The sequence below is a fragment of the Ranitomeya imitator genome, chromosome 5 (assembly GCF_032444005.1).
Source record: "Ranitomeya imitator isolate aRanImi1 chromosome 5, aRanImi1.pri, whole genome shotgun sequence".
In the NCBI taxonomy this organism is placed as follows: Eukaryota; Metazoa; Chordata; class Amphibia; order Anura; family Dendrobatidae; genus Ranitomeya; species Ranitomeya imitator.
The window spans coordinates 694534811-694660119 of record NC_091286.1 but is presented as its reverse complement, the minus strand read 5'-3'; the positions used below and the strand labels follow the sequence as shown (position 1 = coordinate 694660119).

General features: G+C 45.6%; 1 protein-coding gene across 1 annotated transcript; it reads left to right on the top strand.

The window, feature by feature from the left end:
* The first annotated feature begins 7555 nt into the window (after nucleotides 1-7555).
* SCARA3 (scavenger receptor class A member 3) lies at nucleotides 7556-85154 on the top strand. The gene is made up of 5 exons (XM_069728454.1): nucleotides 7556-7626; nucleotides 8986-9105; nucleotides 11579-11677; nucleotides 73042-74085; nucleotides 82888-85154. Exons 1-5 carry the CDS (start codon nucleotides 7599-7601, stop codon nucleotides 83340-83342), a joined length of 1746 nt encoding a protein of 581 aa, XP_069584555.1. The 5' UTR covers nucleotides 7556-7598; the 3' UTR covers nucleotides 83343-85154.
* The last annotated feature ends 40155 nt before the right edge of the window (nucleotides 85155-125309 follow it).

Genomic DNA, 125309 nt, shown 5'->3' with positions numbered 1-125309 from the left:
ATGCTGATAATCCATTTGTCCCACGACGGGTCTGGCTCTGCTTCATCTAGATGGCAGGCTTCATGGTTGTGTGATGCAACCATATATTTTGCAGGGGGCACCTGGTCGTGGCCGGTTTATGGTGGAATTATGTTCTTTACACTTCCGGATTAAGGCCCCAGCAGCCCTCACTGGAGCCTTCAGTAGTTTAGAAATTCTTCTGTAACCAATGCCATCAGGTCGGCGCCGTTATACTGATTACACTGATACATGGTGATGGAATCTGTCTTGTGGTTCTTGTGGAATCTTAATTTTCAGTTTTGAGTTAATGATATGCTTGTGCTGTGGGGCGGCCTGTGGGCGGGGCTTCATGTGGTGCTCTGATTAGGTATTCATAATGCAGACTGCTGATAGGTCACTGGTCTCTCGGCGATTTCCGAGAGCTGCTAGTGCGCAGCATAACGGCGCTGACCTGACACTGTCTGTGGTTACTGTTCACAATCCCTCTGACAGGGCCACTTTAACAATAAGGCTGTGAAGGTCTTGAGACGGCTCACTGGTTTTCCCCATCATTAGCTGTTTCTTGTGCGTCACCTTGCCTCTTTATCGGCCATAAGGTGAACCAGCTGATATTATTTGTCAGTAAGTGGCAGGATTGCTTTCTAATTCCTGATAGATTTCATCTGAAGTCAGGACTTTCCATGGCTGATTGCTCCTCTCTTTCTTTGTCATTTCTCATTACACATAATTTATGGACATCTATGGATGATTTAATTCCCGTGTGGATTGGATGGGTTATTACCGACGTCTGATGAGAATTTCATGTCAATAGCACCTTTAGAAATAGATGTTAGAAAATTGGTGAGGTGTTAAATACTTATTTCACTCTTCGTATAGATACATTTGCTGAAGTTGAAAGGTAGAACTAGTCACAATTTAGCTATTTAAAGGGGTGACTGACAGCTCAGTTCATTAAAGGGACAGCTCATAATTCAGCTTATTAAAGGGACAGTTCACAATTCAGCTCATTAAAGGGATGTCTAACAATCCGGCTCATTAAAGGGATGTCTCACCATCCGTCTCATTCATCCTCTGCCGGTTCATCATCGCAGGAAACTGGATTTCACTTTTCCTTTATTGACCGCAAACTGTAGAATAACAAGACCTAGCAAATTGCTGGAGACCAGAAGTAGACATGTGACCTCCTCAGAACAGGAACTGGCTCCTTCCCAGCGTCTGGAGAGCCGTGACAGCCACATGATGAGGGCCCTAAAAATATTTACAATGGTGGTCTTACCTTAAAAGTTCCTTTTTTTCCCTGTATTGTTGGTATTCTTGTATCCGGAGGGCGCAGCTCTGCTCATCCTGAGCTCTCTGGTTCATGAATACAATGCGAGAGCTGCAGTAAAGACTGACACCGACGCGGTAAAGCAGTAATAGAGACGCTGATTTCCGGGGCTGCCAGAGGCAGTTATGGCTGCACATGTGCAGGAGAGGAACTCCAAGGATTAACACCTGGACCAGGTCCATGAGTGACTTGTGTCTACTGACCGGGGCGATGCATACAGTGTATGGTTTCCTGTTATCAGCCATTGCAGATTGGAACGTGCCTGTATATTGAGTGGGTCCGATGACCAAAAATCTGCTGTTCTCTGTTATCAGCCATTTCATGCTGGGAAGAAATTGTGAACATAAAGTCAATATAGGGTCTCAATATAGGGCTCAAATAATGCGCAAAGTGGCCGCATAAAACAGATAGAGGAATGCTGCCATACAGTCCTGCTGGTCTGGGGTAAACTGCGATATGATAGGTAGTGTACTTTAGGGGTTAATATCACTAACAGTATGGGCGATGGGAGGAAGGAGGGCTACGATGTTAATGTCCCTTGGGGTCTGCGGGGGTAAAAAGGTTTAGATTCATTATAGTCTATGGAGCATAAAGTGTTACTATCCCAGCAGGACTAGGGGGCCGAGTGTGTTAATATCCCTGGTGGTCTTGAGAACTGGATGTGTTAATAATATCCCTGGTGGGCTATGGAGCTGAAAGTGTTAATATTCCTGGTGGTCTAGGGGAATAATGTTTTTATGCCTGGTGGTCTATTGAGCTAAATGTGTTAATGTCCCTGGTGGTCTATGAAGTTGAATGTGTTACTATCCCTGGTGGTCTAGGGGGATAATGTTTTTATGCCTGGTGGTATATTGAGCTAAATGTGTTAATGTCCCTGTTGGTCTAGGGAGCTGAAAGTGTTCCTATCCCTGATGGTCTATGAAGTTGAATGTGTTACTACCCCTGGGGGTCTAGGGATATAAATGTGTTACTATCCCTGGTGGTCCATGAAGTTGAATTTTTTACTATCCCTGGTGGTCCAAAAAGTTGAATGTGTTACTATCCCTGGTGGTCTATGAAGTTGAATATGTTAATATCCCTGGTGGTCTAGGGAGTTGAATGTGTTACTATCCCTGGTGATCTAGGGAGCTTAAAGTGTTACTACCCCTGGGGGTCTAGGGAGATAAATGTGTTACTACCCCTGGTGGTCTATGAAGTTGAATGTGTTACTATCCCTGATGGTCCATGAAGTTGAATGTGTTACTATCCCTGGTGGTCTAGGGAGTTGAATGTGTTACTATCCCTGGTGGTCTAGGGAGTTGAATGTGTTACTATCCCTGGTGGTCCATAAAGTTGAATGTGTTACTATCCCTGGTGGTCTATGAAGTTGAATGTGCTACTATCCCTGGTGGTCTATGAAGTTGAATGTGTTACTACCCCTGGTGGTCTAGGGATATAAATGTGTTACTATCCCTGGTGGTCCATAAAGTTGAATGTGTTACTATCCCTGGTGGTCTAGGGAGTTGAATGTGTTACTATCCCTGGTGGTCTAGGGAGTTGAATGTGTTACTATCCCTGGTGGTCCATAAAGTTGAATGTGTTACTATCCCTGGTGGTCTAGGGAGTTGAATGTGTTACTATCCCTGGTGGTCCATAAAGTTGAATGTGTTACTATCCCTGGTGATATAGGGAGCTTAAAGTGTTACTACCCCTGGGGGTCTAGGGAGATAAATGTGTTACTATCCCTGGTGGTCCATGAAGTTGAATGTGTTACTATCCCTGGTGGTCTATGAAGTTGAATGTGCTACTATCCCTGGTGGTCTATGAAGTTGAATGTGCTACTATCCCTGGTGGTCTATGAAGTTGAATGTGTTACTACCCCTGGTGGTCTAGGGAGATAAATGTGTTACTATCCCTGGTGGTCCATAAAGTTGAATGTGTTACTATCCCTGGTGGTCTAGGGAGTTGAATGTGTTACTATCTCTGGTGGTCTAGGGAGTTGAAAGTGTTACTACCCCCGGGGGTCTAGGAAGCTGAATGTGTTAATACCCTTGCTGGTTCGGGGGTATTTGTATCTGGAGATCACAAACTTCATTAGTGAGTTCTGAATTCATTCCTGGATGTATTTGGGGTCCAAACTCATGAGAACCCAGCCGTGTGAGCAGGTAACAGAAGCAGGAGATCCCACTTAAGGCACCAGATTAGGCATATGTGACGGCCCCAGTCCTGATTCATTAGGGATCCAGCTGACCAGTTATAGGGACTTCAAAGTCTAAGGCAAAAACATGTGGGCAAGGTTGTAATGTCCAGTACTCTGTGGTGGAACTCTCGCAGGTCTCACCCAACTTCTGAGGGCAGCAGAGAAGCTTGATGGTGTCTGGGATACTCCTTGGTTCAGTTTCAATAGAGGGCAACATCCGTGTGGATTTATCATTGTCCCCAACATCATATGAGCAATCTCGTTCTTGACCTTGACCACCACAATCTCCTCCAAAAACCTAAGGGGGTGAAAAAGCAACAATGACATTGGTGGTCTGGTCACCATAAAGGCCAGGAAGAAGGTTATGTAAAGTGAAAGGAACAAAAGCACCAACAGATGCAATGGGTCACTCCAATCCTCACTGCCTACATACAGGGTCCATCTCCACGAGAGCAGTCTCTTGGTTGACTAAAAGATGATCATCTAAGAATCTGGGACTTCTAGAACCCAAGTGCAGGAACCAAGGCCAAGGAAAGGACTGCAGGTGTTTATAATAAGTAATTCCAAGTTGAGCCTTTCAGGTATGTCAGGACCTTGGCCGCTATTATGTAGAGATGGACCTTTTTGGTTGGGTCGACTCGTAATCACAGAATAAGAAGCAGGAACCTATGAAATGCATGAAGGAACCTCTATCCTCTTCCTTTCCCTAACCCCCATAACATTGTGTTAATCATCAAGAATTTACTGTCCATAAGATGTGATGCTCGACAATTTGTAAATAAAAAGGTATGGTTCAAAAAAGAAATGCATGAAGGAGGACAAGTTTGATATTACAGACACACATTCACCACCTCAATATGGATTTGGAGATCCCGATGGACTTGGGTCTGAATTATCCCAAGGAAGAAGAAAGTGACAATGACATTTATGGTCACCATACAGATCACAAAAAAGTCTGGGAAGTGAATGCTCCACCAGATCAGAGCCGGTATAATGGGTCATTGTCAGCCTCACTGATCACACAGGGTCCTTGACATCTCCACGAGTAGTGTTTTGGTGGACAATCTAGGATCTCAAGTGCAGGAATCAAGGCCAAGTAGACTTGTGGTAACTGCAGGTGCTAAGAATAAGCCGTTCCAAGATGAGCCATGGGGGTTTGTCAAGACCTTGGCAGCTATCACGGTATTATGTCATAGACGCAGATGTTGAGGACCTTCTTGGTTGAGCTGCAACCACAAAAGATTATGTAAGAGCCTAAAAAAAAAATGTGTAGAGGAAGTCAAGGTTGTCCATTTAGACCCACATTCACCACCTCAAATATGGATCTAAAGATCAAGATGGACCGAAGTCAGAATTACCCCAAGGAAAAATGACATGGCCACATCAACGGTCAAGAAAAGGGTGAATCCTACGCACATGGCCTACAGCATCACCTTAACCTGCAACTTCGTTTAGCGTATTGGAACTCTTATATAAAGACGGGATGATGTGGTCATCAACATGGGTCAAAAACATGCAGAAATGAGAACAAAATAAGTGTTACAAGACTTTCCAGAATAGTCGAAAGCCGTAGATGGGTCAAGAAATGCTTAAGAAACCTAATATGATTGGCCCGATTGGGTTGTCAGCTCTTTGGCTGCTATCACCCTGTTATGTAATTTCCACAGAAATTTCGCAGAACCCAAGAAACGAGTGGTGAAAGACAAATCCGTCCATGTTTACCCCCATGTGACAGAATGTTGGCCGGTGTCAGGACATTATGTAATCTAGGGATCTAGGCTGTAAGAACCTATGAAGTGCTTGGTGAAATCACAGATACCCTCAGATGGGATCAGTCTCTGCTTTTCTCCTCGTATAGGGTAAGAACATCAGATTATTGAATAATACAGGGAGTGCGGTTACATCTAATCCTCAATTCCCAGATGTCACACTTGCTGGAAAAGAATCCCACCCTGCAGAACCGATGATGTCACCCGCTATTCCTGGCCGCAAGTCTCCATCATGTTATCCCGTGCCTCTGCCAGAAAAATGATGTCGAGAAGTGAAAAATAATATTGGCCCGAAAATTAACCATTAGTCTGAACTCTAAAAATGTCACGTGCAAAATGATTTCATGGATTAGGAAACAATTCCTAATGGTGTCCAAGTCATGGTGGGCAACCATGGGGTCGAAAAGATTGAGATCCTCTGTGGCTGGTGGCCATTGCTCTGGAGGCATCATAACCCCATCTGCTGCGGAGGAGACCATAAGTCCTATAGCTGTGCATTGCATCTGCTGAGTCTGATGATGACATCACAAAAAAACGAAGTCTATGATGTCATAGGTGGTAGAATAGGTGAGGACATCAGTGTGGAAGGAGGACATCTACAATGCCCAATTCAATGAGGAACTTCTGGATCTTCTCTTTATCAATGTTTTTTGCAACTTCTCTTGTAAAAAAGTTTCTCGCGAACTGTTTTTGACCCAAATTTTGCAACTTTTTAATAAATTACATCAGTTTTGCCGCTTTTATAAAAGACACGCAATATGGCTGTAGCTAGAAAATATGAAAACGAGGCTTAAAGGGGACTTGTCAGCAGATCAAAAAATGGCCAAATTTGCTCTTGTTTTATTTCTTCTGTTTATTTAATTTTTTTTATCTACTTTTTTTATGGACTCCTAAAGACACGCCCCAGAGGATCATGTGAGCCTAAAGACACGGCCAAGAGGATCCTGGGAGACACATCCCTTTTGAAAAAGAGCATAACGATTAGCAAATAAAGGTCCATATCTCTGGCACCGAATAGCAGATTTAAAAAACAAAAAATTAAAAACAGATTATTTAAGGTAGCAGCAGCGGGAATAAAATACGAGCAAAAACTGGTCACTTCTGACCTGATGACAGGTCTTCTTTACAGAAGGTTTATCAATTTCAACTTCGCAAAACTGGCTTCAAAAACCCCTCTCATCATGGGTGTACCCCTATATTGTCCTAAATGGGTAATGGCCAAATGTCTCCCTCGGTACTAAGACAATAATCAGTCAAAGGTAGAAATGTCATAAGGCTGGGCCTCTCATAGTGGTAGGGGCACACAAGATACTGGGGGTCTCGCATTTTTAAGGTCACTGTTCCTTTTGTGGCCATTATTTCCATTAAACTTATCAAACTGTCAGATACATTTGATAATTTTGGCACGTCTTCAGATCTTTAAGAAGTAGGGTCTCGACTCATTTTCGTTTTTGTGCCTATTTTTTGCCTACTTTTTCCTGTTTTAAAACAGTTGGGGGTTTTTTTTGTGCCTGTTTTGAAGTCTGTTTTCTTCTTGTTTGTCTCTTCGCCAGCATGTTTGTAATTTTTATAATCTATATGTTTGAAGCCGGTTCATTATTTGTGACTTTATCAAAGTCTTTATAATTTTTCCAGTTACCCCCAAAGTGTTTTACCTAAATATTTGTGTTTTTGTCTGTGACATTTTTTTAACAGAACACCTGAGTTTTATTGCTCTGAAAAGGTACAAAAAAAAAAAAAAGTAAAAGACAAAAATAAAGTATTTTTTTGTCTTGTGCTGCAACTTTTGGCCCCAACGTCTGGCTGCAACCGACCAACGTTTAAGTGTCGCCTTTACAATTCTAGTGTAGGGGGTCGCATTGCCTCTCCGATGGAACGGTGGCTGCTACAAACAAGTCACCAAAAATCTAATGAGGTTGGACTTCTTGTGACTTGCTTATCGTGGTCGCAGTATGGTCAGGGTCACAGTGTGACCCCAATCTGTTGTATTGCACTTTGGTCATGCGGCTAAGGCCCCAGTCTAACGGCCGGAGTAACTAGGGGTTTTCCATTATCAAAGAGGAGAACCAATGTTATCCTGTTAGATACAGCATAGAGTGGTCTTCGTACATGGGTAACGCATCAGTTTTGTTGAGAGCAGCGTAATCCCCTGTGATAATTGAGACCCCAATGATTAGGGATCGCTTGGGTTCCCATTAGTGGGACAATCTGGAATCAACTTTTTTTTTTTTACGTAACCTTTTAGGGTTGTGTCGATTTGCTATAAACGGAGGCAGACTTCTTTTGTCTTTCAGACGAGCAGCTCCTACAAGAAGAGGATGACATGCCCTCATCTAGACACAGGCAGAATGGTAAGGAAACCTCGGAGAACATGGCACAATCGATTGTCTTCTCCTTCTTCCAGAAGATAGCCAAAGACACAGGTCTACTTCCGATCTAACAAACCAGTCATCAGTGGGTGTTCCGTGATCGAGGATGGAGTGTGACTCAGTGACCCAAGAACAACAAAGTGAACCATTAGTGGTGCCAAACAACACATCGAGATGCCCAGTTTGAGCTGGTACTTGGCAAAAATTAGCCCAAAAGTGTCCCCCAATGTTGGCACAAGTGCAGATCTCCACATAGTAGTACCAAACTCCTTACCGATCTCATTTGGACTGCGGTGTTGACTTGCCGGACGGGAAATCAGTGGTCTCTGAACTTCAGATGCCTTGTCTAAACTTTGTATTTCAGCTGCTCTTCATGGAAAGCGTTACGATGCGGCTCGGCCACATTGCCAAACCACAGGAGGAGATTTTCATAAGAGCAGATGCTGAACTGAGCGAGCAAACAAGGCGGCAGAGACGAGTCTTCTGAGATAATGTTCTTATCAGCAAACCCCAAATGTTCTCCTTAAAGGGTTTGTCCCATGACCAAAGTACAGTTTAATGAATGAATCTTGGAATAATTAATAATTTCCACAATTGGATGTGTTTAAAAAAATGTTAACGTACTGAGATAATCATATAAATATGACCCAGGTTTCAGGCCGGGTCCATGAGGCTGACAAAATTTGGGTACAGTGGAAGGAGCGGGGTCTTGTTGGCATATCTTCAAGGTATGAGGTCTCAGATTCAAAGGTTCTGGATGTATGGAGAAGATATCAAAGCTGAGTCTGTGGCTCTAGAACCACTACCATCCATACTATACAGGTCTCAGCGGGCTCTTGATTAAAGGATCTTAGATTATGGTGTACATGATACACATCAGATACAGGGCTACAAGAATAAGGTTAGGTTCAGGAACCAAGAGTCAGGTACATGGTCACAAGTTTATGCCCCATTTGTCTCCTTCCTGCAAAGACAAGGCCAGTGGATTTTGTGGTGCAGGATGATGGATGAGTACAATGTGCCTGACAAGTCTAACTCTGTAGGGCAGCTCAATCTGAGGTCAGTGCACGTGGGAATTGTAATATCTCACCCACCACTGTGATAGCCAAGCAAGATGAAGGTTACCGAAAGTGGTAAAATGGTCTAGTCAGCCAAATCTTGAGTCGTAAGAGAAAGACCTTCAACCAGACTATCTAAACAAGAAGAGGAAAAGTTTCTGAGTCAGCACCCATCATGCCACTGCTCATCTAACACTAACTTTTTTAAGAAATCGGGTTGGCGGGAGCATGAATCCCTTGACTGAAGTGATGGTCAAACCTGTCTGTGATCTTATTATTGTAGGTAGGACCAGGAACAACTGTGCCAAATGTCAGAAGAACCTGTCCCTTCAGAAGTCGGTGGGGGTTCTCTACGTCTTTGTGGTGATCCTCATCATCGCGGTCATCGTGTTAGCGTCATTGGGTGAGTAGTTGGCCATATACTTAGTGATATTAATGCTGCACTGATTGATAAACTTATGGGAGTTACCCTCTTAACATGACCCTTTCCACATATGTAATAAAGAAGCCTTCCTCTGTATGGGTTTCCCCATCGTTGACCAAATTATAGGACAATCAGATGATTGCCTCAGTCGATGGTGGTTCCCAAATACATGAATGTGAATGGGTGCCATATAGTCAGGGCCGGCGTCAGCACCCGGCACACCGGGCAAATGCCGGGGCCCTGGGGAGAGGGGGGGAGCCCACTCATGCTGTCATAGATACAGCTGGGAGAGCAGAGCAGGAGATAACATGCTCTCTCCCCCCACAAAGTCACTGCTGGCTGCGTTCTCTTAACCCCTATGTGCCAGCTCTGACACAAGCATCTTCTCACTCAGTCAGTGCAGCCAGGCAGGCACACATAGGGGTTAACAGAAGGCAGCCAGTGTGACATTGTGGGCGGAGAGAGCACGTTCTCTGCTCTCCCCCCTGGGTGGCTGCAGACAGTGCTGAAGTTTATCAGGCAGATTCCGGAGCTCCATCCTACTAGTGCCTGAGTGAGTGCAAAGGTATCCAGCAGTGGTTGCAGTTGTGGCTCAGTCGGCTGCTGTCTGTCTCCGCTGCCTAAAAATGTGGGTGATGTCTGGAGGAGCAGCTGGTGGGGTGCAGCCTGTAGCCGCCCAGCTCACCCAGAATACATGCATGCTGCACCAAACCTGCACCAGTGGGGTAGGAAGAAGCTTAACCCCTTCCCATCTGTATGAAGGTTATTGCTGAACCTTAAAGATAACAATCCGACCCGCATAAATGGGGTTAACCAGATGCCAGGAGGGAGGTAAGCTGCTGCCATGGATAACACTGAGCTGTGGGCTGTACATTGGGGCCCCGTGGCCCCAGGCTGGTGACTGGAGGGACTCTGCCCAGTGCCGGCATGTGGGTGATTTCTGCTCCGGAGTCTCAGCTTCTCTCCTCCAGGTCACACTGTGCAGTCACAGCAACATTGGTTGTGTCTGTCCAGGTCCCAGCAGCTGCCACTGCTCCCACCAAGGACATGGCATCACTTAACCCTTCCCCTGCAGCCACCGGCAACAAATCCACATTATTCCTTGATTAAATCAGGTTCCAACCCAATAGAGGAGCAGACATTTCCTGCTGCCATTAGGATCCGGGACGGGGTGACATTGGCTGCCCTGCTACTCTGTAGTGGGGGGTGACAAGTGTAACATGGGGTAACGATGAAGGAGAAATGCACAGGATAATAGTGAGAGCGACAGAGGGCAGTGTATGGTATGGAGCAGTCACGGGTGGGCTGCAGGATCCCCCCATACTGTACATGACTGCTCGGGACAGGGAGGCGTTTAATGAGCTTCTAATGACGGGGCACTAATTGGGTCATTAGGGTTTGTGGAAAGGATTCAGCATCAGGTCCCTCATTAATGCCCGAGCCACCTGTTACTTTGTAGCACAGATCTGTTGGGGCCGCAAAACCAAACAACGTTGTTTATGTAGAAAAGTCTTTGTTTCATAGAAAAACTCAAAACAGAAAAGCACCTCTCCTGTATATATACACTGCACAGCACCTTTCCTCCTGTATATATACACTGCACAGCACCTCTCCTGTATATATACACTGCACAGCACCTTTCCTCCTGTATATACACACTGCACAGCACCTCTCCTGTATATATACACTGCACAGCACCTTTCCTCCTGTATATATACACTGCAGAATCTACAATAGCTGTCACTCATGTAAGAAGTGAAATCTGGCATTGTACTATACATTTCTCTGCCGTATCTGTGCATCATAAATCGGGGTATGTGTTAAAGGGGGGGCCCACTGAGACTCTTTCGCCCGGGGCCCTTGAAAACCTGGAGCCGGCCCTGCATATAGTGAATACTTTGTGCCTACTTTCACCAGTGACATCAGATCATCTGGACAAGTAGACAACCCCTTTAGTCTGAGGAGCAATGGAGGACATCCAAGTTACAGTATCTGCATGTTCTGTAGAATGTGTTGACGCTCATAAATTCAGAAATAGTTGGGTAGAATTCGGTACATTACTCAATTGGGTGGCCTGGCTTGTGCACACTGATAAATGTCTGGACTCGTATAATGTGTGACCACCCTACGGGGCTTGTGGCCCATTTACTAATTATAAGTGCCTTATGAGTCTGCGTTATTATGTCTACTGCACTTTGGGTGTCAGTTTTTACTGTACCTACATCTTTATATTCATGGGCATAGAATGAGCAGAGAAATACCGTTTGTGACTGGTTATTCCATGACTTTTAAAAAAGCTTAAAACTTTCTGCATTAATTGTGGGAAACAAAATATCATAAATTTGTGCTGTCTCTTTAAATGAAATGGTCACAGACACATTTTTAGCTGGATAAATAGAAATGACGGCATTTGACGTCTGGCGATGAGTAAATTTCCGCGTCTTATTTACAGTTTTCAGGAAAGTCAATTCCCTGTACGATGACTTCAACTATGCAAAGTCCGGATATGAGAAGAAGATTGTCTCCGTCCAAGTGGATCTTCAGGAGCTCGGTAAATATGGAGATTTTCTTCTCTAGTCTGAATAGTTGGGCTCAGTTGCTTCCATTGGCACAGGCTCCAGATCATGGCCAAATTACGTCTTAGTATAAACAGGACTATAAAATGACACTTGTCAGAGTCTACAAGCTCAGGCTGTACCTCTACGAGAGTCCTCGAGCCCATGTTGTACCTCTAGGAGAGTCTACAAGCCCTTGTTTGTCCTCCACGAGAGTCTACAAGCCTGTGCTTGTCCTCTACGAGAGTCTACAAGCCTGTGTTTTACCTCTACGAGAGTCTACAAGTCCTTGTTTGTCCTCTAGGAGAGTCTACAAGCCTGTGCTTGTCCTCTGTGAGAGGATATGAGTCCATGTTGTACCTCTACGAGTGTCTACAAGTCTGTGCTGTACCTCTACTACCAGAGTCTACAATCCCGTGTTGTACCTCTATGAGAGTCTACAAGCCTGTGTTGTAACTCTACGAGAGTCTACAAGTCCTTGTTTGTCCTCTACGAGAGTCTACAAGCCTGTGCTTGTCCTCTACGAGAGGCTACGAGTCCATGCTGTACCTCTACAAGAGTCTACAGGTCTGTGCTGTACCTCTACCAGAGTCTACAATCCTGTGTTGTACCTCTACGAGAGTCTACAAGCCTTTGCTGTACGTCTACCAGTGTCTACTAGACTGTGGTGTATCTCTACGAGTCTACAAGCCTGTGCTGTACCTCAACACGAGTCTACAAGCCCTTGCTGTACTTCTACATGAGTCTACAAGCCTGTGCTGTACCTGTACGAGAATCTACAAGCCCGTGCTGTACCTCTACGAGAGTCTACAACCCATGCTGTACCTCTACGAGAATCTACAACCCATTCTGTACCTCTACGAGAGTCTACAAGCCAGTGCTGTACCTCTACGAGAGTCTACAACCCATGCTGTACCTCTACGAGAGTCTACAACCCATGCTGTACCTGTACGAGAGTCTACAAGCCAGCGCTGTACCTCTATGAGAGTCTACAAGCCAGTGCTGTACCTCTACGAGAGCCTAAAAGCCTGTGCTTGTACTCTGCAAGAGTTTTCGAGCCCGTGCTTGTCATCTATGAGAGTCTAAGTGGTCGTGCTCGTCCTCTACTAGAGTCTATGAGCCCCTTGTGTACCGCTACGAAATTCTTCAACCCTAAACTTGTCCTCTACCAGAGTCTACAAGCCTGTGTTTGTCCTCTACGAGAGTCTACAAGCCTGTGCTGTACCTCTGCGAGAGTCTACAGGCCTGTGCTGTGTCTTTTTGTGAATTCACGAGCCCATGTTGTACCTCTACAAGAGTCTAGTGGCCAGTGTTTGTCCTCTACGAGAGACTACAACCCCAGGCTGTACCTCTACGAGAGTTCACAGGCCCATCCTGTATCTCCATGAGAGACTACGAGCCTGTGCCGTAAATTTTGATCTTTTAAAGAGCCCCATCTTGATGACACTTTCCCTTTAAAGAGGATCTGTCACTTGCCATAAATACGACATGTTGTAAATACCTCTCTTCTGAATCCGGCGTTGTTTTTCTATTATTCCTGCGCCACTCCGTTCCTGAGTTATGGCCTCCTTTTCCCTGTATGTAAGTCTAGACTTCATAGCCAAGTGGGCGTCGTCTTCAGATCTCCTTAGCGGGTGTCTTCTTGAGGACCACACCCACTTGTAACAAGACTAGATTTGTATACAGGGTCATATCTCAGGAACGCAGAGGAGCAGGGACAAAAGAAAAACATCGCCGGATTCAGGAGAACAGCGGCATTTACACCAGGTAAAAAGAAAAGAAAAACATGACTTATTATTAATTAGTATCCGATAATCGTTAAACAGTTCTAACGAATAGTAAGCAGCAGGTTATAAACAAGGAGTAATCTGGCATCTCCCGGTTACTCGTCATCATCTGTGATGAGCCGTGAATCAGCCGCCATGTAATCGCCGCGCTGCGTCCTCGCTCTGTCTCTGGGCACGGTCAGCTGTGTGCTGTTTTCCACATTTTATGGAGTTTTGAAAGTTTTTCGAAAATCTGTTTCTACTTAAAGTCCGTTTCCGGGAGAAGGACCTCAGCGGTGAGATCAGCGCCAATGTAAGAAGCGGAATCCTCTCCTCCTGGTTTATATTCGTTAACGATTGCATCCAAACAGATAAATCCGTGACAGATTAGCTGTGCAGGACTCTAAGAAAGTTGGGTGACACAAGCGAAGGCGACAGTCATGGGGATTCTGCCCAGAATAGGACCAGTTCCAGGACTGACCCTTCTGTCACGTCCAAGGTTCAGCCTCCACATCCAGGTCCCAGGGTAATTTATGAGCTGCGGTGATTCATGAGGCTCGTTAACAAACTTACAGGAAAATACCCAATTATACGGCTACGGTCAACAGATATCATCATGTTACAGTGGGACAAAACTGCTGCGAGGACATTCTGTCTGCTTAAGTCTCGGTTCACATCCTCAGTAGTTATTTTTTGTTTCTGGATGGCAAATAAAATTTGAATGAGGATAATAAGTTCTAAAATGTCCAACATTTAACTGTATTTAGTTGTTTTTTTTTAACAAGAACAAAATATTCTAGGCCCCGATTCATCATGTGCATTTTTTAAGTCTTTATTCTTTTTTTTTTCTCTATTGGCTTTCGTTGCCGTATTTTGTCCCAAATCCTCCAAAATGGTGCACAAATTTTTGCACAATGTTATGAAACGGTCTTTAATTTTGTCTTTAACCAGTTGGGAGACTTTTTAGCTCAAAATGAATAAAAAAAAAAAAAAAAGTAAAAAAAAAATAAAATAATCACACTGGAGGAGTGAAGTGACTGGCGTACAGTTGCACAGAAAAAGGATAGCTCATCAATGTGAAAGTACCGGACAAACCCTTTTACGGATCTATTTTTTAGTAACGGGCCCGGCCCAGAATACTGGAGGTGTTTACAGACCCTTCTAGTAAAAATGGCTCCATGAAAATGGAAACCAAAGTGCGTTAGTGTTTGCTCCCTTGTTTACTACTGGATCCATTACATAGCAATGACAACCGGACATTATCAGAAAGGAAACAAACTAAAAAAAAACTTCACAAGGTAATGGTGTGATCTGCTCCCTACTAGTAATGACCAAAATACAGACCCCTAAACCACACCCCCGAAATACAGACCCCACATCACATCCAATAAAAACTGACCTCAGACCACACCCCCTAAATACAGACCCCACACCACATCCAATAAATACTGACCTCAGACCACACCCCCTAAATACAGACCCCACACCACGTCCAATAAATACTGACCTCAGACCACACCCCCTAAGTACAGACCCCACATCACATCCAATAAATACTGACCTCAGACCACACCCCTAAATACAGACCCCACATCACATCCAATAAATACTGACCTCAGACCACACCCCCTAAGTACAGACCCCACATCACATCCAATAAATACTGACCTCAGACCACACCCCTAAATACAGACCCCACATCACATCCAATAAATACTGACCTCAGACCACGCCCCCTAAATACAGACCCCACATCACATCCAATAAATACTGACCTCAGACCACACCCCTAAATACAGACCCCACATCACATCCAATAAATACTGACCTCAGACCACACCCCCTAAATACAGACCCCACATCACATCCAATAAATACTGACCTCAGACCACACCCCCTAAATACAGACCCCACACCACATCCAATAAATACTGACCTCAGACCACACCCCCGAAATACAGACCCCACATCACATCCAATAAATACTGACCTCAGACCACACCCCCTAAATACAGACCCCACACCACATCCAATAAATACTGACCTCAGACCACACCCCCTAAATACAGACCCCACATCACATCCAATAAATACTGACCTCAGACCACACCCCCTAAATACAGACCCCACATCACATCCAATAAATACTGACCTCAGACCACACCTCCTAAATACAGACCCCACACCACATCCAATAAATACTGACCTCAGTCCACACCCCCTAAATACAGACCCCACACCACATCCAATAAATACTGACCTCAGACCACACCCCCTAAATACAGACCCCACACCACGTCCAATAAATACTGACCTCAGACCACACCCCCTAAATACAGACCCCACATCACATCCAATAAATACTGACCTCAGACCACACCCCCTAAATACAGACCCCACATCACATCCAATAAATACTGACCTCAGACCACACCCCCTAAATACAGACCCCACATCACATCCAATAAATACTGACCTCAGACCACACCCCCTAAATACAGACCCCACACCACATCCAATAAATACTGACCTCAGACCACACCCCCTAAATACAGATCCCACACCACATCCAATAAATACTGACCTCAGACCACACCCCCTAAATACAGACCCCACACCACATCCAATAAATACTGACCTCAGACCACACCCCCTAAATACAGACCCCACACCACATCCAATAAATACTGACCTCAGACCACACCCCCTAAATACAGATCCCACATCACATCCAATAAATACTGACCTCAGACCACACCCCCTAAATACAGACCCCACACCACGTCCAATAAATACTGACCTCAGACCACACCCCCTAAGTACAGACCCCACATCACATCCAATAAATACTGACCTCAGACCACACCCCTAAATACAGACCCCACATCACATCCAATAAATACTGACCTCAGACCACACCCCCTAAGTACAGACCCCACATCACATCCAATAAATACTGACCTCAGACCACACCCCTAAATACAGACCCCACATCACATCCAATAAATACTGACCTCAGACCACGCCCCCTAAATACAGACCCCACATCACATCCAATAAATACTGACCTCAGACCACACCCCTAAATACAGACCCCACATCACATCCAATAAATACTGACCTCAGACCACACCCCCTAAATACAGACCCCACATCACATCCAATAAATACTGACCTCAGACCACACCCCCTAAATACAGACCCCACACCACATCCAATAAATACTGACCTCAGACCACACCCCCTAAATACAGACCCCACACCACATCCAATAAATACTGACCTCAGACCACACCCCCGAAATACAGACCCCACATCACATCCAATAAATACTGACCTCAGACCACACCCCCTAAATACAGACCCCACACCACATCCAATAAATACTGACCTCAGACCACACCCCCTAAATACAGACCCCACATCACATCCAATAAATACTGACCTCAGACCACACCCCCTAAATACAGACCCCACATCACATCCAATAAATACTGACCTCAGACCACACCTCCTAAATACAGACCCCACACCACATCCAATAAATACTGACCTCAGTCCACACCCCCTAAATACAGACCCCACACCACATCCAATAAATACTGACCTCAGACCACACCCCCTAAATACAGACCCCACATCACATCCAATAAATACTGACCTCAGACCACACCCCCTAAATACAGACCCCACATCACATCCAATAAATACTGACCTCAGACCACACCCCCTAAATACAGACCCCACACCACATCCAATAAATACTGACCTCAGACCACACCCCCTAAATACAGATCCCACACCACATCCAATAAATACTGACCTCAGACCACACCCCCTAAATACAGACCCCACACCACATCCAATAAATACTGACCTCAGACCACACCCCCTAAATACAGACCCCACACCACATCCAATAAATACTGACCTCAGACCACACCCCCTAAATACAGACCCCACACCACATCCAATAAATACTGACCTCAGACCACACCCCCTAAATACAGACCCCACATCACATCCAATAAATACTGACCTCAGACCACACCCCCTAAATACAGACCCCACATCACATCCAATAAATACTGACCTCAGACCACACCCCCTAAATACAGACCCCACACCACATCCAATAAATACTGACCTCAGACCACACCCCCTAAATACAGACCCCACACCACATCCAATAAATACTGACCTCAGACCACACCCCCTAAATACAGATCCCACACCACATCCAATAAATACTGACCTCAGACCACACCCCCTAAATACAGACCCCACACCACATCCAATAAATACTGACCTCAGACCACACCCCCTAAATACAGACCCCACATCACATCCAATAAATACTGACCTCAGACCACACCCCCTAAATACAGACCCCACACCACATCCAATAAATACTGACCTCAGACCACACCCCCTAAATGCAGACCCCACATCACATCCAATAAATACTGACTTCAGACCACACCCCCTAAATACAGACCCCACATCACATCCAATAAATACTGACCTCAGACCACACCCCCTAAATACAGACCCCACATCACATCCAATAAATACTGACCTCAGACCACACCCCCTAAATACAGACCCCACACCACATCCAATAAATACTGACCTCAGACCACACCCCCTAAATGCAGACCCCACATCACATCCAATAAATACTGACCTCAGACCACACCCCCTAAATACAGACCCCACATCACATCCAATAAATACTGACCTCAGACCACACCCCCTAAATACAGACCCCACACCACATCCAATAAATACTGACCTCAGACCACACCCCCTAAATGCAGACCCCACATCACATCCAATAAATACTGACTTCAGACCACACCCCCTAAATACAGACCCCACATCACATCCAATAAATACTGACTTCAGACCACACCCCCTAAATACAGACCCCACATCACATCCAATAAATACTGACCTCAGACCACACCCCCTAAATACAGACCCCACATCACATCCAATAAATACTGACCTCAGACCACACCCCCGAAATACAGACCCCACATCACATCCAATAAATACTGACCTCAGACCACACCCCCTAAATACAGACCCCACACCACATCCAATAAATACTGACCTCAGACCACACCCCCTAAATACAGACCCCACACCACATCCAATAAATACTGACCTCAGACCACACCCCCCCAAGTACAGACCCCACACCACATCCAATAAATACTGACCTCAGACCACACCCCCCCAAGTACAGACCCCACACCACATCCAATAAATACTGACCTCAGACCACACCCCCTAAATACAGACCCCACATCACATCCAATAAATACTGACCTCAGACCACACCCACTAAGTACAGACCCCACACCACGTCCAATAAATACTGACCTCAGACCACATCCCCTAAGTACAGACCCCACATCACATCCAATAAATACTGACCTCAGACCACACCCCTAAGTACAGACCCCACATCACATCCAATAAATACTGACCTCAGACCACACCCCTAAATACAGACCCCACACCACATCCAATAAATACTGACCTCAGACCACACCCCTAAATACAGACCCCACACCACATCCAATAAATACTGACCTCAGACCACACCCCTAAATACAGACCCCACATCACATCCAATAAATACTGACCTCAGACCACACCCCCTAAATACAGACCCCACACCACGTCCAATAAACACTGACCTCAGACCACACCCCTAAATACAGACCCCACATCACATCCAATAAATACTGACCTCAGACCACACCCCCTAAATACAGACCCCACATCACGTCCAATAAATACTGACCTCAGACCACACCCCCTAAATACAGACCCCACACCACATCCAATAAATACTGACCTCAGACCACACCCCCTAAATACAGACCCCACACCACATCCAATAAATACTGACCTCAGACCACACCCCCTAAATACAGACCCCACACCACGTCCAATAAACACTGACCTCAGACCACACCCCTAAATACAGACCCCACATCACATCCAATAAACACTGACCTCAGACCACACCCCCTAAATACAGACCCCACATCATGTCCAATAAATACTGACCTCAGACCACATCCCCTAAGTACAGACCCCACACCACATCCAATAAATACTGACCTCAGATCACACCCCCTAAATACAGACCCCACATCACATCCAATAAATACTGACCTCAGACCACACCCCCTAAGTACAGACCCCACACCACATCCAATAAATACTGACCTCAGACCACACCCCTAAATACAGACCCCACATCACATCCAATAAATGCTGACCTCAGACCACACCCCCTAAGTACAGACCCCACACCACATCCAATCAATACTGACCTCAGACCACACCCCCTAAGTACAGACCCCACATCACATCCAATCAATACTGACCTCAGACCACACCCCCTAAGTACAGACCCCACACCACATCCAATAAATACTGACCTCAGACCACACCCCCTAAGTACAGACCCCACACCACATCCAATCAATACTGACCTCAGACCACACCCCCTAAGTACAGACCCCACACCACATCCAATAAATACTGACCTCAGACCACACCCCCTAAATACAGACCCCACATCACATCCAATAAATACTGACCTCAGACCACACCCCCTAAATACAGACCCCACACCACGTCCAATAAATACTGACCTCAGACCACACCCCCTAAATACAGACCCCACACCACGTCCAATAAATACTGACCTCAGACCACACCCCCTAAGTACAGACCCCACACCACGTCCAATAAATACTGACCTCAGACCACACCCCCTAAATACAGACTCCACACCACGTCCAATAAATACTGACCTCAGACCACACCCCCTAAATACAGACCCCACATCACATCCAATAAATACTGACCTCAGACCACACCCCCTAAATACAGACCCCACATCACATCCAATAAATACTGACCTCAGACCACAACCCTTAGTACAGACCCCACATCACATCCAATAAATACTGACCTCAGACCACACCCCCTAAGTACAGACCCCACATCACATCCAATAAATACTGACCTCAGACCACACCCCCTAAGTACAGACCCCACATCACATCCAATAAATACTGACCTCAGACCACAACCCTTAGTACAGACCCCACATCACATCCAATAAATACTAACCTCAGACCACACCCGCTAAGTACAGACCCCACACCACATCCAATAAATACTGACCTCAGACCACACCCCTAAATACAGACCCCACATCACATCCAATAAATGCTGACCTCAGACCACACCCCCTAAGTACAGACCCCACACCACATCCAATCAATACTGACCTCAGACCACACCCCCTAAGTACAGACCCCACACCACATCCAATCAATACTGACCTCAGACCACACCCCCTAAGTACAGACCCCACATCACATCCAATCAATACTGACCTCAGACCACACCCCCTAAGTACAGACCCCACACCACATCCAATCAATACTGACCTCAGACCACACCCCCTAAGTACAGACCCCACACCACATCCAATAAATACTGACCTCAGACCACACCCCCTAAATACAGACCCCACATCACATCCAATAAATACTGACCTCAGACCACACCCCCTAAATACAGACCCCACACCACATCCAATAAATACTGACCTCAGACCACACCCCCTAAATACAGACCCCACACCACGTCCAATAAATACTGACCTCAGACCACACCCCCTAAATACAGACCCCACACCACGTCCAATAAATACTGACCTCAGACCACACCCCCTAAATACAGACCCCACACCACGTCCAATAAATACTGACCTCAGACCACACCCCCTAAATACAGACCCCACATCACATCCAATAAATACTGACCTCAGACCACACCCCCTAAATACAGACCCCACACCACGTCCAATAAATACTGACCTCAGACCACACCCCCTAAATACAGACCCCACACCACATCCAATAAATACTGACCTCAGACCACACCCCCTAAATACAGACCCCACACCACGTCCAATAAATACTGACCTCAGACCACACCCCCTAAGTACAGACCCCACACCACATCCAATAAATACTGACCTCAGACCACAACCCTTAGTACAGACCCCACATCACATCCAATAAATACTGACCTCAGACCACACCCCCTAAATACAGAACCCACATCACGTCCAATAAATACTGACCTCAGACCACACCCCCTAAGTACAGACCCCACACCACATCCAATCAATACTGACCTCAGACCACACCCCCTAAGTACAGACCCCACACCACATCCAATAAATACTGACCTCAGACCACACCCCCTAAGTACAGACCCCACACCACATCCAATCAATACTGACCTCAGACCACACCCCCTAAGTACAGACCCCACACCACATCCAATAAATACTGACCTCAGACCACACCCCCTAAATACAGACCCCACATCACATCCAATAAATACTGACCTCAGACCACACCCCCTAAATACAGACCCCACACCACGTCCAATAAATACTGACCTCAGACCACACCCCCTAAATACAGACCCCACACCACGTCCAATAAATACTGACCTCAGACCACACCCCCTAAATACAGACCCTACACCACGTCCAATAAATACTGACCTCAGACCACACCCCCTAAATACAGACCCCACACCACATCCAATAAATACTGACCTCAGACCACACCCCCTAAATACAGACCCCACACCACGTCCAATAAATACTGACCTCAGACCACACCCCCTAAATACAGACCCCACACCACATCCAATAAATACTGACCTCAGACCACACCCCCTAAATACAGACCCCACACCACGTCCAATAAATACTGACCTCAGACCACACCCCCTAAGTACAGACCCCACACCACATCCAATAAATACTGACCTCAGACCACACCCCCTAAATACAGACTCCACATCACATCCAATAAATACTGACCTCAGACCACACCCCCTAAATACAGACCCCACACCACGTCCAATAAATACTGACCTCAGACCACACCCCCTAAATACAGACCCCACATCACATCCAATAAATACTGACCTCAGACCACACCCCTAAATACAGACCCCACATCACATCCAATAAATACTGACCTCAGACCACACCCCCTAAATACAGACCCCACATCACATCCAATAAATACTGACCTCAGACCACACCCCCTAAATACAGACCCCACATCACATCCAATAAATACTGACCTCAGACCACACCCCTAAATACAGACCCCACATCACATCCAATAAATACTGACCTCAGACCACACCCCCTAAATACAGACCCCACATCACATCCAATAAATACTGACCTCAGACCACACCCCCTAAATACAGACCCCACACCACATCCAATAAATACTGACCTCAGACCACACCCCCTAAATACAGACCCCACACCACATCCAATAAATACTGACCTCAGACCACACCCCCGAAATACAGACCCCACATCACATCCAATAAATACTGACCTCAGACCACACCCCCTAAATACAGAACCCACATCACGTCCAATAAATACTGACCTCAGACCACACCCCCGAAATACAGACCCCACATCACATCCAATAAATACTGACCTCAGACCACACCCCCTAAATACAGACCCCACATCACATCCAATAAATACTGACCTCAGACCACACCCCCTAAGTACAGACCCCACATCACATCCAATAAATACTGACCTCAGACCACACCCCCTAAATACAGACCCCACATCACATCCAATAAATACCTCAGACCACACCCCCTAAATACAGACCCCACACCACATCCAATAAATACTGACCTCAAACCACACCCCTAAATACAGACCCCACATCACATCCAATAAATACTGACCTCAGACCACACCCCCTAAGTACAGACCCCACACCACATCCAATCAATACTGACCTCAGACCACACCCCCTAAGTACAGACCCCACATCAAATCCAATCAATACTGACCTCAGACCACACCCCCTAAGTACAGACCCCACACCACATCCAATAAATACTGACCTCAGACCACACCCCCTAAGTACAGACCCCACACCACATCCAATCAATACTGACCTCAGACCACACCCCCTAAGTACAGACCCCACACCACATCCAATAAATACTGACCTCAGACCACACCCCCTAAATACAGACCCCACATCACGTCCAATAAATACTGACCTCAGACCACACCCCTAAATACAGACCCCACACCACGTCCAATAAATACTGACCTCAGACCACACCCCCTAAATACAGACCCCACACCACGTCCAATAAATACTGACCTCAGACCACACCCCCTAAATACAGACCCCACACCACGTCCAATAAATACTGACCTCAGACCACACCCCCTAAATACAGACCCCACACCACATCCAATAAATACTGACCTCAGACCACACCCCCTAAATACAGACCCCACACCACGTCCAATAAATACTGACCTCAGACCACACCCCCTAAGTACAGACCCCACATCACATCCAATAAATACTGACCTCAGACCACACCCCCTAAATACAGAACCCACACCACATCCAATAAATACTGACCTCAGACCACACCCCTAAATACAGACCCCACACCACATCCAATAAATACTGACCTCAGACCACACCCCCTAAGTACAGACCCCACATCACATCCAATAAATACTGACCTCAGACCACACCCCCTAAATACAGACCCCACATCACATCCAATAAATACTGACCTCAGACCACACCCCCTAAATACAGACCCCACATCACGTCCAATAAATACTGACCTCAGACCACACCCCCTAAGTACAGACCCCACACCACATCCAATAAATACTGACCTTAGACCACACCCCCTAAGTACAGACCCCACATCACATCCAATAAATACTGACCTCAGACCACACCCCCTAAATACAGACCCCACACCACATCCAATAAATACTGACCTCAGACCACACCCCTAAATACAGACCCCACACCACATCCAATAAATACTGACCTCAGACCACACCCCCCAAGTACAGACCCCACACCACATCCAATAAATACTGACCTCAGACCACACCCCTAAATACAGACCCCACACCACATCCAATAAATACTGACCTCAGACCACACCCCCGAAATACAGACCCCACACCACATCCAATAAATACTGACCTCAGACCACATCCCCCAAGTACAGACCCCACACCACATCCAATAAATACTGACCTCAGACCACACCCCCTAAATACAGACCCCACATCACGTCCAATAAATATAGACCTCAGACCACACCTCCTAAATACAGACCCCACACCACATCCAATAAATACTGACCTCAGACCACACCCCCTAAATACAGACCCCACATCACATCCAATAAATACTGACCTCAGACCACACCCCCAAGTACAGACCCCACATCACATCCAATAAATACTGACCTCAGACCACACCTCCTAAATACAGACCCCACATCACATCCAATAAATACTGACCTCAGACCACACCCCCTAAATACAGACCCCACACCGCATCCAATAAATACTGACCTCAGACCACACCCCCTAAATACAGACCCCACATCACATCCAATAAATACTGACCTCAGACCACACCCCCAAGTACAGACCCCACATCACATCCAATAAATACTGACCTCAGACCACACCCCCTAAATACAGACCCCACACCATGTCCAATAAATACTGACCTCAGACCACACCCCCTAAATACAGACCCCACATCACGTCCAATAAATACTGACCTCAGACCACACCCCCTAAATACAGACCCCACATCACGTCCAATAAATACTGACCTCAGACCACACCCCCTAAATACAGACCCCACACCACATCCAATAAATACTGACCTCAGACCACACCCCCGAAATACAGACCCCACACCACATCCAATAAATACTGACCTCAGACCACACCCCCTAAATACAGACCCCACACCACATCCAATAAATACTGACCTCAGACCACACCCCCGAAATACAGACCCCACACCACATCCAATAAATACTGACCTCAGACCACACCCCCTAAATACAGACACCACATCACATCCAATAAATACTGACCTCAGACCACACCCCTAAATACAGACCCCACATCACATCCAATAAATACTAACCTCAGACCACACCCCCTAAGTACAGACCCCACACCACATCCAATAAATACTGACCTCAGACCACACCCCCTAAATACAGACCCCACACCACATCCAATAAATACTGACCTCAGACCACACCCCCTAAGTACAGACCCCACACCACGTCCAATAAATACTGACCTCAGACCACACTCCCTAAATACAGACCCCACACCACATCCAATAAATACTGACCTCAGACCACACCCCCTAAGTACAGACCCCACATCACATCCAATAAATACTGACTTCAGACCACACCCCTAAATACAGACCCCACACCACATCCAATAAATACTGACCTCAGACCACACCCCCTAAGTACAGACCCACATCACATCCAATAAATACTGACCTCAGACCACACCCCTAAATACAGACCCCACACCACATCCAATAAATACTGACCTCAGACCACACCCCTAAATACAGACCCCACACCACATCCAATAAATACTGACCTCAGACCACACCCCCTAAATACAGACCCCACATCACATCCAATAAATACAGACCTCAGACCACACCCCCTAAATACAGACCCCACACCACGTCCAATAAATACTGATCTCAGACCACACCCCCTAAATACAGACCCCACACCATGTCCAATAAATATAGACCTCAGACCACACCCCTAAATACAGACCCCACACCACATCCAATAAATACTGACCTCAGACCACACCCCCAAATACAGACTCCACATCACATCCAATAAATACTGACCTCAGACCACACCCCCTAAATACAGACCCCACACCATGTCCAATAAATACTGACCTCAGACCACACCCCCTAAATACAGACCCCACATCACGTCCAATAAATACTGACCTCAGACCACACCCCCTAAATACAGACCCCACATCACGTCCAATAAATACTGACCTCAGACCACACCCCCTAAATACAGACCCCACACCACATCCAATAAATACTGACCTCAGACCACACCCCCGAAATACAGACCCCACACCACATCCAATAAATACTGACCTCAGACCACACCCCCTAAATACAGACACCACATCACATCCAATAAATACTGACCTCAGACCACACCCCTAAATACAGACCCCACATCACATCCAATAAATACTAACCTCAGACCACACCCCCTAAGTACAGACCCCACACCACATCCAATAAATACTGACCTCAGACCACACCCCCTAAATACAGACCCCACACCACATCCAATAAATACTGACCTCAGACCACACCCCCTAAGTACAGACCCCACACCACGTCCAATAAATACTGACCTCAGACCACACTCCCTAAATACAGACCCCACACCACATCCAATAAATACTGACCTCAGACCACACCCCCTAAGTACAGACCCCACATCACATCCAATAAATACTGACTTCAGACCACACCCCTAAATACAGACCCCACACCACATCCAATAAATACTGACCTCAGACCACACCCCCTAAGTACAGACCCACATCACATCCAATAAATACTGACCTCAGACCACACCCCTAAATACAGACCCCACACCACATCCAATAAATACTGACCTCAGACCACACCCCCTAAATACAGACCCCACACCACGTCCAATAAATACTGATCTCAGACCACACCCCCTAAATACAGACCCCACATCACATCCAATAAATACAGACCTCAGACCACACCCCCTAAATACAGACCCCACACCACGTCCAATAAATACTGATCTCAGACCACACCCCCTAAATACAGACCCCACACCATGTCCAATAAATATAGACCTCAGACCACACCCCTAAATACAGACCCCACACCACATCCAATAAATACTGACCTCAGACCACACCCCCTAAGTACAGACCCCACATCACATCCAATAAATACTGACCTCAGACCACACCCCCTAAATACAGACCCCACATCACATCCAATAAATACTGACCTCAGACCACACCCCCTAAATACAGACCCCACATCACATCCAATAAATACTGACCTCAGACCACACCCCCTAAGTACAGACCCCACATCACATCCAATAAATACTGACCTCAGACCACACCCCCTAAATACAGACTCCACACCACGTCCAATAAATACTGACCTCAGACCACACCCCCTAAATACAGACCCCACACCACATCCAATAAATACTGACATCAGACCACACCCCCTAAATACAGACCCCACACCACATCCAATAAATACTGACCTCAGACCACACCCCCTAAGTACAGACCCCACATCACATCCAATAAATACTGACCTCAGACCACACCCCCTAAATACAGACTCCACACCACGTCCAATAAATACTGACCTCAGACCACACCCCCGAAATACAGACCCCACATCACGTCCAATAAATACTGACCTCAGACCACACCCCCTAAGTACAGACCCCACATCACATCCAATAAATACAGACCTCAGACCACACCCCCTAAATACAGACCCCACACCACGTCCAATAAATACTGACCTCAGACCACACCCCCTAAATACAGAGCCCACACCACGTCCAATAAATACTGACCTCAGACCACACCCCCGAAATACAGACCCCACATCACATCCAATAAATACTGATCTCAGACCACACCCCCTAAATACAGACCCCACATCACATCCAATAAATACTGACCTCAGACCACACCCCCTAAATACAGACCCCACATCATATCCAATAAATACTGACCTCAGACCACACCCCCTAAATACAGACCCCACATCACATCCAATAAATACTGACCTCAGACCATACCCCCTAAATACAGACCCCACACCACATCCAATAAATACTGAACTCAGACCACACCCCCTAAATACAGACCCCACATCACATCCAATAAATACTGACCTCAGACCACACCCCTTAAGTACAGACCCCACATCACATCCAATAAATACTGACCTCAGACCACTCCCCCTAAATACAGACCCCACACCACGTCCAATAAATACTGATCTCAGACCACACCCCCTAAATACAGACCCCACATCACATCCAATAAACACTGACCTCAGACCACACCCCCTAAATACAGACCCCACATCACATCCAATAAATACTGACCTCAGACCACACCTCCTAAATACAGACCCCACACCACATCCAATAAATACTGACCTCAGACCACACCCCTAAATACAGACCCCACATCACATCCAATAAATACTGAACTCAGACCACACCCCCTAAATACAGACCCCACATCACATCCAATAAATACTGATCTCAGACCACACCCCCTAAATACAGACCCCACATCACATCCAATAAATACTGAACTCAGACCACACCCCCTAAATACAGACCCCACATCACATCCAATAAATACTGATCTCAGACCACACCCCCTAAATACAGACCCCACATCACATCCAATAAATACTGACCTCAGACCACTCCCCCTAAATACAGACCCCACATCACATCCAATAAATACTGACCTCAGACCACTCCCCCTAAATACAGACCCCACATCACATCCAATAAATACTGATCTCAGACCACACCCCCTAAGTACAGACCCCACATCACATCCAATAAATACTGACCTCAGACCACACCCCCTAAATACAGACCCCACATCATATCCAATAAATACTGACCTCAGACCACACCCCCAAATACAGACTCCACACCACATCCAATAAATACTGACCTCAGACCACACCCCCTAAATACAGACCCCACATCACATCCAATAAATACTGACCTCAGACCACACCCCCTAAATACAGACCCCACATCACATCCAATAAATACTGACCTCAGACCACACCCCCTAAGTACAGACCCCACATCACATCCAATAAATTCTGACCTCAGACCACACCCCCTAAATACAGACTCCACACCACATCCAATAAATACTGACCTCAGACCACACCCCCTAAGTACAGACCCCACATCACATCCAATAAATACTGACCTCAGACCACACCCCCTAAATACAGACCCCACATCACATCCAATAAATACTGACCTCAGACCACACCCCCTAAATACAGACCCCACATCACATCCAATAAATACTGACCTCAGACCACACCCCCTAAATACAGACCCCACACCACGTCCAATAAATACTGACCTCAGACCACACCCCCTAAGTACAGACCCCACATCACATCCAATAAATACTGACCTCAGACCACACCCCCTAAATACAGAACCCACATCACGTCCAATAAATACTGACCTCAGACCACACCCCCTAAGTACAGACCCCACACCACATCCAATAAATACTGACCTCAGACCACACCCCTAAATACAGACCCCACACCACATCCAATAAATACTGACCTCAGACCACACCCCCTAAGTACAGACCCCACATCACATCCAATAAATACTGACCTCAGACCACACCCCCTAAATACAGACCCCACATCACATCCAATAAATACTGACCTCAGACCACACCCCCTAAATACAGACCCCACATCACGTCCAATAAATACTGACCTCAGACCACACCCCCTAAGTACAGACCCCACACCACATCCAATAAATACTGACCTTAGACCACACCCCCTAAGTACAGACCCCACATCACATCCAATAAATACTGACCTCAGACCACACCCCCTAAATACAGACCCCACACCACATCCAATAAATACTGACCTCAGACCACACCCCTAAATACAGACCCCACACCACATCCAATAAATACTGACCTCAGACCACACCCCCCAAGTACAGACCCCACACCACATCCAATAAATACTGACCTCAGACCACATCCCCCAAGTACAGACCCCACACCACATCCAATAAATACTGACCTCAGACCACACCCCCGAAATACAGACCCCACACCACATCCAATAAATACTGACCTCAGACCACACTCCCTAAATACAGACCCCACACCACATCCAATAAATACTGACCTCAGACCACACCCCTAAATACAGACCCCACATCACAGCCAATAAATACAGACCTCAGACCACATCCCCTAAGTACAGACCCCACATCACATCCAATAAATACTGACCTCAGACCACACCCCCTAAATACAGACCCCACATCACATCCAATAAATACTGACCTCAGACCACATCCCCCAAGTACAGACCCCACACCACATCCAATAAATACTGACCTCAGACCACACCCCTAAATACAGACTCCACACCATGTCCAATAAATACTGACCTCAGACCACACCCCCTAAATACAGACCCCACACCACATCCAATAAATACTGACCTCAGACCACACCCCCTAAATACAGACCCCACATCACGTCCAATAAATATAGACCTCAGACCACACCCCCTAAATACAGACCCCACATCACATCCAATAAATACTGACCTCAGACCACACCCCCAAGTACAGACCCCACATCACATCCAATAAATACTGACCTCAGACCACACCCCCTAAATACAGACCCCACACCATGTCCAATAAATACTGACCTCAGACCACACCCCCTAAATACAGACCCCACATCACGTCCAATAAATACTGACCTCAGACCACACCCCCTAAATACAGACCCCACATCACGTCCAATAAATACTGACCTCAGACCACACCCCCTAAATACAGACCCCACACCACATCCAATAAATACTGACCTCAGACCACACCCCCGAAATACAGACCCCACACCACATCCAATAAATACTGACCTCAGACCACACCCCCTAAATACAGACACCACATCACATCCAATAAATACTGACCTCAGACCACACCCCTAAATACAGACCCCACATCACATCCAATAAATACTAACCTCAGACCACACCCCCTAAGTACAGACCCCACACCACATCCAATAAATACTGACCTCAGACCACACCCCCTAAATACAGACCCCACACCACATCCAATAAATACTGACCTCAGACCACACCCCCTAAGTACAGACCCCACACCACGTCCAATAAATACTGACCTCAGACCACACTCCCTAAATACAGACCCCACACCACATCCAATAAATACTGACCTCAGACCACACCCCCTAAGTACAGACCCCACATCACATCCAATAAATACTGACTTCAGACCACACCCCTAAATACAGACCCCACACCACATCCAATAAATACTGACCTCAGACCACACCCCCTAAGTACAGACCCACATCACATCCAATAAATACTGACCTCAGACCACACCCCTAAATACAGACCCCACACCACATCCAATAAATACTGACCTCAGACCACACCCCTAAATACAGACCCCACACCACATCCAATAAATACTGACCTCAGACCACACCCCCTAAATACAGACCCCACATCACATCCAATAAATACAGACCTCAGACCACACCCCCTAAATACAGACCCCACACCACGTCCAATAAATACTGATCTCAGACCACACCCCCTAAATACAGACCCCACACCATGTCCAATAAATATAGACCTCAGACCACACCCCTAAATACAGACACCACACCACGTCCAATAAATACTGACCTCAGACCACACCCCCTAAATACAGACCCCACACCACGTCCAATAAATACTGACCTCAGACCACACCCCCAAATACAGACTCCACACCACATCCAATAAATACTGACCTCAGACCACACCCCCTAAGTACAGACCCCACACCACATCCAATAAATACTGACATCAGACCACACCCCCTAAATACAGACCCCACACCACATCCAATAAATACTGACCTCAGACCACACCCCCTAAGTACAGACCCCACATCACATCCAATAAATACTGACCTCAGACCACACCCCCTAAATACAGACTCCACACCACGTCCAATAAATACTGACCTCAGACCACACCCCCGAAATACAGACCCCACATCACGTCCAATAAATACTGACCTCAGACCACACCCCCTAAGTACAGACCCCACATCACATCCAATAAATACAGACCTCAGACCACACCCCCTAAATACAGACCCCACACCACGTCCAATAAATACTGACCTCAGACCACACCCCCTAAATACAGACCCCACACCACGTCCAATAAATACTGACCTCAGACCACACCCCCGAAATACAGACCCCACATCACATCCAATAAATACTGATCTCAGACCACACCCCCTAAATACAGACCCCACATCACATCCAATAAACACTGACCTCAGACCACACCCCCGAAATACAGACCCCACATCACATCCAATAAATACTGATCTCAGACCACACCCCCTAAATACAGACCCCACATCACATCCAATAAATACTGACCTCAGACCACACCCCCTAAATACAGACCCCACATCACATCCAATAAATACTGACCTCAGACCACACCCCCTAAATACAGACCCCACACCACATCCAATAAATACTGAACTCAGACCACACCCCCTAAATACAGACCCCACATCACATCCAATAAATACTGACCTCAGACCACACCCCTTAAGTACAGACCCCACATCACATCCAATAAATACTGACCTCAGACCACTCCCCCTAAATACAGACCCCACACCACGTCCAATAAATACTGATCTCAGACCACACCCCCTAAATACAGACCCCACATCACATCCAATAAACACTGACCTCAGACCACACCCCCTAAATACAGACCCCACATCACATCCAATAAATACTGACCTCAGACCACACCTCCTAAATACAGACCCCACACCACATCCAATAAATACTGACCTCAGACCACACCCCTAAATTCAGACCCCACATCACATCCAATAAATACTGAACTCAGACCACACCCCCTAAATACAGACCCCACATCACATCCAATAAATACTGATCTCAGACCACACCCCCTAAATACAGACCCCACATCACATCCAATAAATACTGAACTCAGACCACACCCCCTAAATACAGACCCCACATCATATCCAATAAATACTGATCTCAGACCACACCCCCTAAATACAGACCCCACATCACATCCAATAAATACTGACCTCAGACCACTCCCCCTAAATACAGACCCCACATCACATCCAATAAATACTGACCTCAGACCACTCCCCCTAAATACAGACCCCACATCACATCCAATAAATACTGATCTCAGACCACACCCCCTAAGTACAGACCCCACATCACATCCAATAAATACTGACCTCAGACCACACCCCCTAAATACAGACCCCACATCATATCCAATAAATACTGACCTCAGACCACACCCCCAAATACAGACTCCACACCATGTCCAATAAATACTGACCTCAGACCACACCCCCAAATACAGACCCCACACCATGTCCAATAAATACTGACCTCAGACCACACCCCCTAAATACAGACCCCACACCACATCCAATAAATACTGAACTCAGACCACACCCCCTAAATACAGACCCCACATCACATCCAATAAATACTGATCTCAGACCACACCCCCTAAATACAGACCCCACATCACATCCAATAAATACTGAACTCAGACCACACCCCCTAAATACAGACCCCACATCATATCCAATAAATACTGATCTCAGACCACACCCCCTAAATACAGACCCCACATCACATCCAATAAATACTGACCTCAGACCACTCCCCCTAAATACAGACCCCACATCACATCCAATAAATACTGACCTCAGACCACTCCCCCTAAATACAGACCCCACATCACATCCAATAAATACTGATCTCAGACCACACCCCCTAAGTACAGACCCCACATCACATCCAATAAATACTGACCTCAGACCACACCCCCTAAATACAGACCCCACATCATATCCAATAAATACTGACCTCAGACCACACCCCCAAATACAGACTCCACACAATGTCCAATAAATACTGACCTCAGACCACACCCCCAAATACAGACCCCACACCATGTCCAATAAATACTGACCTCAGACCACACCCCCTAAATACAGACCCCACACCACATCCAATAAATACTGACCTCAGACCACACCCCCTAAGTACAGACCCCACATCACATCCAATAAATACTGATCTCAGACCACACCCCCTAAATACAGACCCCACATCACATCCAATAAATACTGACCTCAGACCACACCCCCTAAATACAGACCCCACATCACATCCAATAAATACTGACCTCAGACCACACCCCTAAATACAGACCCCACATCACATCCAATAAATACTGACCTCAGACCACACCCCCTAAATACAGACCCCACACCACGTCCAATAAATACTGACCTCAGACCACACCTCCTAAATACAGACCCCACACCACGTCCAATAAATACTGACCTCAGACCACACCCCCTAAATACAGACCCCACATCACGTCCAATAAATACTGACCTCAGACCACACCCCCTAAATACAGACCCCACACCACATCCAATAAATACTGACCTCAGACCACACCCCCTAAATACAGACCCCACATCACATCCAATAAATACTGACCTCAGACCACACCCCCTAAATACAGACCCCACATCACATCCAATAAATACTGACCTTAGACCACACCCCCTAAATACAGACCCCACATCACATCCAATAAATACTGACCTCAGACCACACCCCCTAAATACAGACCCCACATCACATCCAATAAATACTGACCTCAGACCACACCCCTAAATACAGACCCCACATCACATCCAATAAATACTGACCTCAGACCACACCCCTAAATACAGACCCCACATCACATCCAATAAATACTGACCTCAGACCACACCCCTAAATACAGACCCCACATCACATCCAATAAATACTGACCTCAGACCACACCCCTAAATACAGACCCCACATCACATCCAATAAATACTGACCTCAGACCATACCCCCTAAATACAGACCCCACACCACATCCAATAAATACTGACCTCAGACCACACCCCCTAAATACAGACCCCACACCACATCCAATAAATACTGACCTCAGACCACACCCCCTAAATACAGACCCCACATCACGTCCAATAAATACTGACCTCAGACCACACCCCCTAAATACAGACCCCACACCACATCCAATAAATACTGACCTCAGACCACACCCCCTAAATACAGACCCCACACCACATCCAATAAATACTGACCTCAGACCACACCCCCTAAATACAGACCCCACATCACATCCAATAAATACTGACCTCAGACCACACCCCCTAAATACAGACCCCACATCACATCCAATAAATACTGACCTCAGACCACACCCCCTAAATACAGACCCCACACCACATCCAATAAATACTGACCTCAGACCACACCCCCTAAATACAGACCCCACACCACGTCCAATAAATACTGACCTCAGACCACACCCCCTAAATACAGACCCCACACCACGTCCAATAAATACTGACCTCAGACCACACCCCCTAAATACAGACCCCACATCACGTCCAATAAATACTGACCTCAGACCACACCCCCTAAATACAGACCCCACATCACATCCAATAAATACTGACCTCAGACCACACCCCTAAATACAGACCCCACATCACATCCAATAAATACTGACCTCAGACCACACCCCTAAATACAGACCCCACATCACATCCAATAAATACTGACCTCAGACCACACCCCCTAAATACAGACCCCACATCACATCCAATAAATACTGACCTCAGACCACACCCCCTAAATACAGACCCCACATCACATCCAATAAATACTGACCTCAGACCACACCCCCTAAATACAGACCCCACATCACATCCAATAAATACTGACCTCAGACCACGCCCCTAAGTACAGACCCCACACCACATCCAATAAATACTGACCTCAGACCACACCCCCTAAATACAGACCCCACACCACATCCAATAAATACTGACCTCAGACCACACCCCCTAAATACAGACCCCACATCACATCCAATAAATACTGACCTCAGACCACACCCCCTAAATACAGACCCCACACCATGTCCAATAAATACTGACCTCAGACCACACCCCTAAATACAGACCCCACATCACATCCAATAAATACTGACCTCAGGCCACACCCCCTAAATACAGACCCCACATCACATCCAATAAATACTGACCTCAGACCACACCCCCTAAGTACAGACCCCACATCACATCCAATAAATACTGACCTCAGACCACACCCCCTAAATACAGACCCCACACCACATCCAATAAATACTGACCTCAGACCACACCCCTAAATACAGACCCCACATCACATCCAATAAATACTGACCTCAGACCACACCCCCTAAGTACAGACCCCACATCACATCCAATAAATACTGACCTCAGACCACACCCCCTAAATACAGACCCCACATCACATCCAATAAATTCTGATCTCAGACCACACCCCCTAAATACAGACCCCACATCACATCCAATAAATACTGACCTCAGACCACACCCCCTAAATACAGACCCCACACCACATCCAATAAATACTGACCTCAGACCACACCTCCTAAATACAGACCCCACATCACATCCAATAAATACTGACCTCAGACCACACCCCCTAAGTACAGACCCCACATCACATCCAATAAATACTGACCTCAGACCACTCCCCCTAAATACAGACCCCACATCACATCCAATAAATTCTGATCTCAGACCACACCCCCTAAATACAGACCCCACATCACATCCAATAAATACTGACCTCAGACCACACCCCCTAAATACAGACCCCACACCACATCCAATAAATACTGACCTCAGACCACACCTCCTAAATACAGACCCCACATCACATCCAATAAATACTGACCTCAGACCACACCCCCTAAGTACAGACCCCACATCACATCCAATAAATACTGACCTCAGACCACACCCCCTAAATACAGACCCCACACCACATCCAATAAATACTGACCTCAGACCACACCTCCTAAATACAGACCCCACATCACATCCAATAAATACAGACCTCAGACCACACCCCCTAAGTACAGACCCCACATCACATCCAATAAATACAGACCTCAGACCACACCCCCTAAGTACAGACCCCACATCACATCCAATAAATACAGACCTCAGACCACACCCCCTAAGTACAGACCCCACATCACATCCAATAAATACTGACCTCAGACCACACCCCCTAAGTACAGACCCCACACCACGTCCAATAAATACTGACCTCAGACCACACCCCCTAAATACAGACCCCACACCACGTCCAATAAATACTGACCTCAGACCACACCCCCTAAATACAGACCCCACATCACATCCAATAAATATAGACCTCAGACCACACCCCCTAAATACAGACCCCACACCACATCCAATAAATACTGACCTCAGACCACACCCCCTAAATACAGACCCCACATCACATCCAATAAATACTGACCTCAGACCACACCCCTAAATACAGACCCCACACCACATCCAATAAATACTGACCTCAGACCACACCCCTAAATACAGACCCCACACCACATCCAATAAATACTGACCTCAGACCACACCCCCTAAATACAGACCCCACATCACATCCAATAAATACTGACCTCAGACCACACCCCTAAATACAGACCCCACACCACATCCAGTAAATACTGACCTCAGACCACACCCCCTAAATACAGACCCCACATCACATCCAATAAATATAGACCTCAGACCACACCCCCTAAATACAGACCCCACACCACGTCCAATAAATACTGACCTCAGACCACACTCCCTAAATACAGACCCCACATCACATCCAATAAATATAGACCTCAGACCACACCCCCTAAATACAGACCCCACATCACATCCAATAAATATAGACCTCAGACCACACCCCCTAAATACAGACCCCACACCACATCCAGTAAATACTGACCTCAGACCACACCCCCTAAATACAGACCCCACATCACATCCAATAAATATAGACCTCAGACCACACCCCCTAAATACAGACCCCACACCACATCCAGTAAATACTGACCTCAGACCACACCCCCTAAATACAGACCCCACATCACATCCAATAAATATAGACCTCAGACCACACCCCCTAAATACAGACCCCACACCACATCCAATAAATACTGACCTCAGACCACACCCCCTAAATACAGACCCCACATCACATCCAATAAATACTGACCTCAGACCACACCCCTAAATACAGACCCCACACCACATCCAATAAATACTGACCTCAGACCACACCCCTAAATACAGACCCCACACCACATCCAATAAATACTGATCTCAGACCACACCCCCTAAGTACAGACCCCACATCACATCCAATAAATACTGACCTCAGACCACACACCCTAAATACAGACCCCACATCACATCCAATAAATACTGACCTCAGACCACACCCCTAAGTACAGACCCCACACCACATCCAATAAATATAGACCTCAGACCACACCCCCTAAATACAGACTCCACACCACATCCAATAAATACTGACCTCAGACCACACCCCCTAAATACAGACCCCACACCATGTCCAATAAATACTGACCTCAGACCACACCCCCTAAATACAAACCCCACACCACATCCAATAAATACTGACCTCAGACCACACCCCCTAAATACAGACCCCACATCACATCCAATAAATACTGACCTCAGACCACACCCCTAAATACAGACCCCACATCACATCCAATAAATACTGACCTCAGACCACACCCCTAAATACAGACCCCACATCAAATCCAATAAATACTGACCTCAGACCACACCCCCTAAGTACAGACCCCACATCACATCCAATAAATACTGACCTCAGACCACACCCCCTAAGTACAGACCCCACACCACATCCAATAAATACTGACCTCAGACCACACCCCCTAAATACAGACCCCACACCACATCCAATAAATACTGACCTCAGACCACACCCCCTAAATACAGACCCCACATCACATCCAATAAATATAGACCTCAGACCACACCCCCTAAATACAGACCCCACATCACATCCAATAAATACTGACCTCAGACCACACCTCCTAAGTACAGACCCCACATCACATCCAATAAATACTGACCTCAGACCACACCCCTAAATACAGACCCCACATCACATCCAATAAATACTGACCTCAGACCACACCTCCTAAATACAGACCCCACACCACATCCAATAAATACTGACCTCAGACCACACCCCCTAAATACAGACCCCACACCACATCCAATAAATACTGACCTCAGACCACACCCCCTAAATACAGACCCCACATCACATCCAATAAACACTGACCTCAGACCACACCCCTAAATACAGACCCCACATCACATCCAATAAATACTGACCTCAGACCACATCCCCTAAATACAGACCCCACATCACATCCAATAAATACTGACCTCAGACCACACCTCCTAAATACAGACCCCACACCACATCCAATAAATACTGACCTCAGACCACACCCCCTAAGTACAGACCGCACATCACATCCAATAAATACTGACCTCAGACCACACCCCCTAAATACAGACCCCACACCACATCCAATAAATACTGACCTCAGACCACACCTCCTAAATACAGACCCCACACCACATCCAATAAATACTGACCTCAGACCACACCCCCTAAGTACAGACCCCACATCACAGCCAATAAATACTGACCTCAGACCACACCCCTAAATACAGACCCCACATCACATCCAATAAATACTGACCTCAGACCACACCCCCTAAGTACAGACCCCACATCACAGCCAATAAATACTGACCTCAGACCACACCCCCTAAATACAGACCCCACATCACGTCCAATAAATACTGATCTCAGACCACACCCCCTAAATACAGACCCCACACCACGTCCAATAAATACTGACCTCAGACCACACCCCCTAAGTACAGACCCCACACCACGTCCAATAAATACTGACCTCAGACCACACTCCCTAAATACAGACCCCACACCACATCCAATAAATACTGACCTCAGACCACACCCCCTAAGTACAGACCCCACATCACATCCAATAAATACAGACCTCAGACCACACCCCCTAAGTACAGACCCCACACCACGTCCAATAAATGCTGACCTCAGACCACACCCCCTAAAAACAGACCCCACACCATGTCCAATAAATATAGACCTCAGACCACACCCCCTAAATACAGACTCCACACCACATCCAATAAATACTGACCTCAGACCACACCCCCTAAGTACAGCCCCCACACCACATCCAATAAATACTGACCTCAGACCACACCCCCTAAATACAGACCCCACATCACATCCAATAAATATAGACCTCAGACCACACCCCCTAAATACAGACCCCACATCACATCCAATAAATACTGACCTCAGACCACACCCCCTAAGTACAGCCCCCACACCACATCCAATAAATAGTGACCTCAGACCACACCCCCTAAATACAGACCCCACATCACATCCAATAAATATAGACCTCAGACCACACCCCCTAAATACAGACTCCACACCACATCCAATAAATACTGAACTCAGACCACACCCCCTAAATACAGACCCCACATCACATCCAATAAATACTGACCTCAGACCACACCCCCTAAGTACAGCCCCCACACCACATCCAATAAATAGTGACCTCAGACCACACCCCCTAAATACAGACCCCACATCACATCCAATAAATATAGACCTCAGACCACACCCCCTAAATACAGACTCCACACCACATCCAATAAATACTGAACTCAGACCACACCCCCTAAATACAGACTCCACACCACATCCAATAAATACTGACCTCAGACCACACCCCCTAAGTACAGCCCCCACACCACATCCAATAAATACTGACCTCAGACCACACCCCCTAAATACAGACCCCACATCACATCCAATAAATATAGACCTCAGACCACACCCCCTAAATACAGACTCCACACCACATCCAATAAATACTGACCTCAGACCACACCCCCGAAATACAGACTCCACACCATGTTCAATAAATACTGACCTCAGACCACACCCCCTAAATACAGACCCCACACCACGTCCAATAAATACTGACCTCAGACCACACCCCTTAAATACAGACTCCACACCACATCCAATAAATACTGACCTCAGACCACACCCCCGAAATACAGACTCCACACCATGTTCAATAAATACTGACCTCAGACCACACCCCCTAAATACAGACCCCACACCATGTCCAATACATACTGACCTCAGACCACACCCACTAAATACAGACCCCACATCACATCCAATAAATACTGATCTCAGACCACACCCCCTAAATACAGACCCCACATCACATCCAATAAATACTGACCTCAGACCACACCCCCTAAATACAGACCCCACATCACATCCAATAAATACTGATCTCAGACCACACCCCCTAAATACAGACCCCACATCACATCCAATAAATACTGACCTCAGACCACACCCCCTAAGTACAGACCCCACACCACATCCAATAAATACTGACCTCAGACCACACCCCCTAAATACAGACCCCACACCACATCCAATAAATACTGACCTCAGACCACACCCCCTAAATACAGACCCAACATCACATCCAATAAATACTGACCTCAGACCACACCCCCTAAGTACAGACCCCACACCACATCCAATAAATACTGACCTCAGACCACACCCCCTAAATACAGACCCCACATCACATCCAATAAATATAGACCTCAGACCACACCCCTAAATACAGACCCCACACCATGTCCAATAAATACTGACCTCAGACCACACCCCCTAAATACAGACCCAACACCACATCCAATAAATACTGACCTCAGACCACACCCCCTAAATACAGACCCCACACCACGTCCAATAAATACTGACCTCAGACCACACCCCCTAAATACAGACCCCACACCACGTCCAATAAATACTGACCTCAGACCACACCCCTAAATACAGACCCCACACCACGTCCAATAAATACTGACCTCAGACCACACCCCCTAAATACAGACTCCACACCACATCCAATAAATACTGACCTCAGACCACACCCCCTAAATACAGACCCCACACCACGTCCAATAAATACTGACCTCAGACCACACCCCTAAATACAGACCCCACACCACGTCCAATAAATACTGACCTCAGACCACACCCCCTAAGTACAGACTCCACACCACATCCAATAAATACTGACCTCAGACCACACCCCCTAAGTACAGACCCCACACCACATCCAATAAATACTGACCTCAGACCACACCCCCTAAATACAGACCCCACACCATGTCCAATAAATACTGACCTCAGACTACACCCCCTAAATACAGACCCCACACCACGTCCAATAAATACTGACCTCAGACCACACCCCCTAAATACAGACCCCACACCATGTCCAATAAATACTGACATCAGACTACACCCCCTAAGTACAGACCCCACATCACATCCAATAAATACTGACCTCAGACCACACCCCTAAATACAGACCCCACATCACATCCAATAAATACTGACCTCAGACCACACCCCTAAATACAGACCCCACATCACAGCCAATAAATACTGACCTCAGACCACACCCCCTAAGTACAGACCTCACACCACATCCAATAAATACTGACCTCAGACCACACCCCCTAAATACAGACCCCACACCACATCCAATAAATACTGACCTCAGACCACACCCCTAAATACAGACCCCACATCACATCCAATACATACTGACCTCAGACCACACCCCCTAAATACAGACCCCACACCACGTCCAATAAATACTGACCTCAGACCACACCCCCTAAATACAGACCCCACATCACAGCCAATAAATACTGACCTCAGACCACACCCCCTAAATACAGACCCCACACCATGTCCAATAAATACTGACCTCAGACCACACCCCCTAAATACAGACCCCACACCACATCCAATAAATACTGACCTCAGACCACACCCCCTAAATACAGACCCCACACCACGTCCAATAAATACTGACCTCAGACCACACTCCCTAAATACAGACCCACACCACATCCAATAAATACTGACCTCAGACCACACCCCCTAAATACAGACCCCACACCACATCCAATAAATACTGACCTCAGACCACACCCCCTAAATACAGACCCCACATCACATCCAATAAATACTGACCTCAGACCACACCCCTAAATACAGACCCCACATCACAGCCAATAAATACTGACCTCAGACCACACCCCCTAAATACAGACCCCACACCACATCCAATAAATACTGACCTCAGACCACACCCCTAAATACAGACCCCACATCACATCCAATAAATACTGACCTCAGACCACACCCCCTAAATACAGACCCCACACCACATCCAATAAATACTGACCTCAGACCACACCCCCTAAATACAGACCCCACACCACATCCAATAAATACTGACCTCAGACCACACCCCTAAATACAGACCCCACATCACATCCAATAAATACTGACCTCAGACCACACCCCTAAATACAGACCCCACATCACATCCAATACATACTGACCTCAGACCACACCCCCTAAATACAGACCCCACACCACGTCCAATAAATACTGACCTCAGACCACACTCCCTAAATACAGACCAACACCACATCCAATAAATACTGACCTCAGACCACACCCCCTAAATACAGACCCACACCACATCCAATAAATACTGACCTCAGACCACACCCCCTAAATACAGACCCCACATCACATCCAATAAATACAGACCTCAGACCACACCCCCTAAGTACAGACCCCACATCACATCCAATAAATACTGACCTCAGACCACACCCCCTAAATACAGACTCCACACCACATCCAATAAATACTGACCTCAGACCACACCCCCTAAATACAGACCCCACATCACATCCAATAAATATAGACCTCAGACCACACCCCCTAAATACAGACTCCACACCATGTTAATAAATACTGACCTCAGACCACACCCCCTAAATACAGACCCCACACCATGTCCAATAAATACTGACCTCAGACCACACCCCCTAAATACAGACCCCACACCATGTCCAATACATACTGACCTCAGACCACACCCCCTAAGTACAGACCCCACACCACATCCAATAAATAATGACCTCAGACCACACCCCCTAAGTACAGACCCCACACCACATCCAATAAATACTGACCTCAGACCACACCCCCTAAATACAGACCCCACACCATGTCCAATACATACTGACCTCAGACCACACCCCCTAAATACAGACCCCACACCACATCCAATAAATACTGACCTCAGACCACACCCCCTAAATACAGACCCCACATCACATCCAATAAATACTGACCTCAGACCACACCCCCTAAATACAGACCCCACACCATGTCCAATACATACTGACCTCAGACCACACCCCCTAAATACAGACCCACATCACATCCAATAAATACTGACCTCAGACCACACCCCCTAAATACAGACCCCACATCACATCCAATAAATACTGACCTCAGACCACACCCCCTAAATACAGACCCCACACCACATCCAATAAATACTGACCTCAGACCACACCCCCTAAATACAGACCCCACACCACATCCAATAAATACTGACCTCAGACCACACCCCCTAAATACAGACCCCACACCATGTCCAATACATAGTGACCTCAGACCACACCCCCTAAATACAGACCCACATCACATCCAATAAATACTGACCTCAGACCACACCCCCTAAATACAGACCCCACATCACATCCAATAAATACTGACCTCAGACCACACCCCCTAAATACAGACCCCACACCACATCCAATAAATACTGACCTCAGACCACACCCCCTAAATACAGACCCCACATCACATCCAATAAATACTGACCTCAGACCACACCCCCTAAGTACAGACCCCACATCACATCCAATAAATACTGACCTCAGACCACACCCCCTAAGTACAGACCCCACACCACATCCAATAAATACTGACCTCAGACCACACCCCCTAAATACAGACCCCACATCACATCCAATAAATATAGACCTCAGACCACACCCCCTAAATACAGACTCCACACCATGTTCAATAAATACTGACCTCAGACCACACCCCCTAAATACAGACCCCACATCACATCCAATAAATACTGACCTCAGACCACACCCCCTAAATACAGACCCCACATCACATCCAATAAATACTGACCTCAGACCACACCCCCTAAATACAGACCCCACACCACATCCAATAAATACTGACCTCAGACCACACCCCTAAATACAGACCCCACATCACATCCAATAAATACTGACCTCAGACCACACCTCCTAAATACAGACCCCACATCACATCCAATAAATACTGACCTCAGACCACACCCCCTAAATACAGACCCCACACCACATCCAATAAATACTGACCTCAGACCACACCCCCTAAATACAGACCCCACATCACATCCAATAAATACTGACCTCAGACCACACCCACTAAGTACAGACCCCACACCACGTCCAATAAATACTGACCTCAGACCACACCCCCTAAATACAGACCCCACACCACATCCAATAAATACTGACCTCAGACCACACCCCCTAAGTACAGACCCCACATCACATCCAATAAATACTGACCTCAGACCACACTCCCTAAATACAGACCCCACACCACATCCAATAAATACTGACCTCAGACCACACTCCCTAAATACAGACCCCACATCACATCCAATAAATACTGACCTCAGACCACACCCCCTAAGTACAGACCCCACACCACATCCAATAAATACTGACCTCAGACCACACCTCCTAAATACAGACCCCACATCACATCCAATAAATACTGACCTCAGACCACACCCCCTAAATACAGACCCCACATCACATCCAATAAATATAGACCTCAGACCACACCCCCTAAATACAGACCCCACACCACATCCAATAAATACTGACCTCAGACCACACCCCCTAAATACAGACCCCACACCACATCCAATAAATACTGACCTCAGACCACACCCCCTAAATACAGACCCCACACCACATCCAATAAATACTGACCTCAGACCACACCCCTAAATACAGACCCCACATCACATCCAATAAATACTGACCTCAGACCACACCTCCTAAATACAGACCCCACATCACATCCAATAAATACTGACCTCAGACCACACCCCCTAAATACAGACCCCACACCACGTCCAATAAATACTGACCTCAGACCACACCCCCTAAATACAGACCCCACACCACATCCAATAAATACTGACCTCAGACCACACCCCCTAAATACAGACCCCACACCACATCCAATAAATACTGACCTCAGACCACACCCCCTAAATACAGACCCCACACCACATCCAATAAATACTGACCTCAGACCACACCCCCTAAATACAGACCCCACATCACATCCAATAAATACTGACCTCAGACCACACCCCCTAAGTACAGACCTCACATCACATCCAATAAATACTGACCTCAGACCACACCCCTAAATACAGACCCCACACCACATCCAATAAATACTGACCTCAGACCACACCCCTAAATACAGACCCCACACCACATCCAATAAATACTGACCTCAGACCACACCCCCTAAATACAGACCCCACATCACATCCAATAAATACTGACCTCAGACCACACCTCCTAAATACAGACCCCACATCACATCCAATAAATACTGACCTCAGACCACACCCCCTAAATACAGACTCCACACCACATCCAATAAATACTGACCTCAGACCACACCCCCTAAGTACAGACCCCACACCACGTCCAATAAATACTGACCTCAGACCAAACCCCTAAATACAGACCCCACATCACATCCAATAAATACTGACCTCAGACCACACCCCCTAAATACAGACCCCACATCACATCCAATAAATATAGACCTCAGACCACACCCCCTAAATACAGACTCCACACCATGTTCAATAAATACTGACCTCAGACCACACCCCCTAAATACAGACCCCACATCACATCCAATAAATACTGACCTCAGACCACACCCCCTAAGTACAGACCCCACACCACATCCAATAAATACTGACCTCAGACCACACCCCCTAAGTACAGACACCACATCACATCCAATAAATACTGACCTCAGACCACATCCCCTAAATACAGACCCCACATCACATCCAATAAATACTGACCTCAGACCACACCCCCTAAATACAGACTCCACACCATGTCCAATAAATACTGACCTCAGACCAAACCCCTAAATACAGACCCCACATCACATCCAATAAATACTGACCTCAGACCACACCCCCTAAATACAGACCCCACACCACATCCAATAAATACTGACCTCAGACCACACCCCCTAAATACAGACTCCACACCATGTCCAATAAATATAGACCTCAGACCACACCCCCAAAATACAGACCCCACACCACATCCAATAAATACTGACCTCAGACCACACCCCCTAAATACAGACCCCACACCACGTCCAATAAATACTGACCTCAGACCACACTCCCTAAATACAGACCCCACATCACATCCAATAAATACTGACCTCAGACCACACCCCCTAAATACAGACCCCACACCACGTCCAATAAATACTGACCTCAGACCACACCCCCTAAATACAGACCCCACACCACATCCAATAAATACTGACCTCAGACCACACCCCCTAAATACAGACCCCACATCACATCCAATAAATACTGACCTCAGACCACACCCCCTAAATACAGACCCCACACCACATCCAATAAATACTGACCTCAGACCACACCCCCTAAATACAGACCCCACACCACATCCAATAAATACTGACCTCAGACCACACCCCCTAAATACAGACACCACACCACGTCCAATAAATACTGACCTCAGACCACACCCCCTAAATACAGACCCCACACCACGTCCAATAAATATAGACCTCAGACCACACCCCCTAAATACAGACCCCACATCACATCCAATAAATACTGACCTCAGACCACACCCCCTAAATACAGACCCCACATCACATCCAATAAATACTGACCTCAGACCACACCCCCTAAATACAGACCCCACACCACATCCAATAAATACTGACCTCAGACCACACCCCCTAAATACAGACACCACACCACGTCCAATAAATACTGACCTCAGACCACACCCCCTAAATACAGACCCCACACCACATCCAATAAATACTGACCTCAGACCACACCCCCTAAATACAGACCCCACACCACGTCCAATAAATACTGACCTCAGACCACACCCCCTAAATACAGACCCCACACCACGTCCAATAAATACTGACCTCAGACCACACCCCCTAAATACAGACCCCACATCACATCCAATAAATACTGACCTCAGACCACACCCCCTAAATACAGACCCCACACCACGTCCAATAAATACTGACCTCAGACCACACCCCCTAAATACAGACCCCACACCACGTCCAATAAATACTGACCTCAGACCACACCCCCTAAGTACAGACCCCACATCACATCCAATAAATACTGACCTCAGACCACACCCCCTAAATACAGACCCCACACCACATCCAATAAATACTGACCTCAGACCACACCCCCTAAATACAGACACCACACCACATCCAATAAATACTGACCTCAGACCACACCCCCTAAATACAGACCCCACATCATATCCAATAAATACTGACCTCAGACCACACCCCCTAAATACAGACCCCACATCACATCCAATAAATACTGACCTCAGACCACACCCCCTAAATACAGACCCCACACCACATCCAATAAATACTGACCTCAGACCACACCCCCTAAATACAGACCCCACATCACATCCAATAAATACTGACCTCAGACCACACCCCCTAAATACAGACCCCACACCACGTCCAATAAATACTGACCTCAGACCACACCCCCTAAATACAGACCCCACACCACATCCAATAAATACTGACCTCAGACCACACCCCCTAAATACAGACCCCACACCACGTCCAATAAATACTGACCTCAGACCACACCCCCTAAATACAGACCCCACACCACGTCCAATAAATACTGACCTCAGACCACACCCCCTAAATACAGACCCCACACCACATCCAATAAATACTGACCTCAGACCACACCCCCTAAATACAGACCCCACATCACATCCAATAAATACTGACCTCAGACCACACCCCCTAAGTACATACCCCACATCACATCCAATAAATACTGACCTCAGACCACACCCCCTAAGTACAGACCCCACATCACGTCCAATAAATACTGACCTCAGACCACACCCCCTAAATACAGACCCCACACCACGTCCAATAAATACTGACCTCAGACCACACCCCCTAAATACAGACCCCACACCACATCCAATAAATACTGACCTCAGACCACACCCCCTAAATACAGACCCCACACCACATCCAATAAATACTGACCTCAGACCACACCCCCTAAATACAGACCCCACACCACGTCCAATAAATACTGACCTCAGACCACACCCCCTAAATACAGACCCCACACCACATCCAATAAATACTGACCTCAGACCACACCCCCTAAATACAGACCCCACACCACGTCCAATAAATACTGACCTCAGACCACACCCCCTAAATACAGACCCCACATCACATCCAATAAATACTGACCTCAGACCACACCCCCTAAGTACAGACCGCACATCACATCCAATAAATACTGACCTCAGACCACACCCCCTAAATACAGACCCCACACCACATCCAATAAATACTGACCTCAGACCACACCCCCTAAATACAGACCCCACACCACGTCCAATAAATACTGACCTCAGACCACACCTCCTAAATACAGACCCCACATCACATCCAATAAATACTGACCTCAGACCACACCCCCTAAATACAGACCCCACATCACATCCAATAAATACTGACCTCAGACCACACCCCCTAAATACAGACCCCACACCACATCCAATAAATACTGACCTCAGACCACACCCCCTAAATACAGACCCCACACCACATCCAATAAATACTGACCTCAGACCACACCCCCTAAATACAGACCCCACACCACATCCAATAAATACTGACCTCAGACCACACCCCCTAAATACAGACCCCACATCACATCCAATAAATACTGACCTCAGACCACACCCCCTAAATACAGACCCCACATCACGTCCAATAAATACTGACCTCAGACCACACCCCCTAAATACAGACCCCACACCACGTCCAATAAATACTGACCTCAGACCACACCTCCTAAATACAGACCCCACATCACATCCAATAAATACTGACCTCAGACCACACCCCCTAAATACAGACCCCACATCACATCCAATAAATACTGACCTCAGACCACACCCCCTAAATACAGACCCCACACCACATCCAATAAATACTGACCTCAGACCACACCCCCTAAATACAGACCCCACACCACATCCAATAAATACTGACCTCAGACCACACCCCCTAAATACAGACCCCACATCACATCCAATAAATACTGACCTCAGACCACACCCCCTAAATACAGACCCCACACCACGTCCAATAAATACTGACCTCAGACCACATCCCCTAAGTACAGACCCCACATCACATCCAATAAATACTGACCTCAGACCACACCCCCTAAATACAGACCCCACATCACATCCAATAAATACTGACCTCAGACCACACCCCCTAAATACAGACCCCACATCACATCCAATAAATACTGACCTCAGACCACATCCCCTAAGTACAGACCCCACATCACATCCAATAAATACTGACCTCAGACCACACCCCCTAAATACAGACCCCACATCACATCCAATAAATACTGACCTCAGACCACACCCCCTAAATACAGACCCCACACCACATCCAATAAATACTGACCTCAGACCACACCCCCTAAATACAGACCCCACATCACATCCAATAAATACTGACCTCAGACCACACCCCCTAAATACAGACCCCACACCACATCCAATAAATACTGACCTCAGACCACACCCCCTAAATACAGACCCCACACCACATCCAATAAATACTGACCTCAGACCACACCCCCTAAATACAGACCCCACATCACATCCAATAAATACTGACCTCAGACCACACCCCCTAAGTACAGACACCACATCACATCCAATAAATACTGACCTCAGACCACACCCCCTAAGTACAGACACCACATCACATCCAATAAATACTGACCTCAGACCACACCCCCTAAATACAGACACCACATCACATCCAATAAATACTGACCTCAGACCACACCCCCTAAATACAGACCCCACACCACATCCAATAAATACTGACCTCAGACCACACCCCCTAAATACAGACCCCACACCACATCCAATAAATACTGACCTCAGACCACACCCCCTAAATACAGACCCCACATCACGTCCAATAAATACTGACCTCAGACTACACCCCCTAAATACAGACCCCACACCATGTCCAATAAATACTGACCTCAGACCACACCCCCTAAATACAGACCCCACATCACATCCAATAAATACTGACCTCAGACCACACCCCCTAAATACAGACCCCACATCACATCCAATAAATACTGCCCTCAGACCACACTCCCTAAATACAGACCCCACATCACATCCAATAAATACTGACCTCAGACCACACCCCCTAAATACAGACTCCACACCATGTCCAATAAATACTGACCTCAGACCAAACCCCTAAATACAGACCCCACACCACATCCAATAAATACTGACCTCAGACCACACCCCCTAAATACAGACCCCACACCACGTCCAATAAATACTGACCTCAGACCACACTCCCTAAATACAGACCCCACATCACATCCAATAAATACTGACCTCAGACCACACCCCCTAAATACAGACCCCACACCACGTCCAATAAATACTGACCTCAGACCACACCCCCTAAATATAGACCCCACATCACATCCAATAAATACTGACCTCAGACCACACCCCCTAAATACAGACCCCACACCACATCCAATAAATACTGACCTCAGACCACACCCCCTAAATACAGACCCCACATCACGTCCAATAAATACTGACCTCAGACCACACCCCCTAAATACAGACCCCACATCACATCCAATAAATACTGACCTCAGACCACACCCCCTAAATACAGACCCCACACCACATCCAATAAATACTGACCTCAGACCACACCCCCTAAATACAGACACCACACCACGTCCAATAAATACTGACCTCAGACCACACCCCCTAAATACAGACCCCACACCATGTCCAATAAATATAGACCTCAGACCACACCCCCTAAATACAGACCCCACATCACATCCAATAAATACTGACCTCAGACCACACCCCCTAAATACAGACCCCACATCACATCCAATAAATACTGACCTCAGACCACACACCCTAAATACAGACCCCACACCATGTCCAATAAATATAGACCTCAGACCACACCCCCTAAATACAGACCCCACATCACATCCAATAAATACTGACCTCAGACCACACCCCCTAAATACAGACCCCACACCACATCCAATAAATACTGACCTCAGACCACACCCCCTAAATACAGACACCACACCACGTCCAATAAATACTGACCTCAGACCACACCCCCTAAATACAGACCCCACACCACATCCAATAAATACTGACCTCAGACCACACCCCCTAAATACAGACCCCACACCACGTCCAATAAATACTGACCTCAGACCACACCCCCTAAATACAGACCCCACATCACATCCAATAAATACTGACCTCAGACCACACCCCCTAAGTACAGACCCCACATCACATCCAATAAATACTGACCTCAGACCACACCCCCTAAATACAGACCCCACACCACATCCAATAAATACTGACCTCAGACCACACCCCCTAAATACAGACACCACACCACGTCCAATAAATACTGACCTCAGACCACACCCCCTAAATACAGACCCCACACCACATCCAATAAATACTGACCTCAGACCACACCCCCTAAATACAGACCCCACATCACATCCAATAAATACTGACCTCAGACCACACCCCCTAAGTACAGACCCCACATCACATCCAATAAATACTGACCTCAGACCACACCCCCTAAATACAGACCCCACATCACGTCCAATAAATACTGACCTCAGACCACACCCCCTAAATACAGACCCCACACCACATCCAATAAATACTGACCTCAGACCACACCCCCTAAATACAGACCCCACACCACATCCAATAAATACTGACCTCAGACCACACCCCCTAAATACAGACCCCACACCACATCCAATAAATACTGACCTCAGACCACACCCCCTAAATACAGACCCCACACCACATCCAATAAATACTGACCTCAGACCACACCCCCTAAATACAGACACCACACCACGTCCAATAAATACTGACCTCAGACCACACCCCCTAAATACAGACCCCACACCACATCCAATAAATACTGACCTCAGACCACACCCCCTAAATACAGACCCCACATCACATCCAATAAATACTGACCTCAGACCACACCCCCTAAATACAGACCCCACACCACGTCCAATAAATACTGACCTCAGACCACACCCCCTAAATACAGACCCCACATCACATCCAATAAATACTGACCTCAGACCACACCCCCTAAGTACAGACCCCACATCACATCCAATAAATACTGACCTCAGACCACACCCCCTAAATACAGACCCCACACCACATCCAATAAATACTGACCTCAGACCACCCCCCCTAAATACAGACCCCACATCACATCCAATAAATACTGACCTCAGACCACACCCCCTAAGTACAGACCCCACATCACATCCAATAAATACTGACCTCAGACCACACCCCCTAAATACAGACCCCACACCACATCCAATAAATACTGACCTCAGACCACACCCCCTAAATACAGACCCCACATCACATCCAATAAATTCTGACCTCAGACCACACCCCCTAAGTACAGACCCCACACCACATCCAATAAATACTGACCTCAGACCACACCCCCTAAATACAGACCCCACACCACATCCAATAAATACTGACCTCAGACCACACCCCCTAAATACAGACCCCACATCACATCCAATAAATACTGACCTCAGACCACACCCCCTAAGTACAGACCCCACATCACATCCAATAAATACTGACCTCAGACCACACCCCCTAAATACAGACCCCACACCACATCCAATAAATACTGACCTCAGACCACACCCCCTAAATACAGACCCCACATCACATCCAATAAATACTGACCTCAGACCACACCCCCTAAGTACAGACCCCACACCACATCCAATAAATACTGACCTCAGACCACACCCCCAAAGTACAGACCCCACATCACATCCAATAAATACTGACCTCAGACCACACCCCCTAAATACAGACCCCACATCACATCCAATAAATACTGACCTCAGACCACACCCCCTAAATACAGACCCTACATCACATCCAATAAATACTGACCTCAGACCACACCCCCTAAGTACAGACCCCACACCACATCCAATAAATACTGACCTCAGACCACACCCCCTAAATACAGACCCCACATCACATCCAATAAATACTGACCTCAGACCACACCCCCTAAATACAGACCCCACACCACATCCAATAAATACTGACCTCAGACCACACCCCTAAATACAGATCCCACACCACATCCAATAAATACTGACCTCAGACCACACCCCCTAAATACAGACCCCACATCACATCCAATAAATACTGACCTCAGACCACTCTCCCTAAATACAGACCCCACATCACATCCAATAAATACTGACCTCAGACTACACCCCCTAAATACAGACCCCACACCACATCCAATAAATACTGACCTCAGACCACACCCCCTAAATACAGACCCCACATCACATCCAATAAATACTGACCTCAGACCACTCTCCCTAAATACAGACCCCACATCACATCCAATAAATACTGACCTCAGACTACACCCCCTAAATACAGACCCCACACCACATCCAATAAATACTGACCTCAGACCACTCTCCCTAAATACAGACCCCACATCACATCCAATAAATACTGACCTCAGACTACACCCCCTAAATACAGACCCCACATCACATCCAATAAATACTGACCTCAGACCACTCTCCCTAAATACAGACCCCACATCACATCCAATAAATACTGACCTCAGACCACACCCCCTAAATACAGATCCCACATCACATCCAATAAATACTGACCTCAGACCACACCCCCTAAATACAGACCCCACACCACATCCAATAAATACTGACCTCAGACCACACCCCTAAATACAGACCCCACATCACATCCAATAAATACTGACCTCAGACCACACCCCCTAAGTACAGACCCCACACCACATCCAATAAATACTGACCTCAGACCACACCCCCTAAGTACAGACCCCACACCACGTCCAATAAATACTGACCTCAGACCACACCCCCTAAATACAGACCCCACACCACATCCAATAAATACTGACCTCAGACCACACCCCTAAATACAGACCCCACATCACATCCAATAAATACTGACCTCAGACCACACCCCCTAAGTACAGACCCCACACCACATCCAATAAATACTGACCTCAGACCACACCCCTAAATACAGACCCCACACCACATCCAATAAATACTGACCTCAGACCACACCTCCTAAATACAGACCCCACACCACATCCAATAAATACTGACCTCAGACCACACCCCCTAAATACAGACCCCACACCACATCCAATAAATACTGACCTCAGACCACACCTCCTAAATACAGACCCCACATCACATCCAATAAATACTGACCTCAGACCACACCCCCTAAATACAGACCCCACACCACATCCAATAAATACTGACCTCAGACCACACCCCCTAAATACAGACCCCACACCACGTCCAATAAATACTGACCTCAGACCACACCTCTAAATACAGACCCCACACCACATCCAATAAATACTGACCTCAGACCACACCCCCTAAATACAGACCCCACACCACATCCAATAAATACTGACCTCAGACCACACCCCCTAAATACAGACCCCACATCACATCCAATAAATACTGACCTCAGACCACACCCCCAAAATACAGACCCCACATCACATCCAATAAATACTGACCTCAGACCACACCCCCTAAATACAGACCCCACACCACATCCAATAAATACTGACCTCAGACCACACCCCCAAAATACAGACCCCACACCACGTCCAATAAATACTGACCTCAGACCACACCCCCTAAATACAGACCGCACACCACATCCAATAAATACTGACCTCAGACCACACCCCCTAAATACAGACCCCACACCACATCCAATAAATACTGACCTCAGACCACACCCCTAAATACAGACCCCACACCACATCCAATAAATACTGACCTCAGACCACACCCCCTAAATACAGACCCCACATCACATCCAATAAATACTGACCTCAGACCACACCCCCTAAATACAGACCCCACACCACATCCAATAAATACTGACCTTAGACCACACCCCCTAAATACAGACCCCACATCACATCCAATAAATACTGACCTCAGACCACACCCCCTAAATACAGACCCCACACCACATCCAATAAATACTGACCTTAGACCACACCCCCTAAATACAGACCCCACACCACATCCAATAAATACTGACCTCAGACCACACCCCCTAAATACAGACCCCACACCACATCCAATAAATACTGACCTCAGACCACACTCCCTAAATACAGACCCCACTCCACGTCCAATAAATACTGACCTCAGACCACACTCCCTAAATACAGACCCCACACCACATCCAATAAATACTGACCTCAGACCACACCTCCTAAATACAGACCCCACATCACATCCAATAAATACTGACCTCAGACCACACCCCCTAAATACAGACCCCACACCACATCCAATAAATACTGACCTCAGACCACACCCCCTAAATACAGACCCCACACCACATCCAATAAATACTGACCTCAGACCACACCCCCTAAATACAGACCCCACACCACGTCCAATAAATACTGACCTCAGACCACACCCCCTAAATACAGACCCCACATCACATCCAATAAATACTGACCTCAGACCACACCCCCTAAATACAGACCCCACATCACATCCAATAAATACTGACCTCAGACCACACCCCCAAAATACAGACCCCACACCACGTCCAATAAATACTGACCTCAGACCACACCCCCTAAATACAGACCCCACACCACATCCAATAAATACTGACCTCAGACCACACCCCCTAAATACAGACCCCACACCACATCCAATAAATACTGACCTCAGACCACACCTCCTAAATACAGACCCCACATCACATCCAATAAATACTGACCTCAGACCACACCCCCTAAATACAGACCCCACACCACATCCAATAAATACTGACCTCAGACCACACCCCCTAAATACAGACCCCACACCACGTCCAATAAATACTGACCTCAGACCACACCTCTAAATACAGACCCCACACCACATCCAATAAATACTGACCTCAGACCACACCCCCTAAATACAGACCCCACACCACATCCAATAAGTACTGACCTCAGACCACACCCCCTAAATACAGACCCCACACCACATCCAATAAATACTGACCTCAGACCACACCCCCTAAATACAGACCCCACATCACATCCAATAAATACTGACCTCAGACCACACCCCCAAAATACAGACCCCACATCACATCCAATAAATACTGACCTCAGACCACACCCCCTAAATACAGACCCCACACCACATCCAATAAATACTGACCTCAGACCACACCTCCTAAATACAGACCCCACATCACATCCAATAAATACTGACCTCAGACCACACCCCCTAAATACAGACCCCACACCACATCCAATAAATACTGACCTCAGACCACACCCCCTAAATACAGACCCCACATCACATCCAATAAATACTGACCTCAGACCACACCCCCTAAATACAGAGCCCACACTACGTCCAATAAATACTGACCTCAGACCACACCCCCTAAATACAGACCCCACATCACATCCAATAAATACTGACCTCAGACCACACCCCCTAAATACAGACCCCACATCACATCCAATAAATACTGACCTCAGACCACACCCCCTAAATACAGACCCCACATCACATCCAATAAATACAGACCTCAGACCACACCCCCTAAATACAGACCCCACATCACGTCCAATAAATACTGACCTCAGACCACACCCCCTAAGTACAGACCCCACACCACATCCAATAAATACTGACCTCAGACCACACCCCCTAAATACAGACCCCACACCACATCCAATAAATACTGACCTCAGACCACACCCCCTAAATACAGACCCCACATCACATCCAATAAATACTGACCTCAGACCACACCCCCTAAATACAGACCCCACATCACATCCAATAAATACTGACCTCAGACCACACCCCCAAAATACAGACCCCACATCACATCCAATAAATACTGACCTCAGACCACACCCCCTAAATACAGACCCCACACCACATCCAATAAATACTGACCTCAGACCACACCCCCTAAATACAGACCCCACACCACATCCAATAAATACTGACCTCAGACCACACCTCCTAAATACAGACCCCACATCACATCCAATAAATACTGACCTCAGACCACACCCCCTAAATACAGACCCCACACCACATCCAATAAATACTGACCTCAGACCACACCCCCTAAATACAGACCCCACATCACATCCAATAAATACTGACCTCAGACCACACCTCCTAAATACAGACCCCACATCACATCCAATAAATACTGACCTCAGACCACACCCCCTAAATACAGACCCCACACCACATCCAATAAATACTGACCTCAGACCACACCCCCTAAATACAGACCCCACATCACATCCAATAAATACTGACCTCAGACCACACCCCCTAAATACAGACCCCACACCACATCCAATAAATACTGACCTCAGACCACACCCCCTAAATACAGACCCCACACCACATCCAATAAATACTGACCTCAGACCACACCCCCTAAATACAGACCCCACACCACATCCAATAAATACTGACCTCAGACCACACCCCCTAAATACAGACCCCACATCACATCCAATAAATACTGACCTCAGACCACACCCCCTAAATACAGACCCCACACCACATCCAATAAATACTGACCTCAGACCACACCTCCTAAATACAGACCCCACATCACATCCAATAAATACTGACCTCAGACCACACCCCCTAAATACAGACCCCACACCACATCCAATAAATACTGACCTCAGACCACACCCCCTAAATACAGACCCCACATCACATCCAATAAATACTGACCTCAGACCACACCTCCTAAATACAGACCCCACATCACATCCAATAAATACAGACCTCAGACCACACCCCCTAAATACAGACCCCACATCACGTCCAATAAATACTGACCTCAGACCACACCCCCTAAATACAGACCCCACATCACATCCAATAAATACTGACCTCAGACCACACCCCCTAAATACAGACCCCACATCACATCCAATAAATACTGACCTCAGACCACACCCCCTAAATACAGACCCCACACCACATCCAATAAATACTGACCTCAGACCACACCCCCTAAATACAGACCCCACACCACATCCAATAAATACTGACCTCAGACCACACCCCCTAAATACAGACTCCACACCACGTCCAATAAATACTGACCTCAGACCACACCCCCTAAATACAGACCCCACACCACATCCAATAAATACTGACCTCAGACCACACCTCCTAAATACAGACTCCACACCACGTCCAATAAATACTGACCTCAGACCACACCCCCTAAATACAGACCCCACACCACATCCAATAAATACTGACCTCAGACCACACCCCCTAAATACAGACCCCACATCACATCCAATAAATACTGACCTCAGACCACACCCCCTAAGTACAGACCCCACACCACATCCAATAAATACTGACCTCAGACCACACCCCTAAATACAGACCCCACATCACGTCCAATAAATACTGACCTCAGACCACACCCCCTAAATACAGACCCCACACCACGTCCAATAAATACTGACCTCAGACCACACCCCCTAAATACAGACCCCACATCACATCCAATAAATACTGACCTCAGACCACACTCCCTAAATACAGACCCCACATCACGTCCAATAAATACTGACCTCAGACCATACCCCCTAAGTACAGACCCCACACCACATCCAATAAATACTGACCTCAGACCACACCTCCTAAATACAGACTCCACACCACGTCCAATAAATACTGACCTCAGACCACACCCCCTAAATACAGACCCCACACCACATCCAATAAATACTGACCTCAGACCATACCCCCTAAGTACAGACCCCACACCACATCCAATAAATACTGACCTCAGACCACACCCCTAAATACAGACCCCACATCACGTCCAATAAATACTGACCTCAGACCACACCCCCTAAATACAGACCCCACATCACATCCAATAAATACTGACCTCAGACCACACCCCCTAAATACAGACCCCACATCACGTCCAATAAATACTGACCTCAGACCACACCCCCTAAATACAGACCCCACATCACATCCAATAAATACTGACCTCAGACCACACTCCCTAAATACAGACCCCACATCACATCCAATAAATACTGACCTCAGACCACACCCCCTAAATACAGACCCCACATCACATCCAATAAATACTGACCTCAGACCACACTCCCTAAATACAGACCCCACATCACGTCCAATAAATACTGACCTCAGACCACACCCCCTAAATACAGACCCCACATCACATCCAATAAATACTGACCTCAGACCACACTCCCTAAATACAGACCCCACATCACGTCCAATAAATACTGACCTCAGACCACACCCCCTAAATACAGACCCCACACCACATCCAATAAATACTGACCTCAGACCACACCTCCTAAATACAGACTCCACACCACGTCCAATAAATACTGACCTCAGACCACACCCCCTAAATACAGACCCCACACCACATCCAATAAATACTGACCTCAGACCATACCCCCTAAGTACAGACCCCACACCACATCCAATAAATACTGACCTCAGACCACACCCCTAAATACAGACCCCACATCACGTCCAATAAATACTGACCTCAGACCACACCCCCTAAATACAGACCCCACATCACATCCAATAAATACTGACCTCAGACCACACCCCCTAAATACAGACCCCACATCACGTCCAATAAATACTGACCTCAGACCACACCCCCTAAATACAGACCCCACATCACATCCAATAAATACTGACCTCAGACCACACTCCCTAAATACAGACCCCACATCACATCCAATAAATACTGACCTCAGACCACACCCCCTAAATACAGACCCCACACCACATCCAATAAATACTGACCTCAGACCACACCCCCTAAATACAGACCCCACATCACATCCAATAAATACTGACCTCAGACCACACCCCCTAAATACAGAGCCCACACCACGTCCAATAAATACTGACCTCAGACCACACCCCCTAAATACAGACCCCACATCACATCCAATAAATACTGACCTCAGACCACACCCCCTAAATACAGACCCCACATCACATCCAATAAATACTGACCTCAGACCACACCCCCTAAATACAGACCCCACATCACATCCAATAAATACAGACCTCAGACCACACCCCCTAAATACAGACCCCACATCACGTCCAATAAATACTGACCTCAGACCACACCCCCTAAATACAGACCCCACACCACATCCAATAAATACTGACCTCAGACCACACCCCCTAAATACAGACCCCACATCACATCCAATAAATACTGACCTCAGACCACACCCCCTAAATACAGACCCCACATCACATCCAATAAATACTGACCTCAGACCACACCCCCTAAATACAGACTCCACATCACATCCAATAAATACTGACCTCAGACCACACCCCCTAAATACAGACCCCACACCACATCCAATAAATACTGACCTCAGACCACACCCCCTAAATACAGACCCCACACCACATCCAATAAATACTGACCTCAGACCACACCTCCTAAATACAGACTCCACACCACGTCCAATAAATACTGACCTCAGACCACACCCCCTAAATACAGACCCCACACCACATCCAATAAATACTGACCTCAGACCACACCCCCTAAATACAGACCCCACACCACATCCAATAAATACTGACCTCAGACCACACCTCCTAAATACAGACTCCACATCACATCCAATAAATACTGACCTCAGACCACACCCCCTAAATACAGAGCCCACACTACGTCCAATAAATACTGACCTCAGACCACACCCCCTAAATACAGACCCCACATCACATCCAATAAATACTGACCTCAGACCACACCCCCTAAATACAGACCCCACATCACATCCAATAAATACAGACCTCAGACCACACCCCCTAAATACAGACCCCACATCACGTCCAATAAATACTGACCTCAGACCACACCCCCTAAATACAGACCCCACACCACATCCAATAAATACTGACCTCAGACCACACCCCCTAAATACAGACCACACAACACCTCCAATAAATACTGACCTCAGACCACTCCCCCTAAATACAGACCCCACATCACATCCAATAAATACTGACCTCAGACCACACCCCCTAAATACAGACCCCACATCACATCCAATAAATACTGACCTCAGACCACACCCCCTAAATACAGACCCCACATCACATCCAATAAATACTGACCTCAGACCACACCCCCAAAATACAGACCCCACACCACATCCAATAAATACTGACCTCAGACCACACCTCCTAAATACAGACCCCACATCACATCCAATAAATACTGACCTCAGACCACACCCCCTAAATACAGACCCCACACCACATCCAATAAATACTGACCTCAGACCACACTCCCTAAATACAGACCCCACATCACATCCAATAAATACTGACCTCAGACCACACCCCCTAAATACAGACCACACAACACCTCCAATAAATACTGACCTCAGACCACACCCCCTAAATACAGACCCCACATCACATCCAATAAATACTGACCTCAGACCACACCCCCTAAATACAGACCCCACATCACATCCAATAAATACTGACCTCAGACCACACCCCCAAAATACAGACCCCACACCACATCCAATAAATACTGACCTCAGACCACACCTCCTAAATACAGACCCCACATCACATCCAATAAATACTGACCTCAGACCACACCCCCTAAATACAGACCCCACACCACATCCAATAAATACTGACCTCAGACCACACCTCCTAAATACAGACCCCACATCACATCCAATAAATACTGACCTCAGACCACACCTCCTAAATACAGACCCCACACCACATCCAATAAATACTGACCTCAGACCACACCCCCAAAATACAGACCCCACACCACGTCCAATAAATACTGACCTCAGACCACACCCCCTAAATACAGACCCCACACCACATCCAATAAATACTGACCTCAGACCACACCCCCTAAATACAGACCCCACATCACATCCAATAAATACTGACCTCAGACCACACCCCCTAAATACAGACCCCACATCACATCCAATAAATACAGACCTCAGACCACACCCCCTAAATACAGACCCCACATCACGTCCAATAAATACTGACCTCAGACCACACCCCCTAAATACAGACCCCACATCACATCCAATAAATACTGACCTCAGACCACACCCCCTAAATACAGACCCCACATCACATCCAATAAATACTGACCTCAGACCACACCCCCTAAATACAGACCCCACATCACATCCAATAAATACTGACCTCAGACCACACCCCTAAATACAGACCCCACACCACATCCAATAAATACTGACCTCAGACCACACCCCCTAAATACAGACCCCACACCACATCCAATAAATACTGACCTCAGACCACACCCCCTAAATACAGACCCCACACCACATCCAATAAATACTGACCTCAGACCACACCCCCTAAATACAGACTCCACACCACGTCCAATAAATACTGACCTCAGACCACACCCCCTAAATACAGACCCCACACCACATCCAATAAATACTGACCTCAGACCATACCCCCTAAATACAGACTCCACACCACATCCAATAAATACTGACCTCAGACCACACCTCCTAAATACAGACTCCACACCACGTCCAATAAATACTGACCTCAGACCACACCCCCTAAATACAGACCCCACATCACATCCAATAAATACTGACCTCAGACCACACCCCCTAAGTACAGACTCCACACCACATCCAATAAATACTGACCTCAGACCACACCCCCTAAATACAGACCCCACATCACATCCAATAAATACTGACCTCAGACCACACCTCCTAAATACAGACCCCACACCACATCCAATAAATACTGACCTCAGACCACACCTCCTAAATACAGACTCCACACCACATCCAATAAATACTGACCTCAGACCACACCTCCTAAATACAGACTCCACACCACATCCAATAAATACTGACCTCAGACCACACCCCTAAATACAGACCCCACATCACGTCCAATAAATACTGACCTCAGACCACACCCCCTAAATACAGACCCCACACCACGTCCAATAAATACTGACCTCAGACCACACCCCCTAAATACAGACCCCACATCACATCCAATAAATACTGACCTCAGACCACACTCCCTAAATACAGACCCCACATCACGTCCAATAAATACTGACCTCAGACCACACCTCCTAAATACAGACTCCACACCACGTCCAATAAATACTGACCTCAGACCACACCCCCTAAATACAGACCCCACACCACATCCAATAAATACTGACCTCAGACCACACCCCCTAAGTACAGACCCCACACCACGTCCAATAAATACTGACCTCAGACCACACCCCCTAAGTACAGACCCCACACCACATCCAATAAATACTGACCTCAGACCACACCCCTAAATACAGACCCCACATCACGTCCAATAAATACTGACCTCAGACCACACCCCCTAAATACAGACCCCACATCACATCCAATAAATACTGACCTCAGACCACACCCCCTAAATACAGACCCCACATCACGTCCAATAAATACTGACCTCAGACCACACCCCCAAAATACAGACCCCACATCACATCCAATAAATACTGACCTCAGACCACACTCCCTAAATACAGACCCCACATCACATCCAATAAATACTGACCTCAGACCACACCCCCTAAATACAGACCCCACATCACATCCAATAAATACTGACCTCAGACCACACTCCCTAAATACAGACCCCACATCACATCCAATAAATACTGACCTCAGACCACACCCCCTAAATACAGACCCCACACCACATCCAATAAATACTGACCTCAGACCACACTCCCTAAATACAGACCCCACATCACATCCAATAAATACTGACCTCAGACCACACCCCCTAAATACAGACCCCACACCACATCCAATAAATACTGACCTCAGACCACACCTCCTAAATACAGACCCCACATCACGTCCAATAAATACTGACCTCAGACCACACCCCCAAAATACAGACCCCACATCACATCCAATAAATACTGACCTCAGACCACACTCCCTAAATACAGACCCCACATCACATCCAATAAATACTGACCTCAGACCACACCCCCTAAATACAGACCCCACATCACATCCAATAAATACTGACCTCAGACCACACCCCCTAAATACAGACCCCACATCACATCCAATAAATACTGACCTCAGACCACACCCCCTAAATACAGACCCCACACCACATCCAATAAATACTGACTTCAGACCACACCCCTAAATACAGACCCCACATCACATCCAATAAATACTGACCTCAGACCACACCCCCTAAATACAGACCCCACATCACATCCAATAAATACTGACCTCAGACCACACCCCCTAAATACAGACCCCACATCACGTCCAATAAATACTGACCTCAGACCACACCCCCAAAATACAGACCCCACATCACATCCAATAAATACTGACCTCAGACCACACCCCCTAAATACAGACCCCACACCACATCCAATAAATACTGACCTCAGACCACACCCCCTAAATACAGACCCCACATCACATCCAATAAATACTGACCTCAGACCACACCCCCTAAATACAGACCCCACATCACATCCAATAAATACTGACCTCAGACCACACCCCCTAAATACAGACCCCACACCACGTCCAATAAATACTGACCTCAGACCACACCCCCTAAATACAGACCCCACATCACATCCAATAAATACTGACCTCAGACCACACCCCCTAAATACAGACCCCACATCACATCCAATAAATACTGACGTCAGACCACACCCCCTAAATACAGACCCCACACCACGTCCAATAAATACTGACCTCAGACCACACCCCCTAAATACAGACCCCACATCACATCCAATAAATACTGACCTCAGACCACACCCCCTAAATACAGACCCCACATCACATCCAATAAATACTGACCTCAGACCACACCCCCTAAGTACAGACCCCACATCACATCCAATAAATACTGACCTCAGACCACACCCCCTAAATACAGACCCCACATCACATCCAATAAATACTAACCTCAGACCACACCCCCTAAATACAGACCCCACTCCACGTCCAATAAATACTGACCTCAGACCACACTCCCTAAATACAGACCCCACATCACATCCAATAAATACTGACCTCAGACCACACCCCCTAAATACAGACCCCACACCACATCCAATAAATACTGACCTCAGACCACACCCCCTAAATACAGACCCCACATCACATCCAATAAATACTAACCTCAGACCACACCCCCTAAATACAGACCCCACATCACATCCAATAAATACTGACCTCAGACCACACTCCCTAAATACAGACCCCACATCACATCCAATAAATACTGACCTCAGACCACACCCCCTAAATACAGACCCCACATCACGTCCAATAAATACTGACCTCAGACCACACCCCCTAAATACAGACCCCACATCACATCCAATAAATACTGACCTCAGACCACACCCCCTAAATACAGACCCCACATCACATCCAATAAATACTGACCTCAGACCACACCCCCTAAATACAGACCCCACATCACATCCAATAAATACTGACCTCAGACCACACCCCCTAAATACAGACCCCACATCACATCCAATAAATACTGACCTCAGACCACACCCCCTAAGTACAGACCCCACATCACATCCAATAAATACTGACCTCAGACCACACCCCCTAAGTACAGACCCCACACCACGTCCAATAAATACTGACCTCAGACCACACTCCCTAAATACAGACCCCACACCACATCCAATAAATACTGACCTCAGACCACACCCCCTAAGTACAGACCCCACACCACGTCCAATAAATACTGACCTCAGACCACACCCCCTAAGTACAGACCCCACACCACATCCAATAAATACTGACCTCAGACCACACCCCCTAAATACAGACCCCACACCACATCCAATAAATACTGACCTCAGACCACACCCCCTAAATACAGACCCCACATCACATCCAATAAATACTGACCTCAGACCACACCCCCTAAATACAGACCCCACATCACATCCAATAAATACTGACCTCAGACCACACCCCCTAAGTACAGACCCCACATCACATCCAATAAATACTGACCTCAGACCACACCCCCTAAATACAGACCCCACATCACATCCAATAAATACTAACCTCAGACCACACCCCCTAAATACAGACCCCACACCACATCCAATAAATACTGACCTCAGACCACATCCCCTAAATACAGACCCCACATCACATCCAATAAATACTAACCTCAGACCACACCCCCTAAATACAGACTCCACACCATGTCCAATAAATACTGACCTCAGACCACACCCCCTAAATACAGACCCCACACCACATCCAATAAATACTGACCTCAGACCACACCCCCTAAATACAGACCCCACATCACATCCAATAAATACAGACTTCAGACCACACCCCTAAATACAGACCCCACATCACATCCAATAAATACTGACCTCAGACCACACCCCCTAAATACAGACCCCACATCACATCCAATAAATACTAACCTCAGACCACACCCCCTAAATACAGACCCCACATCACATCCAATAAATACTAACCTCAGACCACACCCCCTAAATACAGACCCCACATCACATCCAATAAATACTAACCTCAGACCACACCCCCTAAATACAGACCCCACACCACATCCAATAAATACTGACCTCAGACCATACCCCCTAAATACAGACCCCACACCACATCCAATAAATACTGACCTCAGACCACACCCCCTAAATACAGACCCCACATCACATCCAATAAATACTAACCTCAGACCACATCCCCTAAATACAGACCCCACATCACATCCAATAAATACTGACCTCAGACCACACCCCCTAAATACAGACCCCACATCACATCCAATAAATACTGACCTCAGACCACACCCCCTAAGTACAGAACCCACACCACGTCCAATAAATACTGACCTCAGACCACACCTCCTAAATACAGACCCACACCACATCCAATAAATACTGACCTCAGACCACACCCCCTAAATACAGACCCACACCACATCCAATAAATACTGACCTCAGACCACACCCCCTAAGTACAGACCCCACACCACGTCCAATAAATACTGACCTCAGACCACACCCCCTAAATACAGACCCCACATCACATCCAATAAATACTGACCTCAGACCACACCCCCTAAGTACAGAACCCACACCACGTCCAATAAATACTAACCTCAGACCACATCCCCTAAATACAGACCCCACATCACATCCAATAAATACTGACCTCAGACCACACCCCCTAAATACAGACCCCACACCACATCCAATAAATACTGACCTCAGACCACACCCCCTAAGTACAGACCCCACACCACGTCCAATAAATACTGACCTCAGACCACACCCCCTAAATACAGACCCCACACCACATCCAATAAATACTGACCTCAGACCACACCCCCTAAATACAGACCCCACACCACATCCAATAAATACTGACCTCAGACCACACCCCCTAAATACAGACCCCACACCACATCCAATAAATACTGACCTCAGACCACACCCCCTAAATACAGACCCACACCACATCCAATAAATACTGACCTCAGACCACACCCCCTAAATACAGACCCCACACCACATCCAATAAATACTGACCTCAGATCACACCCCCTAAATACAGACCCCACATCACATCCAATAAATACTGACCTCAGACCACACCCCCTAAATACAGACCCCACACCACATCCAATAAATACTGACCTCAGACCACATCCCCTAAATACAGACCCCACATCACATCCAATAAATACTAACCTCAGACCACACCCCCTAAATACAGACCCCACATCACATCCAATAAATACTGACCTCAGACCACACCCCCTAAATACAGACCCCACACCACATCCAATAAATACTGACCTCAGACCACACCCCCTAAATACAGACCCCACATCACATCCAATAAATACTGACCTCAGACCACACCCCCTAAATACAGACCCCACACCACATCCAATAAATACTAACCTCAGACCACATCCCCTAAATACAGACCCCACATCACATCCAATAAATACTGACCTCAGACCACACCCCCTAAATACAGACCCCACACCACATCCAATAAATACTGACCTCAGACCACACCCCCTAAATACAGACCCCACACCACATCCAATAAATACTAACCTCAGACCACACCCCCTAAATACAGACCCCACACCACATCCAATAAATACTGACCTCAGACCACACCCCCTAAATACAGACCCCACACCACATCCAATAAATACTGACCTCAGACCACACCCCCTAAATACAGACCCACACCACATCCAATAAATACTGACCTCAGACCACACCCCCTAAATACAGACCCCACACCACATCCAATAAATACTGACCTCAGATCACACCCCCTAAATACAGACCCCACATCACATCCAATAAATACTGACCTCAGACCACACCCCCTAAATACAGACCCCACACCACATCCAATAAATACTGACCTCAGACCACACCCCCTAAATACAGACCCCACACCACATCCAATAAATACTAACCTCAGACCACACCCCCTAAATACAGACCCCACACCACATCCAATAAATACTGACCTCAGACCACACCCCCTAAATACAGACCCACACCACATCCAATAAATACTGACCTCAGACCACACCCCTAAATACAGACCCCACATCACATCCAATAAATACTAACCTCAGACCACACCCCCTAAATACAGACCCCACACCACATCCAATAAATACTGACCTCAGACCATACCCCCTAAATACAGACCCCACACCACATCCAATAAATACTGACCTCAGACCACACCCCTAAATACAGACCCCACATCACATCCAATAAATACTAACCTCAGACCACACCCCCTAAATACAGACCCCACACCACATCCAATAAATACTGACCTCAGACCACACCCCCTAAATACAGACCCCACACCACATCCAATAAATACTGACCTCAGACCACACCCCCTAAATACAGACCCCACACCACATCCAATAAATACTGACCTCAGACCACACCCCCTAAATACAGACCCCACACCACATCCAATAAATACTGACCTCAGACCACACCCCCTAAATACAGACCCCACACCACATCCAATAAATACTGACCTCAGACCACATCCCCTAAATACAGACCCCACATCACATCCAATAAATACTGACCTCAGACCATACCCCCTAAATACAGACCCCACACCACATCCAATAAATACTGACCTCAGACCACACCCCCTAAATACAGACCCCACATCACATCCAATAAATACTGACCTCAGACCACACCCCCTAAGTACAGACCCCACACCACGTCCAATAAATACTGACCTCAGACCACACCCCCTAAATACAGACCCCACACCACATCCAATAAATACTGACCTCAGACCACACCCCCTAAGTACAGACCCCACACCACGTCCAATAAATACTGACCTCAGACCACACCCCCTAAATACAGACCCCACACCATGTCCAATACATACTAACCTCAGACCACACCCCCTAAATACAGACCCCACACCACATCCAATAAATACTGACCTCAGACCACACCCCCTAAATACAGACCCCACATCACATCCAATAAATACTGACCTCAGACCACACCCCCTAAATACAGACCCCACACCACATCCAATAAATACTGACCTCAGACCACACCCCCCAAATACAGACCCCCATACCATGTCCAATAAATACTGACCTAAGACCACACCCCCTAAATACAGACCCCACACCACGTCCAATAAATACTGACCTCAGACCACACCCCCCAAATACAGACCCCCATACCATGTCCAATAAATACTGACCTAAGACCACACCCCCTAAATACAGACCCCACACCACATCCAATAAATACTGACCTCAGACCACACCCCCTAAGTACAGACCCCACACCACATCCAATAAATACTGACCTCAGACCACACCCCCGAAATACAGACCCCACACCACGTCCAATAAATACTGACCTCAGACCACACCCCCTAAATACAGACCCCACACCACATCCAATAAATACTGACCTCAGACCACACCCCCCAAATACAGACCCCCATACCATGTCCAATAAATACTGACCTAAGACCACACCCCCTAAATACAGACCCCACACCACGTCCAATAAATACTGACCTCAGACCACACCCCCTAAGTACAGACCCCACACCACATCCAATAAATACTGACCTCAGACCACACCCCCTAAATACAGACCCCACACCACGTCCAATAAATACTGACCTCAGACCACACCCCCTAAGTACAGACCCCACACCACATCCAATAAATACTGACCTCAGACCACACCCCCGAAATACAGACCCCACACCACGTCCAATAAATACTGACCTCAGACCACACCCGAAACAAAACACCCTAAATACAGGCCCAAAATCAAACCTCCTAAAGACAGACCCCAGAAAAAAACCCTAAATACTGACCTCAGAGAAAACTCTTTAAAAACAGACCCTAGACTAAACCCCCTGCGGACTCTTAAATAAAATAAAACCCAAGATCAAGTCCCCTAAAACAGACTTCAGAATCTTTTTAATGTAGCCACAGACTACACCTCTTTATCACAAACCTGGACCAGACGTTCTTGGTAAAGACTCCAGATGAGAATCCCTTTAATTCAGACAGAGTCAATACTAGACCATCCCACAGATGCTAATGAGGCTGGAAAAATCATGTTAGGAGATATTAATTGGTCATACTTGGGCAATTAACTGGGTCCTTTAATAGCAGCAAATTTTGAAAATGATGTTTTTGGGTCATTAGATCTGAAATCGGTTGGAAACTGCTCCTTCTGCCATGACGCCACCTACTTGGGACAAGAGATCAGCAAACTTCAGGGAGAGCTGGCGGAGATCCAGAAGATGCTTTCGGCCCAGGAGACACAACTGGACAAGACGTCTGAGAATCATCAGCTGCTCGTAGCTGCCAACAGCAAAATGGACAACCAGATAGAGAGGGGCAACTTCTCCCTTCGACAGATCAATCAGACGTTGGGGCTTTTCTTGTCGCAGGTGAAAGGGTGGCAAGCTGCCGCAGCCGAGCTGGAGGCCTCAGTGAAAAATTTAGTCCAAGAGAGGTACGATATCACTGCCACAGTGCAACAGATAAATTTTACTGTCGGGCAAACCTCAGAGTGGATCCAGGTCATCCAGAGGAAGACCGATGAGGAAACCTTCACCTTACAAAAAATTGTCACCGACTGGCAAAATTATAGCAAAGTTTTCGGTGGATTTAAATCAACATCGGTCAAAACCATCGACCTGGTCCGAAATATTCAAAGCAGCATCACAGCCACGGCCCAACGAATTACCATGAACACGGAGGTCATGCACGATCTTGTCCTACAAGTCATGGGCCTTCAGCTACAGTTGGACAACATCACATCTTTCCTTGATGACCACGAGGAAAACATGCAAGACCTTCAGTATCATTCCAGGTACACCCAAAACAGGACTGTGGAGCGCTTCGAGAGCCTGGAAGGCCGGATGTTTTCCCATGAAACGGAAATTGGGACGATATTCACCAATATCAATGCTACGGACAACCACGTGCACAACATGTTGAAGTACCTGGACGACGTGCGGCTCTCCTGTACTCATGGCTTTAACTCTCACGCTGAGGAATTGTACTACCTCAACAAGTCCGTCAGCCTCATGCAAGGGGCCACCGATCTCCTGAGAGAGAGGTTCAGTCTGATGAATGCACGCCTGGATTTCGATGTTAGGAACCTTTCAATGATCATGGAAGAAATGAAACTGGTGGACGTTAAGCATGGGGAGATCCTCCAGGAAGTCACCATCGTGCAAGGTAAGATCAGGCAACGCTCTTATAAACAGTGCCAAGTCAGCAAGTATCCCAGATAGGGTATGAATGACAGTGCGCTCCCAAAAACAGTGCCTGTTAAAGATTGTCCCTGAAAACAGTGCTGATCAGATAATTCCCCCCGTAAATAGTTCCAGTCAGTGAGTACCCACAGATTTAGTTTCAAGGACAGGGTGCACCCATAAACAGTGCCAAAGAGCGTCTCTAAAAAAACAGTGCCAATCAGATAGTGCCCCCATAAATACTGCCAGTCAGTGAGTACCCCCAGATATAGTTTCAATGACAGTGCGCTCCCATAAACAGTGCCAGTAAAAGTGTGTCCCTGAAAACAGTGCTAATCAGAATGCCCCCATTAGCAGTGCCGGACAGAGAGTTCCTGTGCCGAGCAGAAAGTACCGCCATACTTGCTGGCAGTCAATATATCTGTATACAACCCCCTCCCGTTCACTTCATGGCTCTCTTCCTACAAGTCAACCTCAACAACACACAAGCGAGAGCTGCATATTCTCAGAATCTATGGGTGTCCTAGAACTAGGGCCTCACCGATCCGCAGCTTTATACGATTTGTTAGTTTAGTGGGAATGCCCCTTTAACATACAGATGTTGCACAGCTTGTTTTACAATTATTTTTGGATCTCTGTCCATAAACAGGATTTATGATGATTTCCAAAAGTTCTCAAGTTGCAGCACAAAGGAAACCATCAGTATCAGAGACTAGCGTGAGGAGCAGAGAGTGGAGGAACGTAAAAAGGGCCAGAGAGTGGAGGAACATAGAGAGGAGAGGAGAGTGGAGGAACATAGAGAGGGGAGGAGAGTGGAGGAACATAGAGAGGAGAATAGAATGGAGGAAGATAGAGAGGAGAGTGGAGGAACATAGAGAGGAGAGGAGAGTAAAGGAACATAGAGAGAAGAGAATGGAGGAAGATACAGAGGAGAGGAGAAGAGAATGGAGGAAGATAGAGAGGAGAGTGGAGGAACATAGAGAGAAGCAGAGAGTGGAGGAACATGGAGAGGAGAATGGAAGAAGATAGAGAGGAGAGGAAAGGAACATAGAGAGGAGAGTGGAGGAGCATAGAGAGGAGAGTGGAGGAACATAGAGAAGAGTTGAGAGTGGAGGAACATAGAGAGCAGAGTGGAGGAACATAGAGAGGAGAGGAGAGTGGAGGAACATAGAGAGGAGAATGGAGGAACATAGAGAGGAGAGTGTAGGAACATAGAGAGGAGAATGGTGGAACATAGAGAGGAGAGTGGAGGAACATGGAGAGGAGAAGGAGGAAGATAGAGAGGAGAGGAGAGTAAAGGAACATAGAGAGGAGAGGAGAATGGAGGAAGAGAGAGAGGAGAGTAAAGGAACATAGGAGAATGGAGGAATATAGAGAGGAGAGGAGAGTGGAGGAACATAGAGAGCAGAGGAGAATGGAGGAAGATAGAGAGGAGAGGAGAGTGGAGGAACATAGAGAGGAGCAAAGCATGGAGGAACATAGAGAGGAGAGGAGGGTGGAGGAACATAGAGAAAAGAGGAGAGTGGAGAATCATAGAGAGGAGAGGAGAGTGGAGGAACATAGAGAGGAGCAGAGCATGGAGGAACATAGAGAGGAGTTAAAAGTGGAGGAACATAGAGGAGAGTGGAGTATCATAGAATGGAGAGGACAGTGGAGGAACATAGAGAGGAGAGTGGAGGAGCATAGAGAGGAGAGTGGAGAATCATAGAGAGGAGAGGAGAGTGGAGGAACATAGACAGGAGCAGAGTATGGAGGAACATAGAGAGGAGTTAAAAGTGGAGGAACATAGAGAAGAGAGGAGAGTGGAGTATCATAGAATGGAGAGGGCAGTGGAGGAACATAGAGAGGGGAGTGGAGGAACATAGAGAGGAAAGTGGAGGAACATAGAGAGGAGAATGGAGGAAGATAGAGAGGAGAATAGAGGAACATACAGAGGAGAGAGTGGAGGAGCATAGAGAGGAGAGTGGAGGAACATAGAGAGGAGAGTGGAGGAGCATAGAGAGGATAGTGGAGGAACATACAGAGGAGAGGAGAGTGGAGGAACATAGAGAGGAGAGTGGAGGAACATAGAGAGGAGAGTGGAGGAACATACAGAAGAGAGGAGAGTGGAGGAACATAGAAAGGAGAGTGGAGGAACATAGAGAGGAGAAGAGAATGGAGGAAGATAGAGAGGAGAGTGGAGGAACATAGAGAGGAGAAGAGAATGGAGGAAGAAGGAGAGGAGAGTGGAGGAACATAGAGAGGAGAATAGAGGAAGATAGAGAGGAGAGTAGAGTAAAGGAACATAGAGAGGAGAAGAGAGTGGAGGAACATAGAGAGGAGCAGAACATGGAGGAACATAGAGAGGAGTTAAAAGTGGAGGAACATAGAGAAGAGAGGAGAGTGGAGTATCATAGAATGGAGAGGACAGTGGAGGAACATAGAGAGGAGAGTGGAGGAACATAGAGAGGAAAGTGGAGGAACATAGAGAGGAGAATGGAGGAAGATAGAGAGGAGAATAGAGGAAAATACAGAGGAGAGGAGAGTGGAGGAGCATCGAGAGGAGAGTGGAGGAACATAGAGAGGAGAGGAGAGTGGAGGAACATAGAGAGGAGAGTGGAGGAACATAGAGAGGAGAGTGGAGGAACATACAGAGGAGAGGAGAGTGGAGGAACATAGAAAGGAGAGTGGAGGAACATAGAGAGGAGAAGAGAATGGAGGAAGATAGAGAGGAGAGTGGAGGAACATAGAGAGGGGAAGAGAATGGAGGAAGAAGGAGAAGAGAGTGGAGGAACATAGAGAGGAGAATAGACGAAGATAGAGAGGAGAGTAGAGTAAAGGAACATAGAGCGGAGAAGAGAATGGAGGAAGATAGAGAGGAGAGTGGAGGAACATAGAGAGGAGAAGAGAATGGAGGAAGATAGAGAGGAGAGTGGAAGAACATAGAGAGGAGCAGAGACTGGAGGAACATAGAGAGGAGAATGGAGGAAGATAGAGAAAAGAGTAAAGGAACATAGAGAGGAGAATGGAGGAATATAGAGAGGAGAGTGGAGGAACATAGAGAGCAGAGGAGAATGGAGGAAGATAGAGAGGAGAGTGGAAGAACAAAGAGAGGAGCGGAGACTGGAGGAACATAGAGAGGAGAGGAGAGTGGAGGAACAAAGAGAAAAGAGGAGAGTGGAGAATCATAGAGAGGAGAGGAGAGTGGAGGGACGTAGAGAGGAGAATGGAGGAAGATAGAGAGGAGAGTAAAGGAACATAGAGAGGAGAATGGAGGAGCATCGAGAGGAGAGTGGAGGAACATAGAGAGGAGAGGAGAGTGGAGGAACATAGAGAGGAGAGTGGAGGAACATAGAGAGGAGAGTGGAGGAACATACAGAGGAGAGGAGAGTGGAGGAACATAGAAAGGAGAGTGGAGGAACATAGAGAGGAGAAGAGAATGGAGGAAGATAGAGAGGAGAGTGGAGGAACATAGAGAGGGGAAGAGAATGGAGGAAGAAGGAGAAGAGAGTGGAGGAACATAGAGAGGAGAATAGACGAAGATAGAGAGGAGAGTAGAGTAAAGGAACATAGAGCGGAGAAGAGAATGGAGGAAGATAGAGAGGAGAGTGGAGGAACATAGAGAGGAGAAGAGAATGGAGGAAGATAGAGAGGAGAGTGGAAGAACATAGAGAGGAGCAGAGACTGGAGGAACATAGAGAGGAGAATGGAGGAAGATAGAGAAAAGAGTAAAGGAACATAGAGAGGAGAATGGAGGAATATAGAGAGGAGAGTGGAGGAACATAGAGAGCAGAGGAGAATGGAGGAAGATAGAGAGGAGAGTGGAAGAACAAAGAGAGGAGCAGAGACTGGAGGAACATAGAGAGGAGAGGAGAGTGGAGGAACAAAGAGAAAAGAGGAGAGTGGAGAATCATACAGAGGAGAGGAGAGTGGAGGGACGTAGAGAGGAGAATGGAGGAAGATAGAGAGGAGAGTAAAGGAACATAGAGAGGAGAATGGAGGAAGATAGAAAGGAGAGTGGAGGAACATAGAGAGGATCAAAGTGTGGAGGAACAGAGAGGAGAGGAGAGTGGAGGAACATAGAGAAGAGAGGAGAGTGGAGTATCATAGAATGGAGAGGAGAGTGGAGGAACATAGAGAGGAGAGTGGAGGAACATGGAAAGGAAATTGGAGGAACATAGAGAGGAGAGTGGAGGAACATGGAGAGGAAAGTGGAGGAACATACAGAGGAGAGGAGAGTGGAGGAACATAGAGAGGAGAATGGAGGAACATACAAAGGAGAAAAGAGTGGAGGAACATAGAGAGGAGAGTGGAGGAACATAGAGAGGAGAGTGGAGGAACATAGAGAGGAGAATGGGGGGATATAGAGAGGAGAGTGGAGGAGCATAGAGAGGAGAGTGGAGGAACATAGAGAGGAGAGTGGAGGAACATACAGAGGAGAGTGGAGGAGCATAGAGAGGCGAGTGGAGGAACATACAGAGGAGAGGAGAGTGGAGGAGCATAGAGAGGAGAGTGGAAGAACATACAGAGGAGAGGAGAGTGGAGGAACATAGAGAGAAGAGTAGAGGAGCATAGAGAGGAGAGTGGAGGAGCATAGAGAGGAGAGTGGAGGAACATACAGAGGAGAGGAGAGTGGAGGAACATAGAGAGAAGAGGAGAGGAGCATAGAGAGGAGAGTGGAGGAACATAGAGAGGAGAGTGGAGGAACATACAGAGGAGAGGAGAGTGGAGGAACATAGGAGAGTGGAGGAACATAGAGAGGAGAAGAGAATGGAGGAAGATAGAGAGGAGAGTGGAGGAACATAGAGAGGGGAAGAGAATGGAGGAAGAAGGAGAAGAGAGTGGAGGAACATAGAGAGGAGAATAGACGAAGATAGAGAGGAGAGTAGAGTAAAGGAACATAGAGCGGAGAAGAGAATGGAGGAAGATAGAGAGGAGAGTGGAGGAACATAGAGAGGAGAATAAACGAAGATAGAGAGGAGAGTAGAGTAAAGGAACATAGAGCGGAGAAGAGAATGGAGGAAGACAGAGAGGAGAGTGGAGGAACATAGAGAGGGGAAGAGAATGGAGGAAGAAGGAGAAGAGAGTGGAGGAACATAGAGAGGAGAATAGACGAAGATAGAGAGGAGAGTAGAGTAAAGGAACATAGAGCGGAGAAGAGAATGGAGGAAGATAGAGAGGAGAGTGGAGGAACATAGAGAGGAGAAGAGAATGTAGGAAGATAGAGAGGAGAGTGGAAGAACATAGAGAGGAGCAGAGACTGGAGGAACATAGAGAGGAGAATGGAGGAAGATAGAGAAAAGAGTAAAGGAACATAGAGAGGAGAATGGAGGAATATAGAGAGGAGAGTGGAGGAACATAGAGAGCAGAGGAGAATGGAGGAAGATAGAGAGGAGAGTGGAAGAACAAAGAGAGGAGCAGAGACTGGAGGAACATAGAGAGGAGAGGAGAGTGGAGGAACAAAGAGAAAAGAGGAGAGTGGAGAATCATAGAGAGGAGAGGAGAGTGGAGGGACATAGAGAGGAGAATGGAGGAAGATAGAGAGGAGAGTAAAGGAACATAGAGAGGAGAATGGAGGAAGATAGAAAGGAGAGTGGAGGAACATAGAGAGGAGCAAAGTGTGGACGAACATAGAGAGGAGAGGAGAGTGGAGGAACATAGAGAAGAGAGGAGAGTGGAGTATCATAGAATGGAGAGGAGAGTGGAGGAACATAGAGAGGAGAGTGGAGGAACATGGAAAGGAAATTGGAGGAACATAGAGAGGAGAGTGGAGGAACATACAGAGGAGAGGAGAGTGGAGGAACATAGAGAGGAGAATGGAGGAACATACAAAGGAGAAAAGAGTGGAGGAACATAGAGAGGAGAGTGGAGGAACATAGAGAGGAGAATGGGGGGATATAGAGAGGAGAGTGGAGGAGCATAGAGAGGAGAGTGGAGGAATATAGAGAGGAGAGTGGAGGAACATACAGAGGAGAGTGGAGGAGCATAGAGAGGCGAGTGGAGGAACATACAGAGGAGAGGAGAGTGGAGGAGCATAGAGAGGAGAGTGGAAGAACATACAGAGGAGAGGAGAGTGGAGGAGCATAGAGAGGAGAGTGGAAGAACATACAGAGGAGAGGAGAGTGGAGGAACATAGAGAGAAGAGTAGAGGAGCATAGAGAGGAGAGTGAAGGAGCATAGAGTGGAGGAGCATAGAGAGGAGAGTGGAGGAATATAGAGAGGAGAGTGGAGGAACATACAGAGGAGAGTGGAGGAGCATATAGAGGCGAGTGGAGGAACATACAGAGGAGAGGAGAGTGGAGGAGCATAGAGAGGAGAGTGGAAGAACATACAGAGGAGAGGAGAGTGGAGGAACATAGAGAGAAGAGTAGAGGAGCATAGAGAGGAGAGTGGAGGAGCATAGAGTGGAGGAGCATAGAGAGGAGAGTGGAGGAACATACAGAGGAGAGGAGAGTGGAGGAACATAGAGAGAAGAGTAGAGGAGCATAGAGAGGAGAGTGGAGGAGCATAGAGAGGAGAGTGAAGGAGCATAGAGAGGAGAGTGGAGGAGCATAGAGAGGAGAGTGGAGAGGAGAGGAGATAAAAGGAGCATAGAGAAGAGAGTGGAGGAGCATAGAGTGGAGGAGCAAAGAGAGGAGAGTGGAGAGGAGAGGAGATAAAAGGAGCATAGAGAAGAGAGTGGAGGAGCATAGAGAGGAGAGTTAAGGAACATAGAGAGGAGAGTAGAGGAGCATAGAGAGGAAAGTAGAGTGGAGGAAAATAGAGAGAAGAGGATCATAGAGAGGAGAGTGGAGGAGCATAGAGAGGGGAGTGAAGGAAAATAGAGAGGAGAAGAGAGTAGAGGAGCATAGAGAGGAGAGTGAAATAAAATAGAGAGGAGAGTGGAGGAAAATAGAGAGGAGCGGAGAGTAGAGGAACATAAGGGAGCAGGAGAGATTTCTGAGGATGACAGTGTGAAGCTGAACAGATCCCTTATAAAACGAGCGGGTGACTCAGAACAGGACTCCACAAGTTGTTAACGTGTTCTCTGCTCACATCCACCGCTGGTGGGAAAGATGACGGCCAAGTCTGACATCACCGCACAGAGCGAGGAAAACACTGCAGACGGTTTTCCACTCTGCAAAGATTAAATATGTGAAAGTAATGGAGCAAAACAACGAAACAGATCAGCTCCGTATAACATCTACCCCTGGGATCACATGTGATAGAAAAAATACACACAGATCAGCAATTTTTCACAAATTTCTTCACTTCTGCCTCAAACATTAGTGAGAACAGGAAAATATATAATATTGTGATATTATTCAATCCATAGAGCAAAAAGAAATCTGATCCAACACTCAATAGTACAAATTAGAAAGACACATGAAATGTAATAAAATGTATGCATTTAACTGACATTTCCATATCAGCAAAACAAGGATAGTTCTACGTACAAGAATATAATTACTATAATACTGCTCCCTATGTACAACAATATAACTACTATAATACTGCCCCTATGTACAACAATATAACTACTATAATACTACTCCTATGTACAAGAATATAACTACTATAATACTGCCCCTATGTACAAGAATATAACTACTATAATACTGTCTCCTATGTACAAGAATATAACTACTATAATACTGCTCCTATGTAAAAGAATATAACTACTATAATACTGCCCCTATGTACAAGAATATAACTACTATAATACTGTTCATATGTACAAGAATATAACTACTATAATACTGCTCCTATGTACAAGAATATAACTACTATAATACTGCTCCTATGTACAAGAATATAACTACTATAATACTGCTCCTATGTACAAGAATATAACTACTATAATACTGCTCCTATGTACAACAATATAACTACTATAATACTGCTCCTATGTACAAGAATATGACTACTATAATACTGCTCCTATATACAAGAATATAACTACTATAATACTGCCCCTTTGTACAAGAATATAACTACTATAATACTGCTCCTATGTATAAGAATATAACTACTATAATACTCCCCCTATGTACAAGAACATAACTACTATAATGCTGCTCCTATGTACAAGAATATAACTACTATAATACTGCTCCTATGTGCAAGAATATAACTACTATAATACTGCTCCTATATACAAGAATATAACTACTATAATACTGCCCCGTTGTACAAGAATATATCTACTATAATACTGCTCCTATGTATAAGAATATAACTACTATAATACTGCTCCTATGTACAAGAATATAACTACTATAATGCTGCTCTATGTACAAGAATATAACTACTATAATACTGCCCCCTATGTACAAGAATACAACTACTATAATACTGCTCCTATGTACAAGAATATAACTACTATAATACTGTTCCTATGTACAAGAATATAACTACTATAATACTGCCCCGATTTACAAGAATATAACTACTGTAATACTGCCCCCTATGTACAAGAATATATCTACTATAATACTGCTCCTATATACAAGAATATAACTACTATAATACTGCTCCTATGTACAGGAATATAACTACTATAATACTGCCCCTATGTACAAGAATATAACTACTATAATACTGCTCATATGTACAAGAATATAACTACTATAATACTGCTCCTATGTACAAGAATATAACTACTATAATACTGCTCCTTTGTACAAGAATATAACTACTATAATACTGCCCCTTATGTAGAACAATATAGCTGATTGATGTTATATTCATTTGTTTTTTGAACTGTGCATTAAATAACAAAATCTTTTTGAAGAAATTATTAATATTAGATGAATTGCTCTTTCAGGTGCACCAGGCCCTCCAGGTCCAAGAGGACTTAAAGGCGATATGGGAGGAAAAGGACCTTTAGGTCTGAAGGGGAAAAAAGGTGACACGGGTGAAACAGGTGCTCCAGGTGCTCAAGGACCGAGAGGGCTTATTGGTGATACTGGACCTATTGGAGAAAAAGGCTCTATTGGAATTAAGGGAAGCTCAGGAATTAAAGGTGAAAAAGGCAGTATGGGCCCACCAGGTCCAAAAGGTCAAAAGGGAATTAAAGGTGATCTTGGTCCTCTTGGACTGGATGGCCCTCCTGGTGAGATAGGACCACAAGGCTTGCACGGACTGCCGGGATTTACAGGACCAACTGGTGTAAAAGGTGATGATGGACCAATGGGACTGAAAGGAGAAATGGGTATTCCAGGTCTTCCTGGGGTGCCTGGACTCCCTGGGCCAAAAGGAAAATCTGCCGTATCGAAATGAATGTATTTCCAAAAATCTTGATGAACACAGAATGACCCATGAATGGTGGAAAGTCTTGACTCGATGATGTAGATCACACCGCGTTGGTCATGGAGATAGAAGGCTGACCGGAATGGAACTCTTTTTTTCCGCATAATTCTACCAAGTCGTATAAAATACAGATATATTTTTGTAAAGCACACTCGTTATTCTCATCCGTTATCAACGACGTCATAAGACTTTACTTATCGGGACCAGCTGTCCGTCCATCTAGAAGATCTCCAGTTTTTTATAGGTTGACTTAGAAATTCAAGCCTCATAAAAAGGATCCTTCTTAGGTTCTGTCTTGGAGCCACATCCAGAGCTGCTTTCTAAATTCTGCTGATCGACCTTGGAAAGAGAGTACACTTCATTGACAGACATGTGACCTAATAGTTTAAAGGTATAATCGAAATACATAAATCGCCACTGAGTTTCCAGACTGTTTCCTGCTTCCCACAGATGTTGGAAGGCCATTGGCAGTCATCTGTGTCTACCCTTCCTTTCACCGGGCTGAGTTTGTTAGTTGCCTGTGACATACTACTGCCCGGCGCAGTCCGTAGCCTCTCCTGTGCCTTGGACCTACAATGTGTCTGGACTCATCATGATCAGAATTTAATGTGACCTTTAATATAGAATGTACTGATGGGTGAGACCTGGCCACCACCATGTGAGGCTCGGGAAGGCATTATGAGACATGTAGATAGTACAACTTTCCACTTTATTGTAGTCAAGATGGCGGCTAAAAGATGCATCGTTCTCCTCCAGAAAGCAAGTTAGAGGGGGCATGGAGGAAAATGGAAGTGGAAACTGGAGTTTCTCTTTCGATTTCCCGTACCTTCCTATGTTACACATTGCAGAATTTGGAATTTAGCTTTGGATGTGACTGGAGGAGAAATTACTGTGCGATTATGAGAGGTGACACAATCATTAGACAGGGCGACCATAGTAAAAGTAATACTTACATGTGCTCATAATCTTGGGCCTTCTTCTTGACCTTCTTTCTTGGTGTTTTCGCCAATGGGAGGTCTTGAACGTAAAACCATCACTCCTGGAACCTCTGCAGAACGTCCTTTGTCCGACATCCCCATAGAAAATAGAATTTCTGTAGTTTTAGTATCAACAAAATAAAGGTGTATTCTCAAGTTGGGAAGCTATCCCCTGTCCATTGGATAGGAGATAACTTCTCAATCTCGAGGGGTACTACCTATGGGTTCAACACCGATCCATAGAACTAAGGCTCTTGAGACCCCAGTGTGAATGAAGCGGTGGTTGACCATGCCGACTGCCACTCCATCTATTTTTATGGGAGTTTCGAAGACCAGCCGAGCGAAGCGAGGGGACAAACGATCACCGCTCCACTTACACGGGCCTCTTCAGAGCCCTAGTTCTGGAGATCAGTGGTTGGACACTCTGCTGTCGGGAAGTTAGAATACTCCTGTAAGAAAAGACTCAAGGCAAAATGAATTAGTCTAGTGAAGCGTCTGGGGGAGGCAGAGGAAGACACAAGGATTTAGAGAGATTTCCTGTGTCATTCTCCACCCCCCCTGACCATACACACGTCGTATCAGTGTTTCACGCAACGTTCCGTTCACAGTCCCACACTTGCATTTCTGTGGAAATTTGCTTTAATATTAATCTCACATAGAGGATCCTTTTTGCCGCTTCCATTTTGCATTTCCAGGCACAGTTAGAAAATATCGATTAGTTTATCTGCACTTGCTGGCTGAGTGCTCTTGAATGGCGTTCTGTATAGTCCAATGAAGAAGACTTTCTACTGTACGAGTTCTAAATAAAGGACCCAAAAAAGAAAATGTAGTATGGGTTAGCAAGAAAAGGGTAAATATGAGCTAAGATGAATGCTATAATACTAAAGAAAAAACATGAGGCCAAAAAACAAAAAGTAGTAAAAAAAAACAATCAACAATGACACTTGGAAATATTGTAATGAAGGGAACTAGAGTGTTCTATCAAGGAAAGGTCTAATATCATGTGGAAGTCAAGACTAATGCTCAAATACTATAGTGTCACATACTGCACCTGACGAGAAAAATCATGTCTGGTGCCAGAGAAGTCAAGTAGGGAATCAGAAAATGTAAGGATGGTGCCACAGAAATCAAGTGGGGTGTTAGATAATATAGATACAGTATCAGGGATAACAAGTGCAGAACTAAAGGAGGTAGAGACATGGTGCCCGGGAAGACAACTAGAGTGTCAGAAGATAAAAGCATGGAGTTAAAGAAGACTTCTGTAGAACTAGAAAAGACAGAGAATACAGCGATACTGCCAGATAAGACAAGGATAGTACCAGAGAAGGTAGAGGTGCAGTAAGAGAAGACAAGTTGGGTGCTGAAAACATAAGGGTGCTGCTGGAGAAGACAAGCGTAGTACCAGAGAAGAGTCAAGTTTGATACCAGAGAAGAGATAAGTATTGTACTAGGGAAATAAAAGCATAATAACAGAGGAGGCAAGCATAGTACCAGGGTAAAGGCAAGTTTGACCCCAAGAAAGACAATGAAGTGGCAAGCATGTCAGAAGAGCACGACACAAGAGAAAACAGGCATGACCCCAGAGTAGACAAGCATGGTTCCAGGGACGACAAGTATGAGACCAATGAAGACAAGCATGATACCAGAGAAGACAAGCATGACACCAGAGTAGACAAGCATGACACCAGAGAAAACAGGCATGACACTAGAGTAGACAAGCATGGTTCCAGGGAAGCCAGGTATGACACCAATGAAGACAAGCATGATACCAGAGAAGACAAGCATTTCACCAGAGAAGACAAGCATGACACCAGAGAAAACAGGCATGACACTAGAGTAGACAAGCATGGTTCCAGGGAAGACAAGTATGACACCAATGAAGACAAGCATGATACCAGAGAAGACAAGCATGACACCAGAGAAAACATGCATGACATTAGAGTAGACAAGCGTTATACCGAAAAAGACAAGTATGACACCAGGGAAGACAAGCATGTCACCAGAGAAAACAGGCATGACGCCAGAGTCGACAAGCATGGTTCCAGGTAAGACCAGTATGACACCAATGAAGACAAGCATGATACCAGAGAAGACAACCATTTCACCAGAGAAGACAAGCATGACACCAGAGAAAACAGGCATGACACTAGAGTAGACAAGCATGGTTCCAGGGAAGACAAGTATGACACCAATGAAGACAAGCATGATACCAGAGAAGACAAGCATGACACCAGAGAAGATAAGCGTGACACCATAGAAAACAGGCATGACCCCAGAGTAGACAAGCATGGTTCCAGGGAAGACAAGTATGACACCAATGAAGACAAGCATGATACCAGAGAAGACAAGCATTTCACCAGAGAAGACAAGCATGACACCAGAGAAAACAGGCATGATGCCAGAGTTGACAAGCATGGTTCCAGGGAAGACAAGTATGACACCAATTAAGACAAGCATGATACCAGAGAAGACAAGCATTTCACCAGAGAAGACAAGCATGACACCAGAGAAAACAGGCATGACACCAGAGTAGACAAGTGTTATACAGAAGAAAACAAGTATGACACCAGAGGAGACAAGCATGACACAAGAGGATGACACCAGAAAAGACAAGCATGAAACCAGAGAAAACAGGCATGACATTAGAGTAGACAAGCGTTATACCGAAAAAGACAAGTATGACACCAGAGAAGACAAGCATGTCACCAGACAAGACAAGTATTATACAAGAGAAGACAAGCATGATACCAGAAAAGACAAGCATTTCAACAGAGAAGAAAAGCACACCACCAGAGCAGACAAGCATGACACCAGAGAAAACAGGCATGCCACCAGAGTAGACAAGTATGTTGCCAGAGAAGACAAGCATGTCACCAGGGTAGAGAAACATGGTAACAAAGTAGGGTCAAGCATAGTAAACAAGACTCAAGAATAATACCAGAGAAAACAGGTATGGTACTAGGGAAACAATAAGCTAGACTAGAGAAGTCGAATATGGCACTAGAGAAGAGGCATGTATAGCATGAAAATGAAGGCACCAAAGAAGAGAGAAACTTGGTACCAGTGAACACAAGGAACCATAGAAAAACAAGTATAATATCAGAAATTAGTATAATACAGGAGAAGTAACAAGCAGGGTTACGGATAGAAGTATGATACCAGAGAAGAGACATTTGGTCCTGGTCGTGGCTTCAGAAGCACCATGTCTACCGGGTATCAGCCCAGATGTTTGTGGAATCTTCACAGTTTTTGGTTGTGATTGTGTTCTTTCAGTTGTTAAAGTGAAGTCCAGATGATAAAAAGTAAATATGGATGAGATGAGTATAGATCTGGGTAAGGGGCAGGGGAGGAGAACATTTCTGACATTATATTGGCAGGTCCCATCTATGAGAAGTTCACTGTGCAATATAAAGCGAGTGGTAATCATAAACTAGGAGACTCCTGCTCATCCCCGAGCACAGTGAGGCATCTTCTTGTAGGAGGTCACTTTCGTGGTACTTCTAGGGTAAGGTATGAGGGTGGATTGATTGGCTATCAGAATCTCCTTGATATATTAGAATTATATGGAGAACAAGGGGTCGGTGTCTGGAAGACGATGAGCAATGTACAAAATGCGGTAATGAGGTAACGCTGAGATTTTACCCTAAAGCTTTTATTCTTTATGTGAGGAGGTTTTCACGGTTAATCAAAAACCTGAAAATGTCTCCACGTAAAAGGTGCAACTGGTTTGCACTCACAATGTACCTGATGCTTCTGTGTTACTGTAGGTTACAATGTGTTATCTACATGTTATCTATATGTTTATTCAAAGAGAATAAAACTGTTTACAATAGGAGGACGTGTTGTTTCTTAAGTGTATGTGCACCTACAACTACCAAAATGTTTCTCGTGGAGCTGCGGGTTCAGGGCTCAGTGGGCATTCCCCTATGTGTCTTCACCCCTTCCTTGTATCTACACACTTATTACCAAACCCCACACATGCAACTTATTGAGTTCCTACTAAGGCCATCTTTAAGATGCATAAAAAACATAACCTTTCTCTATGGTGAGCAAAGAAAATATTTATTGATGTGCATCCATAAAGGCAAGTTGAACGTTTTCGGTCCACATCCGGACCTTCATCAGAACAAATATATTGCATCCATCGATCACGAGCTGAGGTGAGAGTCTCTGGTCACATATTCTTTGGGTATCTTGACCACCGACAGGAGTCTCCACGATCTGGTAAAGTGGGGTGGATAGGGGGGCTGATCCTTGACTCTTGACTGACGTTGTCTGGGGTCTTGACCGGCGTTGCTCTGGTCTTCTGGAAAGTATGTTAGGATTGCTGCATCCTACCCCGACGCATGTGTCAACCGATTCTTCCGGAAGAAGAATCAGTGAAACATGCGTCGGGGTAGACTCCCGTCGGTGGTCAAGCATCAAAGATGCCCAAAGAATATGTGACCAGAGACTCTCACCTCGGCTCGTGATCAATGGATGCAATATATTTGTTCTGATGAAGGTCCGGATGTGGACCGAAAACGTTCAACTTGACTTTATGGATGCACAATGCACATCAATAAACATTTTCTTTGCACTCCAAAATTTTCCTTTAGAGTGCCAAGTTGTTTTCTGATTTTGGACTATTTTGGGTTGGATACCTTACTTGAACACATATCTCACATACTACGAGTGCCGTGGTGCTCCATCTCAACATTCTCTCTATGGTGAGTCGACAAGGCTGCAGCTGAGGACTTCTCGTGAGTGCCGATGAAATAATGGAGAACTGGTCGACACTACTTATGATCGAGGTGCACTTGGAGAAAAGCAGCAATGTAGAAAGAAATCCCGGCCCTCACGGGTAGGATAGTTGCATATTTGTCACACTTAAATGTTTCAGATCACCAAACAAATGTACAGTTGAAATCAGAAGTTTCCATCCACTATACATTAGACACATCTTCAGGTTTTTCTCAATATCTGACATAAAATCAGAATAAACCTTTCCCATTTTAGGTCAATTAGAATTACCATAATTATTCATGTTTACCAAATGCCAGAAGGAGAGAGAATGTTTTCAGGCATTTTATCACTTACTGCAAAGTCAAAAGTTTACATACACTAAGAATACTATGCCTTTAAACAATTCTGGACTGCCCATATGATAATGTCATGTGTTCGGAAGCTTCTGATAGGTTTTTTGGCAACAAGTGAGTTAATTAGAGACACACCTGTGGATGTATTTTAATGCACACCTGAAACACACTGTTTCTTTGTGTAGCATCATGGGAAAGTCTCAATAAATCAGCCAAGATATTAGGAAGAGAATTGTGGACTTGCACAAGTCTGGCTAATCCTTAGGTACAATTACAAGATACCTGAAGGTGCCTCGTTCAACTGTACAAACAATTATACACAAGCGCAAACAAGATGGGAATGTCCAGCCATCACACCGCTCAGGAAGGAGATGGGTTCTGTGTCCCAGAGATGGATGTGCTGTGATCCGACATGTGCATATCAACCCAAGGACAAAAGTAAAAGACGATGAAGATGATGGTGGAAGCTGGTAAGATTGTGTCAATACCCACAGAGAAACGGCTACTGTATCAACAAGAGCTGAAAGGCCAATCTGTCAGGATGAAGCCATTACTCCAAAAGAATCATAAAAAGCCAGATTAATGTTTGCAAATAAACACAGGAATATAGACCTTAATTTTTGGAGACATGTCCTGTGGTCTGATGAAACTAAAGTTTAACTTTTTGGGCATAATGACCATTATTACGTTTGGAGGTAAAAGGGAGAAGCTTGGAAGCCTATGAAGACCATCCCAACTGAGAAACACGAGGGTGACAGCTTCATGTAGTGGGGTTGTTTTGCTGCAGGAGGGACTAATGCACTTCACAAAATAGATGGCATCATGAGAAAAGATCATGTGTCAATACTGGAGCAACATCTCAAGACATCAGCCAGGAAGTTAATGCTTGGCCAGAAATGGGTCTTCCAAATGGACAATGACCTGAAGCATACTGCCAAAATGGTAACAACGTGGCTTCAGGATAACAAAGTCAATGTTTTGGAGCGGCCATCACAAAGCTCTGATCACAATCCTACTGAAAATTTATGGGCAAAGCTAAAAAGGCTGGTGCGAGAAAGGCGACCTACAAATCAGTTACACCGGTTTTGTCAGGAGGAATGGGCCCAAATTCTGACCAACTATTGTGAGAAGCTTGTGGAAGGACGTCCCAAACATTTGACCCAAGTCATTCAGTGTAAGGGCAATGGCACCAATACTAATGAAATGGATGGAAGGAAGCAGTAATTAATAAAAAAAAATGCCTTAAAACCTTCTCTCTCATTATTCTGGCATTTGGCAAATAATAATAACTATCGTAAAACCATTTGACCTAAAACGGGAAAGGTTTATTCTGATTTCAGGTCAGATATTGAGAAAAACCTGCAGATGTGTCTTTTTATATAGTGGAGGGAAACTTCTAGTTTCAACTGTAAATATTAGTCAAAGACAACACAAGTAATCACAAAATGCAGTTTATAAATGAAGGTCTTTATTATTAAGGGCAAAAGAAATCCAAACCTACAGGGTCCTGTGTGAAAAAGTGATTGAGCTCTTGCCAAGGCCCTCTTCAAGAGAGAAAGCCACATCCAAGTGCCATCGATGAAAAAACATTATTTTTTTCTATGGTGAGGTCACAGAGGTTGAGCTGAGGACTTCTCTTGAGTCCCAGCCGAAGCTCTCAGTCATAGGTTTCGCCATTGCACGGATATTTGTCAGTTCCCTTTAAACGTCAACCATACACATGGGTTGGCGTAGGAGCTGAGTACACAAAGTTGTAAAGCGGCAATAAAGCAATCTAGAGCTGATCATATCCTTTAAGTTCGGCTACCATGAAGAAGCTGGATAGAGTTTGGGATTTTTACAATTAACATTATATAGTAAACTCCGATTCGTTGCCCTTTGGGATCAACTATAAAGTCTAGTAACCATTCAGTAGCCTCAAGCATGGAATCCTAGCAGCAAACATTTCACCTATAAGCATCTCCTTTTTGTTTTTAAGGCCATACATCCAAGGTCCTGGTCCTCCAACCTCGGTTACAATCGTAAGACCATTTTAGGTAATCAAGATGGTTCTCTTGGGTGCCCAGAAGGATCGATTCAACTTAGAGATGAGAGAATTGTGAAAATTTACAGGAAAGCAAATCAACAAATTTCCTATCATCGATCAATATTCTATCCAATATATTATTTCGCCAAATTAGGGGAAATTACCAGTCTGAGAACTTGTTCAAATTTTTTTCAATTGACCCTTCGAAACGTCTCCAAATAGTCACACGTACTTCTCCCACACAGAGGAGTCGCCTCTATCCCCAATTCCCAAGAGTCGTCACTGCTTCATTTGTCGACGGAGCCAAGTTCAGACTTGTTTTTTAAATTGAAGAAAACACCAATTTCATGATATTATTTTTGAGTTATTATGTCAACACCACATTTATTTAGATTTTTAAGTTTTACAACATTTGAATAACAGAAGGAGTTTATTAAAAATATATATATATCTTTGAGTCAGCGGATTTAAGGAACCATCATTTTTTGGGAACTTCAATAAGGGCTTGTTTTTAGGAAGTCGTACTGTAATATTCATTGGCGCCATTTTGCTGTGCCCAGGACGTCATTAAATTTTATTAATCTTTATGGGACGGGGAGAAGAAAAACAACTATTCTCCTGTTTTTAATCATTTTTATTATAATTTATTTTTTTAAGGTCATTTTTCATTGGAGATCCATTATACAACTTGTTAGTTCTACAGTTAAGGTCAATAACAATTACATTTTGGGGTTTCTACATCTTTTTCCATAGTTAAGCATTTTATATTGATTTTTTTGTTGTTGCTGCGTTGAACTTTTAATATATTTTAGTCTTGTTATAATACAATACAACAATAAAACAATCTCTAAAACGTGACTGACTTAAGGCCAGCAACAACATTAAATGAAAGTTGTTCGAACCCACCGATTTTTGGTAGAACGGCCATGGGAATGTTATGGGCTTTCTTAAGCTGTAGGTCATGGAGAACGGCACGGATTAGAGGAGATGATGCAGCAAAGTTGGACTTTCATGTGGATCTAAGAGCTGGAGTGTGGTGACATGACAAAAGAACAGAGATGTATATGAAATCCAAAATCTTCCAGCAGGGGTGTAGATACCCATAGTCGAAAACGTGTGGTAGCACCAGAATAGCAGAAACAAATGATCAGGTACCTTGAGATAAGTACTAGGATTGATAGGACTGGGCATGGAAGTAATAGCTGTTGCTAGACAGCAGACAGGAGTTGCAGGGAAGAAAAATAGACAGGGAAGAAATGAGGAATCCAGCTCAACGAGATAGTGAAAAAACTCTTTTCTTCATTCACTTGGAAAATGTGTTCAGTAGTGGATAAAAACATCAGCCATTACAAAGAATAAAATGCGATATCCACGCGTTTCTCGTGATCAAACACCCTTAGACCCTTGATCACCAGAAACGCGTTGATATGTGGCTGATGTTTTTATCCACTACTAAACACATTTTCCAAGTGAATAAAGAAAAGAGTTTTTTCACTATCTCGTTGAGCTGGATTCCTCATTTCTTCCCTGACTTCTCCACGCCTTGACACAGCGGTTCCGTGCTCCAAGTTTCCAAGGATGTCTATCATGGTGAGCTGGACTTTGTTCGAAGAAAAATAGACACATGGCTGGATCAGAGTCAAGTAGAAGGCTAGGCAAACTTCTGGAAAAGAAGGTGGTAATGGTCCTTTCCGTCTTGAATACTCAGGCAGCAAACAGCTATCTGAGCCGGCCCTTAATTGACTTTTTTGATGATGTCGGAACTGATTGGAAGGAAACTACAATAATGCGATATGGACTAGCACAGATGGAGTCGACCAAAGGAAACAAACCTCTGTGCTGGAACCAGGAGAGGTGAGTAACCCCAACTCTCCGCCGAAACATTATGTTGGGGAAGAGAAGGTGCGTGCAGTTGGAATTTCAACACTTGATCATTTTATTTTTAGGGAAAATAAAGATCTGCTAGATTTGTCTGGTGGAGACATTGTCCACTAAAAACACAAGAATGCTTGGCCGAGAAAAATAGTCATGTGCATGGAGGGGTTGGGAGAGATAGCTATGCGTCAGATGGTCTACCAGCTGTGTGGCCTCTCATGTGTGTGGCCAATTCGAGTGACCTTCTCAGGCACAGCTGACATGGACTTGGACAGACAGATTTGTCTGGTGGTGGCATTCTCCATTCTCTTCATTGAAAACACAAGAACGCTAGGCCAAACCAAGTGCTCGCGTATATGGGGGAATTGGGAGAGATAGCAGTCTGCCAATTGAGCGGGTTAACATCAGCTATCTCATGTGTATGGCCATTTTTCGTAACTTGCCAGGCCCCTTGATTACTCAGTGGTACGCCATGATCATGGCTAAATTTGGAATTAGATGTCTTTTCGATCTCGGATGAAAAAAACTGAATTTCAGCTATGCTATATACTCAACATCCACCGCTGGCTTTTTTCTGCTGAAGGAATGGGCAGGGACGTAACTACCATGGTCACCACTGCGACCGGGCCCGGTGGGTGAGGGGTCGTCCAACACCAGCAAATACTTCAAATGGATGTGGGTCCTCAGACGCACATTCAGCTGAAGTGTATTGCTGCACACAGACCTGTCGGCTCCATAGGTGGCGATACACGCTGCCGGCCAATCAGAGGCAAGCAGCTGATGTTCTTGTGTATGTAACTGGGGGTTCATGGCAGTGACATGCGCTCCCATCTCTTGCACCCTGAAGTCAGCTGCCAGCTGACAGAGTACACGGTGGCCTTACTACTACATGGACTATGGGCTGCGCATTATACTGTATGAAGGACCATGGGCTGTGTACTATATTATGTGAAAGATACGGGTTGTGTATTATACTATATGGATAACTATGGGCTGTGCATTATATTATAGGGAGGACTATGGCGAATGTATTATACCATATCGAGGAATATGGACAGTGCATTATATTGTATGGAGGACTGTGGGCTGTGCATTATACTATAAGGATGACTATGGGCTGTGCATCATACTATATGGAGACTATGGGCTGTGAATTATACTATTATTATTATTTTATTATTATTATTTATATAGCACCATTAATTTCATGGTGCTGTACATGAGAAGGGGTTACATCAAACTACGAATATCACTTACAGTAAACAAACTAACAATGACAGACTGATACAGAGGGAAGAGGACCCTGCCCTTGCGGGCTTACATTCTACAGGATTATGGGGAAGGAGACAGTAGGTCGGGGGTTGCAGTAGCTCCGATGGTGTTGAGGTGGCCGTGTGGTCATTACAGGTTGTAAGCTTTCTTGAAGAGGTGGGTTTTCAGGTTTCTTTTGAAGGATCCAAATGTGGTGGATATCCGGAGGTGTTTGAGCAGAGAATTCCAGAGGATGGGGGATATTCGGGAGAAGTCTTGGAGGCGATTGAGTGAGGAGCGAATAAGCGTAGAGGAAAGGAGGAGGTCTTGGGAGGACCGGAGATTACGTTAGGGAAGATATTGAGAGATTAGTTTTGTGTCGGCTGCCTTTGACACAGTGGACCATTCCCTATTATTACAAACCCTCTCATCCCTTGGCATCGCAGACTTGGCCCTATCCTGGATCTCATCATACCTAACAGACCGGACATTCAGCGTCTCCCACTCACACACCACCTCCTCACCTCGCCCTCTATCTGTCGGAGTCCCACAAGGTTCAGTCCTTGGGCCCTTGCTCTTCTCCATTTACACCTTTGGCCTGGGACAGCTCATAGAATCTCATGGCTTTCAGTATCATCTCTATGCTGACGACACACAGATCTACATCTCTGGACCAGATATCACCTCCCTTCTAACCAGAATCCCTCAATGTCTGTCCACTATTTCATCCTTCTTCTCCGTTAGATTTCTGAAACTTAACATGGACAAAACAGAATTCATCATCTTTCCCCCATCTCACGCGACCCCCCCAACGAACCTATCCATTAGAGTAATCGGCTGCCCACTCTCCCCAGTCCCACAAGCTCGCTGTCTTGGGGTAATCCTTGACACTGATCTCTCCTTCAAACCACATATCCAAGCCCTTTCCACTTCCTGCCGACTTCAACTCAAAAATATTTCACGAATCCGTTCATTCCTCAACCACCAATCTGCAAAAACCCTAGTCCATGCCCTCATCATCTCTCGCCTTGATTACTGCAACCTCCTGCTCTGTGGCCTCCCCTCTAACACTCTCGCACCCCTCCAATCTATTCTAAACTCCGCTGCCCGACTAATCCACCTGTCCCCCGCTATTCCCCGGCCTCTCCCCTCTGTCAATCCCTTCACTGGCTCCCCATTGCCCAGAGACTCCACTACAAAACCCTAACCATGACGTACAAAGCCATCCACAACCTGTCTCCTCCATACATCTGTGACCTTGTCTCCCGGTACTTACCTACCCGCAACCTCCGATCCTCACAAGATCTCCTACTCTACTCCCCTCTTATCTCCTCTTCCCACAATCGTATACAAGATTTCTCTCGCGTATCACCCCTACTCTGGAACCCTCTACCACAACACATCAGACTCTCGCCTACCATCGAAACCTTCAAAAAGAACCTGAAGACCCACCTCTTCAGACAAGCCTACAACCTGCAGCTACCACCGATCGACCAAACCGCTGCATGACCATCTCTACCCTCACCTACTGTGTTCTCACCCATCCCTTGTAGATTGTGAGCCTTCGCGGGCAGAGTCCTCATTCCTCCTGTACCAGTTATGACTTGTATTGTTCAAGATTATTGTACTTGTTTTCATTATGTATACTCCTCCTTACATGTAAAGCACTATGGAATAAATGGCGCTATAACAATAAATAATAATAATAAATATACGGAGGAGAAAGGTTATGGATGGCTTTGTAAATCAGTGTTAGTAGTTTAAACTGGATATGCTGAGGGAATGGGAGCCAGTGAAGGGATTTGCAAAGAGGGGAAGCAGGAGTGTAGCGAGGAGAGAGATGAATTAGTCGGGCAGCAGAGTTAAGGACATAACTGGAGGGGTGCGAGAGTGTTAGAAGGTAGGCCACAGAGGAGTATGTTGCAGTAGTCAAGGCAGGAGATGATGAGAGCATGCACGAGCATTTTGGTGGAGTGAGTGTTGAGGAAAGAACGGATTCTGGAAATATTTTTGAGCTGGAGGCAACAGGAGGTGGCAAGAGCTTGGATGTGCGATTTGAAGGGTTACTCCGAGGCAGCGGATTTATAGGGATGACTATGGGCTGTGCATCATACTACATGGATGACTATGGGCTGTGCATCATACTATATGGAGGACTATGGGCTGTGTATTATACTATATGGATGACTGTCAGCTGTAAATTATACTCTATGGATTACTATGGGCTGTGCATCCTACTATATGGAGGACTATGGGCTGTTCATTATACCATATGGATGACTATGGGCTGTGCATCATACTATATGGAGGACTCTGGGGTGTGCATTATACTGCATGGATGACTATCAGCTGTGCATTATACTATATGGATGACTATGGGCTGTGCATCATACTATATGGAGGACTCTGGGGTGTGCATTATACTGCATGGATGACTATGGGCTCTGTATTATATATGAAGGACTATGGGCAGTGCATTATACTGTATGAAAGAATATGGCAGGCACATTATAGTATTCGAAGGACTATGAGAGGTGCATTATACTATTCAAAGGTCTTTAGGGGCACATTAAACTGTATGGAGGCCTATGCTCTGTGCATTGAATTTTATGGAGGACTATGGGGAGTGCATTATACTTCTATGTACACCCATGACTTCTATATATGCCTCTGGTGAGTATAATGGTTTATTTTTTTCTATACATTAAAGAACAGTGACAAAGCAGGAAACATATCAGGATGAAGCCCAGGATAAGGGACATATACCTGTATGGAGGATATATACACCAGGATGGGATCCAGGATAAGAGACGTATACCAGGATGAAGGACATAAATACCAGAATGAGGGACATATATACCAGGATGGGGGATATATATGGCACGATGGGGTCAGTATGAGAGACATATGTACCAGGATGGGGGATATATATGGCACGATGGGGTCAGTATGAGAGACATATGTACCAGGATGGGGGATATATATGGCACGATGGGGTCAGTATGAGAGACATATGTACCAGGATGGGATACCACAATGGAGCCAGGATGAGGGACAGATATATCAGTATAATGGACATAAACATAAATACCAGGTTGGAGGGTATATATATATATATATATATATATATATATATATACACACTGTATACAGTCAATGGGGGGCCTGATTTCCCATAGATCCATTGACAATTCTTTTGCTTTGCCCATGACTCATAATCCAGAAACGTCAGTGGCTGGATGAAAGATGCAAGAGTCTGTCTGGACCCCAGAAATTCGCTCAGCTTTTCTGCAAACAAGTAAACAGGCCACAGGTGAGGATGAAAAAGAAAGAGTTGGGAAAAAGTTTTGGTGTTATCATTCATTCTCGGAAAAAAGGCTGAGAAAGCAAAAATTCTGCCGGGGTATGTAAACTTTTGAGCACAACTGTATACAGTTATATGAAAAAGTTTGGGCACACCTATTAATCTTAAGCGTAATGTTTTATAAAAATTGTTTTTTTTTGCAACAGCTATCTCAGTTTCATATATCTAATAACTGTTGGACACAGTGATGTTTCTGCCTTGAAATGAGGTATATTGTACTAACAGAAAATGTGCAATCTGCATTCAAACAAAATTTGACAGGTGCATAAGTATGGGCACCCTTATCATTTTCTTGTTTTAAATACTCCTACCTACTTTTTACTGACTTACTAAAGCACTTTTTTTGGTTTTCTAACCTCATTGACCTTTGAACTTCATAGCCAGGTGTATGCAATCATGAGAAAAGCTACTTAAAGTGGCCAATTGCAAGTTGTTCTCCTGTTTGAATCTCCTCTGAAGAGTGGCATCATGGGCTCCTAAAAACACCTGTCTAATGATCTGAAAAAGATTATTCAACATAGTTATTCAGGGGAAGGATACAAAAAGCTGTCTCAGAGATTTAACCTGTCAATTTCCACCGTGAGGAACATAGTAAGGAAATGGAAGAACACAGGTACAGTTCTTGTTAAGGCCAGAAGTGGCAGGCCAAGAAAAACATCGGAAAGGCAGAGAAGAAGAATGGTGAGATCAGTCAAGGACAATCCTCAGACCACCTCCAGAGAGCTGCAGCATCAACTTGCTGCAGATGGTGTCACTGTGCATCGGTCAACTATACAACGCACTTTGCACAAGGAGAAGCTGTATGGGAGAGTGATGCGAAAGAAGCCATTTCTGCAAGCACGCCACAAACAGAGTCGGCTGAGGTATGCAAAAGCCATTTGGAGAAGCCAATTTCTTTTTGGAAGAAGGTCCTGTGGACTGATGAAACCAAGATTGAGTTGTTTGGTCATACAAAAAGGCGTTATGCATGGCAGCAAAAAAAAACACAGCATTCCAAGAAAAACACTTGCTACCCACAGTAAAATTTGGTGGAGGTTTCATAATGCTTTGGGGCTGTGTGGCCAATGCCAGCACCGGGAATCTTGTTAAAGTTGAGGGACGCATGGATTCCTCTCAGTATCAGCAGATTCTTGACAATAATGTTCATGAATCAGTGACAAAGTTGAAGTTACGCAGGGGATGGATCTTTCAGCAAGACAATGATCCAAAACACCGCTACAAATCTACTCAGGCATTCATGCAGAGGAACAATTACACTGTTCTGGAATGGCCATCCCAGTCCCCAGACCTGAATATCATTGAACATCTGTGGGATCATTTGAAGAGGGCTGTCCATGCTCGGCGACCACCAAACTTAACTGAACTGGAATTGTTTTGTAAAGAGGAATGGTCAAGAATACCTTCATCCAGGAAATCATTAAAAGCTACAGGAAGCGACTAGAGGCTGTTATTTTTACAAAAGGAGGATCTAATAAATATTAATGTCACTTTTCTGGTGGGGTGCCCATACTTATGCACCTGTCAAACTTTGTTTGAATGCAGATTGCACATTTTCTGTTAGTACAATAAACCTCATTTCAAGGCAGAAACATTACTGTGTCCAACAGTTATTAGATATATGAAACTGAAATAGCTGTTGCAAAAAAAACTATTTTTATAAAACATTTGCAGTGCCCCAGAGACCTGGTCGTTGCAGTAATGTCGCTCTGCCACTAAGGGGAGTGATGGTACGTCTGATGGCACTAAAGAGTTCATCTGACCAGGTATCACCAAAACACATTACACTTCACACTCCGGCCACTAGGGGGAGCAAAGGGCTTTATTTATTAGGCCACTCCTCACACAGGTAAAACTAGGGGTTGGATAGGAAGTTAGACAGAAGCTGACTGGGTTTTGTCCAGGCAACATCCCGTGGCAGGGGGTGTTGCGGGGAAGATTCAGGGGGGTCCCTGTCAGGCGTGGGAACCTAGCAGGCACCTAGCAACAAGGATAGAACGTTACGGAGCTGCGCCTGTGCTATCTGCGGCGGCATCCAAAGAAAGGACACGAAGCGAAGGAGAAACGAGATCAAAGCACAAAGGAGAGCCAGTAGGAGTTGTGCCCCGAGAAAGGCAACATCCTACTGAGGCGCGTAGCTGGTGCCCGGAACACCGAGGAAGTAACTGACTTTATGCCTTACTTCAAATACCGCAGGACAGTTAATTATAGGTTGGCTGTCTACCTTACATCACCTAAGCAGACATAGGGGGCAACACGTGGAGAGGGGCATCTCTAGGGTCCCGGAAGAGCTCCGAGCCTTTCCGTCAAACGGGTGCGTCCTAGCCATAACAAACCTGGGGGACAGAGAATAGATAGAACTAGAAAGAACTGGAACGAACGAGAACAGCAGTTGTGAGGACTATTCCGAATGCTCAGCAGGGTAGCACTACAACACACAGGCGCTAGTGGTAGGCAACGATTTCCACCTGCAAAGGGAACTCTGGAAGTGCCCATCGGACCGGCCGGTCTCAGATAGCCCTGTTAACCGTGCTCTGGATTGAGGATCCTGAAGCCTTCAGTAAACAGGTAAAGAGACTGCAACCTTGTGTCCTCATTATTGCCTGCACCTCACACCATCACCATCTACATTATCGGGAAGCCCTGGGGACACACTTCACCTGTGGGAAGGTATACCATCCAGCTGCCATCACATCACCCCAGTGCACCCCAAGCAGCGTCGGTCGCCCTGACTGAATACCACAGGTGGCGTCACGAAGCATTAGCTGACTTTCATCATCCCTTTTATTGGACGCCCCTTAGCAGGGTCACGGACCGGGTCTAGCCACCGTGACAACCCCAGAACTGAGACAGAGAGGACCGGTACCGAGTAACCTGTGGCCCTGTGTCTGGGGGCGCTCCACATTAAGCTTAAGATTAATAGGGGTGCCCAAACTTTTTCATATAACTGTATATTCGATGTATTGGAATAGGAGGAGAATATACCATACACGCACTGTTAGTTCCCCAATAACTAGCCCATTAGTGGAAGCAGCTGCGGCCTCGTCCATCATTCGTCAGCCAATTGCGTAATTGTCCTGATGATTGGAGGCAGCGGAATTGCGTTCCCCTGACAAACCGGTGGCAGCGGTAGGATCTACGTCATCTCTCTGGTGTCACCTGTGATCAAGTGGTAACAGTGGTGGGATTTATGCATGGACCCCCGCCCCTCCTCCCTAGCTGTGCATCCATGGCACCGATCAAAGAAAATTCTGAAACTTGGATCAGGCTGCCTAACTGTCTAAATATGGATGAAGTGATGAAGATTTCAGACTAATACTTAGTACAATTTTTATAAGCAAAGGAAACAACTGGCATATGTCAAAGTGATTTTTCAACTTCAAAGGTGGCATCTAAAGCCCTACACCTGCTTTCAACTAATGTTCTTGATGTTTCAGTCACATTTCCACATGTGTGCCAGGATCCAAGAAGTATCGTTTCTCCTTGCGGAGAGTGACATGTTAAGCATGTCGACATGAGGAGACTTAAAGCCGCAATGCTCCTCTGTTGGTTACCCAGACTATTCTTTCCTATGATGCCTTAATCAAAACCCTCTAGGCGTGAGTCACGTCTTCCCCATTAGCCACACTATCACAGACTGTCGAGAGGATGTCAATCACAGCTTGGAGAACATGGTTAAAGAATCTGAAGCAAAACTCCTCTGGATTACGCAACGTCTTTCTCCTACCTAATTAGCACACGGCGATCCACACTATATAAGTTGCTTTGGTTCACATATAATGATGTGCCTGAATATCAAAGATATTATTTATACAGGGCAAGCATTAGAGAAGCTAAAGCCAGTAATGAAGTGAGGCTTGCAAGGGACACCGGTATGTCAAAAGCAAAAAAAAAAATAAAAAAGTAAAAAATGCTATAGGATATTTACAGCATGAAAAGGGTGAATTGGTCAAAAATGATGTTGAGAAGGCCAAACTTTTAAATTCCTAGTTTGCATCTGCGTTCTCTAAGAAAGCAATTGTAATATCAACTGATCTTCATGGTGCCATCGAAGGAATAAAACAATCCACTCTATCCATAAACAGAGAGATGGTGAGGGAACGCTCAGCTAATTTGCATGAATTTAAATCTCCTGGTCCAGATGAATTACATCCTAGAGTACTGAAAGAGTTAGCCGAGGACATTGTAGAACCACTAACCAGAATCTTTGAAAAATCCTGGAGAACAGGAGAAATCCCAGAAGATTGGAGAAGAGCGAATGTTGCCCCTATCTTCAAAACAAGAAAGAAGATGGATCCAGGATATTACAGGCCAGTGAGACTTACTTGTATTTAAGGATGTAAAATGGATGGTCATGTGCCTGTTCTCCTGTAAGACAACTGTTACACAATGTTTGGACATGTGATTATATTATATATGCATAACTGGGGTTTTATTGTATGTTTTTATAGTAATGTGAAATCTATATGCATAATTGTCTAAGGGGTACTTCCGTCTGTCTGTCCTTCTGTCTGTCATGGATATTCATTGGTCGTGGCCTCTGTCTATCATGGAAATCCAAGTCGCTGATTGGTCGCCGCAAAACAGCCACGACCAATCAGCGACGGGCACAGTCCGGAAGAAAATGGCCACTCCATACTCCCCGCAGTCAGTGGCCGGCGCCCGCTCCATACTCCCCGCTCCCCGCAGTCAGTGTCCCCGGCGCTCCGCTCCCCGCAGTCAGTGTCCCCGGCGCTCCGCTCCCCGCAGTTAGTGTCCCCGGCGCTCCGCTCCCCGTAGTCAGTGTCCTCGGTGCTCCGCTCCCCGCAGTCAGTGTCCCTGGCGCTCCGCTCCCCGCAGTCAGTGTCCCCGGCGCTCCGCTCCCCGCAGTTAGTGTCCCCGGCGCTCCGCTCCCCGTAGTCAGTGTCCTCGGCGCTCCGCTGCTTACTCCCTGCAGTCAGTGTCCCTGGCGCCCGCTCCATACTCCCCTCCGGTCACCGCTAACACAGGGTTAATGCCGGCGGTAACGGACCACGTTATGCCAAGGGTATCGCATTCCGTTACCGCCGCTATTAACCCTGTGTGTCCCCAACCTTTTACTATTGATGCTGCCTATGCGGCATCAATAGTAAAAAAAAGTAATGTTAAAAATAGTAAAAAAACAAAAAACCTGCTATACTCACCCTCCGTTGTCCGCTGAGGCGCTCGCGCCTGCCGCCATCTTCCTTTCCCAGCGATGCTTTGCAAAATTACCCAGAAGACCTAGCGGTCTCGCAAGACCGCTAAGTCGTATGGGTAATTTCGGAAAGCATCCTGGGAACGCAAGATGGCGGCAGCCGCGCGCCCATCTGCACAGCGCCGTTGGATCCCAGGAGGCAGAGAGACGGGACGCTGAGGAGCAGCGACCAGAATGGTGAGTATGTTCAACTACAAGGGGCCCTCGGATCGTTAGGTGAGTATGTTTATTATTTATTTTTTTAACCTGTGACTTGGTAATATACTACGTCACTGGGCAATATACTACGTGGCTCTGTGCTGTATACTACAAGGCTGGGCAATATACTACGTCACTGGGCAATATACTACGTGGCTCTGTGCTGTATACTACGTGGCTGGGCAATATACTACGTCACTGGGCAATATACTACGTGGCTCTGATGTATACTACAAGGCTGTGCAATATACTACGTGGCTGGACAATATACTACGTCACTGGTCAATATACTACGTGGCTCTGTGCTGTATACTACGTCGCTGTGCAATATACTATGTCGCTGTGCAATATACTATGTGGCTCTTTGCTGTATACTACGTGGCTGGGCAATATACTACGTGGCTCTGTGCTATATACTACGTGGCTGGGCAATATACTACATAAATGGGCAATATACTACATTGCTGGGCAATATACTAAGTGGCTCTGTGCTATATACTAAGTGGCTGGGCAATATACTACGTAAATGGGCAATATACTACGTGACTGGGCAATATACTACATCGCTGGGCAATATACTACATCGCTGGGCAATATACTACGTGGCTGGGCAATATACTACGTGGCTGGACAATATACTACGTGGATTGTGCAATATACTACGTGGACATGCATATTCTAGAATACCCGATGCGTTAGAATTGGGCCACGATCTAGTATTGTATAAAATCTTATAGACACTAATGTTATGTGATTAATGTGCAAGGTAATTGTTGGGGAAAAATACAGTTGTGGGCCGAATAAGAAGGTGTGTTTAGACTAGAGATAGACAGTTACTGTAGGTACAGTAGGACAGGCCAATGTTAATATAATAATAATATTTATTTTTATATAGCGCTAACATATTCCGCAGCGCTTTCCAGTTTTGCACACATGTCTGGGACCAGCCCAGCATGGGAGGAGGCAGGGTCAGTTTGGTGGAAGTTTGAGTATAGTCTGCAGCGGGCACCACAAGTACTTATTGTTCTGGCAGCATGAAGACACACCAGAAGTCTTGCGGAGATCTCTGCCTGTGGCCCAGAATGGGCATTGGAATGTGTGCCCTTTTCTCTTTGATGCTGAAGAGGTCTGAGGGGGAAAGGCAAGAGAGAACAGTGGCTAGTCTCAGAGAAGCTGCTTTGTAGGATGGGTAGTCCTTAGGTCCAGCACAGTCTGTTGTGATAGAGACAATCCGGGCAGACAGTACTGTGTCAATAGAAGCACAATTGAAGGGTGATGTGCCCGATACTGCATATTGCATACTACTATATCTGAACTATCCAGCAACGTGAACTTTGCTCAAAAGAATAAAGTGACTCCTGATGTGTGTGACTGGACCCATGAACCTAGATGCAGCAGAGGCCTTGGGCCTGAGCGTGAGTACACAGCACAACATGGAGGGAAATGGACACTATAGTTAGTGAGGTGTAAGGGTGAAGAGAAGCGGTAGGTCCACAGCACCAGCCCTGAGACCCACTTCATCTATACCAGGAAAGAACATTGAACAAATTATTAAACAGCATGTATTTAAGTACTTGGATAAGAATACAGTAATTAACCAGAGCCAGCATGGGTTTGTAGCAAACAAGTCATGCCAGAGTAATCTAATTTCCATCTATGATGGAATCACTGACTGGGTGGATTAGGGAAATGCAGTCGATATTGTATATCTCAACTTCAGCAAAACATTTGATAAAGTATCTCATACTATCCTTATTGAAAAAATGACCAAGTATGGGATTGACAAGGCAAGTGTTAGGTGGATTCATAACTGGCTTAGTGATTGTACTCAAAGAATGGTAATAAATGGTTGCACATCCAATTGGAAAAGTGTTTCAAGTGGTTACCACTCTGCACTGGCCCCAGTGTTTTTCAACATTTTCATGAATGGTCTATATAAGGGAACTGAAGGTAAATGAATCAAATTTGCAGACGATCCAAAGCTAGTAGGGATAGCTAAAACTGGAAACGACAGAGAAAGAGAAAGAATGATCTAGATAAGGATGTAGATAATATTGAACAATGGTCAGCAACTAATAGAATGGTATTTAACAGGGAGAAATGCAAGATTCTACATCTGGGCAAGAAAAACCAAAATTAAATCTACAGAATGGGAGGAATAGAACTAAGCAACAGCACGTGTGAAAAAGACATGGGTATACTAATAGATCACAGACTGCACATGAGTCAACAGTGTGATGCAGCAGCAGAGATCGCAAACACAGTTCTAGGATGTATTAAGAGAAGCATAGAGTCTAGGTCGTGTGAAGTAATTATCCACCTCTATACCTCATTGGTCAGGCCTCATCTGGAATACTGTTGTCCAGTTCTGGGCACCACATTTTAAAAAAGACATTGAAAAACTGGAGCAAGTTAAGAGAAGAGCTACCGTGATGGTGAGCAGACGGCAGTGTATGTCCTGCAAGGAACGGTTAAAGGATTTTGGATTGTTTAGCTTGTAAAAAAGAAGGCGAAGAGTCAACTTAAATGCTGTCTGCATACAGGGGTTGGAGCAAATAATGGAATCACCTAACGTTTTGGCATCATAATCTTCGAACATGTTATAAACATGCAAACCGTGACATATGGTAATGTTTTGTAGTTGATTATTTGTGTTATGTGATATGTGTATGTAAATTAACTGTTTGTTTTGCAGAATTTTAAGAACATTGATGAGAACCTGTAACCAATGGCAGACCTCTCGGATTTTCAAAGAGGCCAAATTGTTGGTGCTCGTATGGCAGGCGCTAGTGTAACAGAAAGTGCCCGAATGCTTGGCGTGTCAAGAGGTACTGTCTCCAAAGTAATGACTGCGTTTGAAAGAGAAGGAAAAACTTCCACTGCAAAGCACAGGTCCGGCTGAAAGTCAAAGTTGACTGAGAGAGACCATTGGACTCTAAAGTGAATTGTGAGAGAGGATCACAAGACCACGGCTCCGAAAATCACTGCTGAGCTCAATGAACACCTACAGAACCCAGTTTCCACGAAAACTGTTCGTCGGGAGCTGCACAAATCTGGATTCCACAGAAGAGCTGCAATTAGAAAACCGCTGCTTTCAATGACAAATGTTTCCAAGCGTTTAGAGTGGTGTAGAAACCTCCAGAATTGGTCCCTCGAGCAGTGGAAACATGTGATATTCTCAGACGAATCATCGTTTACCGTATTTCTGACCTCCGGCTGAGTGCACGTTTGGAGACAGCCGAAAGAAGCATTCCATCCAGACTGCCTTCTCCCAACCGTAAAACATGGTGGAGGTTCTGTGATGATCTGGGGAGCTATTTCGTGGAGTTCCTCTGGGCCAATGATATCCCTTCATGGAAGAATTAACAGCCGAGATTATTTAGGCACTTTGGGCGACCAAGTGCATCCAATGGTTCAAGCACTGTTCCTGGAGGGGAACGCCATCTTTCAGGATGATAATACACCAATTCATACAGCTAGAATCGTTAAAGCATGGCACGAGGAACATTCTAATGAAGTTGAGCATCTCATCTGGCCCCCACAATCCCCAGACCTCAACATTATTGAGCATTTATGGTCGATTTTAGAGATTCAAGATAGACGTCGATTTCCGCCGCCATCGTCGCTCAAAGACCTGGAGGATGTTTTAACTGCAGAATGGGCTAAAATTCCTTTGGAAACAATTCACACCTTGTATGACTCCATACCTCGGAGAATTGAGGCTGTAATTACCACAAAAGGTGGACCTACACTGTTGTGAATTCTGTGGCTGAATTCACTCCTGTGGTCACAAGTGGTACTGCAGCTTCTGAGCTTCCTCCCTCAGGTGTTCTGGTGAGCTCGTTAACTGCTTCATTACTTAACTCCGCCTGATGCTGCTATCATTGCTCCTTGTCAATGTTTCAGTGTTGGATCTGAGCTTCTCCTGATTGTTCCTGTGACCTGCTGCTCTGTATAGCTAAGTGCCTTTTGCTTTTTTGTTGCTTTTTTTCTGTCCAGCTTGTCTTTTGTTTTGCTGGAAGCTCTGAGACGCAAAGGGTGTACCGCCGTGCCGTTAGTTCGGCACGGTGGTTTTTTTTTGCCCCCTTTGCGTGGTTTTGCTTTAGGGTTTTTTGTAGACTGCAAAGTTCGCTTTACTGTCCTCGCTCTGTCCTAGAATATCGGGCCCCACTTTGCTGAATCTATTTCATCCCTACGTTTTGTCTTTTCATCTTACTCACAGTCATTATATGTGGGGGGCTGCCTTTTCCTTTGGGGAATTTCTCTGGGGCAAGTCAGGCCTATTTTTCTATCTTCAGGCTAGCTAGTTTCTTAAGCTGTGCCGAGTTGCCTAGGTAGTTGTTAGGCGCAATCCACAGCCGCTTTTAGTTGTGTTTAGGATAGGATCTGGTGTGCAGTCTACAGAGTTTCCACGTCTCAGAGCTCGCTCTTGTATTTTTGGGTATTTGTCAGATCACTGTGTGCGCTCTGATCGCTAAGCACACTGTGTTTCTGGATTGCCTTCATAACACCTGTCATTAGCAAACATAACAGTACAAGGAGCCTAACTAATGATTCTCAATAGAGGGAAAGAAAAAGTTCTGACATCATTTTTTTTTTTTTTTTTCTGCTCTGTGTTCATTTTTTTTTTTTCCCCTAGACATTTGGGGTATTCTGGACACAGGTGTGGACATGGATATTCAGGGTCTGTGCTCTTCAATGGATAATCTCGTTATAAATGTACAAAAAATTCAAGATACTATTGATCAGAAATCTATGTTAGAACCAAGAATTCCTATTCCTGATTTGTTTTTTGGAGATAGAACTAAGTTTCTAAGTTTCAAAAATAATTGTAAGCTATTTCTGGCCTTGAAACCTCATTCTTCTGGTAATCCTATTCAACAGGTTTTGATTATTATTTCTTTTTTGCGCGGCGACCCTCAAGACTGGGCATTTTCTCTTGCGCCAGGAGACCCTGCATTGAGTAGTGTCGATGCGTTTTTCCTGGAGCTCGGATTGCTGTACGATTAAACCTCGTTTTATTGGTCCGTATAGGATTTCTGAGGTTCTCAATCCTGTGTCTTTTCGTTTGACCCTCCCAGACTCCTTTTCCATACATAATGTATTCCATAGGTCGTTGTTGCGGAGATACGTGGCACCTATGGTTCCATCTGTTGGGCCTCCTGCCCCGGTTTTGGTGGAGGGGGAATTGGAGTATATTGTGGAGAAGATTTTGGATTCTCGTGTTTCTAGACGGAAACTCCAGTATCTGGTTAAATGGAAGGGTTATGCTCAGGAAGATAATTCCTGGGTTTTTGCCTCTGATGTTCATGCTTCCGATCTTGTTCGTGCCTTTCATGCGGCTCATCCTGGTCGGCCTGGGGGCTCTGGTGAGGGCAATGCATTCTTGGGACCGGAGCGTCGCGAGGAGCGGGAAAGGCGCCGGAAGGTGAGAATATAATGATTTCTTTTTTTATTATTATTATTTTTAACATTATATCTTTTTACTATTGATGCTGCATAGGCAGCATCAATAGTAAAAAGTTGGTCACATTTACAGGGTTAATGGCAACGTTAACGGACTGCTAAAATGCTATGTGGGCGCTGACTGGAGGGGAGTATGGAGGGGGCACTGACTGGAGGGGAGTAGGGAGGGGCCCATTCGTGGCCAGACTGTGCCTGTCGCTGATTGGTCACACCCAGCCGGCCTCGACCAATCAGCGACGCGGGATTTCCGGGACAGACAGACAAACAGACGAAAGTGGACCTTAAACAATTATATATATAGATAGATATAGATTTATTTGCCGTTTTCATTTCAAATCCAAAAACTTTCGAACAATTTTCTATTATCTCGGTGCTTCTCCCTGCTATTAATTCTAGACAAGGATAATGTCTAAATATTCATAAAGTTAGGAGGTTGTGTCAGTGTTCAATCAAATTAACGGACCAAAGTAGGTCTATGAATGATGTGTCATGAGTGGGTCGCGTCCTCCTGGGAGATCTGGGGTTAGAAAATCACTATTGTGAATCGTTGATCTTCCATTTGTGCTTCATAGTGAATGGATTTTGTTTCCTTTGGTGCTGAAGAGGTTAATGACCCTTTCTTTGTTGGTTAGAAAGTTGTCGCTCCATCTCCAGACCTGGTTATTATCTCTCCCAATAAAATCTGGTCAGACCTCGTCTTCCTCACCAGTGAAAGTTTTATTTCCCAGCTCCTTGAAGTCACTGTGCTGAGTTGGAGGTCGTTGTTGCTGCTGGAGATTGGTGCGTGCTGTTTTTGGGTGTATGCTTTCCTCATCGTACTATTCCCATTTGGTTGGTACATTCCTACCCTTCCCTATATACCTCTCTACCTTTAGTGAGTATTCGCTTGTTTGTTGCTTTTTGTTATCGCTGTCTGTCTTACGTGTTTATACACTAACATTTCTGTCCCAGGCTTCCTGGAGAGGGATGCGAAGGAATCTAATAGGAGGACAGTAAGGTTGATGGCCCAAAACTCCTCACCTTTAGAGGTACCTTCGAGAGCAGGGATAGTTATGGTCCCAGCCCTAGGGACAGTGCAGGGCCCCTTACCCCATTTACGTACAGTCACAGTGTGACATAACGACCCTTAATGGCACTAATCAGTAGGCCGTAATATTGAATGTAGGGACTAAATGTAGAAGCTCTACATGTCTACCATTCCCTTTTATGAACCTAGCAGTTATTATTTTGGACCGTTAATATTTTGGATAGGAATACCTCTTTAAACCTCATTTTTCTCTAGCCTGCCATATGGCTTGATGCACTGGCCGTAATGAGGTTTCATTGACTCATGATGTCCTTGCCATATAACTCTCACTGCCTCTCATTCTGATGTCAAAAGTGGTTTTCCAGCAAACAGAGATTTAAGGTCTCAACATGTCTTGAGAAAATGTGTCTGTGGTTGTTCGGAGAGACCACATGTAAAGACTGGATGATGACCACAGGAAGGAAGGAGAAAACCTTCCACCGCAGGACGCCAAGAGGAGACTGGAACTTACTCTTTCTATCCAACTCATCTCAGGGGAAGAAAAGTGACATTGTCCTCCTCTGGGACTTGAGATGGGATCCAGGAACCCTCTTAGTACTAGCTGGCTGGTCACACTCTGTCCTAGCCTAGTGGTCTACATCGTGGTGGGTAAGGACACAGAGATGGTTGACTTGAGAGCAACATTTTTAGGTGTTAAAAATTTACAAAAGAAAACTAAAAATGGAAGTAGTCACTGGCGCTGAAGATCCGGGGCAGTACACATTATCTTGACTTCTTGCCGGATGCCAAGGTCATTGTGAAATGTATTGATATCAACATGATGCCAAAACAGTTGGATCCTGTGGCTGCGCTCCACCTTTTTTAGGTCAGAGGCTTCTGTAGTTTTTTGGTCTCTAGGACGCCGTTATCCTGGCGCCAGCAGCAAAATGACTTTACTGTCCTTCATGCCATCTCACTCTGTGCTGCGGCCGATGAGAGGACTCAATAACTTGGATTAGAAGAGTATAACTGTCTTTTTTGGAGGGAGGGTTGGCACGTAGCTGATATTTTAGAGGGGGAATTATTTGTTATAAGACAGCACTGAACCCGGGATTATTACTGGGTTACAATATTTGTATCCCCCAGTTACTGGCAACCCACATCACGCCACTCGGGTCCAGCAAACGTTCAAATGAGGACCGATTCTGGTGCTAGTTCACACAAGCAGACCCCACACAACTAGGTTAAGGCGTGCAACACTTGGTCTGGATCCGCAGCCAACCAAGGTCCAATCGCAACGGTACGGTTTCTATCTTTCATAAGTACGAGCTGGCTGACGCCCTGGATGGACACTTTTGGGGACCATTTCTGTAAAAACAGGAGCCAATATGGGGGGTGGGATATGTTTCTTCTTAAATTTTGCCCCTTTAAGAGCAGTCTGGTGTTTCTCTCTGTGGCCTCTGTCTCTCATATGGCGGAGGGAGTCTGTGCTACCGCCTCCTTAGGCCGTACTCATTGTTCTGTGCTATGTAGATGGGACGTTACATGTAACACAGGGTGGGATTGTACGGGCCGGCCGGGGTCATCATAGGTCCGTAATGTTACTTGCACTATATGCAGTTACTGCAGTTTGAGGTTTTATTCAATATGATGTGTAAATAGATCCTTGTACAGGGTGGGCCGTGGTAACCGGACCCCTGCTCCTCCCTTTGTGTGGTCTGCAGAGGACGACACTTTCATCAGAACTGTCTACGGTGTGACTGTGTTGCCCGTAGTCACCAGTCAGAGCTCGGCTTTTATTTTAGCAGAGCGACCAATCAAAACTCAGCTTTCGTTTTTACCCTGCGCTCATCTTACATTTTTGCCCAATCAGATGTCAGCTTTCACTTTACCTCAGCAGTATAAGAAATGACTGCGACCGTCGTCTCTTTCCTGGAGTGCGACAGTGATGTGAGGAGTACAACATGGCGGAGGGTGATAGTGGTGGCGATGTAAGCACAGGACCAGTCAAAGCCGCTCACGACTGGTTTGTTGGGCAAAGTCCGTACCTTCCAGTTCCAATTTGAAGCCGTCGTTGATTCGGATGTCCTGGAGGAGATTATGAGAAACGCAAGGAAAATCGGCACAAAAATGACGGATACTAACCTAGCCCGTCTTCAGTGGTGTTATATTTATTACATTATTTCATGTCAATATGGTTTGTGTCCCATCACAGTCTCAGTGTCACGCCGTTAACGGCGATAAAGAGGCAGGACGGCATACTGGGACCCGCACCTGTCCCTGCCACTATAATGGGGCCCTGACTTTCCCTTATCTCAGGGGTACCTATAATGGTTAGGAGGCCTGAGCCACCAGCGTATCCCTGTCTCCTGTGCAGGCCCTATCAGTGGCCCCCTCTCCCCCCCAGGGAGGAGGACTGCACCAGTGTATTAATATGACAAGTAAACAGGGTATGCAGACAAGCTAACTAAAATCTCAAACTCACCAAATGCTCACACAACCACAGAGGAAACACAGAGAAGGGAAGAGAAGGAAAAAACTAGGAAGGAAAACAGGTTTAACATGCAACCAAAACAGCAGACAACAATTTCTGTAGATAAACCTCCAAGCTCCTAACACCACGCTCCTTCTCACTCCAAGCCAGGCAGCAGAACTGATCACTGACAACAGTTGTAGTCAAAGCTGAGTCTATATAGGAGCGGAGATTACAAAAACCAATTCAGCTGAGAGACCAAGCTCTCAGCAAGTTCAGCAACAAGGTTTAACTCCTGCCCTGCTGGCACAAGACAGCCAGGTCAGAATTCAGGAGAAGAGCTTCTTTTCATCGTGTGTGAACGAGGCCCAGAGCGCTGCGGTTCTCTGGAACCTTTGTCGCGGTAGCCCCGTGACACTCAGGCTGCAGTTTCATTCCCCCCCATGCTTTACACTTCAGCATTGCTTGTTCAGATAGGCTGTGGTGTGTAGTCTGAAGCTCAGCAGGAGGTTAGGGTCACACAGGGTAGGACCCTAATAGTGGGGGGCCACATCGCAGCGCCGGGGCTTTGTTTGCTGGCGTTGGACATGTGGTTCTCGTTTCTGTCCTTTATGAGGTAGAGTAATTATTAAGCTTGTATATATTATCTATAAAAATGTGCATTTTTATGGTGGAAATGTAATCCTGGCACCGGAGCCTGGAACCGTCTGTGCCCTGGACCGTAGTGCTGGAAAATCACAATATGCCAAAAAAAATGAAGCGTTGTTGCTGCGCCCTCGGTTATTATTCCTAAATAATACGTGTCACAGTCACTTGTCTCATGGCAGAGCCGAATTATACTCCGCGCCCCCAGGGTATGTTGTCAGCTCTTTTATTACCGTGGGGCTTTGACTTGTAAGAACCGGCCAAGAAGAACTGGGCAACGCCGGACCAGCAATTATAACCCAAATAACAAGCCATCATTCCCGCACAGAACATTATACGGGGCCCCGGAGCAGGAATCATAATGAGGCCATTACTTCACCTGCATAGCGCTTTTTTTCGGTAAACTAAATCATTTGTCTTTTGGATCCCAAATGGCTCTCTACTAAGTGCCAGTTCACACAAAGACTAAAAAGTGATGAGGACAGAACCTCGTCCTCTTGCTGTTAGACAATTTACCATGGGAGGATCAAAAATGGGATTGCTGTGTAACATAAGTGCAATAAAACACTTACCGATCGCCATTTTCCATAAGTTTCCCGCGACGCTCTGGTCCATTTCTCACTCACGAGATGAATTTCCGACTTGTCGGATCACATTGGGGTTTACGTCTGAGCCAGAAGTCTAAGGAGCATCAGGACGAGATTCACTACGGACCTTGTAAAGGAGACTTCTGGTTCTCACGTAAACCCCGGTGTGATCCCGCGAGTCAGCATGCGGGTGAGAAGAGGAAAGATGGCGATCGGTGAGTATTTTACTGCACGTACATTACACAACACTCGCATCTAGAGAGGATTAGCAAATAAACAGTTTCTTGGAAATGCTTCTTCACGCAGATGGACAGCATCATATTATCCCCAATGAGAACCAATGTACAGAGCAAGTGACCCTCAGTAAGCAGCCAGAGCTCATCGTTCTCATAAAGGAGCTGCCTCCTTGTGCTAGCACGTTCACAAACAGCACCTCAAGGCAAAATATACAAAAAATATATTAACTATTTAGTATTATGCTCCAGAGCTGCACTCACTATTCTGCTGGTGCAGTCACTCTGTATATACATTACATTACTGATCCTGAGTTACATCCTGTATTATACCCCAGAGCTGCACTCACTATTCTGCTGGTGCAGTCACTGGTACATACATTACATTACTGATCCTGAGTTATATCCTGTATTATACCCCAGAGCTAAACTCACTATTCTGCTGGTGCAATCACTGTGTACATACATTACATTACTGATCCTGAGTTACATCCTGTATTATACCCCAGAGCTGCACTCACTATTCTGCTGGTGCAGTCACTGTGTACATACATTACATTACTTATCCTGAGTTACATCCTGTATTATACCCCAGAGCTGCACTCACTATTCTGCTGGTGCAGTCACTGTGTACATACATTACATTACTGATCCTGAGTTACCTCCTGTATTATACCCCAGAGCTGCACTCACTATTCTGCTGGTGCAGTCACTGTGTACATACATTACATTACTGATCCTGAGTTACATCCTGTATTATACCCCAGAGCTGCACTCACTATTCTGCTGGTGCAGTCACTGTGTACATACATTACATTACTGATCCTGAGTTACCTCCTGTATTATGCTCCAGAGCTGCACTCACTATTCTGCTGGTGCAGTCACTGTGTACATACATTACATTACTGATCCTGAGTCACATCCTGTATTATACCCCAGAGCTAAACTCACTATTCTGCTGGTGCAGTCACTGTGTACATACATTACATTACTGATTCTGAGTCACATCCTGTATTATACCCCAGAGCTGCACTCACTATTCTGCTGGTGCAGTCACTGTGTACATACATTACATTACTGATCCTGAGTTACATCCTGTATTATACCCCAGAGCTGCACTCACTATTCTGCTGGTGCAGTCACTGTGTACATACATTACATTACTTATCCTGAGTTACATCCTGTATTATACCCCAGAGCTGCACTCACTATTCTGCTGGTGCAGTCACTGTGTACATACATTACATTACTGATCCTGAGTTACCTCCTGTATTATACCCCAGAGCTGCACTCACTATTCTGCTGGTGCAGTCACTGTGTACATACATTACATTACTGATCCTGAGTTACATCCTGTATTATACTCCAGAGCTGCACTCACTATTCTGCTGGTGCAGTCACTGTGTACATACATTACATTACTGATCCTGAGTTACCTCCTGTATTATACCCCAGAGCTGCACTCACTATTCTGCTGGTGCAGTCACGGTGTACATACATTACATTATTGATCCTGAGTGACATCCTGTATTATACTCCAGAGCTGCACTCACTATGCTGCTGGTGCAGTCACTGTGTACATACATTACATTACTGATCCTGAGTTATGTCCTGTATTATACTCCAGATCTGCACTCACTATTCTGCTGGTGCAGTCACTGTGTACATACATTACTGATCCTGAGTTACATCCTGTATTATACTCCAGAGCTGCACTCACTATTCTGCTGGTGCAGTCACTGTGTACATACATTACATTACTGATCCTGAGTTACATCCTGTATTATACCCCAGAGCTGCACTCACTATTCTGCTGGTGCAGTCACGGTGTACATACATTACATTATTGATCCTGAGTGACATCCTGTATTATACTCCAGAGCTGCACTCACTATTCTGCTGGTGCAGTCACTGTGTACATACATTACATTACTGATCCTGAGTTATGTCCTGTATTATACCCCAGAACTGCACTCACTATTCTGCTGGTGCAGTCACTGTGTACATACATTACATTATTGATCCTGAGTGACATCCTGTATTATACTCCAGAGCTGCACTCACTATTCTGCTGGTGCAGTCACTGTGTACATACATTACATTACTGATCCTGAGTTATGTCCTGTATTATACCCCAGAACTGCACTCACTATTCTGCTGGTGCAGTCACTGTGTACATACATTACATTACTGATCCTGAGTTACGTCCTGTATTATACTCCAGAGCTGCACTCACTATTCTGCTGGTGCAGTCACTGTGTACATACATTACATTACTGATCCTGAGTTATGTCCTGTATTATACTCCAGAGCTGCACTCACTATTCTGCTGGTGCAGTCACTGTGTACATACATTACATTACTCATCCTGAGTTACATCCTGTATTATACTCCAGAGCTGCACTCACTATTCTGCTGGTGCAGTCACTGTGTACATACATTACATTACTGATCCTGAGTTACATCCTGTATTATACTCCAGAGCTGCACTCACTATTCTGCTGGTGCAGTCACTGTGTACATACATTACATTACTGATCCTGAGTTACATCCTGTATTATACTCCAGAGCTGCACTCACTATTCTGCTGGTGCAGTCACTGTGTACATACATTACATTACTGATCCTGAGTTACATCCTGTATTATACTCCAGAGCTGCACTCACTATTCTGCTGGTGCAGTCACTGTGTACATACATTACATTACTGATCCTGAGTTATGTCCTGTATTATACTCCAGAGCTGCACTCACTATTCTGCTGGTGCAGTCACTGTGTACATACATTACATTACTGATCCTGAGTTATGTCCTGTATTATACCCCAGAGCTGCACTCACTATTCTGCTGGTGCAGTCACTGTGTACATACATTACATTACTGATCCTGAGTTACATCCTGTATTATACTCCAGAGCTGCACTCACTATTCTGCTGGTGCAGTCACTGTGTACATACATTACATTACTGATCCTGAGTTACATCCTGTATTATACTCCAGAGCTGCACTCACTATTCTGCTGGTGCAGTCACTGTGTACATACATTACATTACTGATCCTGAGTTACATCCTGTATTATACTCCAGAGCTGCACTCACTATTCTGCTGGTGCAGTCACTGTGTACATACATTACATTACTGATCCTGAGTTACATCCTGTATTATACCCCAGAGCTGCACTCACTATTCTGCTGGTGCAGTCACTGTGCACATACATTACATTACTGATCCTGAGTTATGTCCTGTATTATACTCCAGAGCTGCACTCACTATTCTGCTGGTGCAGTCACTGTGTACATACATTACATTACTGATCCTGAGTTATGTCCTGTATTATACCCCAGAACTGCACTCACTATTCTGCTGGTGCAGTCACTGTGTACATACATTACATTACTGATCCTGAGTTACATCCTGTATTATACCCCAGAACTGCACTCACTATTCTGCTGGTGCAGTCACTGTGTACATACATTACATTACTGATCCTGAGTTACATCCTGTATTATACTCCAGAGCTGCACTCACTATTCTGCTGGTGCAGTCACTGTGTACATACATTACATTACTGATCCTGAGTTACATCCTGTATTATACTCCAGAGCTGCACTCACTATTCTGCTGGTGCAGTCACTGTGTACATACATTACATTACTGATCCTGAGTTACATCCTGTATTATACTCCAGAGCTGCACTCACTATTCTGCTGGTGCAGTCACTGTGTACATACATTACATTACTGATCCTGAGTTACATCCTGTATTATACTCCAGAGCTGCACTCACTATTCTGCTGGTGCAGTCACTGTGTACATACATTACATTACTGATCCTGAGTTACATCCTGTATTATACCCCAGAGCTGCACTCACTATTCTGCTGGTGCAGTCACTGTGTACATACATTACATTACTGATCCTGAGTTACGTCCTGTATTATACTCCAGAGCTGCACTCACTATTCTGCTGGTGCAGTCACTGTGTACATACATTACATTACTGATCCTGAGTTATGTCCTGTATTATACCCCAGAGCTGCACTCACTATTCTGCTGGTGCAGTCACTGTGTACATACATTACATTACTGATCCTGAGTTATGTCCTGTATTATACCCCAGAGCTGCACTCACTATTCTGCTGGTGCAGTCACTGTGTACAGACATTACATTACTGATCCTGAGTTATGTCCTGTATTATACTCCAGAGGGTGACCCTGAATGAGAGGAGAACAAAAAGGAGGGATAGCAAAATCCTAAGAATAAGTGACAGAGACAGAGTGGCTTTCCGGAGACGGGTCCTGGAAGAAGACGCCTAGCCTGATTGACTGGAACTGGCGTTGGATTCCAGGCAGGAGTTCCAGGGCATCAGAAGTGGGAAAAAGTTCTCGGATCTGCAGAAGAAGTAGAGGACTCTTTTTGATCAGGACTGTAGTGTTATTACCTGGGTTGTGGTGAAGTAGGGAGAAACAGTGGACATGGCGATCCCTGGAATATACTACTGAGGAAGAATATACGTTGAAAAGGAAATATTCATAGACCTGTGTACCCGCTGTCCTTTGTATACAAACCTTACCAAGTTACCGTTCAGTATAGAGTTTATTTTCAAATGGTGGTCTCCCTCATTGAACCGTGATACATCTGGTCCTGAGAAACCAGAAACATCAGTTACACGTGACCTTCACGGTCATTATACCCTCACAGCACAAGTCAACACACCCAGCCAGAACCTCCACTTTCATGTAACGCGTGGGGGGGGGGGGGTGTCGGTGGATGGGCATCACAGAAGAATGCTACGACCACGGCTAACGCCTCCTGTCACGTTACACCACCTCTGCTTTATACTGCAGGCTGATGGTACTTTTCAACATATGAAGCTGGGTTAATGACACCGTTCTGACTCATGTGATATTTGTCTCGGGGGCACAGCGTTTAACTGGGTGGGTTCTGTTTTCTATCTGATGGTACTCTGCGCCCCCATCATAATTAGATTCTGAAGGTTTACATAACATCATACTGTATACATGGTCTAAGCCTGGAGGAATGTTAATCAACTCAAACTTTACTGACAAAAATGGATATCGGGTGAGAAGGTTCTTGTCTTCAGTTCTGTTCTCATGTGTGGAGCGCGTTGAAGGCTCATGGGGTGCACCAGAGCTTCGTCTCCTTGGAACAGTTTTTTCATTTTTATCATATACCTGTTAAATTCTGAGATGTGTCCTCATCTGTAGGTGCGATCTGTGTGTGGCGCCGGTTCACATCAGTAGAAGCAGCTTTCTAACGGTCGGTGCACTTTGAAGCTTCTATCTAACGGTCGGTGCACTTTGAAGGTTCTTTCTAACGGTCGGCGCACTTTGAAGATTCTTTCTAACGGTCGGTGCACTTTGAAGATTCTTTCTAACGGTCGGTGCACTTTGAAGCTTCTATCTAATGGTCGGTGCACTTTGAAGGTTCTTTCTAATGGTCGGTGCACTTTGAAGGTTTTTTCTAATGGTCGGTGCACTTTGAAGGTTTTTTCTAATGGTCGGTGCACTTTGAAGGTTTTTTCTAACGGTCGGTGCACTTTGAAGGTTCTTTCTAACGGTCGGTGCACTTTGAAGGTTTTTTCTAATGGTCAATGCACTTTGAAGGTTTTTTCTAACGGTAGGTGCACTTTGAAGGTTTTTTCTAATGGTCGGTGCACTTTGAAGGTTCTTTCTAATGGTCGAAGCACTTTGAAGATTCTTTGTAATGGTCGGTGCACTTTGAAGGTTCTTTCTAACAGTTGGTGCACTTTGAAGGTTCTTTGTAATGTCGGTGCACTTTGAAGGTTCTTTCTAACAGTTGGTGCACTTTGAAGGTTCTTTCTAACAGTCGGTGCACTTTGAAGGTTCTTTGTAATGGTCGGCGCACTTTGAAGGTTCTTTGTAACGGTCGGTGCACTTTGAAGGTTCTAACAGTCGGTGCACTTTGATGGTTCTTTCTAACAGTCGGTGCACTTTGAAGCTTCTATCTAACGGTCGGTGCACTTTGAAGCTTCTATCTAATGGTCGGTGCACTTTGAAGCTTCTATCTAACGGTCGGTGCACTTTGAAGCTTCTATCCAACGGTCGGTGCACTTTGAAGGTTCTTTGTAACGGTCGGTGCATTTTGAAGCTTCTATCTAACGGTCGGTGCACTTTGAAAGTTCTTTGTAACGGTCGGTGCACTTTGAAGGTTCTTTGTAACGGTCGGTGCACTTTGAAGGTCCATTCTAACAGTCGGTGCACTTTGAAGCTTCTATCTAATGGTCGGTGCACTTTGAAAGTTCTTTCTAACAGTCGGTGCATTTTGAAGCTTCTATCTAACGGTCGGTGCACTTTGAAAGTTCTTTGTAACGGTCGGTGCACTTTGAAGGTTCTTTGTAACGGTCGGTGCACTTTGAAGGTTCTTTCTAACAGTCGGTGCACTTTGAAGCTTCTATCTAATGGTCGGTGCACTTTGAAAGTTCTTTGTAACGGTCGGTGCACTTTGAAGGTTCTTTCTAACAGTCGGTGCACTTTGAAGCTTCTATCTAATGGTCGGTGCACTTTGAAAGTTCTTTGTAACGGTCGGTGCACTTTGAAGGTTTTTTCTAATGGTCGGTGCACTTTGAAGGTTTTTTCTAACGGTCGGTGCACTTTCAAAGGTATTTTCTAATGGTAGGTGCACTTTGAAGGTTTTTTCTAATGGTCGGTGCACTTTGAAGGTTCTTTCTAACGGTCGAAGCACTTTGAGGATTCTTTGTAATGGTCGGTGCACTTTGAAGGTTCTTTCTAACAGTTGGTGCACTTTGAAGGTTCTTTGTAATGTCGGTGCACTTTGAAGGTTCTTTCTAACAGTCGGTGCACTTTGAAGGTTCTTTGTAATGGTCGGCACACTTTAAAGGTTTTTTCTAACGGTCTGTGCACTTTGAAGATTCTTTGTAACGATCGGTGCACTTTGAAGGTTCTTTGTAACGGTCGGTGCACTTTGAAGCTTTTATCTAACGGTCGGTGCATTTTGAAAGTTCTTTGTAACGGTCGCTGCACTTTGAAGGTTCTTTGTAACGGTCGGTGCACTTTGATGGTTCTTTCTAACAGTCGGTGCACTTTGAAGCTTCTATCTAACGGTCGGTGCACTTTGAAGCTTTTATCTAACGGTCGGTGCATTTTGAAAGTTCTTTGTAACGGTCGCTGCACTTTGAAAGTTCTTTGTTACGGTCGGTGCACTTTGAAGGTTCTTTGTAACAGTCGGTGCACTTTGAAGGTTTTTTCTACCCGGTCGGTGCACCTTGAAGGTTCTTTCTAATGGTTGGTGCACTTTGAAGGTTTTTTCGAATGGTCGGTGCACTTTGAAGGTTCTTTGCAACGGTCGGTGCACTTTGAAGTTCTTTGTAGCGGTCGGTGCACTTTGAAGGTTCTTTGTAACGGTCGGTGCACTTTGAAGGTTCTTTCTAACGGTCGGTGAACTTTGAAGGTTTTTTCTAACAGTCGGTGCACTTTGAAGGTTATTGCTAATGGTCATGCACTTTAAAGGTTCTTTGTAATCGTCGGTGCACTTTGAAGGTTCTTTGTAATGTCGGTGCACTTTGAAGGTTCTTTCTAACAGTCGGTGCACTTTGAAGGTTATTGCTAACGGTCGTGCACTTTGAAGGTTCTTTGTAATCGTCGGTGCACTTTGAAGGTTTTTTCTAATGGTCGGTTCACCTTGAAGGTTCTTTCTAACAGTCAGTGCACTTTGAAGGTTTTTTTCTACCCGGTCGGTGCACTTTGAAGGTTTTTTCTAATGGTCGATGCACTTTGAAGGTTTTTTCTAATGGTCGATGCACATTGAAGGTTTTTTCTAACGGTTGGTGCACTTTGAAGGTTCTTTCTAATGGTCGGTGCACTTTGAAGGTTCTTTCTAGCGGTCGGTGCACTTTAAAGGTTTTTTCTAAGAGTTGGTGCGCTTTGAAGGTTTTTTGGAACGGTCGTTGCACTTTGAAGGTTCTTTGTAGCGGTCGGTGCACTTTGAAGGTTCTTTCTAACGGTCGGAGGACTTTAAAGGTTCTTTCTAACGGTCGGTGCACTTTGAAGCTTCTATCTAACGGTCGGTGCACTTTGAAGCTTCTATCTAACGGTCGGTGCAGTTTGAAGCATCTTTCTAACGGTCGGTGCACTTTGAAGCTTCTATCTAACGGTCGGTGCACTTTGAAGCTTCTATCTAACGGTCGGTGCAGTTTGAAGCATCTTTCTAACGGTCGGTGCACTATGAAGCTTCTATCTAACGGTCGGTGCACTTTGAAGGTTCTTTCTAACAGTCGGTGCACTTTGAAGCTTCTATCTAACGGTCGGTGCACTTTGAAGCTTCTATCTAATGGTCGGAGGACTTTGAAGGTTCTTTCTATGAATCTGTATAAGTCAGTAACAGATACAGACTGTGAAATCACGGCTCTCTTGCCGCAGCGTGTTTGTTCAGCAGGACACATTTTGGTTCTCACATTACTTCAGAGCAATGGATCCCGTGGTTTTTGTCCGTGCAACCATCCGGAACATTCCAGGTGAATTGTAACATAAATATTTTTTTCTTGTAAATATAAAATCAAAACATCGAAAAGTGATTACAAAATGTTTACGTAGCTTCTCCCATGAAAAATATTATTCCCCATGTCGCACACTTTCATGTAACCCTTTATGCTCCTAAAACCGCCCTCAGGGAGAAAATGGAAAGATGAGGTCTGATTACTATCATGTTTGGTCATTTTTAGCGTACCTGTACCTCCGCACAAAACCTGGAGAAAAGCAGGATCTTTTTGCCCTCATAAAACCGCTTTTGGTGTAAATATCAGCCTAAGGCTGGGATTAGACATACGCGAGATACGTCCGAGTCTCGCAGGTGAAAACCAAGCTCCGGCGCCGGCACTCCATGGAGCTGCACGCTCCGCTTCGGAGTGCCAGCGCCAGACCTTTTTCACCTGCGAGACTTGGCCGTATCTCGCGTATGTGTGATCCCGGCCTCATAAGTTCAGAAACTGACCAGTTAATTATGTACTGTGACTTTTATCTGCTTTGAGTGGTGCCTCTTCATCAGCATTTGACCAGCACTATAGGTGCAGGGACGTCCTTTATAACTTCCCAGCAATCATGCTTCTTGCATTGCCAGCGTGCAATGACTTGCCTTACCGTTGATGTCCAAAGATCTGCTCCAACTTTCTGTACAGAAATGAAGACCCGGTTTCTTGACTTAGTGCTGCTAGAGACAGATTCCAGCAGACTAAATTTTGTTAAATCAACAAATGTCCAAATATCATAGGGGCACTTCATGCATAATGCAACAACTCGTCCCATCTAAGTTCATATAGGGTAAAGAAGAGATCCCATGAATTAAAGATAAAACCAATAAATTTATTAAACAATATTTAAAAGACAACAACTAAAGGACGCAAAGCGTTATGTCAAAAATAAGAGTGCCAAAAATAGTAGCACAAAGAGGAATTATGCTAAATGGATATCGATCCAGCAATAACCTGGGATAGGTATGCGGCCGTAGTATAAATCAATATACATGAATGTAATAAAAACTGCTGACAATGAAAATGGAATGGCCGCAGGATAAATAGAATCTAGACAGTGTAATATGGACAACAATGGAATCAGAGCCAATATCAAGGTATGGTGCTGCTAACCAAGAGCTGACCGTATAGGCTGTAGTTAGCCAACCCAAATAGACTATAAGTCCAATATAATTGTGTCCAAGTAAATGCCATAAATCAAAATTAATTACCCATGGAGAGAGGCCTGGAAGAAGCTGGTGGCGAAACGCGCGTCGGGGTGAGGGGACGTCAGGAGCACTCTCTCCACAGGTAATTAATTTTGATTTATGGCATTAACTTGGCCTTTCTGGATATGGATATTCAAAACCCAAAAGGTTGTACTCCATGTCAGGATTTGTAGGAGGCCTAGCACACTCTCATTTGATAATCTGCCTAGGACTAAATAAGGCTCACCGAGACACACACCTGTATCTTGGTATTAAGACTCTTAGTTTAAGGCCGGGGTCACACTTGTGAGTGTGATGTGAGAAACTCGCGCGAGTCTCTTTCATCAATACCCGGCGGCACTCGGGACCGGAGTGTGCGGCTGCATAGAAATACAAGCTCCCGACCCGAGCGCCGGCGGCAGTGCTGGGTATTGATGAAAGACTTGCGCGTGTGACCCCGGCCTAGTAAGATTTATGGCAGGATAATCCCCTCGCACTCCGGGCCTTCCCTTGTCGGAGAAGTGTCAGTGTGACAGAACTTCTCTGCTCGGTGCTGCTGTTTTGGACAGGAATTGGGTCGGCTCGGTGGCCTCGTCACGGCTTGCTGGGAAAGGCTTGGCGCGGCCCGCGACACATGTTTCCCATTAGACTCGGGTTGGTTACAGAACATGCAGAGGTCGCGGGATCACACATTCACAGCTGATCCTTCTCCAGATGTTCAGGAAGACAAGCAGAAGAAAACAGAGTTTATGAGGAATTAACCGACAAGACGATCGAGACTTCATTATATCGAGAACACTGGAGGATTCATACAGATTGTGTTCTGCCGAAATATTGAAAGCTCTAGAATCTTCTCTATATGTCATTAGGACAAATGATAGAAACTGACACAAAGTAGCAGCAACTGCGCTGAAGGGTCACAGACCAGGAGTGAGCGCCATGAGTGTAAGAAGGAAATCTACTCCTGCTGCAATATTCTCAACGGTCTGCAGATTAGAATCTGTCAGCAGATTCCTCCTCCCACCATTTCCTCTACATTCTCTATTTAATTATTTATGGCATTAATGAAAATGTAACACACATGAGACCGAGGGAGCAAAACGCAAAGCTGCAGATGAAAAAAATAAACAATAACACCAGTATAGTAATGACCTTCTTGTATATAGTGGACAGTATTATAGTAGTTATATTCTTGTACATAGGAGCAGTATTATAGTAGTTATATTCTTGTACATAGGGGCAGTATTATAGTAGTTATATTCTTGTACATAGGAGCAGTATTATAGTAGTTATATTCTTGTACATAGGGAGCAGTATTATAGTAGTTATATTCTTGTACATAGGAGCAGTATTATAGTAGTTATATTCCTGTACATAGGGGCAGTATTATAGTAGTTATATTCTTGTACATAGGAGCAGTATTATAGTAGTTATATTCTTGTACATAGGAGCAGTATTATATTAGTTATATTCTTGTACATAGGAGGCAGTATTATAGTAGTTATATTCTTGTACATAGGAGCAGTATTATAGTAGTTATATTCTTGTACATAGTAGCAGTATTATAGTAGTTATATTCTTGTACATATGGGGCAGTATTATAGTAGTTATATTCTTGTACATAGGAGCAGTATTATAGTAGTTATATTCTTGTACATAGGAGCAGTATTATAGTAATGATATTCTTGTACATAGGAGCAGTATTATAGTAGTTATATTCTTGTACATAGGAGCAGTATTATAGTAGTTATATTCTTGTACATAGGAGCAGTATTATAGTAATGATATTCTTGTACATAGGAGCAGTATTATAGTAGTTATATTCTTGTACATAG

What these genes read in the sequence shown, in the direction of transcription:
- SCARA3 (XM_069728454.1), top strand. Translation starts at nt 7,599, where the DNA reads ATGCCCTCATCTAGACACAGGCAGAATG. An exon ending in AGTGGATCTTCAGGAGCTCG is followed by an intron (nt 11,678 to 73,041) that starts GTAAATATGGAG and finishes TTGGGTCATTAG; the next exon opens with ATCTGAAATCGGTTGGAAAC. An exon ending in GGAAGTCACCATCGTGCAAG is followed by an intron (nt 74,086 to 82,887) that starts GTAAGATCAGGC and finishes TTGCTCTTTCAG; the next exon opens with GTGCACCAGGCCCTCCAGGT.